Below are 144,179 nucleotides of genomic sequence, written 5' to 3'. Positions count from 1 at the left end.
AACCTGTGCCTAAAGAGCCCGCACAATGATATATTACAGAAAGAATCTCTTTTTCTATGATCTTCTAATCCTTTTCTGGGTCTCATCTGCAATACAAGGCCAAGCTGCCCCTGTGTAATTTGTGGGCAGCAGCAACGATATGTACATGAAAGCCTGATGGCCAGCTCGCTGGGGGTCTGTCCCAGCTAATAACCAGTTGCCCCACTGGAAAAACAGCACAGATACACTGTCTCTACCAGGATACAATTCTAGAAGACCTGGATCTACAAAGCACTAAATAAATAAGTCTCCCAGCGACACCATCAGAAGCAAAGATCACCACGTTTCATTTTGGTACCTAAATATCAGTCCTTGTATCTTTCAAAGTCAATAGACTGTGCATCACTCCTTTGGTCTCTTGAAAACACTTAGATAATAACACTCTGTAGCCATAGGAAGCAGATGAAGATCAAAATATTCCTTACTGATAAAAGCTAAGCTGGAGGATATGGCCTCAGTGTACATTTTCCTAATTCTTCACTCCATAATTATACCCAGCCATATGGTCACAGTGAGCTGGGCCACCATAAGACACCCCTGTATGAGCCTTCTGACCAAGAAGCTTAGCACTCAGAGGATAGAGACCAGAACATAGACTTTCCATAGGCAGGCAGTTTCAAAAAGAGAACCTGGAATTATTGCCTGTTCTTCTTCTAAGTTGCTGGTCAGAAAATCCTATGAGAAGGCATAAATCTGTGAGGGAGTGGGACAGACCACCTGCATGAGTCCACATGAGACGTTCCCTCATGGGGACATGAGGCCAGGCTAACACTTCAGATTTGGCTTTTAAATAATTGTCTTAATATTAAAAGACCAGGAGTCTGGCTGGATAGGGAATTGTTCACCAAATCCCAAAGACTTTTCCAATATTCTGCCCCAGTAATTAAATGTAAATTATGTAGTGAAGGGCAGGTTAACCATTTATTTTACACTGCAATGTTTCTAGGCTGGACAATAAATCACATTGACCATCTAGAGCTAACACTGATTATTTTTTTTCTTGCCCACCTGTAAGACTTACTTTATAAACTAGAGAGTTTTTAATTCAAGTTAGAAAACAGATTCATAGGACTTTTTCAAAATAGCTTTTCCAGAATATTTTAGTAAGGATTCAACTCATATGTTAACATATTTTAAATGTTTTTGAAAGTGCTTTGAAAACTGTAAGATATTGCATAAAATATGATGTTGTTTTCGGTAACTTTAGAGTTTTACATGGTGTCTTTTTTTCTAATAAACCATATTTATTTCTAAAGGTGGATGAATTTTTGTGTCTCATCTACTGAACTCTTCACTGTGCTGGTCAGAGATTGAACCTGATTAGGTTGATGGGATACACTCTCTAAAAATTCTTAGAACACAAATGGGAACCTCTGCTTTTTTGAAATAATTAAGAAACATCAATAATCCCAACTACCTAATGCAATTACTATTGTCATTTTTTGAACTTTCCCTTTAGACTCTCCCTCTATTATGTCATCTCTCAATAAAACAAATTAGTCTTAGGTACTTTTCATCTAAGAGTATTTATTTCTCAGCTGTAACCATTATAAAATCTGTGTTAGAGTTGTACACACATCGATACCAAAATATCTTCCACTTACACATGGCTGGTAGGATCACATACGACTGGTGTTTCTCTTTTTCTATGGAGAAAGTTCTCTTCGTTCAGGCTGTCATGTGAATTACTTGGGCTCCTTGGGGACTGTCAGATGCTGGTTGTGATTAATGGGAAGTTAAAGCCCGTCCCATGACACCTCTTTCATCTTCTTCATGGGAGAGTGTTTGAAAAGGTACATAAACATCCCTACCAAGTAGGAGTCACTCCCAACAATACCTTTATGTGACATTGAACCTTACAATTTATAAACTTAGGTCAAAACATTATGTGTAATTTCATTTGTGCCATAAAATTATTCTTGAATAAATAAAAATGACTTTAGCTTGAAGATTTCCTTTAAGTGAAATTTTGGGTAAATAGAATGCATCCAAATTCTCTTAATCATCTTTATGTGCCCAGACTAGATTACTTTTTCCTGGGGACTTCATTATAAGACAAGTCACAAACAAGGTGATCTTGTTAAAAGAGACTGGGGTCTGCTCACAGGCACACGTACGTTCAAAATAAAAATATCTAAAATAAATCTTCTGGGTTCCCTGCTGTTATCAGAGGAATCTCAGAGGTATCTGTAAGCCAAATAATAATGAGAGGGGGAGCAGTGAGAGTGAGAGAGGGAGAGAATAACAGAAACAGTTTTCTACTTTTACGAAGTTAGCAGGTGCTAATCACTCAAGTCCCCAGGAAGCCCTCTTTTCCCTCCACGAGAGAGTTTGCAAAATAGCTTTTGTGTACATTTTACCCCTTCTACTGTAGCCAGACCCTGCATCACTCTCACTTTTCCGTGAAGTGGTTGACTGATGCTGCCATGCTGGTCTACCTCACCCACTGTTGGAATCAGTGATCGTTCTGGTCCTATTGGCAGGCCCAGGACAGGACCATGCTATGACAGGTATAATATAGAAATAATGTAGACCCTGGTGTAAATAATTAAAGTTGTATTTTGAGCACAGTTTACCAGTGACATCATTTATCAATATCACTAGAATTCTTCAATGAAATTACAGCTTTATATGTAGAATTTAGATGTCTACCATTCATGGCAGTACATGAAGAGCGTTTCTATGAAACATAGGTACTAGATTCATTAACATCAAGGGGCAGGTCTTTTTTTGGGGGGGGTATAGTTGATTTACAATGTTGTGTTAATCTCTGCTGCACAGCAAAGTGAGTCAGTTAGATATACATATACATTCTTTTTTATATTCTTTTCCATTATGGTTTATCACAGGATATTAAATATAATTCCCTGTAAAATACAGTCAGATCTTGTTGTTTACCCATTCTCTATATAAAAGGTTGCATCTGCTAATCCCAAACTCCCAGTGCATCCCTCCCCCACTCCCCTTTCCCCTTGGCAACCACAAGTCTGTTCTATATGTCTGTGAGTCTGTTTCTGTTTCATAGATAAATTCATATGTGTCATATTTTAGATTCCACATGTAGGTGATATAATATGGTATTTGTCTTTCTCTTTCTGACTTAGTTTGATAATCTCTAATTCCATCCATGTTGCTGCAAATGGCATTATTTTGTTCTTTTTTATGGCTGAGTAGTATTCCATTGTATATATATACCACATCTTCTTTATCCATTCATCTGTAGATGAACATTTAGGTTGTTTTCATGTCTTGGCTATTGTGAATAGCTACTATGAACATAGGGATGCATGTATCTTTTTGAATTATAGTTTTGTCCAGATATATGCCCAGGAGTGGGATTGCTGGATCATATGGCAACTCTATTTTTAGTATTTTGAGGGACCTCCATACTGTTTTCCATAGTGGTTGCACCAACTTACATTCTCAAGGGGCAGGTCTTGATTCAAATAACTGAGCCTCCATTTTCTTCTCCTTCTGCAAAACTGTACCCATTCATGGATTCCTTTCTAGACTCAATGAATATAACCCTAGTTGTATTGTGCCTTTTGGAGAGCAGTTCAGAGAACAAAAATCAAGGTTAAAAAAGTGAAGAGGCCAACTGTTGGGCAAGTATAAATTAGTGAATAGAGAAATACAAACTGATGTCAGGTTCCATATATCAGGAGCTATGTCTTACTTGTATCAGTTTAAATAAACATGATGTGTTTTTAATTAAAAAAATGTAAATTTGGGGGAAAAATGTCAAAGGAAATCTTTGCTTTCTCTTAACTGATATTTTAATGTAAGTAAATTGTACGAATGTAATATAAATAATTCCAGAATATAGCTATTTCAAAATGGTCTTGATATCATGTCTTATAAGAAAAAAAAGAAAAAAATAAGAGGTTTGAAAACAACTCTTCCAAATAGCGTTGAAGGGTAGAGTATATGCTTGTCAGTTTTTAACCAAGGTTTATAAATCTGAGATGCCCATCCATAGATTACCTCAGTAGAAACTGATCTCAGAAAAATGCAAAAGTCATCCACACTCTTTTCATCTATATTCTTTTCTCTTCATTTATTCCTTTGTCTCTTGGTTTCCAATAAAAGAGTACCCTAGGCCTATCTCATGCAGGGAAAAACAACATATGTTTACAAAGAGTTAATAGAACAAATTAAATTGCTATAACATATACTACTGTCTCAAAGTTTCTGGAGGATTATTTAACATCAAAAGCTTTAAAAGTATGCCCTTACTTTACTTCTCAGAAATTCTACTTCTAGAGATCTATCTCAAAGTTGAGATGCATTAAATGTTGGTCACTGCAGTATTCTTTATAAAAAACAAAAATTGGGAACAATGTAAATGTCTGACAAATCAAACCCATCAATGTAAATTTGTTGTCCTGAATGATTGTTCCAAAAGGGTAGAAAAACATGTAATGACCTAAGAAAATCTTTGTAATATACTGTGATGAAAAGCAGATTAAAAACAGTTTGTACAGTATGATCTTATCTCAGTCTGTTTGGGCTGCTATAACAAAATACCATAGATTGGGTGACTAAAACAACAAACATTTATTTCTCACAGTTCTGGAGGCTGGGAAATTCAAGATCAAGGCACCCTCAGAGTCAGTGTCTGATGAGGAACTATTTACTTGTTCACAAACAAGCTGACTTTTCCCTGTGCCCTCGCATGTCAGAGGATGAGAGAGCTCTCTGGGGTCTTTTTTATAAGGGCACAAATTTCATTCATAACATCTCCACCCTCATGACTAATCACTTCCCAAAGGCCCATCTCCAAGTATTATCACACTGAGAATTAGATTTCAACATATGACTTTGGGGAGAAAATTCAATTTTGCAAAAGAAACTATATACTTAATATAAAATTTTATATTCATGGAAAGAACTTCAGAAAAATTGTCTTTAAGTTTAGAGATTATGAGTAATTATATAATAACAATAGTAATTTAGTGAACAATGTTCTCTGTACCAGGCACTCTCCTAAGTGCTTCACATGCACTGTTTAATTTAATTTAATTCTCACAACAACCAGAAAGATGGGCATTATTGTCCCACTTACAAGATGAAGAAACTGAAGCCCACAGAAATTAAGAGGTTTGATCAAACTAACAATGACAGACACAGGCTTGAGCCCTGGCAGTCTAAGCAGAGAACACATTTTAAATTACTACTCTATAACAACATCCTAATTTTTATTCATTTATGTTTTATATCTTTGTCCAAATTTTCTAGAGTAAACATGCATTATTTTATAACCAGGAAAAATATCTAATAAATCTTGTTTTAAAATCATGTTAGGCATTGTAAGGAAAAAGGAAAAACTCTTAAGTAGTGTAAAATAATATTTCTATTTCAAGAAATAGATCTTCTGAAACTAAATTGATGGATTAGAGTCTCCTTTAATTTTCTTCTGGGATGCAATAAAACCATGTAACTGATGAAATAACAAATGACAACATTTCTGCCTTACTAATCACTTTTTTTTTATATAGATGATCAACCTATCCAAGAAACATGATATTTCCATAATATGACTGTGTCTGTGCTTGCTTCCAATTTTCCCCCTTCATTTCTCCTTTCTAAAGAAGTGTAAACATCTCACGTAGACACGTGACAACTTGTTCTCCTTATAAGTAAGGAGAGAACAGAGCACAGAAAATGATACCATTGTGGAATTAAGCGTATCATCCTTCTTTCAAAAGGAATTGGTCACAATTTGCTTTGTTGGAACGATCTGTCCCTTGTTACCAATTTATATTGCTCTGTGGGACTGTGTTAGAAAAACATTATTATTATTAGCAGTAGTGATACTTGGCAGCCATTCAGCACATTTCATCAAAGACTCTAAGAGCTTAACCATCCATCAAACTTGCCTTGGTGTGCTCCTGGGAGGAGGTGGTATTATTTCTGTTTGGAACAGAGGTTAAGTGACTTGCCCAAGGCCTTGAAGCTAGTGAGATTCAGAGTTGGGAATTAAACCCTGGAGACTTGACACCCAGCATCCCACTCTCCTTCCTGGAACACATTCCCTCTGCCTGTCTGAAAGATGTAGGGATAAATAAAGCATCTAATAGAAAAATGGCCTGCTCCCCAGCATGTGTTCTTATGTTCAAGCTCTTCTGCCATTAAATTGAAAAAGCACAAGTAGTTTCATTCAGAACGTGAGCTGGTACCTTTCAGTTTTGGCACTTGTTTCATTCATTCCTTCACTGAATATTTATTTAGCACTACCACACGTTAGACAACAACTTAGTTGTTGTGAGCAACACAGTCATGACCTGCAGGGAGTTTTCAGTCTAGTAGGAAATAAAGATGAACAAACAGATCATTGTAATATTGAGTGATGTTGTTTAGCGTTTATTACTGTATCATAGTCCACACTTGAAATGTAGATCCTTCCTCTTTTGCTGTATATTATAGATTTTAATGAGGCAACATCTGTGTCACAGCAATTTAAAGCCATATGTAGTATATACACGTGTGTAAAGCATATTTGGTTCTTTGATTTTAAGTAAAGTATAAATAGATGATAATTACTCATTATCATTTTTTAGACGTTGGTAGCGAATAGCTACTAAGACATGTTAGAGTTAGAACATGACTCCTGAGGGGCAAAGTTCTTTTTTGGTATTTCCTTTCACTGTAATAAAAAACCATTACCAGATTTAAAAATCTGTTGTTGGATTTGAGCCCAATACTTCCTCTCAGAAGAAGCAGTTGCATGTAGTATTCCTGATGACTAATCCATACATTTTTATTGTAGCCTCCTAAGTGTCTGGCACTGAGCTATGTGCAGTGACATGTTCAAGAGGCTGAGAATCAGATCCTGACCTTCAGATGCTTATATTTATTAAGGGGTGAGTTTATAAATTAGGTAGAATTCTATGTTTCAAAATTTGTCAACTTTTAAATTCTCTTTAAAGAAATAAAATTCCACTAAATCCTAAGAATGAGGAGTTTCCATGTTCCTATCTGTAGCAACCATCTTGTTCCTACTACCTACAACCAACTGGAATGTTTGAATAGTAAGGAGTTGTACACAGAAGCAGAAACTCCCAAGTTAAAGTTTCAAATTTATGGTGGTGTTTCATTTACTCTCTCCAAGCCATTATTTCTGCCACAGTAAAATGAATATAGTAAAAATACCTGTTTAACATACCTCTGAGGTTTGAAGGATCAAATGAGATCTTACAGGTAAAAACTCGCCAGTAAACTGTGAATATTATAAAAAATAAGTAATTATAATCTCCTTTGGTGAGATAAAACTGTTGGAATACATATAGTCCCTTCGGGGAGGACATTTCTTGCTTGATATGTATAATAATAATAGTAATAATAACATAATTCTTATCATTTTACCCATGTCTAAACAGATGAGGGCAGCAACACCCTGTAAACTCAATGTTATTTCTTAAAAAATTTTGCCTTAAAAGTCAAACTATGAGTACCTTGTGTCTAAATGCAAAAGCTACACATATACTGATTTATTGAATGTGCAAATCTCAGTCACAGTAGAATATCTATTCATGATAAAGATTCTCAGCAAACTGGAAATAGAATATAACTTCCTTAATCTGAAAAAGACCTCTGCAAAAAATGTACAGCTAACATGCTTAATGTTTTCTCCCTAAAACTGGGAATGAGATAAGGATGTTCCTTCTCATCATTTAGATTAGACATTGTAGTAGAGTCCTGGCCAATGCAATAAAGTAAGAAAAAAATGTTTAAAAACTGAAAAGGATAAATGTAACTATCTATATTTGAAGATGGCATAATTTCCTATGTAGAATATCATAAGGAATCTATACACACACAGACACAGACACACGCAACTAATAGTATTAATCAGATACAAGGTCAACTTATAAAAATCATATTATCCCTATACATTAGCAACAATAAAGCAAAAATTAGAAAATTTTAAAACACTTACTACTTAGAATCTAAACCAATTAACATTTAGGAATAAATTTTAGATTTCTATACTAAAAGCTACAAAATATTGCAGAGAAAAATAAAAGGGTATCCAAATGAATAGAAAGATACATCATGTTCATAGCGTAGAAAACTCAATACCATTAAGATGTCCATTCTTCCCAAATAGATAAATAAATCCAAAACGATCTCTGTCAAAATTGCATCAGACTTTTTAGTAGGAATTAGGAAACTGTGTCTAAAGTTATGTGGAAATGCAAAAGACCTAGAATAGTCAAAACAATTTTGACAACAAAGTTGGATTACTCATATTTCTTGAATTCAAAGTTTACTTTAAAGCTACAATAATCAAGACAGTGTAATATTTGCATAAAGACAAAGACATTCATAAAACAATGAAAGAAAAAAATCTCGAGATAGTCAAGTCAGTTTATATAGTTGATAAACTATGACAAAGGTGTTCACTTCAAAGAGGAAAGCCCAGACTTAAAAAAATGGCATTGGAACAATTGATTATCCATATGGAAGAAAATGAACTTTGATCTTTGTCTTGTATCTTATGCCAAAATTAATTAGAAATGGATCATAGTTAAACATAAAAGCTAAAACTATACAACTTACAGAAAGGAACATGGGAGAAAATCTTTGCAACTTTGGGATTGGCAAAAGTTTCTTTGTACTAACCACAAAAGAAAAGGGAAAAACATGATAAATTGGACTTCATCAAAATAAAAACTTGTACTCTTCAAAAGAGTGTGTGTGTGAATATCTTTCGATTGGTTGGTGGTGAGGTAACAGGGCGGTGCTCCAAGAATCTTGTGCTCAGCCTGAAGTTACCATCCTCCACCTGGGTGGGGCTTTACTTCCTGTTGAAGAACTCAAAGATGTATTGTTATTATATATCCCTTGATGAGAAACTGGGACTCTGCTTTATCAGGGCACTATTGTTTCTTGACTGCTCCTCCTTTGTTTCTGCATTCCCTCACTTCCCAATCATTAACTGTTTGAACTGGCCCTTTGGAACTCAAGGAAGGTCTAGGAGGCTGAAGCCTTTTTCCTACAAACAGGAAACAGGGACATGGAAAGTCTTCTGCATCCAGGAGGACCCCACAGGTCCTGCTCGATTTCACAATGAAATGTCGTCATTTGTGCTGTCCTTAGCTGTTCTCGCTTTCACAGGTCACTGCTGAATTGCCTTTATTTCTGACTGTGAGACTTCCTCAGCTATTACTCCCAGCTGTAGCCCCTCACTCTTCCCCTGGCATAAAAAACTCAGCATGACAACCCGTAGGCTTTACCATCTTCAAGATATTCTTTGGCCACATTGGAATTATTCTACTGCTCTTCCATAATACTAAGGTCTGGTCAATTATGCCAGGCTATTTTGAGTTCATATGCATAGACCTGTAGTAGCTAGATGGGTCAATAGATAATCTACCTGACGTAGGTGTGTAATGGAGACTATCATGACCTACAGAACACCTTGCTTGTTGGAAGATGGTACCATTATTCCATTGCAGTGGATTGCTTCTGTGCTCAAAATGTGGACCAATGTTCACAGATCTTCTGGGTTTTCAAGAAAGTGGAAATAAGGTTTTATGTGAAATTTCCCAACAGTAGGCCATATGTAGCCTGTGAACAGCTATATTAGTTTTCTTTTGTGGTTTTAACAAATTATCACAAACTCAGTGGCTTAAAACAATACAAATTTATTATCTTACAGTTCAGTAGGTCAGAAGTCTGACATGGATCTTTCTGGACAAAAATCAATGTGCTGGCAGGCTGTGTTCCTTTCTTAAGACTCTTGGGAAAATGTTCTTTCCTTGCTTTTTTCAGCTTCTAGAAGTCACCCACATTCCTTGGCTAATGGGCCCCTTCCTCTATCTTCAAAGCCAGCAATGTCATGTTTCTCTGGCCCATTCTCTGTTGTCACAGGCCTCTCTGACCACAGCTGTGAAAGGTTAACCACTTTTAAGGACTTGTGTGATTAGAACGGACTCATGTGGATAATCCAGGATAATCTCCCCATTTCAAGCCCCTTAACTTTAATCACACCTGGAAATTCCCTTTTGCCGTGTAAGTTAACATATTTACAGATTCCAGGGATCAGGATTATGGATACCTTTAGGGAGTCTTTATTCTACCTATAAATGGGCCAGTTGTAACCTCTGGCCTAGATATTCTATGAAGTCATCTCTAGTCTAGGATTCTTTCTACTCTCTAGAAAAGGGCTATGGGCCTCTTTTGCTTTCTGTTTCCTGGATTTACCAAGATGCTGTCAAACCTGTCCAAGTGAAGGTTTATGGGATTCCCCCAGATCTTCTCAGAAACCTGCAGGTGCTCAGGGAAGGTCCTTGCTGCCTTGTTGACTTTCTTTTGTACCAGGACAGAATCCAGTCTCAGGGAGCAGGGGGAAAGTTTTACTCTGGCCTCATCTAAGTGCGGCAAATCCTTAGCAACCTCAGGGCTACGCTATTGAAAATTTGTTTCAAAACCAGTTTGTTTTTGCCTTGAGGCTCTGAGAGTTAAAGGGCAGCAGTGGTTTGGCTGTCCTAAAGAAAGGAAGATCATCAGGTTACAGGAAATACTGTGGAGAGGGACTAGTTAAAATTCTATTATTTTGTAAATTAATTTTATTTTGCCTCTATTTTCTTAAGTGAGAGATCTGTGTGTGCTCAAGCAGACCACACTTAACTATTGCCCATGAGATTAAAAAAAAGAACAATTAGCAAGTAGTGCTTTAAATTTCCATTATTTCCAAGCAACTTAATGCCCATTGACAGACGAATGGATAAAGAAGATGTGGTATATATATACAATGGAATATTACTCAGTCATAAAAAGGAACAAAATTGGGTCATTTGTAGAGTTGTGGATGGACCTAGAGACTGTCATACAGAGTGAAGTAAGTCAGAAAGAGAAAAACAAATATCGTAGATTAACGCATATATGTGGAATCTAGAAAAATGGTACAGATGAACCAGTTTGCAAGGCAGAAATAGAGAGACAGATGTAGAGAACAAACGTATGGACACCAAGGGGGAAAAGTGGAGGGTGGTGGTGGTGGTGGGATGAATTAAGAGATTGGGATTGACATGTATACACTAATATGTATAAAATAGATAACTAATAATGTACTGTATAAAAATAAACAAATAAAATAAAATAAAGTTCCATTATTTCAATTGCAAAAGTTGTAGTTGACATCCAGTTTTCTGTTCTGCCTTAAATAAAATGTTTAATGATATGAGCATTTCAATAATATGTGAAATTTATTTTCCCATAACTTATGTTATTATGTTAAGCTTACAGTCTTATATAGACTAATAACTTCATCACCTTCACTCCTTAAAATAAGATTTTAAATAAATTAATAATATAATTTCCATATTTCCCTTTAAAATTTGAAGATCTATTTGCTGGGCTTTCTAATTTCCAGTTTGCTGAAAGTCAATCTGACTACGACCACTACTTTTAGGATAGTTAGTGATTAGAAAAGAAGATTCATCATTTTATTTCAAATGCAGTTACCTATGAGTATATGAAAAAGAATTCAATGTCGTTAATAATTAAAAGATGCAAATTAGAACACAGGACATTTTTTCACTTGATAGAGAGTTTTCAAAAGATAATAAAATCTGTATTGTCAATTGTGTAAAACAAATTAGGAAATTATTTTGGATGTCATTATGACAATAAATATTATAAAATTTTAAAAAGTATGTATTGGGTAGAGTTTCAAGTAGCTCCCAAAACACATAATAGCTCCAACACAGTGGAGGTTTATTTCTTGTACATGGTGCAGTGTTGGAGCAGTAAACATGTGAGCAGAGACCCTCTCTACAGTCACTGGGACACTCAAGTTAACAGAAATTCCACCACATTTAATATGTGGCTTCCAAGTTTGTCCTGGGGATCGTTGTCATTCCAAACAACTGAAAAGGGAAGAGAGTATGGAGAAGTATGCATAAGCGGTTTATATGGGTCATTATTGAACTGACTATCATTGGTTGAACCTCAGACTCATGGTCACATTAAGAGCAGTGGAGGGAGGGAAAGGTAGTCTGGCTGCATCTAGGAGGAAGAGGAGACCATAGATTCTGGTGAATAAATCAAATTCTCTGCTACAATATGCATTATATTTGATCCAGCATTTCTACATTTGTCCTAAGAAAATGTAAGGCTTGTACCCAAAGATTGAGCTACAAAGATGTTTATTAAAGCAATGTTTATGATGGTGAACAATCGGATACTATTTGAATGTTCAGAAATAATTTGTGTACTGATTCAAAATACATGATGATGTGCGTATGTATATCCATATATATGAGAAAAAGAACTGACTATGGTACAAGAACAACTATAGTAACAAATGATGCTTTAGATAAATATTTATTCACCCGGAAAAATATGTATGGTATATCATTAATTTTAAAGTGCTGATTATGAATAGTATGTAGAGTTTGAACCATTTTCATCATAACAACATATACTGATGGGTGGAAAATATCCTGGAATGATATTGACCAAAGCTATCATAGTAGTTACATCTAGATTGTGGGGTCATAGGTGTTTTGATTTCCTTTCCTTTGTGTATTTGTTTCTTTTTTTCTAATTTCCCTAAAATTACCTTATATTTATTTTGTGGGGTTTTTTAAAATAAAAATTAGAGTCGACTGTATTGCACATCTTGCAGTACAAAAGTTATCTCTTTCTATGGGTTATTTAAATCATTACTTAGATTTCTTTTGCAGAGTTACATAGAACCTGAGAATTCTATTTGTAGTTGGATACCTGTTCCCAGTCACTCTGCATTTGAGCACTACCTTGAACTATGTAAATAACTCTTCCATGTGGCAGGGGCTACATCCTCAAGATTATCTTTTTGTACAGTGGATTAAAGTACTTAAAAGTTCTTTTCAGTTGGGCTAACTTGCTCATAGCATTCAAAACAGAGTGTGTCTGCTGTAAGTAGCTGAGATGATTAGAAATCTGTTAGATTATCACCCATCCTTTGTTTTTCAATGCAATATTGTACAACATAGTATGTCAAGAACCAAGGACACACTGGGAACGCTGTTCATGAAAGAATGAGATGCTTCACTGTGACTGCTTGCTCCTAGGTACTCACAAGCTTTCTTTAATCTGGAACATAGCTAATTTTATAGTAAATTCTCAGCTAAATGCTTGTTGGCTCATTATTGAAGTATCCCAGCATTTAATTTTGACTGTCTGTAAGCAAGGTGGCTTGTCAAGAAGTCTCATTTGGTAAATCAGAGCAGAGTCCTTACTTAATTTTTTCAATTGCTTCCTTAGATAAACTGCTCTACAGCACAAATATATATTTATAACTGAAAATATTAGGAATTTAAGAATCATAAGCCTAGGATAGCAACAGGCACAGCAGCTTAAATAGCCATTGAGGATCTATTAATATTAAATCAGTCTCCTACCTGAAAAGAACAGTTCTCTGCTGAGTTATAAAGATCAGTAAGATGGGGCTTTGAGGAGGTGGTGTTCTTGGTCAATCTATGGGGCTTCAGGTTGCCCTCTGCACAAGGGCTCATGGCTAAGGGGCCGAGGGGGGGCTGAGATCCAGACTTCATTGGCTTCTCCAAGCTATATGCATCCTTGTGTGAGGCTGTGTCTATCTCGGCACTTGAAGGAGATTAGCACAAAGGCTCTATTTGGTCTCTGCTGTCCCAGCCATTATTTAAGTCTGAAGCTGTAATACACCTTATTAAGCTTCTTTTACAGTTAGAATCAAAACTTTTTTTTATTACAGTTTTGAAGGTTAAGATTAACATGAACCACTTATTGACTTAACCAGGGTCTTCCTTCCTTCCTTCCTCCCTTCCTCCCTTCCTTCCTCCCTTCCCCATCATTTTATTATATGCCAGGCATTACACTAGACTTCAGAGATTAAAAAGTGAACATCAGGGACCCTGCCTTCAAGGAATTTACAATCTGGTGGTGGCATCATTTTAAAAAATGACGATTAGCAGATAATGGAAGTGTGGGCAAGGCACGCTCATGAAAAATTGCCATGGCCTCAGCTTGCTTCACAATGTCTAGGTGATCAGTAAAGTTCTCTGGGTCAAGCATAGGGCATAATCCTCACTGAGTTCTAAGGTTTTTGGAGCACAGTTGTTAGTAAGAAAACCCCCAGGTTTAAACATTCTCTAAATAATGTCCCTGGCTCCCTTCTCAGCCCTTTACCCCCAAGATCCTCACCTCTGTTTTATTTAGCTTGAAACTCAGCCAGTCAGCTTTCATATGAGTCCTTAGCTCAGCCAGGCACTGAGTAAGCTCTAAAGCTACACTGTCAGAATAGATGAAAAGAAGATGTAGTACAGAGTATCATCAGTGTACTGATGATATTCCAATATTTGCATTAAGAAACCATAAATATTTTTCATCAGATTTCAAAAATTCCCTGTGCCCAACCCAATTTTCTCAGGAATACCCAAAGAAATTTGGTAGAGGTATTTTATAGAGTCAGTGGGAGAAGATGGATTGATCTTGGCTGGAAAGAAGAGTTTAAATAAAAACTATGAGCTATCGTAGGTCATGTGTTTCTGGGGCATTTTTTTGTAGGTGTATATGATTCTATAAAACTGATTTGACTAAGTCTTTGTATAGTGACTTCTAAAAAATGATATTCTTTTTTTGTGCAAAATAGAAAGAATTGCCTTTTTTCTCCCTTAGACACGAGTATAACAAGTATAAGAGAATGTCAAAATATTCTAGTTAAAATGCACGATGTCAGAGATTCAGCTTCATTGCTATTATGTTCGCAGCAGCATGGTACCTAAGAACAATGGAACTGGAGTGAACTCTTCCAGGCCCAGTCTGCTTTATTTGAGCCCAGCACTTTTCTTTGCACTAATTTCCCTGATTGACAGTAATATTGGCAGTGGGAAGGAATTTATGGGTATCATTAATGACAAGCAGTGGAAGCTTTTAGGTATTTTTTTTTTAAGAAGGATTATGCCTTTCGAACTAATATGGTATGAGGACCTTTAATGAGATGGGGTTCATAGAACCTAAAATGAAAATCTAACATGTACTATTATATGTGTACGTAGAGGCAGTTTTATAACTTTCTGAAGTTGGAGGGTGGCATTTTATCAACTGGGAGCGTGGCAAAGATGAGAGGCCATCATGAGGATTTCTTGCTCACCCTTCATCTGTGATTGGTTACTCAGACAAAGCTCTCCTTGATGTCTGTGGTTCTGGGTCTGTGTTTAAAACCTGCACTCAATCCAATGCTTGGCAAATGAGATTGCTGTTAGAAACTAGACAGAAATGATGTGCTTAAATTCCAGGAGATTACATTAATGTTACCATAAATGGAAAATCAAATTGTCATCGTCTTAGAGGAGTAGAGAAAAAAAAAATCTATTTATACCAGACACATCATAAAATTAAGTTACGTCACATGAAGTATGAATTACTTGAGTCCCGAGAGAAAACCATAAAATATAGGCATATACAAAGACAGTTTTGACTATAAAAGAAATGAAATAAACTCAGGATCTGATTGGGCCATTACACTAAGGAAGAGTTGCTAAATAGACCTCCTGTAATGGGGGGGCTGCCCATTTCTGAGATACCAAGGACTTTTTAACTGCAGAAAATTTGGTGATAAAGGGAAAGAATAAGGGGATGGGAGAGCAGGTTCCAGGAACACCTTGCTAAGCACCATTTCCCATTGCCCAAGTTCAATTCTGATTACTTCTGCCATTTTAGAAGGCTCAAAGCCTGAAAATTTGACAAGGAAATAGACCAAAAAATTGAACCCACATGTAAACTATTCACAGTTTTGCTAGCCCAGAGAAATAGGATGGGAAACAAACAGCAGCAACAGCAGATTCGAAATTGGCTATAAATCTCAAATAAGAAGAGTTAAGACTCACATTGGGCATGATATACCAGAATAAGCTTGCTTTAGAATTTATATATATATATATATATATTTGAAAGAAGAACACCTTTCATTAGTTCTCTCAGCTTGTTGAAGAGAAATTGCAGCAGAGAATTGATACCCATGGAAAAGACTTATTACTGGGGAAAAGCATTATTTATATTTCCTGCTTTATTACCACAAGTGCTTAAACTTAGCAGCTCTGCTGAATTAAAAAGGGCTATGTTCCAAATGTACAAGTAGGGTCAGGCGTGTAGAACTCAAACACAGACTCTTTCTTTAGCCTCAGGCAGGTCCTTTAGTCTCTGTCGCTCAATTTCATCTTTCTACATAGCTCAGTGGAAACTACACAGCCTCCCTCAACAAAATTGTTAATAGCCTAGGGATGCTCATGCCATCTTCAGGGGTCATCTGATGCGGGGGGACAAAGCCAATGACTATACACTGCCCAAAGGGATCAGGCAGTGCTTTAGGTGCTAGTCTTAACCCTAGGGATATTGTCTTATTGGCCTTGGGCGTTTTGCACTCTATACTCTTGTGTGCTTGTGCAGGCAAGTTTTGACATGGTATAGCAGTTCCCCACTGAGTAACTATCAAATGTTTGAAGTTCTTTCTACATGTAAATATGCCCTGAAATTCAGCTGAGACCGTTACATTTTATTCATATTTTCACCCATTGAAATACATTTTGAGAATAAACACTGTGGTGGATAATGCACTTGATAATGGGATTAAAAAGGAAAATATATCGCCCAGTCTTCAAGGAGGTAAGGAGGAAACATGTAGAAATAAACACCACCATGTAACGTGATCAGAGCTAGCAGGGGTCATATGAAGAGGAATAACAGCAGGAGTAAAAGACTTGATCTCAGGACGTTGAAGGAAGCTGCACAGATATTTGAACTGGGTTTTGAAGAATGAGGTAGAATTCACTGTATGGGAGCTATATGATGGATGTTCTTATACAAGGTTAAAGGCAGAGCAAAGTCCCAGAGGAATGGAAAACATAGTGTGTTTAGAATAGTTTTTAATATGTGAAATGGGGAGTGATAAAAGATGAGATCAGAAAGGTAGGATGTGTCCTGAGCTTAAAGAGGCTTTGAATGCAATTCTAATGCAGGGTCTCAACCTATTAGTTCATCATGGAATCAGTTCAGTGGCTTCCCTTCCCAAGACTTCTCCCTTGCATTTATATCATTTCCTCTGAAACATAATTTTATACCTTTCTTCTGGATCATATCTCAACACATATACATGTACTAACATTTATTCTCTTCAAATAAAAATTCTTAATGCTAGGTTTTATCCTCCTCATCTCTCTGTGCTACTGTCTATATCTGACTATAGCTAAACTTACCTTCACAGATAGTTCTCAAAAGTATTATTTACTTCTTTAATAAATACTTCAGTCTTCACTAGCTATGATGGTTAATTTTGTGCCAATTTGACTAAGCCACAGGGTGTTCAGATATTTGGTCAAACATTATTCTGAGTGTGTGCAAGAGGGTTTCTGGATGAGATTAACATTTGAATGGACACACTGGGTGAAGCAGATTGCCCTCCCCTAAGGTGGGTGGGCCTCATCTAATCAGTTGAAAGACTGAATAGAACAAAAAGGCTGACCCTCCTGCTCATAAGAGATAATTCCTCCTGCCTGACTGCCTTTGAACTGAGACATCAGCTTTTTCCTGCCTTCAGATTTTAACTGAAACATCAGTCCTTCTTGGGTTTCAAGACAGCTGGCCTTGAGACACTAGAACTACACCATGGGCTCTCCTGGGTTCCAGCTTGCCAATTCACCCTGAAAACCTTGGGAATTGTCACCCTTTATGATCATGTGAACAAATTTCTTATAATAAATCTCTCTTATATTTATATATTATATAAATATTAATACATAACTTATTGGTTCTGTTTCTCTGTATGTGTCTAATACATCAGCTAACACTCACTGATTCTCAATTTCCTTATCTTTATAATAAAGATAATAATATTATCTACCATTGGGTCTATTATGAGGAAATGGTACTAATATCTGTGTGTGTAATATATGTGTGGAAATGTTTATTTAGTGGAAATAAATATTACATAATTGGAAGCTATTATTATTAAAAAACGTTTCTTCCTACACTACTGTTTGGACTTCTCTGTTCACACTCTATCATTACATCAGACATCTCTTGTGATGGGCTTCATATTTTTGGATCATCTTTCTTTCTCCAGTTATTTTTGAGCAAACAGTTTAGCACATGTGCGACTCAGCAGTACCACGTCTTACCTATGCCAATACTTCTCTCTTTTTATTAGCTTTATAGAGCTATAATTGACATACATAAACTGAACTTGGTTACAGTGCATGATTTGGTAAATTTTAACACATGAATACATCTGTAAAGCCACAACTACAATCAAAATAATGAACATATTCACCACCCCCAAAAGTTCCTCGCTGCCCTTCAATTCTCCCCTCTTGCATCTCCCTGCCACCCCTCTCCCAGGCTACGACTGACCTGCTTTTTGCCACTACTAATTAATTACCACTACAAATTAATTGGAATTTTCTAGAATTTTCTATAGGTGAAATCAAATTGTAGTATTTGTATCTTTCTTCTTTCTCTGAGCATACTGTTTTTGAGGTTCATCTGTGTTGTTGTAGGCATCACTAGAACATTCCTTTTTATTGCTGATTAGCATTTCACTGAATGGATATATGACAATTTGTTATATTATCTACTGATAAGCATTTGGATTTTTTTCCAATTTGAGGCTATTAAAGCTGCTATAAATATTCATGTTCAAGTCTTTTATGGAAATATGCTTTTATTTATCTTGGGGAAATACCTTGGAGTTAAATGGCTATATCATATGGTAGATATAGAATTAACTTTTTAAGACCCTGCCACACTGTTTTTGACCAGGAGTGAATGAGAGTTTCAGTTGATCCATATACCTGCCAACACTTGGTATGGTGAGTCGTTTTAATTTTAGGCATGTCAATAGCTGTGTGGTAGTAGTTTACTGAGATTTTAATTACACTTCTCTAATTACTAATGATGCTGAGCATTTTTTATGTGTTTATTTGCCATCCATATAATTTCTTTGGTGATGAGTATGCTCAAATCTTTTGCCCATTTTCTAATTGTGTCTTTTTATTTTCTTATTGAATTTTAACTTCTTTATATATTATAATACAAGTCCTTTATGAGATCAATGATATGCAAATATTCTCTCCCAGTCTATGGCTTATCTTATCATTCTCTTAACAATGTCTTTTTGAGGAGAAGATGATTTAATTTTGATGAAGTCAATTAATCAATTTTTACTTTTTGTAAATCATCTTCCTGGTGTGATAGCTAGGAAATTATTTCCTAACCCCAAATCACTTACAAATCATTTAGGTTATCTCCTCTATTTTCTTCTAGAATGTTTATAGATTTTGAATTTACAGTTGAGTATATGATCCATTTTGAGTTAATTTTTGTATATGGTATGAGGTATGAAATGAAGTTCTTTTTTCTTGTTTTCTTTTCCTCTTTTTAAATATGAGATATCCATTGTTCCAGCATACTATGAACTGAATATTTGTGTTTCCCCCACCCAAATTTACATATCGAAGCCTAATCTTCATTGTGATAGTATATGGGGGGCAGGGGCTTTGGGAGGTAATTAGGTTTGGATGAGGTCATGGACATGGAGCCCACATGATGGGATGGGATTGAAGCCCTTATAAGGAGATGAAGAGCACAACCTTTCTACCATGTGAGACTACAAAAAGAAGTCAGATGTCCACAACTCAGGGAAAGGCTCTCATCAGAACCCAACCAAGCTGGCACCATAATCTTAGACTTCCAGTCTCCAGAACTGTGAGAAATATGGACCTGGGAATCAAAGAGTGGAATTGCAGGATATACATTTTTCCCCCTGTAATCTTAGTTTCTGTAGGATTCAAAGTCCTGGATCTTGGGTAAGTGGAAAAGATGCTACCACAGAAAACACAGGAAGGAGTCTACTGAACTTGAAGAGACTACTACCAACTGGTCAGTTCAGCCTTGCTATGTGAATGAGTCAGCAGGCAAAGAAAGGAGTTACTACATTGGTGGGAATAACTGATTACCATTAGAACCTAGGATTGCTAACACGTAATGAGGACAGAAGAGAACATATGTAAAATCCAGGGAACTCACAGGAGTATTTCTTATTACTTCCATGATCAGTAATACCTCTAAATGGGCAAATCCAGCAACCATGGCCAAACAGATGCCAAGCAACTAAAGACTCAGACCCTTTAGGGATGAAGGTCTGAGTCACTACTAAAGCAAACAGCCTAGTCTTGATGAAGGGCTGACCAAAGGTAAGGGGAATATAGAATAGGTGGGAGAGAAATCTGTTGATAAATATAAATCGCAGCCTCAGTCCCGGGTGCAGCAGTGGGAACTATAGCTTGCTCAACTAACCCTTCAGCGTTGTCTTTTGTAGAAATTAAAGTCAACCATTATCTTGAAGGTCCTGAATGATGCAAGGAACAGATATTATCAGACTTTCTTATTCCCCATCTTACATCTTTTATGTTCACTTTTAATTCCAATTATTGCTGTTAGCAACCAGATTTTTGCAAGCATAATCTAGCAATACCTCTTCTCTGCTGTACTTTGTATCTCTATTTTTCTGTTCTGACATTTCTTTGATTATACTGAGTGCAGCATCTCTCAATAGTGGAGTTTGTAAACACCTGGGAGTATGAAGAATGGACATCCCATGAATGACCTTTGTCTCATGACTTTTGATCAAAGATCACAAAGAATGATCTTTGTGTCCCATAGGCAGTCAGTTCTAAGGCATGTTCTACAGCTTCTCAGATAATTCTAGGATGATTGAGTCTCCAGTGATGATGAGGTGAATGTATGCTTGTATTGACTTTCCTTCCTTCCCTGCTTCACTCTTCCCAGTCCTCCACTCCTAGTTCCTGGGATCATGTCCCAAAATAAACTACTTTCACTGTAGCCTTTGTTTCAGACTCTGCTTTCTGGTTGGTTATACAAGCTCAAACCGTTGTCATTGGCATCCATGTTCCAATGGTCATTTCTCTGTCCTTATTCTACCTGTCAGAAACATTAGACTAGAGCTGACCACTCACTCTCTCTTTTGTAACACAGTTTACTCTTTTCGTTTCTATGATGGACACTGACCTGGTTTTTCTCCTACCTCAGTGGCTTCATCTTTTTAGTCTACCTCATTGCTGTTAAATTTTATGTTGCACCTATAAACGTTGGAGTGTTTCAGAGTTTGATCCTTGGATCTTTTTCAGTCCACTATCTTTCCTTAAGACATCTTATCTAGTTCCCTGGCTGTCACTGAAATGTCGACGAATCCCAGTTTTTTATCTCTAATCATGATCTCTACACTGGCCTCTAGACTTTGATACATATGCAAATACATATTTGATTTCTTCCCTTGGATATCTAACAGGCTTCTCAAAATTATCTTGTACAAATCTGATCCTTAAAACTGTTTCTGATCCAGTCTTCTCAATCAGCCATCTATTGCTCAAGACTAGGAGTCATTCACCTCTTTTATTTATATTCCAAGTCCCGTCAATTCTACCTTCAATATATACCATTTATCCATCCACTTCTGTCCATGATCATTGTCTAATCCGTCATGATCATATTTCACCTGAACCACTGTAATAGCCTTTTTTCTACTTGGCTTTCCAACTCCTATTCTTGCTCCTTAGAATTCAATCTCTGCACAGTAGAGAGAATGATCCCTTAAATTCATTAGTTAGAACACGTTGTTCCCAGGCTGCAGGTTCTCTGCTGCACTTAGAATAAATCTAATTACGTATCATCACCTTCAAGATTCTTGAACTGGCTACTGTCTGACTTCATCTGTCTATCTGTCTACTTGAACTGGCTGCTGTCTGACTTCATCATCTACTGTGCTCCACCTCTCACTATGCTACAGTCACACTGGCCTTGTGTCTGATCTATGAATTTACCAAGTGTATTCTTGCCTTAGGACATCTTTACTCTCTGTTCCCTCTGCCTAGGACAAGCTGCTGCCATAATATCTTTGCAGAGTTTGCTCCTTCTTGTTATTTATCTCAAGTCAAATATCACCTCTTCAGAGAGGTCTTCAAGTCTAGCCAAATACCCCACTCTCATGCCCACTCACTCTATATCATGTTTCCCTATTTTTTTTAAAATATATGTGTCATTACCCCAAATGATCATGCTCATTTATTCATTTAATTGTCTATTATCTCTTACTCCCTTGGGAATAGAATCTCCCATGAGCACTTACACTCTCTAACACTCTTCCCGGTACCTATGTGGAGTTTAATAAACACGTATTGAATGAACAAAAAAAAAGATTTCACTTCAAAACAAGATTTCACTTTTTAAAAAGTCTTAAAACTCTGGATCTTACTCTGCCTTACTGCTAAATATTTACTCTTTGCAATTCTGTCAGTTTTACATAATCTCACCTGCAGTTTTTTATTTCGTAATTCCTCCGTAATTCTTAAATAATGGGAATTTGTTGCAGTGATTAAAAGGGGTATATGTACATAGCTATTCCTTATTTGCTGTCCTTATTCACAAATATGGTTCTTTTGGCCCATCATGTATAGAAGATAAACTGAAATAGTGTAATGTAGTCAGATAAATACAAATTGAAGTTAGAATGTCAACCTTTGGTATCAGTTCATTCACTTGTAATACATTATAAAATGGGACTTGTTCTGCCTCTCTATCAACTAAAGTCTCCAAAGGAATAAAGCAATAGAAGAAAATATCCTGACATTTCAAAAATGTCATTTGACCCCTCTATGCAAGATTTTCAAAGGTCCCCCCCAAACCCAGTTTTATGGTCTTCAGCCCACTCAAGGGAATAAAATGCCTGAGTTTAAAGATACAGGGAGAGCAAATGTCTTTGGAGAAAGCTGTTGCAAGTTTTGGCGCTTTCCTTGCCCTCCCTCTGGGAGAGGATTGGGTGTTGCTTTCCCTTCATTTAAGCCATGAGAGAGGTGTTTCAAGCAGACCATCTAGAGAACCTGCTCGAGAATCCTGGAACTTGGGTGACATGGTTGACCAGTATCTATAAGATGGTCTTGGTGTCGGAAAGAGTGATGACAACACTGTGAGCAAGGTGATGACAGGTCGGAGTTGTATGTGTTTCCCCTGGATTGAAGAAGGGCCCAATGGAAGAGAACAGGCCCAAAGCTTGTTTTAAATGAAGTCCTAGAGAGCTTGCTGAGAAATGTGAGACATCCCAGCAGCAAGAAGCCTGTGTATACCACAGAGTGCAGAAGCTGAGGAGTGTATTGTATGTATCAAGCTAGAGGAGAGGCACCACCCAATGTCAAATGAGCCACTGTGAGACATTCTCCATAGAAATTATTCCTGAAGAATCAATAAAAGGAAGATTCAGCCTGAAATAACTGTAGTTAAAAATTTACTTAATGTGAGAGACTGAATACTTTCACCTTAAGATTGAGAACAAGTCAAGGATGTGTGCTATCACCACATCTATTCAACTTTGTACTGGAAGTCCTAGACAGTGCAATGAGGCAAGAAAAATAAATAAAATATAACTTTAAAAGCATTGTACTAAATGAAAGGAGCCAGACACTAAAGGCTAGATGCTGTATAAAAAAGGTGAAACTAGAGGAACAGTTATCAGATCAGTTGCAGGGTATGTGAGTATGGGAGAGATTAGATTAGGAAGTGGCAAAAGGGAACTTTTTGGGGTGATGGGAAATTTCTATGTCCTGATGTTGTGGTAGTTACACGACTGTATGTTGTTGGGAACTTTTCTTAAGAAATTAAATAAATCTGACTTAAAAAGTTAGTTGTGCCAAGAGCTGTAATAGAGATATGGAAAATGGGTGGGGAAAACATAGACAAGGGAAATATAATCTGCAATAGGGTGGTGGAATGCTTTGAGATAAATACATGGTCTACATTTATCATCCCACATGACATTGAGCATCAAGTGGCCAAGTACTAAGAAATCTGAGCTTCTGAGGCTGAATGGAATATTGCATTGTGTTATACAAAAGCATCATTGCACCCGTGTTCCTGCCAGTTGAATATATGCTCCCTGAAAGCATAGATTTGGTCTCATTTATGATATTATCCCTTGTGCTTAGCACAATGTTCAGAAATTCACTGGCACCATAAATGCTTCTTGACTGATGGACTGAGCATCTTGTGGGAAATCACTTTTAAGTTCCCAGATACCAATCAGAAGATTACTCTTCTCAAAAGGTAGAAGAGTAGAATTTAAAACATTTTGCCTATTTCCAACACCAAAATGTTTACTGTTTTTCAATTATATTCATCCAGTCTCCCCCAAAGGCAGATCCACACATTTTCTCCTGGAGGCACGTTGGTCTCCCAAGCCTGGATAAGTACCCATCAGGTATGTTCTTCCTAATTTGGTGCTTATTACATTGTATGAACACATATTTATCTTCCCCTCTACCCGGATTATAGTCTATGTGACCAAGATCCAAGTCTGTATTATTCATCTTTGTATCGTAGAACTGAATACCAAGTCTCACTTGTACTGAATAATCTATAAACATGCATTGAAAAAAATGAATACTTATAAACTTTAATTTTCCTTACATCGACAATTAAGTGAAAGGGCTAAGAAAACAGAATCTTAGTAGAGCTAAAAACACGTATCCTGCTTAAGAATTTCCTTAATCAGCACCCACTAGGGTCTGAACTTACTTTTATTTTTGTACCAGTTAAGTACAAAGTTAAGTAAGGAATAAGGCCAGACGAAGAATACAATATATTCTTGTGGATTTGTTTTAACCTCCCACTAGGAAACTAATAAGCTGAAGCAGGGGCAGTGGTAGTCAGGAAAGAATAAAATATCTTCTGAACAATGACTCTACTTAAATATTTCCTTAATAAATGCCACAGCATTTGGGAATTCATTAAAGGGAAGAACACTCTTTTCTATATGTTACCTGCAGCTTCAGCAAGAGGAGAGATAATTAAGAGATTTTTGAACGGGGCCCAACTTTCTCAGCAGCAGACTAATAGCTATGATTTTCCTAAAAAGGACTTTCCTAATAACCTATAAGCTTTCCTAATCCCTGATTCAGGCCTGTTTTCTGTCTATGAATAAAAATAGAATAGTTCTGGAACCCAACCCGAAAGTGCTTAAAATTTAGAATCTCCTTTAAAAGAGAAGACAGATTGGCTCATAAGTATCTTCCCTTGCTGAATATTTTCCTTCTTGTCCCCTATTTCTCACCTTTGCAGGGTTCCAATTCAAGATTGCAATTTTTAGCAGTACGCATTCATAATATTTACCTTAAAATTGGGATGCATTCTAAAGAAGTTATTAATTTAGTTAAAAATTTTGATTGTGGTGGTGGTTGCATTATTCTGCTTATTTACCAAATGTCATCAAAATGATGACTGAAAGAGGTGAATTTTGTTTTACTTAGGTTATATTTTTGTTATATCTCAATCAATTGTGAAAGAATTGTTTGGGGATTTTGCTATAAATTGTGTAGAGTGCAGAATTGAAATCTAGGATTATATTACACAGATGTAGGTGTAGGTAGATGATAGATGATAGATATATAGCTAGAGATAGATAAAACTTTTATTGTTTTCTCCATAGAAATAAGTTTATTTCTGGATATCCTGTATTTTACTTATTCTTTTATATGGATTTTCTTTTCCATTTATTTATTAGGAGCTAAATCCCAGCAGTAAAGAAAGACTTTTTTTCTTTTTTTTCATCAAGTAACTTAGATTGTAGTTGTCATAGGTATATAAGAAAGCTATTGAGTTCATTGCACGACCAATTTAATGAAATCACTTACCAGTTCCAATGATTTTTCAGGTTGTTCTCTTGAGTTTTTTTCCATGTGGGTAAATCACATCATTTGAAGATTTAAAAAATTGTTTCTCTCTTTTCCAGTATTATAAGACCTCATTTCATTTTTGATTACATTACTTAGCATTTCCAGAAAGATGTCAAGTGCTAACAGTGAATTGAGTACCTTTGCCCCATTCTTAACTCTAAATGAAATTACTTCCTATTCCAACATTAAGCATGATGACAGTTAGTTAAGATACCATACATGTTCATATCAAGTTAAGAAATTATTCTCCTATTCCTTTTTTGCTAAGAGTTTTCTTAAAAGGAGTATTAAAATTTATCAATTGCCTTTAGATCATCTATCAAAATGATTTTTGATTTTGCTCCTTTGACCTAGTAGGAAAATTAATTGTATTGATTCTTAATAGTAAATTATACTTGGACTCGCTTTTGCACATACTGCTGGGTTTATTCTCTATTATTCCATTTAGGATGTGCATCTATCTTCAGAAGAGAAATGGTTCTTTTTTGTCACTATCTTTTGTTAGACTGTGTTAATAGGGTAATTTCACTGTTATGTTATAAATTGAGAATTTTCCACTTTCTCTCTTCTATGGAACAGATAAAAGGAATGAGGTTCACCATTTTCCTGGAAGTTTTGAATAATTTGTCTATAAAAGAGTGAATCATATACCTTTTGAAGAAAATTCTTTTACAGAATTTTACATTTCATGTTTATTGATTGAGTAGATTTTTTTCTCCTTAACTCAGTTTTGGAAATTTATCATCTCCATGAACATCATAAATTTCATCAAGATATTCAAAATTATATGATATTCCCATATATGTAAAAAATCTTACCTACAACTTTGGTTATATCATCTCTTTTTTCATAATGTTTTATCTGTTTCCTCTCAATCTTGTTCATTCTCTGTGTGTGTGTCTCTCTCATTGTCAAGCCTTGTCAGACGTTTTTCTCTTTGCCTTTGAAAAAAGGAAAAAAATAGACAAGCTCTTGGACTTATTAATTTTACTTTTTTGTTTTCTGTTTCATTTCTACTCATATTTGTAAAGTTATATTTCCCTCCAAATATGTTTCTATGTGGTCTAGGATTTGTAGCAAAGGCTATTAGTTGCCTACCCAATATTCAAGCTCATCTTTTTAGCTAAATAACAGAATCCTGATACTAATTCGGGTAGCAATACGTGTTGTCTGAAAACTACACTTTTCAGTCTCCTTTGAAGTTAGGTGTGACCATGTTCCTAAAACCTGGCCAATGAAATGTAAATGGAAGGTAGTGGGTGGTACTTTCAGACAGGCTTTTTAAGGGAGTTGACTTTGCTGTCACTAATTTCTCTTGCTGGAAGGTGGATGTTATGGTCAGAGATCCAGTAGCCACCTTGTCACTTTGAGAATGAAATCAGTGTTCAAAAGATTGTAAAGCAGAGGGATAGCAGAAGGAGCTTGCATCTTTAATATCATGTGAGACTCCCAAACCAGCCTTGGAATGCTTACCTCTGGAATTTTTTCAAATGAAGGAGAAATAAACTCACCATATCATCCTGTTCTCACCATAATCTAGTCTCAACATAAGAGCCATGCTTACTCCTTTAAAGGGAAAATCAGATTATGGTCCTCGTTTATCCTAGACATTATTATTTGTCTTGAATTCTATGTTGTTATTGATATTGGCTTTCTTGGTTTGTTTGATACCTTAGTTAGTAATATCTTTGGCTATGCCTTAATTGTTAGCCTTCTTCTGTCATTTAGTTTTAGGTACAACTTGTAAATTGTTTATTATAAAATTTAACTTTTTGTTTCAATTCACTGTTTAATAATAGTGACTTTAACTGAATACTTATTATGTGCATTGTGCCATGTGTTGTGGAAAGTACTGTTTTATTAATACTTATAATGATCTTATGTGATATTTTGTTCAATAATTTTCTTATCTTTTGCTTTGCTCAAGTTGTCCTTTTATCTTGGTAATGAGATTCATCTCCTGAGGGCCTGGACTAATAGAGATAGTCAGAGATTCTCTGGAATAGCAAGAGTAGTCCTTTTTAGACCAGAATAGCTTGAAACAATAACATTGTTGTCAAGACGTTTACTATTTCATGTAAGAAAAACCAATGAGCCATTCAAGTCTTGTAAAGTGAATATAAGCAAACTGTGAGTGGAAGCCTCAAATTATTGTCTAATATGTGAACCAGAGATGTAAAGTCAATATTCACTAACTATTAAAATCTGTCTTTTTTTCTGAAATAGATGTGCCACAGATAATGAAACTAGTGTAGCTTCTAGATTTTTCCCTTTTTTAAAACTTCTTGTAATTAAAGGCTATCAGTGAGTCCCTAGCCAAAATGTTAAAATGTCGGGCCATGAGTTCCCTGGCTCCACATTTAAGGACCTGAAAATATGAGGAAAAAAAGTACATAAAAGGCATAAAGAGCAGATAGAACAGATTCTTGGAGATTGAATTTTTTAAATCCTATTGTTTTTGCGAATAGGCACTTACTCACCAGCCATAGGTGATTATCAATTTCTGCCAGGGATGTGGTAATAAATGCCGACTTCATTTGTCACTGATCTGCTTTGGGGACAGAGAACTGTTAACATTGAAAGCGAATGCACACCATTTACATTCTTACATAAATCTAATTAAGAATTACCAAGGAGAAGAAAAGTTTCAGCCGAACTCAAAAAACATATATAATGTTACTCTCAATCTTTTTCATCAACAGAATATTTTGCAAAGTATTATGTCATTTTGCTTTAGAGATTTCAATTAGGTATCTTCTTTTGCATATAATCTTGCTATTGGAGGAAGGAGTCAGAAAAAAAATTATAAATAGAGGAGAAAACTTACATTAAGATCAGTGTTTAAAAATTGTGAAAGGAGATTAAGGTTACAAGAGAATATTTTAAGTAGACGTTATTAATTTCAAAGCGGTGTATTTTCTTAGATTTAGTTTGACATGTAGTTAATGACCCCACAGTTAGAAAATTCCTATTTATATGAAAAAATGACATCATGGAAAGTGTACAAACTAACCAATTTAACCTTAAAACTACTTTGTTATTGAAAATGTTAAAAACGATCACCTTTCAGACTTATTTTAGAATGGAATTGACCTAGAATGAAGTTTATGACTTTTGGAAAATTAATCTTGCTAGATTTTATTTATGTTTTTAGTTTATGATGGTTTCAAATTTTGGTGACAGTCACATTAAAAAAATCAGTACAGAAGACTGCTTTTTGCTTATAAACAAAACAAAGAGAAAGATATTACTATGACCTTATCTTCATTCTCTTATGAGTAGGATGAAACATATTATAACTTTTCTTTTGGAAATAATTATACTAAACCATAGCCCAAGAAGTTTTAAATTAAGTTTAAAAACATTAAATGGATACAAATTACTCCAGATTTAAAAGATAACGTTTTTCCACAAGAAGAAAATAATGGCTGTCAAAGAGTCACCAACATTCAATTCAAGCATCATCTCATAAATACAGTGTCCCAAGATGCTGGGGGACTATAAATATAAATAAGATATACTCTCTATCTTCAAGGAACTTTCAGTGGGGGTGACTTGCAGAGCCAAAACATGTATAAATCAAGGCAGAAAAAAAATTCCCAGACTCCTTTGCAGGGATATCCCCTTCCATGCCAGCTCCCTCCCCTGCACATACAAACTCACACCTTAAAGATTTTTCTCTGTTGATGTTCTTCAAGGATGGGTCCTTGGCTCTTATCCCCTCTAATGTTCTATATTTTCTAAGAAGTTTCTAGGCCAATGAGCCTCAAATATACATCAACACAGACTTCTTGGATCTTAAGTGAACCTTAAACACAAGTTTCACCAAAGTGAAAGTATCTTCTCCCCAAGAACTGATTTTCTTCCAGTGTTCCCTGTCTTGGTGAATGGCACCACCACTCATTATACCCAACCCTGAAACACTGCCATCCCCCTCTCTCTCACTCTCCATATCAAACCATCACTAAGTCTAGAAGATTTTATGATCTCAGTATTTCTCAAATCTGTACACTTCTCTTTACCACCACTGACATCCCCAACACCCAAGCCACCAGTTCATACCTGAACTACTGCAATAATCTTGTAACTGGTTACTCTGCATCCGCTTTTGTTATCCTCAGATAATTTCCCTGCTACAACCAGAGGGTTCTTTACAAAACCATGTCACCCACTTAAAACTCAGAGGTTTTCCATTTCTCTTAGAATAAAGACGAAATCTGGACACCTCCTATCACAACAGATACTCTCACCTCATTCAGCCCTTGCTTTATGTCTTCCAAGTATCTCTGACTTTCTTTCATTTTTTTGAATAAGCCAAAGTCACTCCCACCATGAAGCTTTAGCATTCTCAGCTCCCTCTACCTTTTCCCCTTTTCATCTAGTTGACTCCTATTAATCCTTGAAATCTCAGTTTGCCTGTCAATTCCTCAGAAAAGCTTATCCCAACTGCCCAGGAAAACCCTAGTAATACATTCTCAAAAAACACTTTGTTTTCTTGAAGAGCTCTTTTTCTAGTTCACGTCAGTTTATCCTTATTTCTTAGGGCCGTTATTTAATTAATAGCTGTCTTCCCCAGTAGTCTAAGCTTTGTGAGGGCAGAAACTCTTACAGGACAGAGCAGAGTGCCAAGTTCATGGTACGTTCTCAGTAAACATTGTTGAATGAATGGATGGATGGAGGAATGAAAGAAAAGACAGATAGATGAGCAGAGGAATTATCAAGGCAAATTAAAAGTAAAGGGAGAATTTATTTAATTCTCAAAGTAAGGTAGGATAGGTTTCCTGAGGTCATAGCTTTTGAGCTGAACCTAATAGACTAAGGAAAAGGGGAAAGTTCTTCTAGGTTAACGGGAGAAAAGTTTTTTAAAGTAAGAAAATATAGAAGTTTTTAGATATTGTTGGCATGGTAAGTTAGCAAATGTGGCCAGAGTAGGAATTTGTGAGGCATTAGATATACAAAGGGCATATAATGACGTACTAAGAATCTTATTTGGTAGACAGTGAGACACCAGTGAAGATTTGGAGGAAGAATTCATCATTATTTAACCTGTTGAAAGATAAGTTGAATTTAAAGGATGGACTAGAAAGTCAAGAGATTAGAAAGAGAAATACTAGTTGAGAGGCTACTCAGGAAAGAGAACGGAGGTCTCAGCTTGGACTGTGGAAGTAGTGTTGGAAAGGAGGAAAAGGCTAGATACATTTCAGAGAATGAACCAATTGTACTGGGTGACCATTCAAATGAGGGGAGGAAGAAGGTGATGAGATTCAAGATGCTTTGATTTCTCTGCCCATAGGCCCATGGGACGAGGACCAGAATTAGAAAGAATAACGTTGGTGAAATAAGTTCAGACTAGAAAAAATAAAAATTGGATAAACCAGTATAATATCATTATAAAGATTATTGTCTGATAATAATTGCAGTCCTGCCCTTAGACCCTGGAGAGGAGCCCTTGCCCAAGGACCCACAATTTAGAGGGCTCTACCCTGGTCCTGGTCTGGATATGTTTCCCCATGGGATGAGGAATCCACAGGTCTAAGAGGGATGTGCCCTGGAGTCCACTACTCATTGCTAAATCAGCTCTGGGTTCCTGAGACCCTAGAAACCATACCCAAATGGCCCTCAATCCACTTCTGGAATAGGTGCAGTCTTCCTCATTAGGTCCATCTTCCGATGTGCTCCCTTAGGCTCAAGAGATGCTCAAAGGATAGCTGTCTGTAAGTGTATGGATGCAGCCTGCACCTGAGGTATGGGGTTCTACACATGAGGTCCCACATGGTATTGGATAGAGCCAGGAGGTGGAGAAAAAGAGAGAGGGCAGGACTGGAATGGTTCTCACCTTTTGTTATGTTCTTGGGAGGAATTCCCAGAAATCTGAAAGAAGTTTAAATTTGAACCTGGCCTTTCAGGTTTTTATGGAGGCATATTTGCCAGAGTAGAAGAATCAACTATATTGAACTGTTAAAATATCAGGCATCTAAAATGTCTATACTGTTGGTGGGAATGTAAATTGGTACAGCCACTATTTTAAAAAACTAAAAATAGAGCTACCATATGATCCAGCAATCCCACTCCTGGGTATATATCCAGAGAAAAACATGGTTCAAAAGTGTACATGCACCCCAATGTTCATTGCAGCACTGTTTACAATAGCCAAGACATGGAAGCAACCTAAATGTCCATCAACAGATGAATGGATAAAGAAGATGTGGTACATATATACAATGGAATATTACTCAGCCATTACAAAGACTGAAATAATGCCATTTGCAGCCCTATGGATGGACATGGAGATTATCATACTAAGTGAGTTTAAGTCAGACAGAGAAAGACAAATATCGTATGATATTGCTTAGATGCAGAATCTTTAAAAAAAATGATACAAATGAACTTATTTACAAAACAGAAACAGACTTACAGACTTACAGAATGAACTTATGGTTACCAGGGGGAAAGGTCGGGGGGAAGGATAGATTGGGAGTTTGGGACTGACATGAACACACTGCTATATTTAAAATAGATAACCAACAAGGACCTACTGTAATAAATAAATAAATATCAGTCATCTGTTAAGATATCAGGCTTGGAGATATAGACTCAAGAGCCATTAGCATCATTGACACCATGATATGGAGGAAGCCTCCTCTGGACCAAGTGCAGGCTCAGAAGTCATTATGAAGGTTTGGATGTGGGATAGGCAGAAAGAATGGAGCCAGTGAATGAGACTTAGATGCAGCAGTCCTAAATGTAGAAGGCTGCTCAGATGAGCAGTCAGAAAGGTAGACATTCATGAAAGCCAAGGGGGAATTTCAAAAATAGCAAGATTATTAATAGTATCTCTTTCTAGATAGGTCAAGCTGGATGAGAACTGAAAAGTGACCAATAGATTCTAAATGACCTTTTAAATAATCGTTGCAATGATATTTTACGGGCAGTAATAAGATCTTAAGGGATTAAGAAGGAAATGAGTTGTGAGAAAAAAAGGGTCATAAGTAATGAATATTTTCTTGAAAAATTTAGTAGTGAAGGGAATAAAAGAGAAGAATGGGGAAGTTTTTATTAGGATAGGAGACAATCAGACTTGTAACCAATGGTGTAGAAGCCATGGAAGGTGCAAGGGAGGGTAGGTAACTGATGGAACAAGCATAGGGCACTTGGGAAGTAGCAGTGTTCATAAAGTGGGTTAAAGGGGGTATCAGAGTTAATCTAAAAATTAGTGGCTGCCATTATTAGTAAGTTTGGAAAGGAATAAGTGATAGCAACTGAGAGAGTTTGCATCTGGTGGTCTTCATTTATTCTGTGATGTATAGAACACGTTAGAGTGTTGTTATGTGGGTGGTTTAAAAAGAGCAGAAAACTTCTGAAGTAATCACTGTTGGAAAAAGAACAGTAAGTTAACTAATTCAATGAATTAGTGAGCAGCGTTGGGCTAGTAAAGGCTGCTCTATACACTTGTCACCAAATAAATCAGGTTTGGTCATGTCTCTCCTTGACAGCTTCATTTAGAAAGTCAGGAAATTCAAAAACAGAAAGTGGATTTTAGGTTTTCCATGTTTATTTATTCAGCTATCTAATATTTATGGTTTTGCCTAATTAGCTGATTTAGACAAGCACAGAACCTATATTTGGGGAACTAACTGCACAGTGGAATTAGAATAAGGTAAGTAGTCAATACAATTTGGAATACTGTGAGTGAATAGTTGAACCTTTTCTTGGGGATCTGACTGGGTAGGAAGGAAAGTGAAACCAGATTGTAAACTCTGAGATCAGGAACAACTAGAATGTTTTTCTGTAAAATCTGCATTGAATAGGTTTTAAATAAACCCTTGATCAAGAAATGAATGAATGAATTTGGTCTTACAAAAATTAATGAGTCGGGCATAAATGAATGGTTATAGAGTAGAGAGAAGTTAGGCCTGGAAGTCTGGATGAAATTAAAGAGTAGATTTAGTGGTAGTGCAAGATTGACAATGAGAAGCTCAAAATAAGGATCGGAGGAAAAATTTAGAGTTTGGCATTTAGGGACTAAAGAATTCCAAATAATGGAAGTGCTAGGGTGTGGCTCTGTTAAAACCAGATGAGGGCAAAATGTGTTGGATTTGGTCCAGGAACTGTGACATCTGAGTATTGGGTGGTTGTTCTACTGCAATGAGGTAAGGCAGGTCTAGAGGGAATCTGGTGCAGGTTTCAAGAACTCTGAACATGAAGGGGAGCTTCCTGAAGTTAAGAAAAATCCTGGTAAAAAAAATAGGAGTAGAGTCATAGAGGCAAAAAAGTGGGAAGGGAAATTAAACGAGGGTGGACACACACAGACGAAGACGTGGCAGTGAGAAAGGAAAGGAGGTGGATCTTGGTGGTATCTGCTGGTTCTGAAATATTATACATTTGGGACAATGATCCACTTTCATTTGAGAGAGTTACCGGGAAAGATAGTTCATCTGAAGGAATCCAGTTCTCCACTGCAGTGGAGGTGCCGTGAGAGACAAAATAATGGCCCTAGTATGTTCTCATTTTTATCCCCAAACCTGTGAATATACTACCCTACAAGGCAAAAGGATTTTACAGAAGTGATTGAGCGTAAGGATTTTAAGACAGAAAAATTATTCTAGGTTCTCTCTGTGCAGTCAATCTAATCACATGTGGCCTTGAAAGCTGAGAACCTCTTCTGGCTGTAGTGAGTGAGAGGTGGCAGTGTGAGAATGATTCTGACACTTTGCTGCTGGTTCAAGGAGGTAAGGGGCTATGGGCCAGCATGGGAGAGAGGTTTTCTCTAGGAGCTAAGGGGTCCCCCCTGCTGACAGCAAGGAAACAGATCTTGAAACTGAGCAGGACCCTCTGGAGCTCCTGGGCACAAAAGCCTGTCTGTGTCCCCCGTTTCTTTATTTCTTTTTTTTTTTTTTTTTTTTTGAGATTCCAGGTTTGTTGCTATGAACTTTTTTTTTTTTAACATCTTTATTGGAGTTAAGGATATAGGCTTCATTCAGCCTCCGTGACCCTCCCTGAGTTCCAAAGAGCAGGTTCAAACAGTTGCTAATCAGGGAAGGGAGGGGATGCAGAGACAGGGGAAGAGCAGTCAAGAAGCAATAGTGCAGCCTTGGGGCAGGGTCCTGGTTCCCCCTCAAGGGATACACATAACAGTATCTTTGAGCTGTTTTGCAGATACTGAAATCCCTACCAGGTGGAGAGGTGAACTGTATGCTGCCCACAAGCATGTAGACCCCAGACCGCTGGGAACCAGAAGGTTGATGATGCCGACTCCCACTTACCTCACCACCAAACGAATGTCCACGAGCTGATCACGGCCTTCTCTTTGAACCATGACTATAAAACTCCTCACTACCACCTCCAGGTGGGGACACAGTTTTGAGGGCATTACCTCTGTGGCCCCCTTTGCCTGACAAAGCAATAAAGCTATTCTTTTCTACTTCACCCAAAACTCTGTCTCTGAGATTCAATTCTGTACCGGTATTCTGAGGCCGAATTTTGGCATCAATATCAGTTCTACAACTGCGGAGTCATCCCTTGGTATCCCCAGGGGATGGGTTCCAGCACTTTGATTTTGCCCTGGTGAGACCTGTCCTGGACTTCTGATCTATAGAACTGTGAGATAATAGACTTATGTATGTTGTTTAGGCCACTAAGTTTGTGATCATTTGTTACAACGGCAATTAAATAAAAAAGAATTCAGGGGCCATTATCGAAATAGACATTTTATAGTAATTTTCTGACAAAAAATTGGGGATTTTAGAGAAAACATATAAAATATTTAGGAGGATATTGATAAAGACTTCTCAGGTTTCCAAAAATGCATGGATAATTTATTTTTCAAAGGTCACACTCTCACAAAATTACACAGAGGTGAAGGATCTCATATTACATGCTTTAAAATAGAAATTATGTAATAAAATGTGAAATGTCAGTTTGATAATTAGTCCTTAAAAAGTTTTTATAAGCTAAAATGAATAATATTTTATATCAAAACCCCACCACAAACCACTACTTTTTGTAATTAAAGAAAAACATTTTTTTTTAATGAAATGGGGTGAATATCCATTGCAAAATATACAGTTTGTTCCCTATAATCTTAGGTTCTGTAGGGTTGACAAAATTAAAATGATTGACCTCTTGATCAATTAAAATTTAAATCTAGACAATTTAAATCTAGAAAGGGTCTAGAAAAGACTTGGTCTTAGCCCTGGAGCTTAGTCCAGCTCATATGGTAGTCTTGAAAATTGCTCAAGAAAAAGAAAGAAAGAAAGAAAAAAAACTACCTCTTTGCACCTTTTATGATTTCATAGCAAAGATAATTTTCAATCCATCCTGTTTCCATTCTAGTCCTACATGCCCCACCGGTCTGGGAAAAGTTTTCCTGACAGAGGGGTGAAAACAAAAGGGAATTTGCCTGCATTTTGCTGATGTGCAGGCAAGATCTTTCCCAGAATTTCCTTTTGGCAAAAGCAGATCTTTCAATTTACATAAAAGTGACTGTGTTTTTCCTTTTACTTGTACCCTTTTGATTTACATTCTTCCTTATTGACTCACTTCTTCCTGGCGTGTTAAAAATCACTCCTCAAATTCTAGAATGACTAAGTGGACTTTCTGGCTCTTCTTCAGGCAATGCTTCTTCATGACCACACTCTCTTTCTAATTCCAGCCGTTTCACCCCCATGACTGGCCTGAAGAATGGGGCTCATTCTGGGGTGGTCCCTGTGAACCTCTTCTCTCTGCAAGTGGGGAAAGTAAAAACATATTTATGGCACAAGACCCTGTATGGTATTTTAGTGCCTAAAATATTTTAAAATAGTATTATTTTTATAAAAAAAGCAAATGTATTAAAGTTTTGGTATACAAGATAGTAAAATGTCAGTTTTTAAGAATAATGAATAAGGAAGGTTTGAGGAAGACTTAGAAACAAAATAAATTCAGTAAACTTTTTGTTTTTTAAACTGATAAAGGAAAGCAGAAAGTAATAATAAAAAGATCATAGGTTTGGGAACTAGATAGAGCTACCTTTGATGTGAACTCAAATTTTGTAACATATTAACTCTGTGACCTTGGACTTAATATTTAACCTTTCTGAGGTTCAGGTTTATGTCTTCTGTTGTTCCCATCTGTAAATGGGGATGGTGACGCCTACCCCATTCAAGGCAGTTGTTGTAAGGATTCAAACACAGTAATTCCTAACACATTGCCATCCTGTATGCTTGTTGAGGGTAGGAATGGTGTCTTCTCATTTTGTTTTTCCCATGCTAAAGACGGCAGCCATCTGGTAGACACACAAAAGATGTACATTGAATGGCTGAACAAGGGCAGCAATGTGAATAATCCAGAATAACAGATCATTGGAATGAATGTATTCCTCGTGGGGAAACTTACCTGTGGCTTTCCAAGGAATGAGATTTACATGATTCATGGATAGCCAATATTTGCAATTAGATTGCATTCCATGGGAACACATAGGTTGAGCAGAAAGCTACCCAAGACCTTGCTGAACAATTAAGGGACAACTGGCCTGGGACTAAAAACCCTTATAAAAATAAATAGAAGTCAATAACAATGCCAGTCCCTTTATATGCATTCTTTTCTTTTTTTAAGCACTAGGATCAATGGATCTAGGCTGTCATCCATTTACTATCATGCTGCATTGGGAGCTTATCTTAGACCATGGAACTCTTCTTTTGGAATATCCAAAGACAGGCAGTATATTTGGTAGGGCAGTTTGGTAATTTGGGGGTTTTGATTTTTTTCTCTATGAAATCCCTGATCCCAGAGTCTGGAGAAATCTAAAAGCTAGAATTGAGCAAAGATTAATTGGAATGCTGGCTTCAATTTATTCTGTCTCGTTCCCACTGTTCTTACAACAGGTTATTAACTTATTTGGAACTCTGTAGTGAGAACATCTTTGAGCTAAAACTTGAGATCTTTTTTTAAGAAATAAAGATGGTAACTAAGAGTAAGAAAAATAACATTACCAGTGATCAGGAAAAGACTTATCTTGAAAATAATATTATAGATTATTACTAGTATTATTTTTAATGTACTTTTTACAGCCAATATGTCTTGCATTCAACCAAAAATGACTCATAAATATTTTAAGGCCATATGGTTTGAGGAGAGTCAATCAAATTTAAACAAAGCACTTGTTTTAAAATGGCATATATAAATGTTCAGCTAAAAGAACGAGCTTCCTTTAGCCTTAGAATAGCATCATGCTTTCTTTAGTGAAGCCAGTTGCACCAGGGAGTGAATATGAATCACTCTTAATTTCATTAGTCTATTTATATTACTGCTCATTATCTGAATCATCAAAATATGATGATGATCAAGCTTTTAAGGAGCGTGATTTTTCTTCTTTGTTTTGCAATAGTTCAAGAAATTCATATCGTATCTTACTTGTGAGTGCCTACTATGAGTGGGAAAAGTAATTAAAGACTTGTGATGGCAAAACATTTCTGTACCTGATGGCATAAACCCCATGGATTTAAGCGATTTAAAGGACTTAGCTTGTTATTTTGTAACGATAAATATGATAAAGAAGAGAACTGGATTATAGTTTTTAACAGAAAACAAAATAAACTTGTTTATATCTAATTAAATTGATTCATTAGCTATGTTATAATGACTAACACACTAAGGAAAGCATTGTTAAATAATTAAATACAGAGGCAGTCAATATTACAATATTGCATTGTTTTAATCAAAGTGTCAGCTCCAATAATGTAGATGGTCCTGCGTTGTGGACCTAGGACAAATAAAGCTGAAAGGATTTAAGGAACAGAGATGGTGGAAAAGCAGAGAAGTAAATAATAAAGAGATGGTTCAGTGCTCAGGGCTGAGCTAGTGTTCTGGTACCAGGTCCAAAAATTTGGCAAGATAGGAGGAAAGGGAAGAGTGGAGGCTTATAACTTTTATTATTAAAAGAAAATGTTCCTTGGAGATCGACATCCATTGCTTGAAATCTTAGTTCCACTGATTGCTTACAGCCTGACCTCAGGGTCATATCAGAGCTAGTTTTCTCATTTGCAAAAGGAGATAACGCTTGCCTCTGATGGTGGTTTCATGTGTTCCCACCATTAGGGGTTATCTTTGGACTGATCTCTCTTCTCCAGGAACTTACATTTGAGTAGATGAGAGAATGTGTACTCTAGTAACCACAGTAGAGTGTGATGGATACAGTGTGTCTGCAAAGTCCTCAAATGACAGAAAGATTGCTTGGACAGGTGAGAGCAACCTACACAGAGAAGGAGACATTTAATGCTATATATCATTACTGATTACCCAAGGTAGGCACTTGTCTTAGTCTGCTTGGGCTGCCACAATAAAACACCATCATTGGGTGGCTTAAACAATAGAAATTTATTTTCCTACGGTTCTAGAGGCTAGAAGTTCGAGCTCAGGGTGCCAGCATGGTCAGGTTCTGGTGAAAGCTTCTCTTTCTGGCTGACAGACCCACTGCCTACTCCCTGCGTGTTCATGTGGTCTTGTTCGTGCTGAAAGAGAGAACTGTCCGCCATCTCTTCCTCTTCTTATAAGGTCACCAGTCCTATAGGATTGGGGCTCCACCCTTATGACCTCATTTAACCTTAATTTCTTCCTAAAATCTCTATCTCCAAATACGGTCACATTGGAGGTTAGGGCATCAGCATATGGATTGGGCTGGGGGTGGGTGCAGGAGAACACAATTCAGTCCACAGCAGTATTTAGTTAGAGGCAGGCGCCAAGGCTGTAAAGACTAAGGGATGATGGATACAGAATCCACACAGAGAGGCTGCGCAAAAGGAACTCGCAGGCAGGTAGTCTAGTCCACTAGCAATTCTTCACCAGAGTTGAAGTTCTTCACAATAGGGTAACAGTTTTTCTCAGATTAGGACGTTTTGCATATTTCCAACTTTTTAGGGCAAAAAGCAGTCTCTAATGTCAGGCTTCTGGTGTAGCTCAGTGGGAGCACATGACTTAAGAAATGATGCTGATATAGAAAGAGATGATGGAGAAAGGGGAAGAACCACTGTCCCCTCCATCTTTGATTCTTCCATGGGGCCGGATACACTAACAGATGTTCAATACATGTCAGTTTAATTAACTTGATAGGAAAATCCAAATACATAAAAACCAACTTGTGTTTTTGGCCCAGTGATAACAGAAAGTACCTTCTTTTCAGAAAAAGAAAAGAAAATTGCTGCCTAATATTCCAGGAAAGGTGAGGTATTTGTTAAAATATCTGAAGTACAATGCGTATTCTACAGAAGCTCATCCATGCTGAACTCAGTGAAGAGTGGGTGTAAATAGAGTGGGTGTAAATGTCCTTTCCGCTGTCTCTTCTGTGTGCACAGGAGGACTACGTTGTGCCCCGCTCCTTCAAGTTTGATTGGGATCACGTGACCCAGGGCTGGCCCATGGGATGTGGGCAGCTGTGATGCAAGCTGCTTCCAGGCCTGGAACTTAAATATTCCTTGTGTGGCCCTCAACCTCTCTCTTCAGGGTTGGTTACACCCTGACTTGGAGACCACATGTTGTACATTGTGAAGCTGTTAGATAGAGGAGACTCACCTAACCTGAACTGGCTTTATAACAGTGAGAAGGAAATGTTTTATTGTGTTAAAGCTACTTAGATATCAAATATAGGTTAGCTTATCCTGACTAATACATTACCCTTCCCATGTGTGAGGAAATGTGTTTTCTGTTCTGCTTAGTTCTATTTTATGTTAGTTTTCAAAAATGCTGGTCCCAACCAATTAAACTGACTTAGTGACCCCTACTGCGTCCTGATACGTAGTTTGAAAAACACCCTTCTAAAGACTACTAGCGTTCAGATAAGGCAATGCGATGCTCACCATTAAAACAAGTGGATTGAATCACATTCTTAAAGACTTTGGCTGGCTGGAATGGAGGAGACAGAACTTGGGTTGGCTCTTGTAAGAAGAATATTTTCTCAAATACAAAGATTTGGGGAAAAAATAGAAGAGCCCCCTCCTCGCTCCCACTTACCTTTTAATATTTACATAGCTGTATAATGTTTGCTACAGTTGACTATGATTTAACAGAGCAGCTTTGTCGTAAAAGTCCTACTTGGATTGATAGATTATTCTAGTAGAAGTTGATATGGATGAAATCTTGATTTGATTTTGGCCAGATTATGTGTCTGCATTCCCCAGATTTTCTAATGTAGGTAATTGGATAGCTAGTGTTTGTTGGTTTCTGTTTCTGCATTCAATTGCTTTGACTTGGTACACTTCACATCTAGGACATCCACTTTATTTCAAAAGGGGGGTCTTCAGTAAGACCCAGCTATAAATAAGTGTACAGGTATCAAGTATCTGTATTTAACTGAAGTAAGAAAGTAAGAATAATAAATATCAAAAACCTTGTTTTCATTGAATATTAAATTAATTGACCAACAAATTTAAGGAAAAGAAACTTATTTTCGAAAAAAATTGTAAGCTTATAAAAATCGAGTTTTTTTCAGACTTCAGCAGTGAAGAAAGTTGAAAGAAAATGGAGAAAGGAAAACAGCTCACTAAGAAGGAAGAAGAGGAACCTGAACCAGCAGGTTAGTTTCACAGTTCATGTTGCTTCTGTCTTTTCAAAGGATAAATAGAAGGTCAGGAAGATAAAAATCCAGTTTCCTGGTTCAGGGGGTTCCTGCATATCTCAGAACATAGTCTACCTTCCAATTCACAGCTCTCATTGGAGATTAGAAACAGGTTCTAACAGATCAGTGTACCTAAGAGTTAATAGTTTTAATAAAGTAGAACATTGGGTCTATGAATTATGTAAACCAATACCTATTTATAGTGACAGGAGTGTAATCAGAATTGTCAGAAATGGAGGAAAATAAACTTTTAAAAGATCAGAGGTACTCAGCGAAACAAATAACTTATCACTTAAAAAAATGGATTCTCATTTAATTTATGGGAAATCCATTCATCAAGATGAAAACAATAAGCAGCAGCAGCGACCACCACTCAGTGCCTTTAAAAAAAAAAAAATCAGTTGTTGTCAGCTTGATCTAACAAGCTAGCTAACTAAAATATTATTTCAATTTAAGTAGCTTTAGTAAGTGACCAGTAATGTGCATCTTTATGATAAACCAACTATTATTGGATTTAGCATACTATCATTGCAACTTAATTGAAAGTATTTTATGTCAAAGTGGAGAAGAAAAATTTAAATAATATTTACTCTATCTCATGTGGCAAACTTTCATAGTCTTTTGCCATTTGGCATGAGCATAGTCTAAAACCAGGTTCAGTATTGTAAGGTACTATTGTATCAGTTATCTATTGCTGCATAACAAATTACCATTTGAAGATGGGGACCTTGTTTGCTAGTTCGCATTGCTGCAAATGTTTGAGGTATCAAAATGGCGCTGACTCTTTAAGTACTCATTGCATCAGACCATTGCTATGTTCTCTGTAAAGACCAGAAGAAGGCCTCTCTCTCCACTCTGACCAGGTTTTGTCCTTCAGGCCCCAGAGCAACATTGTTTATGTCTGTGCCTGACAAGGATCTTCCAAAGGACATCTCCTTTATCTTCTGTTGGCAGCCCCTCCATCACAGGGTGTGTTGGTTAATTTTATGTGTCAACTTGGCTGGCACCATGGTGCCCAGATATTTGGTCAAACATTACCCTGGTGTTTCTATGAAGCTGTTTTGGATGAGATTAACATTTAAATGGGCAGACTCTGAGTAAAGCAGACTGCCCTTCCTAATGTGGGTGGGCCTCATCTGGTCTGTTGAAGGCCTGAATAGAACTAAAAGATCAGCCTACCCAGAGCAAGACAGAATTCTCCAGCCTGCTGGCCTTCAAATCAGCAGCATCGGCTATCCTGGGTCAATAGCATGCCTGTGTACTCTGCAGGTTTTGAATTTTCTAACCTCTATGACTGTGAAAGCCAATTCTTTATAATAAATCTCTTCATATATATAAAAATACATATTTATGTCTGTATCCATATTTATGTATACACATCCTATTTGTTCTGTTTCTCTGCATAACCTTGACTAATACACGGGTCATATTTATTTAATGTGGGTGGGCAGGACACTATGCCATTCTCTCCTTCCTGTCTTGGCACCAGAGTATTAAATCCTCTCCCTCCTCTTCTTGGTCTTAGTCAAAACTCCTCAAGTGACTTGATATGCACACCTCTAAAGTTTATTCCATTTTGGACTGCTTTCCTAGGATAGATTCTGAGAAGTGGAATTCTTTGGTCAAAAGCTATGAGTTATTTAAGGCTCTTCATTCATACTGGCAAATTGCTTTCCTCAAATATATCATTATTTGGGCCTTCATCAATAATGAATAGTCACATCTGTATAGCATATTGTTATTCTAATTAGCATTTCTTTGAATGCTGGCCAAGAGGAACATATTTTTATGTTTTTTAACCATTATTATTTCCTTTTATGAGAATTGTCTTTTCATGTCTTTTTATTCATTCTTTTAAGGATGAGGATCAAGGACATTAACCCTTTATTTCATATAATTTGAAAATATTTTTCTCATTTTGTTGCTTGCCTTTACATTTTTATGAATTTCTTTTCTTTTTGTAAAAGAAATATATATTTATTGTAGAAAATTTGGAAAATGCAGAAAATCACATAGAAGGAAGTAAAAATTACTCCAATTCCCCTGGAGATAGCTATTACCAATATTTTTCTACAAATTCTTCTAGTCTTTTGTTGTGAATATAGATAAATATATATATATACATAAGTATTTCATTTTTAGGAAAATATAATATTTCACATTTTGCATGTAAGATTTTCAGTTTTTACTCTAGAATATATAATGAACATCTTGCCATGTTATTAAATATTCTTTTATAGCATGATTTATTTGACCTATTTCCTGTTGGAAATTTTTGGTTGTCAGCAATTTTTACCATAGTAAATAGGAATGAACGTCCTGGTAAACAAATCTCTCCAACTATCAGTAGTATTAAATAATAGAATTATAATTTCTTGTGAAAAAGGAGACATATTTTAAAAGCTTATGATACATATAACCAATCTTTTCTCCGAAACAATTTATACTCCTACAGTAATATAAGAAAATGCTAATTTCTCTATACCCCTAACAATACTTGGTATGACTATTAAAAATAGCACCACTAGAAAATAACGTTGCCAATATGTACGGTAAAATGAGCATCTCTGATATTTCACCTTTCCCTTGACATCCATTCTTCTATTCACTCCACTAATAATTAGTGAGTCCCACCACAGACCAGGCACAATGCTGACTTCTAAGAAAACCGTAATACCCCCTCCTTTTCCTGAATCATTATCTTCATTTCCTGGGTCAGAAGAAATTCTTGGCATGGACTTTTCCTCTCAAGTATCTAAGTATCTCAAGGATACACTGTATCTCCCCTATTTCTCAATTATGGTACAGTTACTCAAATAGGACATTCTGACCAGCGTCTGCTCTATTTTGGCCAGTACTCTATAGGATAGTTCCCTCTGAGTAACTTTTTTTCTTTTTTCCTGATACATTTCTGATTTTTGTTGAGATCCATGTAACACAGGAGATATGGACAAGCCAGTTGAACAGTGAGCCTCTGGGAGAAATTGTGAAATAAAATTGAAAAGCCATTTCGTATTATAGAGAGAGGATAGATTTTGAGTAAGAAAGATCGTAGTTCTCACACCTGCACCGTAACTTTGGACAAATTACTTAGTTGCTGCTTTTGTGAAGTGTGGCTTGTATAATACTTTTCTCATTGAATAAAAAATTCTAGAAAAGTAGCCACAGAGCAGAGCTAAGAATTTTTGGTTTGTTTCGACCAAACTTTGTTACTTGGGCTGCCTCATTTCACTGATCTTATCTCTAGCTTTGCTGCCCGGTGTCTTCTGAGGAATCCTTAGCCTTCCCTGCTGGCACTGGAAGATGTGGATCTCCACTTGAGGTTATTAATGTGTGCTTTCTTCTCTAGACAATGCCTTACGTTATGAACCTATCTTCGCCCTGCTCATGCGCAAACCCCTGCTCCGACCGGACCCTGCTTTCCCCAGTGATAAATAGTTTTCAAGGAAACCTATGAGCTCCTTGTGGACAGAAATCATGTCCTGTGTTTTCTCTGTATTTGCATCCTCACTGCTTACCTTACACAATGTCTGGCACCCTGCAGGTGCTTGATGATTATCTATTCAATGACTATTCATCTGAACTTGGTTGCTAAAGGCTCATGTGTTAAATCCCAGGAGTAATTTTATTTTTCTCTTTCGAATGTCTTTCGTTTGTTTCACCTGAAGATCTCCTACATACTTGTCAAGACTGAACCCGAATGTCACCTTCCCTGGGAGGCCTTCCACAGGTCCCCGATGAAATAAATTACTCACTTCTCCATTCTCTGAAGCACTTTATCTATTTACTCTCTTCATCTTCTCATTTGGTAGACTCTGATCTCCTATTTATCTTTGGATTTCTAGTGCTCAGTAGACAGAAGAAAGTGTTCGATAATTGTTTGTCTGAGTTGGATGGAGAGGAAGCCTATGTTTAATTGTTCCTATGACTTCCAATTTCAGATTGTATAAAGGAGAAGCCGATTTAAAACATACTTGAAGGACAGTAAGTGAAAAGAGGCAATGTGCAATAATCGGGGAGCACAGGGGACGAGGAGATAAACCAGGTTTGATTGGTGGTTCTGTAGTTTATGGGTGTATGTATAGAGACCAACCTTCCCCTTTCTCTGGCTCCCTCTGGTCTCTGCCTGGTGCCAGCAGAAAAGCCACTAGAAGTGGCAGCACATTCCATATAATTTAGCAAATTAGAAATCATGCTCTAACTTTAGAGACATCCACTGATGCTAGAATTCCAGGCACCATGGCAGACTCATGGAAGATATTTATACTTTTCAAAACACACTTGGAAGCCCCTGCATGGAATTGTCCTGCTGAGACAAGTTCATGGGCCTTCCTTATGTAACTCATTAAAGGAAATATGTGGGTAACCAGAGCTGCAGTTGGAAGGCAGAGGGGTAAATAAGGACCAGCTTCAGAATCGAATTGGTTATCTTTTAAATCTGTCACTTCACCCTTGCAATACCTCATAACTTTGTGTTATTAGTAAATTTAATTATCATGCTTTTGATTCAACTTCTCAATCCAAAGACTGAGGTGTTTTTAAAAAGACTGGACTTTAATTTCCTAAGTTTTTTAGGAGATATTTAACCCTTTCCCTGTCAGCATTTCTGAGAAATTTTCATGTATCATATATGGCCTTAGACCATCACGGAATCTGCAGGCATTTTTTTCCCTCTTAACTCCTTATTTTATACCTGAATGCCCATTTTCCATTTATCAACTTTTTGAAACACCAGACAAAACTGAACTCAAGTATTGGTAGAGGTAGTTTTCCCAAGGATCACTGTCAGAAGTTCCACTTTTAATAGAAAGCCTCTTACACTCCTTCACTGTGGGGCTGAAAAGAGAAAGTAAACATTATTGAGGAAAAAGGATTTAGTCTTGGAAAAATTTTGTTTCAGTATTTCTAGTTTGACCTTGGGAAAAGGAATATATGTTATTGTTTGCAGACATCAAGTAATCTGTGGGTTTTGAATTTTCTACCAGTTATCTATCCATGTGTGGAAGCAACATACGTGGGAAAGGAAAGAAGACTGATTACTTAATTTTTTAAAAATAAAACTGATGAGACAGCAAATGATATTCAATCCTATTAAAGAGACTAAGCACAGACCTTAAAAAAAGAAAAAAATCCTTACATTCCTTGCATTGGGATTGTGTGATATGGTTCCACAATTCAGGGAGATTGGAAATTACAGAACATCTGCAATGAAATTGGTTTTCTGTGGGAAACTGATGAATCACTTACTGCCAATGACTAGAAGGAAAAGCACTTGTTTATGCCCTTATGTAATGAATTTTTATGAGGTGAAGTTTGCTGCTTATAAAAAATACACTTTAAGCTGCTGTAGATGTAAAATAATAGAATTCAGAATTCAGAGCAATGCATTACTGCAAAGACAGTCACTAGCAGAATATTATCTGCTTACAAAACACCAAAACAGGGCTATTACTTCTATAATGGAATTAAAAAAAATCTCATCTACCCAGTTGTATTCTAGAAGAAAAAGTATTTAAAGAGACATAGCTGAAATTGACAGCTCCAAAATTGCATGTATTTTCAAAGAAAAGTTATTAATTCTCTTATTGTGCTCCTGAATTCCAACTGTTTTCCCCTCAAAGCAAGAATACCACAGAACATTTTAAATTAAAAATGGCACACCTAAGATTCACCACAAAGACAAACTGGGGGTGCTGGCCTCTCTGTGGTGTTATAGAAATGCATGTAGAAATCTTCTCACAATAATACCATTAGTTGCTCTGCTCGATGTTTGTTAAGGGGTTCACGATCAAACCCCAAACTCTCCTGCCTTCTTCAAACACTTACTGAGCACTTGTATTGTGCCAGTCACTGTTTTCAGCTGTAGTGTCACAAAACAATGAGCAAGATACAGTCTCTGTCTTCACTGAGCTCACAGTCTATTTTGCCATTTAAGAAAGAGAGTCATCCAATTGAAACTGAGGAATATTCTGGTAGCTTTGAGAAGGGGCACTAAGAAATACTGCACACAATACTGGATGGGGGTCCTTACTCTCAAAGAATTTCTTTGCCCTTTGTACTTGGTCTGGAGCTAAGCATTTTTAAAGCAAATAACCATACTTTTCATGAGTGGAAAACAATCGTGGTGTTTTATAGTTTTTGCTGATTAAAAAGGCACTCTTACAAATTGTTGGAGATTTGAAAGCATAGAGGCTGTCAGGAGAGGATGGTATTTCCTGAGTGCTTAGGGAATATGTTTACCAGGGAACCATCCCTGACACCTCACAGGATGGTAAAGCCTCTGGCTCCACTAATTCAGAACTCCGACAAGATAAAGTCTCAGCTGAAGTTCAAGCTTGCATTATGTCTTATTGGCAACCAAACCATAAAAATACCTCAGAAATGTCAGCATTTCTGTGTCCACATCTGGAAAGAATACAAACTCTTGGTTCAGAACCTGTGTCTTGACTCTTAGTTGAGGACATATGGTCATCTTACAGGCTTAGGTGAATTGATAATATATTTATGTCAATTGTTTTGATCTGGTGTACTAGTTCTAGATATTTTAATGTAACTAAACTACATTCATTTACAAATACTGTACATGCATTTGTAAGTACCATACAAATACTTTTGGAAAAGGGAGTGGAGACTCTTTACCTTTTTGTTGCCTACATATTTCGAAGTGCTTGAAAAAAGTGTATATGCTATATGGAGTTAGAGATTTAATATGTAATTTATAAATGCATTAAATAATTCAGACTCTTTTAAGAGTTGTGGGTGGTTGTCCATAAAAAGGGCAGACTATTTATTGTAATGCAAAAATAGCTACTCTAAGGTTTTTAGGATCTTGTATCTCCTAAATTCACATAGTTAAAGGACTTGTTTACTAGCTGTGCAGATGTTTACCTTTGAACTGAAACAAAATTGGCCAGGAGATTTTAAAGATATAAGTAACTCGTTTTGGTGTAATTAAGAAGTATTGCATGCTCATTGTAGAAAATTGGGGAATACAGAAAAAGTATAAAGAAAAAATCAAAATTGAATTATTTATTGTAAGTTTATGTGCCTGTTTATCTCATAGTTGAGATCATATTGTACTTAATTTAATAACCTACTTCTTTCTTCATTTTAATATTATATTGTAAGCATGTTCTCATGTAATTAAAATTATTTATGTATATTATTGCATAAAATTTTTTTCTATGGTATTTATAACATTGCGTTAATTAAATAGCTCTACCATTTTATTTATTTCCCTTTTGTTGAACATTTGTGTTGTTTCACATCTTTATTATGAATAGTGCTATACTGAACATCATTTCAGTAAATCTGTATCTAAAATCTTATCATTTCCTTGAAATAGATTCTTAAGGTCAATGGATATAAACATGTCCACATCCATCTGATTTTAAAATCAGCTTTACTTCCATAGATTTTTTTATTGGTTCTGGGATTTCAGCAAAGGCATGAACCAAACTTGTTAATGAGAAGAAGTTATTTTACTGCTAATGAGAAGGAAAGAGAACTACCTATTTAATACTGTACTCCCTGGCCTCAGAAGTGACTTGGTTTAACCTCATTTGACTTGTTTTAATTGCCAGAACAACAACTCAAGGCAGGATTCCATGAAGGCCCTTGTATAAAATGGTGCTTACTTTTTTTTTTTTTTTTAATGACATTTTAAAAACCATACACTTTTTCTTGAAAATATCGAGAGAAAGTAAGACCTGGAAAATATCGAGAGAAAATTACGACCTGGAAACATAAAGGCCTATTCTGTCTTGTTACATAATGTACATACTCTTTGAAGGAAAAAAAAAAAAACATACATGTGAAATACTTGCCAAATTACTTGTGGTAATGAGTACAAATGTACACTACACACTAATTTTGGCTGCAGAGAACCCTGGAACATCAGTCCTATAGACAATATGGCCTTTTGGTTTGGCTAAAAAGTCTGTTTGGAATTGTTCTGTTGCTGAAAACATCTTTTCTTAATAGAGTAACACTTCACTTACTGAGCGCTGTTAGGAAAAACAGCTTCCAAAGGAATCAAGTTTTTGCCTTTGAGTGCCAACACATTTTGAAGGCTTCCTCAAACACAGCAATGTTAATGTCACTGCCTCCTTAACCAAATGATACAGATTGTAAAGTACTTTTATTGATGATCCGAGGTCATTTTTTTAAGCCACAATTACTATTCAGTTATTCTCCAGAGTCTGTGTGTCCCTACTGTAAATGTTACCAGATTAGAGTTTTTAAATTCTTTTTTTCCATTGATACCAGGTTTTCTATTATTCCTTGTTACTATAAACATGATTGCTTTTTACCAGTGTTCTCCATCTCTCGTCTGTTATTTTTCATCTGTTGGTGAAAGTTCATTAGAAATCTATTCAAAATAAAGCAGCCCCTAAATGGGAACTCAAAGAACTACGCCATGGGTAGAGCTTTGGTGCATGAAATCTATGAAAACCTGTTTGAACTTCTCAAGGCTTTGCTGGCTGTGGCCATTTCAGATAGTGATGCCGTTAACGTACCACAAACCTAATAGAATTCATAAGAATCGTGGCTTGTATCGACTGATTATTTGCTGTAGCCTTTGAACTGGTTTTCTTGCTTTTACTCATAACTCTTCACACATTAGTCATTGTGATCCTTTAAAAGAATGTAAGTTTGATGTCATTTCTCTGTTTAAAACCTTCTGGTGGTTTCCTCATCCTTAGAATAAATTCGGGTATCTTTTCACCCTGGCCTGCAAGGGCCAGCCCCGGATCCCCTTATCTCACTGCCTCATTTCCCACCTCTCTTGCTCGCTCTGATTTCTTGCTGTTCTTTGAACAGGCGATGGACGCTCACCTGAGACCTTGGGCACTTGCCATTTTCTTATCCTGGCACCCCTTCTCTGCTTGGCTCTCTCCCTCTTTTCATTCAGATCTCTTCAAATTTCAGCTCCTCAGAGAGGACTTCCAGGAGCATGTAATTCAATACAGCATCTCTTGTCACTCTCCATTCCCTTAGCCTGTTTTATTTTCTTCAGAGAACTTCTAACATCTGAAATGATCTTACAACATGTGTTTATTGTCTATCACCCCTCCAAGAATGTAAACTCCATGAAAGCCAGGGGTTTTGTTTTATTCATGAACACATCTCTGAGTACAGAAGAATGCCTGTAGGGGCTCAAGAGATAATTTTTGAAAGAATGATATGTTATTTAATTCCCAATACAGTCCTAAGAGGTTGACATTACTGAATGCCCATTTCATAGACTGAGCAAACTGAAACTCAGAGAAGTTAAATAAACCTGTCCACACCCCATAGCCGCTAAGTACTGAAGGCGGGGGAGCTGGGAACAAGGGAGCGGGTCATGCCTTGTGTTCGCTTGGAGGGATGTATTTTAGATACGATCACTGAAGCCACTTGGATACACTAAATACACAAGTAGCAAACCTGACTTGAGAACAAGTTGCACGGGAGAGAAAAGAAAAATATTCGTGTGGAAGTTCTTATTTTCTCAAAGGGGGACACTCAGGGCTGAACGTTAGGTTCTGGATGCTGAAGTGGAAACACAGGATGTGGCTAAATACGACCCAGTTGTCGTGAACTTTGGGCCCTGAGGCCGCTGGGGAGTGGGAACGCAAGCGCCAGGGTTCAAGCAAGTCTCCTGGCAGCCACAGGGCAGCAGGGACTGACGGAGTCCGAGGCTGTCACAGCAGCCTGGCCAGCAGGCCTGCGTCTCTGGGGGGAGGTGAAGCTCCCTGAGGCAGCACTAAGGGTACACGTCACCCACTGATGAGAAGGTGAATGCCAGCTGCCCTTAGTGTGCTCTGTGCCAAATATCCTTAAAAGCAGGGAAAACAAAAGAAGGGAAACTATAAAGAAAAAAGACAGAGAGACGGGAGCGGTTGTGACACCCACCGGGGTAGCCACCCAGCTCCTCCTTTGAGGATGGCCCTGTGGCCTCACTGTGGTGGGTCAGGTCCGCAGGCTGCCTCAGCCCTCGGTTCCTTCAGGGTCCGCCCTGGGTGCAGCGCTGCCAGGCCTGAGGCTGTGCCCTCCCCGGAGCGGCCACATCCAGTGTCTGAGAGGTGGAGGTCAAAGGCCTGACTACTCTGGCCCCGCCTAGGACATCCTGAAAGACAAAACGCTCCAGAGATCTCCTCAGGGTTGGCCGAGGCTGGCAGGCGTGGCTTACAGTTCTGTTTCCTCTGCTATTCCTGCTTCTTCACCATTTCCTTTCACAGGCGTGGATCCCTAATGAATATCTTGTATTGATACTTCTAACCCTTTTCGACATCTGCTTCTGCAGAACCCGACCTGTGATGTTAGGTTTCATCACTGGCTAAGGAGATGTCTCTTGGTACACTGGAACCAAGAGGCAGCCTCTGGCTATCCAACGATGAGCAGAACAGCCACAGTCTGTGACCTCATGGGGGGTTATCACTTAGTGGGGGTGGCAGATGTGAAATGAAAAAAGAAAAAAAAAATTGTACTAAGTGCCATTAGGGTCTGTAGAGAAGAAGAAAACCCCATAATATTGACAACTGTTAGTTAGCATAGGTGTATTGTGTTTTCACGTTAAAATTATGACAACGTGGGCACCTACTCAGAATCCGCTATCAAAATAACGCCATAACAAAATTATTGGTAGAACAAAATCTTGTTAACTTTATTTCATCCTTTCAAATCTGCAATCTAAGACGACCATTTACTTATAATGTCCTTATCAAAGTAGATCACCGGTAAAATAAAGACTCCGGGGTATAGAAGGCAAAGGGAGATTCTAGTTGGGACCTACTGCTTCCCCCTTTCTGGTGGCCACCATTCTCCTAAGAAAACCGGTGGTGAACTGCTTCCTGTCCTGCTTTAGGTGCATGGGGTGTTCATGAGGGTATGTCACCCACATCTGAACGATCGGGAGCAGTATTTCTCCATCCTGGTTTAGGAATGTGCACATAATCTCAGGCTGACCATTAACGGTGAGCTCCTGGACTTTGCCAGAACTATTAGGCAAGAAGCTCTCAGGCCAGTGGGATCAGAAAGCTGGTAAAATGGAAGTCCTGAGCTTCTGGTGGCCGTCGTTTGGCCTGAGAATGAAGCTGACTGAATCCTCTAAAAGCTGGCTTCAGAGAAAAGCTTAAAATTACAACTGAGACATCAGATCTGAAAGTTTAAAACAACAGGTCTTACTATTGTCATTTTATGATGTTATGGTGTCATTTCTGAAAATAAATGCCCACTCATCTCAGAGTCACCACAATCTTTTATTTTTAGAGTCTAACCTATTTCCAGGAAGTAGTAGAATGAAGGAGCATTCTTAGTGGTCATTTGATAAAAACTATCCATTATTCTTGACATTAAAAATTAAATGCAATGATTAAAAAAATAATAATACGTTACCATTTGTATCATATATTTAGAATCATGTGGTTTCCAGTGTGAGTAGAATTTAGTCGTGCCTGGAAAGGAACAGAGGGCAGCGGCTGAGAAGCACATGCCCTCATAAGACATACCTAAATAGAATGCTTAGGATGACTCATGCTAAGGATTTAGACAAAATACTGTTCTCCTCAGAGGAAACAATTTTAGCTTCTAAAGGGCATTCACTTCTGTCATCTCGATTCCTGATTTCAGTTGTTGCAGGCTGTGGACCTCTGTGCCGCACTTAGGACAAGCAAAGGACACATCAAATAAGAAGCTACTCTTCACACAGTAGTAACAGAAAACATGCTCGCAGCCTATGGTGTGAGGCATGGTGGGCCACTCCCCACACAGAGAACACTGTCTGCCGCTGGTGGCCAGCGTGCTGTCACGGCTTGGAGCTCCGGTCAGAGGGATACACCACGAAGAGAGCTTGCCTTTCAACTTCTGGATATTGACAAGCGGTAAGAGGAAAATCAGAAACTCGGCAAAGCCGTGCCAGAGGAGTTCTCTATTCATATACTCAAAGCCTACTTCTCGGACATTTTGGGGCCTGCAAAATACAGAACGGACGCCCAGCAGACGCTCGGTCAAAGTTGCGAACTTGCCCCTTTGAAGGAAGATCAAGAAATTAATCAACCTGCCCAGCTTCAAAAGTCCAACCACGAGATTCACGCACTGCTTGGCTTTCCTGAAGGATGCTATGTGACGGTTTCGAAACAAATCGTAGCATCGTTCTTCTAACCACTTCCCACCGATTGTACAGACGGCATACCAGAGCTTTTGATTTTTGCTCGGTGGCTGGTATCTCAGGTTTGGGGAAAAATCGTTCTTGTACTGAATATTCAAAACTGACTGTCCCACGGTGGCATTTTTAGAGTAGATGGTGAATCTCCACAAGAAAAGCCACAAGAATGCTTTCACCTCTGGTTCAAAGCGGGCTAACAGCCCTGGCTTAAATCCATGAAAGCACTGAGTAAACTGGGACCAAACGAGCTGCTCCAGCGCCTTGTTTAGTTCAAGTGCATCCAACTGGCTTATTCTTAGCACTCTGTTTGTCCGCTTCATATTCTCATCTCTGGAAGCCATGCCTTCTCTGAAGGTCTCTAGGAAAAAGTATAATTAGAAACCATCAACAAACAGTTGCAATCTTGTACTATCTTCTCGACTTACACTTGGAAAACTGTGACACACAAATGACACAGGACACAGAGGAGATGGGCTTTCAGTAGCATCAAAGCAGCACAGTAATCACTTCTTACTTGGAACTTCTTCCTCTTTCTTCTCTCTCTCTCCTCCCTCTCTCCTTTCCTTTCTTTTCCTATCTTTTCTTTCCATTCTTTTTTTTGGCCCTCCTAATCAAAGGAATAACAGGTTTTAGCAAGTTGCATCCTTTTTCCACAAACTTTCCCCTAGGTAGTCCTCCTGGGTCAGATATTTTAAAGGGAGATGATAAAATCCTGAGGCTAACAGCGATATGAGGCTGGATAATAACATGACCTATTAAATACATGAACTTAATAAATACAATGAACTATGTGGAACGTTGCAATGGATGGTAAGTCAAGACCTCAGTTTAATTTCCAGCACTTCTACTGACTCCGAAGGAATATTTTCAACAAGTCATTTAATGTGTCTCAAGAACATTTTACATTTGTAAAGGAAGTTAGGAGAAAACAAAATTAACCAGTAAGTATTATTCTAGCACACAATCATAGAAAATAAATAGTAGCACAAAGCAACATGAATGCAGGAATGTCATTATTAAGGTGCACATACAGTTTTCTAAGAAAAGGAAACTATGATGTAAAAATAGACACTGAGATCATTTCATAAAAACACTAAGGAAACAAATAGGTGCTATAGGGATAAAAATCTTTTAAAATGAAATAGAAAAAAGCTGATTAATGGTTAGCTGGGTATGACTGACTCATTCAAAACACATTTATTAAATGCCTATTTTGTGCAAATCAATGAGATTAAACCACCCAGCAGCTACTGTTGTTAAGGAGTTTAGAGATTCTACATTTTACTTTAGGTATTTTACATTTTATTAATGAACTGGCAAATCCAAACTATGACAAGAAATCCCTTTAAATTTAGTTTCTAAAACAGGCCCTCAACACACAGAGCTGGATCATGATCTCTGGGCCGTCAAAAGGCCTTTGCAAGGCCCGAGGCACTAAGGGAACACTGAGCTACAGATGGAGGCAGGGATCCTGGTGAAGTTCACTGCCGCCAACTGTGCAGTCATTGTGACCTTGGTCAAGTCATTTTACCATGTCTCTGCTTTGGTTTCTTCACTTACAAAACTAAGGACCGGAGACAAAATGACCTCTAAAGTTCTTTCAAATCTATTACAATTTTTTTACAAAACTATACAAAAATAAGAAACAGAAATGACTACTAAATAATAGGTGGTTTAGTGCTGTTTTCTTCTCAAACCAGATCCATGACAGGAATGCTTCTGACTGATAAATGGGGTGGGTGACCTCAACTTTTTCCCCCTTCCTGCAGCTCCCTCAAGACTTGACTTGGCAGCCTATAAGCTACAACAGTGGGGATTTTGGCTGCAAGTTCTGTGAAATCCTTGCCTCGCACTAGCCAGGAGCTACAGGAAAGAAACAAGGGGATTAGGACAGAGTGCCCTTTCTTCTCTGTTTTTCTAATCCATTCACGACTCTATTCCCTCCCAGCCTTTTCCTCATTCTGGCTGCTCTCAGCTCCCCGCTGGATGACATCTAATTGGTCTATCTTACCTTTTGCGTCCTTCAGTGCATTTCCCACACGGCAATCCTTCTACAACACAAGCCTCCCCAAATCTACCCCCAGGTTGCTTTCCTTCCTAATGCTTCAACCTCTAGTCACAAAGCGGCCCCCTCTCTTGTTCGCTAGTGGACATCTGCTGTCTGTTCCCGTCACCTGGAACAGTCTGTTCCCATTCTTTAACTGAAAAACTCACATGATACTAAGTTTTTAAGTACTAGCTTAGGGACCACTTCCTTCTGACCCTCCAAATATGAGTTAGGTGCCTCTCTAGCTGTTCCTTTAGCACCCTGGCCTTCCTCTTTCTTGGCCTTTATGTATTTACTGTTCGTAAACTACTTTTTAATTGTCTACTTCCTCCGCTAGAGGATAAGCCCTGTTGTGAAGATTCAGTCCTGTCACAGCTGAATCTTAGCAACTAGCGCAGTGCCTGGTACACAGACCGCCTCCTGCAAATACTAGATGAGTGGAGTAGCGAACACGAAAGTCTAGGGTGGGTGAAGGGTAGAAAATACAAATTCCCATCCCCAAACCTTTAAAACTATTTCAAGTTACCATATCCAGACTGTTGACTACTATTTCTTTCAACATGTTTCTTGTGCCTCTGCTGTTTCCCAATGAATGTGTCAGAGCCAGTGATAAAATGGGAGAGCGGACACAGTCTCAGCCCTTGCGGAGATGATAATCTAGTGAGTGGGAGGAGGGGGAAAGGAAGAGTGTGCTGCAGAAAATAACACACAGGCGATTACGATAAAGTGTGATAGGTGACGCGCACGGGGAACTTCAGAACATTTTGCTCGCAACTAGACCTCAGAAGGTCCAAGAAGGCTTCGGGTGGGGGAGGCAAGATCTCTGCAGCCACCTGAAGGATGAGCAGTGTCCGGCAGGTAAAAGAAGGTAAGAAAACCACTCCAACAGGGGGAACGCTAGGCGCCAAGGACAGGAGGGGTCAGGGCAAAAGATCAGGCTGGAAAGGAAAGCAAAAGACGGAAGCGAAAGGCTCTGAACGCCGGGCTGAGAAGGCTGCGTTTTATCAAGAAGGTAATGGGGGAGCCACTGAATGGCTGTAAGCAAAGAACTAATCATTGCATTTTAGACAGCTTGTTCTGGCCACATGGAGAATGGATCAGAGGCTGAAAGACTGGAGGCAGAGAGACCAATTAAGATGACTGTTAACATGATTTAGTGAGAAACTAATGATGGTCTAAATTAGAAAGGTATCAATGGGGATGGAGAAAAGCAGGTACCTTTGAAAGCTTCGAGGTGGAAGAATGGACACGACTTAGTGAGAAGTAAGCCAAGAATAACTGACTTGAGTAATGGAGTGGATGGTAGTCCAATTCTCTGAAATAGGAAACACATGCAGAGATATAGATTTGAAGGGAAAGATAATAAATCTGTGTAGTTTTAGAGATCTGAGGCTCCTGTGAGACAGTTCAGTGGAAAAGCTCAGTAGGCGGTTATGGGGATATGACAGAGAGAATCTGGGTGGAGATTTTGAGTGTGAGCCCCCTCTCATGGGACCCATCTATTTTAAATCTACTTGATCTATTTAAATGCTACGATCGGGAAGGCAGTGGTCTAAAGTTAGGCAGATCTTGTCCATTTACAGCACATTCAACCTTCTTTGTATCAACATCACCTTATTCTCACGGTTTCCTACTCCAGCTACTGTGGCATTTCATGGGTTACGTTCACTGCTAACACAAACCTTTGGTCTTTCAATCTTTCTCTGCTGGGGTCTTCGCATCACATTCCTGTAGTCTCTCTGCGCTTCTAGTCTAGCGCTCTTCAAACCTGGGCACTCATCACGTGGAGGACTTGTTAGATTGCGTCCCTCAGTTCCAGATTTTCTGATTCAGTAGGCCCGGAGTGGGAGCCAAGAATTTGCATTTCTAGCAAGTTCCCAGGTGATGTCGCAAATTACTGGGCTAGTCCATTTCAAAGCTGAATTCATAATTTTGTGGTCATATCTATCACCCATACAGCTCAATGCTGCATGCTGGTCTTCCCACTCATTTCTGCTTGGTTTTCATTCCTAGATCTACAGAGGTTCTTACAAATCTTCACTGATTCAGGCTTTCTCTTTCTGCTATTAAGTAGTCCTTGTGAGATTGAGACCATTCACAGATTCCACAAATTCTATGAGCATCAGTACATCCTAGCCCTGCCAGGTGCCTGGGATGCAAAGATAAAGTCTTATCCTGGCTCTCACTTTAAAGACTCCCACCAAGGTCTGCACAAGGGAAGCAGGCAAGGTGATGGACAAGTCGGGCATTAGCGAAGGGAGACGGCATTGCAAGATTCTCAAAGACGCTACATAAATTTTCAAACTATCTCAATAGAAAAAAAATCCCAAAATTTATGTAAAAAATCATCAGTGATTATTTTGCTCACTTTTTCCTGCAGTTTACAAATCTTCTCTAATTAACATAACATGTATGTAATTAAGAAAAGAAAAAGCGAAAACATTATTTGAAAAACCTCATAAGCAAACCAAACTCTATAAAGTTATTTGTTCTTATTTACCAAATCATGTCTTTTTTACCTCATTATCGCCCCTGGGATAAAGTACAAACTTCTTAGACCTAACCTAGCTCAATTCTGTCTCCATCTCTGTAACCATATAACCCATTATTCACCAAAGAACCTTTAATTGCAGACTATCCTTCGGTCCTGCGTTTGTACCTTTTCTCATGTACCTAAAACACTTACCTTCCCCAGCAACTCCTCCTACCGCCCTCGACCATCTGCCCTTCACATTCCAACCCAGTTACAACATTTTCCACGAAACCTTCACAATTATCTCCAACTCCCATTGTCAGCATTTTTAACTCTGACAGCAATTGTCCGTGTCACATGCTTGAGCCCTCAACTCTTTGTACTGTGATTTCAGTTGTGTGAATACATCTTCTCTCCCTAACTTGACCATAAACTAGTTAAGGGAAAGTGCCTCATACTTGCTTCTCAAAGTGCTTGCCACCCACAAAGTGACTTTGATACCTAACTCAGTTTTCCTCACGCAAAATTCTATAATCGTTCAGGATAGGTGGGAATATGGTATATGCAACTCTTCTACTGTGACAGTGTCAACAACTCGGTGTCTTCCCCAGGTTTTGTATTCTGTGGTCAGCAAGATAAGGGAAACTCCCTTATTTGTAAAAAAGTACTCCTGAAAAAGCTCGGATCATACTGGACATCAATATCAAGTCCAACACTACCAGTTCCCTCCCCTCACCCCTTCCCTGCCCCCAGCATTGAACTGGATGGATTGTTATTCTTTTCAGTTGAGGGTCAGGTGAGAAATATGGCTTGTGTTAGAGCACCAGTTGTGCCAATTTATGTATCTTCAGATATTAGAGTCACAGTCAGTTCTTAGTAATCTTATAAAATTTACCACAAAGATAGGCACATAGTAGTTGCTTAGTAAAGATTGGTTGATCCCATATGCAGTGGAATGAGTAGTTTGGTAGTGAATCTGTACTGACTGAACCTTGCTGAGAGCATCTAGAGGAACTGGAGGCTGTGGGGCGCGATCTCTTCTCAGGTTCCTTACTTACATGTAGGGAGAAACTGCTCGGAGAGAGTGGCTTCTCAGAGGAATCATCTATTTCAAGTCCCTCATTTCTGGAGGACCCATACTGACGGACATTTAGTAAAGACAGGAATTTTTAATGGCTGCCAGAAAAGAAGACTTAACACACTCTCTAACCAATCCAATATTTAACAATCCTTATTATCAAAAAATTCTTTCTTATCCCTTCTGTTACAGTTTAACATTTTTTTTTTTTTTCTTTCCTTTTCTTCGCCCCAGGCCTGGCCTCGGTGTAGATTAAGAACAGCTGGGCTCGATCGCCTCCCTACAGAAGACTTTTTACTAGAGCAGAAGACTATTATTAACTACTCTTTGGCCTTTGCTCTTCCAGATGAATAATTTGTTTCTCTGTTTTTTTTGTTTTAGGTTTTAGTTTCTAACATTTTAGTCATTTCTGTGACTTCTTTTAGTTGTAAACATAGAACAGACACTGTCCATTAGGCACCATAGTTTGTTAAAGTACAATAGCCTTCCTATTGCTCTATATTCTTGTCTGGCAACTGTGACAGAGTAGAAAGACCAGGTTTAAAATCAGATGGACTTGGGCTCAAATTCCAGCTTGGTCATTTAGTTGCTATGTAATCTTAAAAAAGTCATTAGCATCAGATTCTTCTAGAAGTTGGAAATGAACCACTACCTGACAATGTTGGTAAGATTAAAGCGGATAATGTTATGAAAGTGGTTTGGAAATGGGAAAGCAGTATTATTATTGTATTATTGCTACTTTGGTTAGGGATGAGCATCAGAAGAAAAAGACTCGGTGGATTTTACCAAATCTCATTTCAAAAGACTGAAATCTTCATTGTTACTCATCTAATGCCTCAATCGACCTGTGGTAAAATAATTTTTTTTCCGCAGGAAATACTGACTACACCATTAAAACATAACTGGGGCAGTTACACAGTGAACATGATGTCACCTTGATGTGGGCACGTGTGGGGGTCGGACGGGAAGGCGCGAGACATGGTCCAGTGGAACTCATCACACCCTTCACTTGCATCTTATCTGAGAGGAGATGTTGGGGTGGGAATCCCGAGAGAACGGGGGTGGATGCCAGCATGACCTGCTCTCTGGGCTGTTTCACCTGCATCCACGTGGCTGTGCCTGTTGATCCGGAAGCAAAGAAACCTCCAGAATGCACACCGATAGCACCTGACTCTATGGCGCTTCGCTGAACAGGGCCTGATACAGGCAGTCCAAGACGAGCATCCAACCTTGCTTCCTCACCGACACACTCCATTCAGTTCCTCCTCCCCACCCCTCCTACTTTCTGGCAGGTCAGTTATTCTAGAATACTGGCTTTAGAGAAGGGCAGTGCTCAAGAGTAGAAGAAACTGATGAAATCGAAATAACTAGAAGTTCAATTCATCTGATTACAGAACTTCTTCCTTCCACTGTCATACAATACTATTTCCCCATAATGGGTGTAGAATACAGAAAAATGCCATAAGTGCCTTAAAATCACATAAAGTTATTCTCAGTCTAATGTAAGAAGTTGGTGTTTCAGTGAATTCTAATTCTCTGACAAATGGCTACTCAATTTAACCAATATTTATTGAGTGCCGACAAAATGCCGGGAATTCTCCTAGGTACCAGGGATTCGGTCCAAATAGTTAAGTCTCAGTTAACTTCTTTTTAGTCAAGCATTTCTAAAGAAATAGGATGCTATGGTAATCAAGACTAGCCATTGATCTCTGAAGCAAAGAATGGATCTCAAAATCGGAAAACACTATAAAGGGTCACAAAACTCCCCGGGGCAGAAAAGAGAAAAATTGCATTTAATGTTGTGCAAACTCCAGAAATATGCAAACACTGACACTGGCTATGGTCTATCTGGGAAACACAGGGATGGGTTCCAACAGGAGCTGCGTCCTTCGTTATTTAATCCCCATCAACGTCTTTGCACTTGTTAGGAAGTAAAGAAACAAGTCGTCTGCTGTGACCAGAGCTTAATGGCTTGGCAGGAGAGACTGGCTGAAGAGTCAACACCCTGCAAAAAGACCCTGTTTTAAGGAAATTGCACTGATTTTGTAGCCATGAGTAACCACTGAAGAGAAGAGACATAACAGGATATAAATTTTAAAAGATTAATCTGATGGTAGAGTTCAAGAAGTTGAAGAAAAGGAAAACTGCAATTCTGGAAGACCAGTTACAGGACTTCTGCAACCTTTCAAGGGCCTTAACTAAGGTGCTTATTAATAACTTTCTGAACAACTCATAGTAATTTAACTTGCTTCACTGACAACTATGAAAATAGAAAAGATTACAGTGTCCTCACATTTTCGAATCAAAAATCCCCAACTCTTCTGGTAAACCAATGCTTTCCTGACTCTGTTACATTGATTGCTATCCACACGCAATTATTGGTCAGTCTACTTCTACTTTCAAGAGTTTAAGTACTAAAAATCCCGTATTATTGGTCCTTGTAGGTTAGTATCTAATTTCACAAAAGTAGGCTCAAACTTGAATAGTTAAAAAAAATACAAGCTAATCTTTTTTCAGAAAAGTTGGGATTGTTCTGAATTGAAACAAACACCATCAGATTTAATTCAAATTGATTTTTCCAGAAGGCCAAAACCACGTGATGCTTTTTCCTACTCTGCCATGAAATCTCATTCTTTTAATACACAATCCTATCAACCTCTTCCTCCCCACTCCCCATTTCCCAAACTATACTAAGTTAAGATTCTAAAAAGCTAACCCAGGGGGAAACATTTACAGCCATGCAAAGAGACTTATACAATAATTAATTAAAAGTATAATTGTCACTAAATAAATTAGTGTTTAGTGAAGGATACTGCTATGTTAAGGATACGTGAAAAAGATGCTTAAGGCAAAAATCAAGACCAGATAAAAAGTATAGCACCTACGAGGGTTAGTGTCATTAACTTGTCACATAAATATGTTTAAGACAAAATGATCTAGCACTAAAAACTATTAAAAAGGTCTCCTGCTGATATTTTATCACTAGACAGGTCACACTGCTTTTCTTTCACCGAGAAAAAAACAACTGAAAATTCGTTTACTAAGAGCAGCGATATATAACCTTATCCCTTAAATAACTCATGCTTTCTTTTTAAGCTTTTCATTCCCCAAATAAAACTTTGTCATCTATATTGCATTCCAAAACCAAAACAAATGATTGTATCTCACTAAAGAGGGAAGAATTTTTCAGGATGCATTCCAGAGCTTTTATTGAGTATAGTACAAATTATGAATGAATATATTTTATTTAAAAACATGTTATTGACAGAAATCTATCAATAATAATGTGGGTATTGTCAAGGGCCTGTCAATATTAATGTAATTATGATTAAGGGGATAACATGGATTTTTAGCTATAATACCAAGTAACATCTCCTACATTACTGCTGTCAATATACACATTATTATTGACCTGTTCCGAGATGCTCAGTACTAGATGTATTACCATTAGGCATGTTTGTCAATGCATGCTGCCGACGAAAATTCTACACTGAAATTTACAGTCCTGTAAACTTTGTCAGCAGAAACATGTGATTCCCAAGTAATCCCTAAGGTTTCAAACCCATCCATGCACCCGCTCCCTGCCAGACTATCCTTTTCTAGATCCACAATAATCAACTAATTTTTAGTATAACAATGTTGCTGTCACACTATCCTAAAGGTTCTAGTAATCAAAATGGATGAGACCATTTTTGCCTTTTAGGTTTTAAAAAAAAAAAAATTAATCAGCATTTCATATTAGGAGGTTATATGAAAAAAGTTCTATAACCCGAGATCTTAAGCTTTGAACCTATACCCTACTATTTTATTTCCTTTGTGTAGTCAGATAGATTTACTGTCCATTGTATTGAAATCAATACTAATAAATGGGACATGCATCAAAGAGAGATTTAACAGGACACTGATTCCCAGAACACATTTCAAACATGAGCAAAAGAGAAAAAGCTATGGCTGGGACCCATTAGAACACAGTGACCTCTGGCACTGTGAACAGGCCTAGAAATCAACAACTGTAAGTTCAAATCCCACTTCTGCCACAGGCTTGCTAAGTGACTTGTCACTGCTCTTTTGTTCCTCTCTTTCATCAAATATGAACTAACTCTCAATAGTTTACAGATATCTGATGATACAAATCCCAACTGTTCTCATTTGGATACAGACAAGACATGCAGAATTTGAAAATTCCCTTATGGACACTAGATCTCTGAATTACTCTTAACTTAAATGCAATCCTCATCAATTTCCAAATAGAATTTTTCTTTTTGGGGGTGCTAGTGGGTATGCAACAAAGTGTCTTTAAAATATATCTGAAGGATAAAGTTCAAAATAGTATACATTTCTCAAAAAGAAGAACAATGATAAGTAACTTGCCCTAGCAGAGGGGAAATACTCTTTTTATTTGGAGAGAGTTGGGAATTCAACTCAAAGACTACAATCTTCAAGACTATAATTAGTCTTACACAATTGAGCACCTTACCTATTTCACTTACGGTTATTTACTCAAGTATCTACAAGTAACACAAAATACTTTTTTTTAAACCTGAGAGCAGAACTGCCCATTACTTCGGCCTCACTTCACAAATACATTTGTAAGAAGACAGCATGGCACTCATAATCTTTTCTTTCAGAAAGTTGATACTTCTGAGTCTTTGAGAAAGAAAGCACATTGTGGAAATAAAGAGCAGATGTCTGAGTGAACATGGGGGAGGGGAGTTAAACTGCTTCTGATTAGTTCTGTATTCTAGCCCAGGTTTACCAACAGGCTGTGTGACTCTGGACAAGTCATTTTACCACGCTATACTCTTCAGCAGTTAAAAAAAAAAAAAAAAAGCACTGTAAAAAGTCCACCTCTCTAGAATCCTTTAGGAAACCTTGGAAGAGGAAGAGAAAAAAATAAAAGAACAGTCATTTCCAACTGCAGAAATGGTTCACATTGAACATGAGTTTGGAAAAGACTAGAGAAAGCAGAGAAATCAGAATGGTGGTACCCATGAGACAGACTCAGTCCTCACGGAAAAAAGTAGCGAAGTCTGATGGAAGAGAAACCCAACCAATCTGTGAGTTTACAACCGCAGTAAACCTGTACCACTTACTTTCTGGTTATGAAGTGCTAATAAGCAACGACAACAGCTAAGTGTCCTTTGCAAAATTAAGTATTAAATCATTTAATCCTTACAATATTATGAAAGAGGTTCTCTCAGTATTTTTGTTTTAAATCAAGGAAACTGAGGCACAGAGAGATGAGCTGACTTGTATGAAATCACACAAGCAGAAGTGGTGGGGCCATGCTCTGTACCAGCATCCTCTATGGACAAGGCGATGACGGACCTAAAAGATGAACATAAACACTTCAGTGTGGCACTGCAGGACATGCAGATGGGGCTGTTTGAAGTGGCTAAGTACTACGAGATGAAGATAACAGGCATGCACTACAGCAAAAATTGCAATCCAAGGATGAACAAAGAGCAACCCGATAAAACTTACAGAGCAAATAGATCTTTAAGTGCTCTATAAATCTGGAAAAAAACCCTGAGGATATAATTGCCTAAGAAGAGAATTCTAAATGACTTTAAGATTACTGGAACACAGGTTTATTTGCACATTTTATGGCACTTGAGAGAATGTGAGAAGAGCCACGAAGGAACAGAGGTATTAGCAATGGAAAAGGAGAAGTACCATGGGATACATACTATGTATGAGGCACTAGACGTTTTCTTTACAGTTCTTTACCTCATTTAATCCTCATAACACAGTAAATATTATGCCCATTTTAAGAAGTAAAAAATTAAGAGAAGACCGACAACCTGTTTAAGGTCAAGCTGGCGCTTAGGAAATTTCTGGTAAACACTAGAGAAATGGTGGAACACACAAAAGGAAGTTAGTAGTATGGGTATTTGGTAAGCTTGGATCAAATTCAATCCCACAGAGCTCGAAGCAGAATTTTTCCCTCATGATCTTTCCAAACACCAGACTGCCAGTCAAGCTCTCAGGACTGTAGACAGGGAAGAAATTCAAGGAATCTGGTAAAGTTGCCCGACTTGCCTGGGATGCACCTCATCTACTTTCCCTGTCTTTCCGTGTGGTCAGAGAACCATTCAAAGAGACTCAATATCAAATCTGAACCAAAGGAATATGGGGGTGCAAAAAGGAGGTGCAAACATTCATTTAACTATTATGAACATATACCATACACAAGGCAGAGGCAATGCCAACTCACCTACCTGACACTGGAAAGGAGTGGGTATACATAATCAAAACAGAATTACCCCAGAGCTCTTGGTCTTCATGTTTTTATAGTAAGAAGAAAGAAAAGAAAACTGGGATGAAATTTTATCTCACCTTATTGACAGGCAGGTAAGAAGGAAGAGCTCTGGAAAATAAAATGAAGCAAGATAAAAAGCAATCTAGAAAAGGGCATTTTGATTCCAAGGTGGGAAAAGGTTGGGAAGTTAACAGCCCACGATGGGAAGTACAGAGGGTGCTAGACATACTCTTCCCTGCTTCCATGTCCACATCCAGAAATCACAGCGATGGCACTTGCAGTGACAGGATTACAGATGTGGGGCAAGTGCGGGCAGTTTGGGGCTTTTCTGCTGAGGTTTCTTCCACCTTCCAAAGGAACTGAGGAGGAACATGGAATGTTTAGAAACTGCTGTCATTTCACAGTGAAGAGAAAAAAGGGAACGTCCAATTTGCTTCTAGGTTGTCCAACCCAGATAATCAAGGGAGGAAAAAAAAAGAGCCAGTGATTCAGAGCAGAACTTTCGTCCAGAAATAAAGATTGTACATATTGCATACCTTTTCCTGTGCTAGAGGAACCGGACTATGGTGGAGTGCAAGAGGCAAAGACACTTAAAATATACTTGATGTTGTGAGGAAAACATGGGGCTAGGACTTGGAAATTTACTAGTAACGTGACGTTAGGTAAGACTGCTAACATCTTTATGGTTCAGCTACCAAAAATGGAAAATGGAAAATGGAAAACATCTGCCTTCCCTATTGCAAAGACTATTACGAGCTTCAAATGTAAGCAAAAGTTTTATGGCTAAAATTGTAAAAAGTAGGGGGAAAAGAGAAAAGGAATTATGACTCTGATCAAAAAGAAAGAAACTTAAAATTTGTATCTATTAAATAAGGTTGAATATAGACAGGTTTGTGGCTTTTGGTAATGAATTAACTGTGAACATATACACTTTATTATTTTTAAAAAAACTGTAATAATCAAAGGAATGCACCTTGAATACAAATGAAAAATTAACCAAAGAAACAAAATTTTAATGCTAGAAGGAAACAGATCATCTAGTCTAAAATATGAATTTAATCTTCCTAACGGGATCCCTGTTTTTCAAGCAGAACAGAAAAAAATAGCTGTTCTTGTAAAATACTGCTGAGGGTCTGCTTGTTTCATCTCTCCTCTGCATGGCTCCAGTAAATTTCTACAGAAGTCCTCCTATGGAACAGTTTTAAAACCACAGATTGAGGTGCTGCTCCTAATTTCTAAAAATGAGGAGAATAAGGCTAAGAGGTAGACCTGGTCAGGAGTAGAACTCAATTCTCTTGACTTAGTCTGACATGTTCTCTACTATGTCCTGTTACTTCTATTTTCTTTCCTTTTTTTTTTTTTTTTTTTTCTTTTTTAAGGAAAAAAAATAAGGGGTTCTCCTTTTAACTTGTAAATAATTCCTAATTCCCCTCTCTCTTTCCTTCCAAATCTCTTTATGGCCCAAAACCATTCAACGCTAATCTTTCTGGATACAAGTAATGGATAATATGGGCAAGATCAGGGAGAAGATAAAGTGAAAAAGAAAAAGAAAGAGTCAGCCATCCCAAGATTATTCTGTTCAGGCTTAACTAAAGGTAACTCATTATGGGAAGGTATTTAGAAGACAAACTGTGGTGTGGATGGAACCTCAGCCTCCCTGTAATTGCTTGAAACTGTTCAGGTATAAAGTGTTCCAGGGACATCATAGAATACAGACGTGTTGTGAACGGTCAACAACTTGGTCTGATTCTGTGAACAGCCCTTTCACTAAGTGTAGTATTTTTGGAAAATGGGACCTAAAGAAATAAGTAAACAAACAATGAGTTTCAATTTAAGGCCTCAGAAGAACAATGATTTTTACATTCTATCTCTTACCAGAAATCAATGTTAAACATAACACGCTCATGGCAAGCAATTTTCTAAGAAAATTCTCAGTAACTTTTTCTCCCCAAGAAAATTAAAACTGCTTTTGAGTTCATCGTCTTTCAAAAATGTTGGAAACTTAAGCATACTCAACTTTTTTGGTACCAAACATTACATTTTACATGAACCATCAGATATTAAAGTTTTGACCCTGAATAATTCTTAAGCCGTTCGTAACAGTTAAATCTCACCACCGCCAAGTGCGGGGAAAAGATTTCCAAGTGTGTGTCTAGAAAGTCACTTCGCAGAATGCAAAGGAGCTCAAGTCTAGCTGTGTTTCTTTTTCTTTTTTTCTTTTTAATGGTGCGATCCTAAGACTATTTTTAGGAGTTTACGTTTGTCCCACTGCCTTTCCCAAAATCAGATTGTGATTGCCTCTTCCAGGAAGACGGGAAGACAATACAACAGGGAAACAAGTAAAAGGCGACAATTACAAGGTCGTGAAACTCCACGCCCTCCCAGCTGTACGCAGGACCTCAGGTCCGCACTCCGGCTCTCTCGGGCGACACTGACCTTACGAGTCTGCGAAACGCCCCGCTCCAAGTAACTGTTCCTGAAACATTCTCTGGGAAGCTTGGCTTTTCCTAGCAGAACCTGGGCTCTCCAAGCTTCCGGAACTCGCGCGTTTACGTAGTGACGCAGCACCCGGAAGTGCCTGAAAAAAAGGGGAAACTAAACCAACGAGAACCAAGCTTTAGCGCGCCGCAGAACAGCGAATGTCCATGTGCCGAAGGCCGAAGGGCCGAAGAGCCGAAGAGCCGAAGGGCCGAAGGGCCGAAGGACCGAAGAGGACACCCGCGCGCGATGATTGGTCGGCTGGCAGTGGAGGAAATCCGTATCTGATTGGCAGGAGAGTGGCGAACCCGGGGGGGCCGCGCGTGGAGGAGCCTCGGTGTCAGGGGTCGCCCTGGGCGACCTGGGGCTCTCGAAGGCAAGGCTTTCCCTGCCCTCGGGCGCCGGCAGCTGGCCTCCGGACAAGCGCCGCCGAGTGGCGGCGGGGCGCCTCCGCGTCTCGGGGGCTCTTCGCTCGCCCAGGGTGGAGGTCCCACCGCGGGATAGCCCCATTGGGAAGGGAGCCTCCGGATAGCGCGGCAGCGTCCGGGCTGGGGCAGTTTTGCGGCGCGGCGCTGCCGTAGGGGAGGGGGTGGGGGGGCGGGGCTTGTTGGCCTCTGCAGGCTCAGGGAGGCAGGTGGCCCCGTCTAGTCGGCCGTCCACCCTGCAAAATCGCGGCTCGGGAGGCCCTACCGGGCGAACTGGACGCGCTCGCAGCATTGGGGGCCGTGAGCTCCCGGCCGCAGGGTCGGTGTGAATCACCCCAGAGCTCTTAGAAACACTGACAGCCAGGTCGCCCAGTTCTGGGGAAGTGAGGGGGGATTTCTAGGACTGGGACCCGACGGAAGGTGTTTTTTGAGCGTTCACCAGGCGATTATTTGTAGCCGGCGTTGAGAATCGCCACCGCCTACTCATGGATGGCACTGTAGGGCTGGTTTGCTCTAAGGTTTGAATGAAGTCAGGTGCGTAAAATTTCCTGCACACAGTAGGTCTTAAAAACGTTTGAGCTCCTGTCTCCCCTGCCCCGCCTTCTCACCAGGAGCAGTCAGTCCTACAATACCTGTATTGATAGACATTGGAGAGCTCATCCTGTAGAAGCAGTGATGCAAGAAAGCTTTGGGTTTTTTTGTTTTTTTTAATTATCCCGTGGAACACTTGTTATTCAGAATTTAAAACATTATAGACAAGATAAAAGAACATTTCTCAGTGAAGTCTAATAACTGTTCAAATTCATTTTTACCTGAAAGATACACAGTTAACACCACAGGTACCTGGAATTCTCTTGTCTTCCATACATTAAGGAGTTCTCAGTTCAGGCCTAGGAGAATGATGGTGATGGTTTCTCCAATTAATGAAATTCCCGCTATAGGAACCAAGAGTACAAGTGATATAGAGTAGGAGCTCCAAGCTGAAAGGGTGTGTAGTTCCCTTAGGTACAGAAGGGGAGGTTTCTGCAGAGCTCAAGTTGGCCAACGAGCCATCTGAAGTGTGGGTAGGCCAGATTGAGATCTGCTCTAAGTGTAAAATGCACACTGGATTTCTAAGATAAGGTATGAAAAGCAAAGAATGGAAACTATTCATTTGTTATATTGGTTACATGTCAACATGAGAATGTTTTGGAAATTTTAAAATTACATATGTGGCTCCCGTTACATTTATGGTGGATAGGGCTGTTCTAGCTCTTTGAAGAAGACCAAGTCTTTCATGTAGCAATTGTGAAGGAAGGCAACCGTGTACTTCTCAGGTGGACCTACATCTGTACTGTGCTTCACTTAATTTTTATGAAAGGGAGAAAAAGGGAAAGACTAACATAGGGGACATTTTCAGAAAGCAGTTTCTAATTCATGGAGCCTTATATATGTTACATGAACGTCACGATATCCGTTGATAAAAGATACCAAGCTATTGAGAAACTTGAATTATGTTTAAGGAATCTGATTAAGAGGGCAAAACGTGTAGAACATTTAAAATTTCTATTGAAAATGTTTCACATAGGTTCTGGGTTTTACCGTTTAATCTCTAGATATGGTGAACTTTTTTAGTTTTCCAGTGAACTAGTAAGCTGAGGTTTCAGGGAAACTTTGTTTCCAGTTTTTTATATTTGCTTTAAAAATATATTTATTTTTCATTCATTTATTTAATAAAAGCTTGCCGGGGGCCAGGGGTATTGCTAAGCAGTGTTGATGTAAAGGTTAACACTCAGACACGGCCCTTACTCTCTTGGAGCTAATGGTTATCAATTCAGAGACAGTGAAAAAGTACGTAATAACCAAGGCATAGTGTATTTTGCCATTGAGTAAGTGCTCTACCTCTGTAAATTCAACACATTGTTTTAAACCCAGAATTTATATATTCCTGCTGACATTTTAATGAAGAGTCTTATTAGGACTTGACTATGGGCTTAAAATATATTAGTAAAAAATCAAAGTATACTTAATTCATCTGTTAATTACGAGAACTCAAGAAAAAAAATTAAATTTGACTATTCACCTTTAAAAAGAAAGAAAAGATGAAAAAATTACAATAGCATCTTATTTATGATACCTTCTTTTAGCCTTTCAGCAACTTTTAGGTTCTAAGGAATTTAATAACAGAAATGGAAAGGCGACATTGATTTATGCCCCAACATAGTTTAAAATTGCTGACTTTAAAAACTTAAATTTATTTTAGCATATTACAGAGTTCTTAAATCAATATATTTGAGTCTTTTAGGAAAAAGGTAAACATAAATCTTATGTTAGTTTACTACTGCTGCTGTAACAAATTACCACAAAGTTAGTGGCTCAAAACAACACCAGTACATTAGCTTACATTTCTGTAGTCGGAAGTCCAGCTCGGGTCTCCCTGGGCTAAAATCAAGGTGTCCACGGGTCTGTGTTCCTTTCTAGAGGGTCTAGGGAAGAATCAGGGTTTTTGTTTATTCAGATTGTTGACCAGATTCAGTTCCTTGCTATGGTAGTATTGAAGTCCCTGGTTCCTTGCCAGCTGTCGGCTGAGAGATGTTTCCAGCTTCTAGAAGCCACTTACATTCCTTAGGTTGTGGCCCTCTTGCTCCATCTTCAAAGCCAACAATGGTAGGTTGAGATCCTCTCATCCTTCTGATTTCTCTTACCTTTTCATCTGTTGTTTCATCTCTCTAATTTCAGTTTTTTAAGACTCTGATTAAGTTGAGCCTACCTAGATAATCCAGGATAATCTCTCCACGTCAAGGTCCGTAAACTTAATCACATCCTTCAAGTCCCTTTTGCCATAGTGAAGTAACATATTCATGGGTTCCAGGGATTAGGGCATGGACATTTTTAGGGGAGGTTATTCTACCTACCACAGATCATACTTGGGTCCATGCAGTATATCCATCATTTCTTATCAGTACTCTCACAGTACTTTAGGATAGAATAATAATGTTTATAATAACAGGTAAATTTTATCATATGTATAATATGTTCCAGGCACTATTCCAAACCCTTTTTCTGCATTTACTCTTAGTCCTCAGAAATGCCCTAGGAGACGAGTACTGTTTTTATCCCCACTTACAGATAGGGAAACAGGTACAGAGTGGGGAAGTAACTTCTCACAGCTATTAAGTGGTAGAATTAGGATTTGAATCTACATGGTCTGATTCCAGGACCTCTGCACGCTCTGAACCACGACACTGTAGAAATAATTTGTGAACCTCTGGATTTACTAAACATGCTTTAGTGATATAGTGACTATGAGTTCAGGCTCTGGCATCACAATGTGTGGATTTATATTCTACCTTTTACCAGTTACTGGATGATCTGGACAAGTTACCTAACCTCCCTGGTTAGGTAACTGAATTCATAATAACACTTGAGGATTCAATGAGGCACTATACGTGAAGTACTAGAAAAGGGCCTCCACGTGAGCTGTTGCTAGCTATAATTATTGGTGACAATTCAACTTTTAAAAACAGTAGTTTATTGTAAAAAAGGAATGTTTCCTTTACGTAAATTCAGTCTCTTTATGAAATAAAAACGGAAAGTTAAATTTTTCCTTTTTATAAAATTTTATTTATTTATTTATTTTATTTTTGGCTGTGTTGGGTCTTCGTTGCTGCACGTGAGCTTCTCTCTAGTTGCAGCGAGCGGGGGCTACACTCTGTTGCGGTGCGCGGGCTTCTCATTGCGGTGGCTTCTGTTGTTGTGGAGCACGGGTTCTAGGTGCACGGGCTTCAGTAGTTGTGGCACGTGGGCTCAGTAGTTGTGGCTCGTGGGCTCTAGAGCGCAGGCTCAGTAGTTGTGGCTTAGTTGCTCTGTGGCATGTGGGATCTTCCTGGACAAAGGCTCGAACCCATGTCCCCTGCATTGGCAGGCAGATTCTTAACCACTGTGCCACCAGGGAAGCCCTAAATTTTTCCTTTTAAAGCACCACAATGCTGTCTCCTTTCCCAGCCTCTAATTTCCCTCCACTGCAGCCTCGCCTCCGTCTTTCTGGTGGTGTTACTTTCTAGTGCTACCTGATCGTACACTTTAAACACTTTGTCCAGACTCTAGTTGCCCCAGGTTAACATCCAAATTCCATAGAAAGGCACCAGGACACAAGTTCCAAATACCCCCTGCTGCCATTCCTCTGCCTAGTATTTACACATCCACCATTTCTAACTTGTCACTGTTCTCTTTTGCTATTATTATTCCTGGAGGGAGACATGGCAGATGCTGGGTCTCTGGCCATAATGCCTTCTAATACTACTCCAAACCTTACCCTCTTCTAATAATCTTTGCTGCCATTGCCTTAATTCAAACCCTCATGTTCTCTGCATTTTATCTCCTAACAAACTTGTGGCCTCCTTATCACCCTTCAAGCTTACTCTCCTCCCTGTTCACCAGAATAATCTTTCTAAAGTACAAAACTCCATACATAGTTACTCTTCTTCAAACCCTTCATTGTCTACCCCTGACGCCAGTTCCTGCAAATATTATTCCTTTTCTTATGTCTCTTAACACCAGTTAGGTGCTTCCACTGTTGCATTCAAGGTATGCTTATTTAAGCACTCGTCTTTCCTTCTAAATGATGAACTCATTGATAGGGAATAAGAGATGCTTTCGCTTGCATGAATTTATTATACTATTTCATCATTGCCTATTTACATGTCTGTCTCTTGTCACTGAACTGTGGACGCTTTAAGGGGAAGCTTGTTGTTTTATTTCTCTTTTCTTCTGTGCCCAAGAAATAGGAGGTGCTTAGTAATTGTTGAATGAATGAATAGGGAAAAATAACCCCAAATAAATACAGTTAAAAAAACGCTGCTTAAATCCCCAAATGTATCCAAAGCAATTTACTGGGAATATATAAGGTTCTGATTTTAGAAGAAGCATAACTGGTAGTTAAGAGCATGGACTCTGGAGACAGAGTGTTTGGCTTGGAATTTTGGCTCTGCCACTTACTGCCTGTGCACTCTGAACCTTGAGTCTGTTCTTTGTCTGTGAAACAGGGATGATAATAGTAACTATCTCTTAGGGTTAAAAGAGCCAACTGAGTTTGTGTTTATGAAGTGTCTATAGTAGTGTCTACCACATAGCAAATATTCTATAAGTGTTGGTTAATTTAAAACACAATAGTTTATGTTCTCATTACTTTTGATAATAGCTAATGTCCTTATAATACAGTGATAAAAACAATAGCCCAGTGTTTTGTAATTGTGATACCTAACTAGCGATTTTTTAGCTTTCAATGATGTTTAATATCTTATGTTATAGAATGATATATTCATTAAACATTTAGAGAGTACTTGTGTATGATCCCTCTCCTGAGTAACTGACATATTTTCTCTATGTATTATTTTTCTGTTACCTGCTAAATGTAACATATTACTACAAACATATGGCTTGAAACAACATGAATGTATTATCTCATGGTTCTATTGGTCAGTAGTCCATCATTGATCTGACCAAGGTAAGATCAAGTTGTCAGCAGAGCTGCCTTCCTTTCAGGAGACACTAGGGCAGAATCCATTTTCTTGTCTTTTCCAGATTCTAAGAGGTGTCCACACTCTCTGGCTCATGGGCGCCTTTCTCCATCTTCAAAGCCAGCAATGTTGTAGCTCTCTAACTAATCTGCAGTGATGTCTCTTTCTCTGACTACAGATAGGGAAGATTCTCTGCTTTTAAGTATTCTTGTGATAAAATTAGATCCACCTCCATAATCTAGGACAATCTCCCATCTCAAGATCCTTAATTACATCTTCGAAGTCCCTTTTGCCATGTAACTTATTCACAGGTTCTGGGGGTTCGGTAAGAGCATCTTTGTGGGACTGTTATTCTGCCTACCACACTCTTGTACTGTAAATGAATCCCTGGGAGTAGCCCCCGCTCACCGCAACTAGAGAAAAACAGCATACAGCAAGAAGACCCAATGCAGCCAAAAAAAAAAAAAAAAAAATCCCTGATGAAAGGTACATGGGCTGTACTTTCTGTACTTTCTCCATTTCTGAAAATAGAGACAATATTAACTAAATTGTGAACAGTTTTGTCAGTATCACTTATCATCTGTTCTTCCAGTGATTGGTAAGAGCCATGTCTTCTTCGCAGAGTGCTAAGGTACTGCAGGGCTCACTGAGCAATGTCCTTGTTTTCAAGAACTTTTATTCTAGTGAGGAAGGGAGAATCAGGTTGAATAGCTGCTATGGGCTAAGCACTCTACAATGAATTTCAGATACATTAGTCCCATTTAATTCCCACAATAACTTTATAAGGAGTGGTAGGCAGCCTAGAGAGGCCCTCAGTGACCCCCACCACGTAGTATTCATGCCCTTGTATAATCTTGTCCCTTTGAGTGTGGGCTGGATCTGGTGACACTCCCAAGGAATGCAGTAGGACACTGGTGATAGGATATCATCTCAGGATTAGGTTATAGAAGACCTGTGACTTCCCTCTTGCTCACGCTATCTCTGTTTCACTTTTTCTAGCTTGTTTTGATGAATAAAATTGTGATATGTTATATTGCCCTATACAGAGGCAAAGGAACTGAGGGCAGCTTCTGGCCAACAGCCAGAAAGGAACCAAGACCCTCAGTCCAGTAGCTTGTTAGAAACTGAGTCCTACCAAGGACCAGAACATGAACTTAGAAGTGGACCCTTCTCTAGTTGAACCTTGAGATGCCTGCAGCCCCAGTGAACTCCTTGACTGCAGCCTTCTGGGAGATCCTGAGCCAGAGGGCACTGTTAAACCTCACCCAGATTCCTGATCCATAGAATTATAATGTGATAAATATTTTTTAAAGCCATTAAGTTTGGGGGTAATTTATTATGCAGCAATAGATAGCTAATACTGTTTCAGTACAGATGACGAACAAAAAAACCACTTGGAATATTAAGGCAAATTTGTAGGTCTCCCACTTATTAGTGAAAGCTCTTTCCACTGCAAACAATGATGATAATAATAATAAGAATACTGGTAGTAGCTTACATTTACTGAGCACTTACTAGGCTATGAGGCACCTTTCAAATTATTTTATATATATATTATCTTAGATTATTATAACAACTCTATAAGATAGGTATTATAATTATCTCCATTTTATAAGTAATAGAATTGGAGCTAAGAGAGGTTAAATAAAGGACACGCCCAAGATCTCCAGTTGACTAACAACATACTGGCAAGATTTGAACCCAGTGTGTGTGACTCTAGAGTTTTTCCTCTTAACAACTATAATAAATTGTTCCCAAAGGATCCATGTTATAAGGCAAAGGTGATGGGCGCAGCCGGAAGAAAGGGCAGGGCTCCAAGAGTTCACAACTAGATGAGATTAATCCTGATAAGGGGTACTAGGAAATGCCAGGGTGCCAGGAAGGCATCTGATCTGACTCTCGGAGGCTGGGTAAGATTTAGGTGCGTGGCTCTTAGAGGAAGGAAGCTGAGCAAAAGAGGTGGAAAAGCATGAGACACAGATGAGAAAACACCACGTCACACCGTCTAGAGCTGGGCAGGATGAGGAATGGTGGGAGATAAAATTAGAAAGGTAGTTTGGAGCCTGGTTATAGTTATGTAAAAAGATTATGAATATTTTTAAGAAAAAAATCGATTCTTGAGTTTTTTGATAGTAGTTTCAATCACCTACCTCTTAGTTTAAACTATAGAACAGAACTATTAGAGAGGTAATATTCTGGTGAATCTGAAACAGAGAATCTGATTGTATGGATTGTGTGGGAATATGAAATTTAGTTCCAGTGAAGTGCAAAAGAAAAATAGAAATACGCGGAGAACATTTCATGTTGTTAAATTTCTTAACACATTCAAAGATGTGTTCAGTTTATATTTAGGTTCAGTAAAACTGCAAGAGTATCAAAATTTGCAGGCCTTTTTATTTCCTTGTAAAAACAATACTATTAGTGGTTATACTCAAAGCACATTAAGTATTTCACTAAAAATAGAGCCTATAGAAATAAAGAACAAAAAAGCATTATGATTGTGTTTTCACTTACCTGGGAGTGGACCTTAAAAACAGTACTATGGAAGGGAGTCATATGAAGCAGGGCTTAAAATATTATCCTCTATTTTTCTCAAAACATCATTCAAGTGCACTAGATGGAAATTTAATTTTGTAAGATGTCTGTACTGTTCAAATTTGTTTATGGCGTGAGCTTTCAATTTAGACAATTTATCATTACTTGGAGAGGAACTTTTTCTCTTAAGCCAGACTGAGTTTCCTTTCCAGGGAATAGATGAATCCAGGAAAAATGTTTCCACAGCTCATACCTAGCCAAAAACAATGGCCATGGAGGAATGGAGAGCTCATTGAATAATGACAAAAGGAAAATATGTAATCCCCTTTCCTGTGGCCTCTCGTGTCCTTGACATGTCTCAAAACTCTCCAATGCATAGACTGAAGCAGTGTACATTTTGATTCTCAAATTTAGGGGTTGAACTTCTGTTTCACAACAGTATTAAGCAAGCAATTACAAATATGAAATACCTACAGAGGCCTGACTCTGGTTTGTCTGACAGTTGTGTGACCTTTGGAAGGTCTCTTAACTGTCATGAGCCTCGGTTTCTTATTCTCTCATCTGTTTGACATGTCCTCAAAGATTCCTTGATTCCTTTTGGTTTTAATGGATTAGGATTCTGAAGTCCAAGTTTGCATGACTGCAGTTTCAGCTCAATGCTATACTTAAACACTTGGGTCTCCATATATATTTTTCAAGCCATCTTTTCTATATCTGCAGGTTTTCTGCAGTAACATAATTACATCCATAAGAGGCTAAATATGGCTCCTCTTCTGGTTAATTCTGGTCTCATAATTTAGGAGCTGATACTCCCTCCACCTCTAGGGCAGATAAATTCTATACCAGTGCTAGAGGAATAAGCTTGAAGTCATTTCCTTGTAAAATCTCTCTCCTTTCTGCATGTATTTAAGTATTTGTACTGTATATCTTACTGCCATAACAGAGGTAGTCAGTGAGGAAAAGAGAAAAAATATATGGCAATAATTTACCCTGACACCTTTAACCTTGTCAACCTCAGCATCCATCCTGAGCCCACAACTCTCAACCTGAGAGCACTGCAGTCAGTCTTAGAGGCAGGGAATTTCTTCAAAAAGAAGCCTCTGAAACCATGATAAGCTGTTCCAAACAAGAGCTATTTACTCATTACATCAGAAGTGCGGGACTGGTCTGCAGCCAGTATTCTTGTATCCCTCAGAAGTGTAGGGAGTAGAGTAAAGGTTTATATAGGTGCACTGGAATTTCACATAATTTCTCAACAGCCTGGAAAGCATCCAGAAGTCCCCATCCTTCCTGAGTTTCTTGATTAGCGTGTTGCTCCTCCTGCGACTCATTTTAAAGGATCTAATAAGAAACATTGCTTCTGATTATCTCTGGGTCATAGAGGTTCCCTGAAAGTTGGATAAAGGTGATGCTGTAAAATTACAAGACCTGAGCTTAGCATTAAGGAGATTTGATCACTTATGTCCACCATATATATTGAGTTGAGTGCTCTTAGACAAATGGCAGAATTCTTGAGGGCCTCAGCAGGTCATGTGACTTTGAAGAGTATGGCTTAGATAAATTTTGAGAACTCTTTTAGTTCTAAATTTCTACAATTCTATGAGTAAATTGCCACATGCCTGTTGATACTTTGGATTAGACCCAAACACCAAGGCAAATGAATATCAAAGGTTAATGCTGCTTAGCTGGGCTTCAACATTATCCAGAATTGTAGAAGCTTAGGTTTACCCAGTTTGATTCCAAGAACTTCTGAAAAGAAAAGTAGCCCAGAATGAATGTAAGGCTTGCTCTTGCTATACCATCTCTAAGTGCTTTGTTTTATAATAGTCAACTTAGATTTAATAATTTCAAGGTGTTCTTTTCTGCCATCATTACAGAAAGACAACATAAAATCTATGATTTCTATATTTACTCCTTTCAAATTCCATCATTTTAAAATTATTCTTACCGTTAGTAAAATCCTACTAAGTTTCACTAATCTAATGACAATGACACGAGATTTTTTACTGCATATGTGATGGTATATTACATATATGACACTTCGGAAGGATACAAACACTTATGAGAAAGCACTTGCCCTTAGGTAGCTTGAGTACTAGGAGAGGAGAAAAACCACAAAGAAGCAAAAATATGAACAGGAGTGAAAGAGTCAAAAATCCCAGGAAATTTTGCAGGAGAATAGAATTAACTAAAAAGGAAAAATGTATGCTTTGGTTTTCTAATAAAATAATTTTGTGAATACTTTGTTAAAGATGATTATACTTAGAAGCAGGTTGAAATCTTTGTTTTCCCAGTGTGCAAAGCTTTCTTTAAAGATAAACGTTGCAGTGGTATTTTTAATTATTGAAGTTGGGTACTTATTTCCGTCTTACAGTCATGTGCTTCCAAAGGGATTTGGAACACGGAAGCATTTCATAGCTGTTTAGAGAAATGAGCACTTAGGTCTTTATAATTACAAACATTACTTCCCAGTTCTATCTAAGTTCAGACTCTATCCTCTGTAGTATTGAAACTTCCAAGTTGTGTTACACCAGTATAATGTATGATCTGTGTCCCTGGATCTTCCAAACATTGCTGAGTCTCTAGGATACATTAAGGCAAATTTGTTTCAGCTAACTTTGTCCTGAGTAATTTTTTTCCATGTGGCTTGTGAATTACCAAATAAACATATAATTTAGGAAATACAGTTTTATAACATCCTCCTCATTCCCAAGTAATTGTAGCTCAAACACAATATAGCAATAATGTACCTATTATTGCTATCTGGCTATCAATCAGCTGATTACCTGAAGCAGCGTCTGAGCATGTTAATCATAAGCTTAAGATGACCAGAAAATGCTCATTTGGTGGGTAATCATGATGGATCCTTGCTCACCTATCAAAATCTTATACTATATCCAAGTATGTTTAAGTAGTGTTTGGTGAAGGCAAATATTTCTGTGTTGTCATACAGAAGTTTTTAAAATAATGCTAATCTTAAATAAAGTGTAGGTGGCTTTTATTTCAGATTAAGGTTAGACTATTTCCTTCTATTTGATGAAATAATATTAATGGCTAATATTTATGTAGTACCAACTATTTGCCAGACACTATTCTAAGTGTTTTACAGGTATTAGTTCACTTCATGTCCACAACAACACCATGTAGTAGGCATTATGATGATCACAATCCCATTTTACAGATGAAGAAGGTGAGGCATAGAGTGATTAAGTAAATAGTTCCAGATCATAAAGGTGACAGTTCAGAATTTGCACTTAGGCACCCTGACTACTGACTCTGGCTTCGGTGCTCTTAATTACTGTGATATGCTTTCTCTCCACAAATCAGCCTGCACCTCAGCTCCCCTGAATTTTGAGGCCTGGAGCCACAGTCTGGGACTTGAGCAACTGTAGCCAAATTCTGCTTTTCACTTAATCACTCAACAGTAAATGAGTGAGATGGGAAGAACTAGCTTGTGGCCAGCGCTGGCTACATAATTTGCAGAACTCAGTCCAAAATGAAAACGTGGGGCCTTTTGTTCAAAAAGTAGGATTAACAATAGTAAAGTATAAAGCCTTTTCCCTTCCTTTATGGACACCCTCTTGTCACGAAATTTTTCATTAGCCATTGAATGTCGTTCTAAGTAAAGAAAAATTAAAAATTGAAATTATTAGCATGAATTTTGCCACTCATCTTTGTATTGTGCAATGTCTATTTTCAGTGCAAATAGAAGAGCTTTTAACTTTTATGTGGAATCACCAAAATTGCACGATGCTTTTTTTGTAACTTGTACTTGAATATCTTTTTTTTTTTTTTTTTTTTCTTACCAGAACAGTGGAAACTCTGCATAAAACTAACTCAATTGTTTTTATTTTACTTCTTGACACGCACTTTTTACCAACACTTTCTCCTTCTGGCTTACTGATGAGTAAGCAAGGACTGAAAAAAGAAGGGAATGTGAGTTGTCCTGTTTTTTTCCATTCTTTCTGTCTCATAATTTTCAATGTAAAGTAGTTCATTAATAACCAGAACTAGTGTTAAGAAAGGATATGATAAAGTTCCTTTGTTGTTCATGTTTCTTATAACACCATTGTTTTTCTTTCTTTTTGAAGCAATTCTGGTTCAAACAGGAAGCATAGCCTCGTGGGGTTCAGTTGTAGAAGCAACACACTTACTGTGTACTTGATTTGCATCGCTCTCAACTTTCACTTATTCTGGGTCTCCTGGAATCCAGTGCACATGGACACACAAAACAGTACATGTGAATTGGGAGGTAAGGAACAGTGCAGGCTGACATGCATTTGCTTATATCTCCTCTGCTCATGTATGTGTTCCGTTGTCCCATTGAACTTCACTTAAAAAAAAAACAAAACACAAGTTCAAATCTGAGATTATGGAGAATTTCATGATGGCAATAGCAGAGTCCTTTTGAAGGCAGGGCCCTGCACAGGTCACATGGCTGTGAAGTAAGCCAGCTTTGGGCCATTAGATGAGATGGAAGCTGGATTGGACTGAAACCACTTTTCCAAGTCAACCCCAAACATCCCAAATATCATATTAAAGATGTACGGGGTTTGGCCTGGGAGAGTTAGGTGTGGTCACAGGTGATCAGAACAGGCCACCATGCCTACACATAGGGGATAAGAGCCTTCGGAGCGTCTTTTGTTCTGATATTTGGTCTTTGACCTCAGTTCCTGACACAGGGCTCCTGAAACTCTTGGAATTCCCTGGATGGTAGCAGTATCTTTTGTTCTAATGAGCCTCCTGGATGGGGGCTGGTCACCAGAGAAGCCAAGCCATGATTAAATTTGGAATTTTCAGCCCCACTCCCGTTCTCTAGAGAGGAGAGAGGGGCTGGAAATGGAGTTAATAATTGTTCATGCCTGTGTGAGGAAACCACCATAAAACCCCAATAGCATGGGGTTTAGGGAGCTTCCAGGTGGGTCAACACATCTACATACTGGGAGAGTGAGGCATGCCAACTCCATGGAGACAGAAGCTCCTGTGCTCAGGACCCTCCCAGACCTCGCTCTGTCTATCTTTTCATCTGGTTGTTCATCTGTATCCTTCATCATATCCTTTAATACACTGGTAAACATAAGTAAGTGTTTCTGAGTTCAGTGAGCTGTTCAAGGAAAAAAAAACCAAAAAACCAAAAACAGGCTACCGTGCCTACAAAGACAGTGGAGTTGGCTGGCTACTGCTATTGGGTTGGCCAAAAAGTTCGTTTGGGTTTTTCTATAACATCTTATGGAAAAACCCAAACGAACTTTTTGGCCAACCCAATGTATTGAAGTGAGGCCCTGCTGAAGAATGATGAAAGATGGCCTGCCATTTACAAATGGATAACTGCTGAGTGTGAAAACTAGAGAGCCTGGGTGGTTTTAGCATATTTAAAGGGCAGGTATAGTCAAATGGCGGAGAGAAGAATTAATTGGGAGAGTTGCTGAGATGCTTGAACCCTCAGCCAAGGCAGATCTGTGATGTGAAGGTCAGAGTCCTAGTAGGAAAAGCTAGGAGTTCTGAGAAGTGAGAGAGGGCTCTCTGGGTGTTGCTGAGGGTATTGACTCTGCAACCCTTCTGAACCCTTTAGATGTGCAGAGGTGGCCTCCCTTCCCTTCTGTAGAAAGAGCTGGCACTTCAGCTGTGCTGGAAGATGCTGCAGAAGCCTCTCCCCACAGGACAGTTTGTGCCTTGGTCAGATTCAGCCCTCACTGCCTCTCCTGGCTGCCAGGCCAATAACTACAGATTGTATTTTTAAGAGTGCTTGGTCAATGGACCAGAATGTAAACCTGAATAAGCAAGAATTTATTGACTTGGGGGCACTTTCTTGGGAAATAAGGATTAACACCCTAGTGAAGACTCTAGACATGGGGCATGTGTGCTACTGTGGTGACTTTTAGAGACCTAGAAAAACAATGGGCAACTCTCAGTAAGTTAGAAATGCCTGAGTTGGCCTGGAAGATGGTGGATGAAGGGAAAAAATATGCTTGAGAGAAGTGGGCACATTGGAGTGGATATATTACGAAAAACCACAAAACCCACCATGAGATTATGTCCCATGAGAGAGCCAAAAGAAGACATGAAAGCCACCAGTAATGTGCTGGAGAGTGATGTAGACTGGCAATGATGACCATTATCAGCCTCCATTTCAAGGTAGTAGGAGAATGAATATGGTTGGTTGGACACCTGGGTTCTAGCCCTCATTCTAAAATAATTGGGTGATTCCAGAAATATATGAAATATATGAAAGAATATCTAGGCAAATCACTTCAAAAATGTCATCTCTGAGAAGATAAGTCTTCATGGCTTCCTCAGTCCGTAAAAGTCTATGCCTACTGCCCTCAGCTCTTCACGCATTTTTTTTCAAATTGACTTATTTTCCCCAAATGTCTGAAGAGGTAGATAATATTATTCACATTTTAGAGATTAGGAGACAGAAGCTAAGAGAATCTAGATGACTTACAATGTTTTAAAGTTGACAAGAGAGAGAATAACTTAGTATTGCAAACTATGAAGGCAAGTGGCCTATGTTTGAATCATGACTCTATAATTTACTAACTCTATGACCTTGGGCAGTGACCTGAGTCTTGAGACTCAGTTACTTTAACTGCAAAATGTGGTCAAGGCTAACATTTGAATTATGGATTATTTGGAACCTTACCTGTGATAATCCAGGTAAAATGCATTACTATTCCTCAGCATGTAGCATGTATTTAATAAGTATGAACTCATAATAAAATACATTTCCTTTGCTGTTAGTGTTGGACTTGTCACTTGAATCTCAAACATATATCATTTGCCTGTCTGGTCTTTCAAACCTCGTTTTTGTTTTGGAATTCTAGTTCACTGGAAGATATGACAAACTATAACTGTTTGTTTTTATTTTTAAGGAACAAATTAGTATACAAGTATGAGGAATTTTTATCACTTTCTATCAATTTTCAATATCAAAATTGACAAATCGATGCAGCCCAAATTTGAAAATGTGCAGAAAGGAAGATTACCACTAAATCACTTCATTTATTTTCTCTTTCAAAAATATAGTTTTTAAAACAGCAGGATAAAAAAGGAAAATCATGTTCGAGAAAGGGCTGTTACCCTACTACATTTACTCAGTGATTGATTGCATTTTCTCCCAGGACTTGAAGAATAGAAGAGAACATGAGGGTTGATTGCATCAAAAGTGTGACACGAGTAAAGGAATCAAGAAATCACATATATGTCTGCACAGAAGTCAACTAATAAATCAAAAGCATGTTCTTAGCTAAGTCAGATGTTTCTTTGAAACAGCATATGGTGCAATTCTAACATACTCTGTATTCAGCTACCTAATAGGCTGTTGCTTTCAACTAGTGAAAAATCTAGCAGCACAAATGTTTATAAGGCTGGTAAAACATTTTAACTTTACTTTATGCCCTGATTAGCTTTTTTTTTTATTTTTGAATTTTATTTTATTTATTTTTTTATACAGCAGGTTCTTATCTGATTAGCTATTACTGGCCTGATGATTATGTTACAAAACCTAAAATCATAAATGGAGAAAATAACCTGTTGGCAAGAGTGAACCCTAATTGTTACAACATCCTATATTATGTGTTCATAGTTTCTTTTTAGCAGTTACTTTGATACAAAATTTAACAAGTTTTCTTTCATCCCATATTCAGTCTGTATTTTTTTAAAAAATGTGGATTTAAATTTCTGCATCAGTTTTAGAGTTGAGAGTCATAAAATTAACATATGTCATAATCATTTTAACCAAATCAAATCCTCATGAGAGTATCATGTCCTAATCAGGAAAGAATAAAGATTATAACCTTTAAAAATGTTAATATGACTGTATCTTACTACAAAAAAGTAAGTCAATCCCATTATAATTGAAGAAAACTAGTTCACATGGATTTTTAAACTTTCAATACTAAAAAGTCCCTGACTGTGTGAAGGTTGCTGTGGGTGTATATAACTTTGTAGCAAAGGAGAAACTTGTTAGACTATAATTAATTGACAAGTGTAGGAGGAATTTGTCTCAGTCGATCATTATTCTATTTTTCACAATTATATTTAATTGCCATTGTATTGTAATGTCAATGTTAGTCAGTGTCAAATCTGAAAACTATATTCTATCCCCATCCATCCCTTGACCAAAAAATGCAGCCACGCATGTTTGTTGGTTACCAATACCAAGGAAGGACAGTCTTCCAGAGGAAATTATCGAGCACTGTATTTTATCAGATTTAAAAGGAAAGGAGGGCCAGAGGATATTAGTGAAAACTTGGGGAATAGAAAACTGAAAAAGAAGTCACTGGTTTCATTTTCTAACCAGTAATCAGCAAGTTATTCTGAATGAAAACCAAAGTCTCTCATTTCCAGGGACCACACTCAGCAGCATCCAAGGAGTTCATGAGAAGGAATAGTGGACTCCTTCATACATGTGGAGATACTTAAGTGCTCTGAGAGGGCCCTGGAGCTACTTTGCCAGGATTCTGAGATCCAGGTTCTCTTGCTTATTTCTTCCTTTCATTAAGTCTCATTATTTTCCAAGGCCACTAATTCTGTATGTAGTGTCTGTTCACAGCACTTAATATTTCATAAGAGCCTGGTGCTATCAGTAACAGCCAGACAAATAATGGAAAAGCTATGCTACAAAGCCAAGTGGTCAAATGTGAGGGAAATAGCTATATGGTGCAGAAGTACAATGGCTGTTTCAGTTGTGTGATTTTTTCCCCCATCTGGCTCCCAAGTAAAATAATTGAAGAAAATAAAAAAGGAAATGGCACTAGTGAAATGTTCCCTCCCTGATAGACACTTGGCACACACTGTCTTCATCATTTTTCCACTGGTCCAGTCCCAAGACCAATTCTGTTCGTAGCTGAGAAATATTAACGAGCCTTGAGACAGTAACTTGCTGACTCAGTGTCAAGCCATCCCATATGGAAGACCTTGCCGCTTGCTTGTGCCCCAGTTGCAGTAAGGGGTGTTGTCAAGCCTTTGAACAAAAAATGTGACCTTTCCCTGTCTCCTCCTTGCTTAATTTCTCTATGACTTGTTCTTCTCCCTGAATCTTGCCCAATTCTACCTAATACCAGACTTCTGGATGCCTTTGCATCCTTTCCCATTTGCTTACTTATTCAGACTTCTTATTGCCTGCATGTGCTTCCCACTAATAATTATGTCCCACCTTTAGCTGCTGGGATCTTCCTGCCTTGAACTGCCTGATTGCTTAGATTTCTCTATTTGCCATAATTCCCTAACATGCCAAGTGTGGAATCAGAATTATTCCCTTTTCATACTTTGGGATCTGTCTTTAGTTGCCTCCTCTTTTCATTCAGGATTTTTCAGCCTGGTTTTACTGTCTGATCTTCCCTGTGTGCTATGGTTCTTTGATTATAGGAAAGAGGAAGGAAAATGTGGGCAGAGGGCCTGGAAACATGGCAGCAGTGAGAAATCTGAACTTCAGAGTTGTCTCTGCTTTGGAGCTGTCCTGGATAGATTCTTCCATCCTTTGTTGCTTTCTAACTGTAAGGAGAAGGGATTTGTGAAGTCTTGATTAATTTGAAGCTAGTGTGTGTGACAGCTCACAGATAGTGATTTCGACAGCTATTTTGAGTCTATCCACATGTCAGTAGCTGTAATTGCAAGCTTCTTTTCTTGTTAATTCCTGGAGTTGCCTCTCTTCTTCCCCTGCTGTGAAATTTTGTCCCTCTCCAAAACAGAACACATTTTTTTTTCCTGATGCACAGAGCACACTCATTAATTTCTCACTTAGTGATGATTCATTAATCATGGAAGGGCATGTGAGCTGCAGTTAAAACAACTCCTTTAATTTAATTTAACAAACATTTATTGAGTGTTTAATGTGCAGAGCAAAGCGCTAAGCACAAGACCCAAAGAGACCCAGTTTGGATGATATGTAAATTATTTTTTCATCAGGATAAGTGTTTAATAAACTTTTCTGAATCAAATCTAATTGGTATAGACTTTATTGTGGTTTTATGTTTAGATAAAAGTTTTAACATAAACTTTAGTTATAAACATAAAGAAATGTACTTGGATTGTTTCTGTAGAGAATCAATAAGTTTTATTTAGATAACTTACCTACAGTTCATATTTTCATGAAAACAGTGCCAAGTCAAAAATTAAACCCTGCAAAATACCACAGCTTAACACTTTCCTTTAGTACACCCTTTCTTCTCTGTTGATACCATGATGTAGGAATAATACAGAGATAGAATAGGGAAATGGTTAGAAAAGGAGTGATCTTTGAGCAAAATTAGGATATAGTGGGAAATAGTCATTTCAGCTTAATTATATCTTATATAATTTAATTATATTGTAGAATCAGGAATGATAGACAGATAAGACCTAAGGATCAAGTTCATTTCAATCATTTTACAGGTAAGGAGTCTCAGACCAAGGGAGAAGACATGATTTGCCCAAGATTGCCTAACTAGTTGGAATTAGAAACCAGCTCTTTTGATCCAAGTCTGAAGTATTAGTGATGACTCTCTGAATGGTGAGAACCAAAAAACAATTCAAACTAACTTGGAAAGTTGTTGGTCATGCCTTTGAGAAGTGAGTGGATTGCAGTTATGGCTTGATCTAAGGGTACCAACTGTTTTAGTTTCATTCAATTCTCTTTCCACTTTCTCCATCTCCAGAATCAGCTTCCATCTTTGGTGGCCTCAGTTCCTCCTAGTGGTGACAGGCTTTATCCATGCTGCTGGTAAAGATGTTCTTAAGTAGCCACAGAATCATGTGTTCCTCGCTTACTGACTTAATGGAAAACATGAAATGAAACTCATTCCTATCATTTGAACATCAGTCAGGTTGCTGATTGCCTCTACTTGGATCACATGGGCACCACCATGAAAGTCACCAATGCCCAAAACATGAGGGATCATGATTGGCCAGACATGGCTCATATGTCGACTCTCTTTGGCCAGAGAAACCCATCTGCTACTAAGGGCAGTGTTGGGAGAATGTACTGGACAGACAAAAACGATGGCTTCATAGCTCACTACATTAGAAAAAAATCTTAGAAGATTTAAAATGACTCAAGTAAATAAAAGAAAACAGATATTGTTGAAACCTAATTTTGTACTTTTGGAATATTGAAAAAAAGTTGGAGATATTGATTAAGCTATTGTTTGCTCTATTAGGTCTTATTGTAAATAATGAATAATTGTTATCAGCATAGTTCACTCTCCTTTTTCCATAAGCCTCCCTCATGCCCCCCATGATCCAAACCTATCCACTAATAATTAGTAAACCTCACCTTTACATTCTCTCTTTATCCCTCTTATTTTCAACTGTAAAACTCCAGGTAAGCATCAGAGACAATTCTTATTAAAAAAACATTTAGGGGTTCTTATTGTTCATATTCTTTCAATTCTTTGATATTGCTTATGCTTATTACATTATATTAATGAGTTAATGAAGAATGAGTAATTTGCTTACACCATTGCTACACACAGAGAAAGTGCTATAAGATTTTTTTTTTTTAGACAAATTAAAGCTTTTTGAAAGTTTATCCTTCTGAATATAATTATTTCTGTGCCTGTGCATTATCAAATTCAGTCCTTGTATTTCAGTGTGTTCAGACTCATACAATGCACATATTCATTGAACACTTAGGAAGTTCTTTCTAGAACGAGTTAGCCAATAAATGAGTATATATAAACATAAACCCATACACACATTCATAAACAAATACCTGACTTTGGGGCAAAGGGAGTTAACAACACTCAATCGCTTCTAGACTTTACTGTTAATCTGTAATTCTGTCTCTGTGAGGTAGATGTTATTCCTATCTAAATGATTAAGTAATTAGCCCACTATAATATTAAGAGTAGCAGATTTGTCAGATCGAATGGGTTTTAGTTCCAGCTCTTCTTCTTCCTAGTTTACTTACCTTTGCTAAGTCTTAGTTTCCTCATCAGAAAAATGATGATAATAATAGGATCTAAACGTGCTTGGCAAAAACAAACAATTGGGTTTGTCTGATTCAAGTTTTTCTGAGGAAAAGTTAAAGAATTTAACTAGTAAATAATTTCTGTGTTAAAAATCAAAAGAAACATAGATAAACTATGGCTTCCCAGTTCCCTTTTACCTCGGTTCCTCCCATTAAATTGGGTGTTCTAAACTAGATCTTAGACTTTCATTCAATTCCTTGAGCTCCTTATTTCCAGTTACTTTCACTCCTGCCTCATCGTGGTCATCCCACGCCTCAGAAATTCTCTGAGCCTGGAAGAATTTTGAATTCCTCTACCTCTGAAAGACTACCTAATAATATCTCATTCTCACCACCGTCTCTCAGTTTACTAACTCACTCATTGAGAACTCCGGGTCTAGAAATCTCTTCACTCTCCCTATTAGCTTCCTTCTCTACCGCCTACGCTTTAGGCTTATTTTCTCTGAGAGTAGACACCGTCAATATCCCTAATTCTCTTCTCCTATTATCTGTTACTCTCTGTGCGCTGTGACCTTCAATCTCTCTCCATCTCCCCAAACTCTATACTCCAGCAGAACTAAAAGTACTGGAAGTTCCTTGAATGTGCCCTGCTGTTATGGGTTTTTGTTCCTTTGCTTGTGCCACTCTCTACTTGAAATACCTGTCATACAAAGATACATTTAATTTTAAAGTCTTTCTGGGAAAAATCTCTATGAAGACTTTCATGACCACCCGTCTAGGTTAAATCTATTACTCACCCATTTGGTGCCCCACAGTGTTCTGTATCCATTACAGCAAGGCACATGTTCTATTCATTTCCACTTATTTGACTTTTATATCCACCTTCCATGGCTGCTTAATTTCTATATGCTCAGCATCATTGTAGTGCCTCACATGTAGTAGGCTATTAATAAGTATTTATTGGATTAATTTATTAAATGACTTAAGCAAGGGGAAATACTGTCTCCCTGGAAAAATTAAAGTTTTTATTTTTCTAATACTAAGGCACATACAACTCTACCCACCTTTCTCTGCAGCTACGTGGAAGTACAGGGTCAAGCTTTGTTAACCCTCATTTTTGGAGTATTTGAATTCTTTCTTTTACTTTATGTATTCAAAACTTTAGATTATGTGATCTAAAAAAGTAAGGTGTGTGTATATGTGTGTGTGTGTGTGTGTGTGTGTGTGTGTGTAGAAAGATGAGTAAGTATTGATAATTTCAGCAAGTAGTATTTCAGAAAATAACAATATCTTCCTTGACACGTTTTGATACTTATAGGTGCACCAAATTATCAAAGTTTTTCAACATGTAAAATAAATAAGTTGAACATTTCACACGAAGAAAATTTTCACATGAAAAAAATAGTATTCCAGCACTGAGAGTAAATCTCTCCCTTTTTGAAATTTATAATTATATTCAGTGCATAGAAAGATGAATATCTTGAATAAATCTAACATTTAAATCTGTAAATTTTAAATAATTTTCTTGACACAAACATTATCTATGGCTCCTGAAAATACCTAGTCAAACATTTAGATCAAATACATAAATGGTATTGTGCTAAACAGTGAAGTCTAAGGTCTGTGGTCTAGATTTTTGAGAAATTTAGGGAAAAACATTGAGATATACAAATTCATTATCATATAGAAGAAGAATAACTAGAAAAATACAAGCCAAACCACTTACATAAGTCCTCAAGTTTGGTAAATTGATTTTCACACCAAAGACTTAGCTAATTATGTCAAATATTGGAATGTGTTTCAAAGTTGTATAAACAATAATGCAACAGATAAATGGTGTAATCTATTGTAATTAAGATATGTGTCATTGTGGTAGAATTTGCAATCAGTATCTTTAATAACATATGTGCACATGTAACTTGGGGGAACTCTTGGAATGAGTGGATTCATGGTTTATTATACAGTTGATTTATCAAACAGAACATAATTCATACTTGTTGATATTGTTATGTTTTGTATAATTATCAGAGATATGCTGGTATATGTTTAATAACTATTCTCTGGGGGAAAAAAAGTCCTGATTTGCAATGTTTGCCTATTGCCATGGTGTAAATTCTCCTACCACAGCCAATTTAAAGCTACCACTGTGAGGTTACCTAACACAGTTAGGAAGAAAAGCACATGTTTGGCTCTTGTGAACTCTACAAGCCAGCTCTAGCACACCACTGCCAAACTCTTATGCTTCTGTAGATTTTCAGTAGAAGCCCACTGTTTTGATGCAGCTACATCTGTAATTAAATGATAAAAGAAGCCATACATGTGAGGCAGATTACTTCGAAGAGCTGTACTCAAGGATTCCTTTATTTCTCTGAATTCCCTCAAACAATTAAAGGCAACGGAATTCAAGTTGTGCTTTTGTTTATTTCTAATTAAGCCTGGGATGATAATTTTCTAAGAATTGTATTGAAATTTTCAAATCCAGGAAAGCTTTACCCATCCATTCTGTTATATGGGCTGCTTGAACATTGCTCTTAAATTGGGGCCCATAGGTCTCAGAAAATGAGAAAATATCAGCTTCCCAGCAGGTTCTGTTTGAATGTACATCTATAATTGATGAGATGTATTCACATATTAGCGTTTGCTTTTTTTTCTTCAGCTTTTGAAACTTTTCCAGATGCCATTATGAGTTAGTTCCTAAAGATTAGGTCTCTGAAGAGATGCACAAAGGCTTTGCTTAGAAAGGATATGACATTTCTTCATCTGTAAGTTGGAGACAGCATTATATTATGGAGGAAAACAACTTAGATTTTTATGGTCACTGTCTATTGTATAGAATAGAAAAGAAAAACCCTGCTTAAATAAGCAATATTTTAGGTAATATAAGTAAAACTTGTGCAAGATTACTAGTTACTGAAACTAAAGCTTGTTTGAATGTTTGTTTTTAATATTCAGATGGTTGCAGCTTTATCTTTTACATATATTTAGTGTCTTTGGGATTTTTCAGAGTGATGTACAAGCAAAGGTATGAGCGTGAAAAATGTTTGAATCAAATAAAACCAAATGTCTTTCTGAGCATTGAAGTTTATACATTTTTATTGTATTTTTATGAGTTTTCTAGAGGGGATTATCTTCCAGAACACCCTAGTTTCATCAATCCTGAAAATATTTCTGCAATAATAACCTTACTCTTCAGGTTTCTTTAGACCTGTTTCCCAAATTGTGTACCAGAGCACACAAGTACCCTGATGGTCCTTGCAAGAAAAGGGGAGATTATACAGTCAAGTATGAAAATGGTTATATACACTGGCCCCTATTAAAGAGTTAAGATGCACATAAGAATATTAAAGACTCTGAGAAGTCCTGCAGAAAAAGAAATTGTTAATATTTGCTTTAAAGCATCTCCCAGTAATATTGACCCTGGACTCTCTTTTTATGTTATCCTATTAACATCCATGAAGCATACTTTTGGGAATATCTTCTTTACAAAATCTTTTAGAAAAAATATTGAATTTATACTTTTCTTGTCACTATTATACAACACACAGCTAACTTAAAATTCAGAAACAAGTTTCTACGTTTTCTAAAAATTGAAAATAACAAAAATTGACTCAAGAGATATAGATATACTAAACAAAACAATGATCATGGAAGGAACTCATTACATTGTTAAATTAGGGTCTTGGCTGTAAAAATACCAAAGAATTTCATGGATGAATATTTTCAAACCTTCAAAGAACAGGTAATTCCTACGCAATTTAAATTGTTTCAGGCATAGAAAATAAAGGATTCCAATTCGTAAAAAAAACCCAAACTACTATGACACTGACTCCAAAATCTGACAAAGACACCACAGAAAAGAAAATGATAAATCATCTCACTTATGAATATTAATGAAAGACAGTAAATAAAATCCAGAGAATAAAATGCAGCGCTACATTAAAAGAATAATATGTCATGACCAAGTGGGGTTTATTTCAGGAATGCAAGACTGTTCAGCAATATGAAATCTCCTAGTACAACTGACTACAGGTCAAAGAAGAAAAACCCTTCATAAAATAGGAAGAGAAGAATACTTGTTTAAATAAAATGATATGCATATCTCAAACCAGTTTCTAGCATTGTTCTTGGTGATGAAACACTTTCAAGCACAGCCCCTGAAGTCAGAAATAAGTCAGGTGTGTGTTGCTTTCCCATTATTATTTACTATTTTTCTGAAAATGTTATAGACAGTGAAATTAGACAAAAGGATGAAATAATGATGATAAACATTGGAAAAGAAGGGGCAAGATTATCACTATTTACAGATAACATGATTATATATTTGAAAAACTCAAGAGAATCAATAAGAAAAAGTACTATTAGAAAGACTAGAGGAATCCAATAATGTGGTCACAAAATATATACAATGGCTTTGGTGAAACAATAAACGAGAAAATGATATAGGGAAAATATTCCAATTATAATTGCAAACAATAAAAAAAGTAGTAACAAGCCAAATACCTCAGAATAAGTGTAACAAGAAATATATAGTTGCTAAATGAAGAATGAGATTTGAATAAATGGATACATACACCTTTTTTTTCTGGATAACAATATGCAATATTAAAACTATGAAAAAATTCTAATTCACATATATAGCCATTGTAATTCTAATTAAAATCCCAGCAGAGTAACTCTGAAATTCACCTAGAATAATAAATATGTAAGACTAGGCAATATATTTCAGTATTTTTCAAGTTTCTGCCATGAATAATATGATGTAAAATAACATTAGCCAAGTAACAGAATATTCCTAAGATTTCACTGGCTTAATATAATAGAAATGTATATGTCGTTTAAGTCACAGTCCGTGAGGGTTTGCCTTGCTAGATGTGCCTCTTTATGATTGTTCAAGGATCCAGGCTTTTGTTATCTTGTGGCTCCACCTTTGTTTAAGTCCTCCGAGTTCTACCCGTTAGAGTTGCTTCTTAATGTCTTTGCCCATAAACACATATCACTCCCAGGCCAGATCTTAGACACACAGTCTTAACCTTTTGTGGAGCTAGGAAATGAGATCTAGCTGTGTACACTGGAAGATAATAAAACGTATTTTGACAAAACAGAGCAATCTGGCAATACTTTTATAATCAGAAACCAAAAAGCAGATTCTAAAATACATAATATGCATCAACTGTATCTGTCTTAAATATCGACAATCCAATTAACTAAGGGTATCAGTCCTTTTTAAAATACAGACTTCCCCTCTTAGGTTGAATAATACTATCTTGCAAAAAGAAACTAATTGTTTTTAGCCTTATGGTGTGTAGAAACATGCCTTAGCATTTGTGCACAGCTGCGCTAGTTGGAGGCGCTAAGTGGGTAGATTTTCTAGTAGTTCTCAGTGCTTTCAAACTTCGCTGAAATTTGTGTGGCCTTGCTGCTTTCTCCTACATCTGGAACATAGAATGAACAAAGCACATGGAACTCAATCTGGCAAATGTGTGGTACTGATGACATCTTGAGAACATGGGTGTCTTTCAACAATTATTACAGTCTGTGAACACTGATTTTATGTTGTATGAGCTATGAGCTTGGGAAATTATATGAGGATGTTTCCTAAACATATATTCCAAGTGTAGCCACTTCATAGTATTTTTGTGAGAATCAATTGCAATCATGTGTGCAAAATTACTGTTTTGCATAAGAAATGTACAATTTGGTAGATCTTTTAGATCTTTATTCTTTCCTCAAGTATAAATTGAGCACTTACAGCACCCAGACACTGTTCAAGGCACTGGGCATGGTGCCGTTCATGAAAAGGGACACACTTCCTGCTTTCAAAGAGCTTCCGGTTGGGGGTGGATGGCATACAGGGGACATAAATGAATATATAAACAAGTAGAAAAGATAATTTCAAATAGTGATAAGTATTATGAGTAACATTAGACAGCCTACTACTCTAGAGACTGGAGGGGAGCAGGGGCTGACTATAGAGCTAGGTAGGCGTGGTATGTTCCAGAAGGCAGAGCTTGCGATGATACCTGTATCATGAGAGGGGCAAGTTTAACAAAAAACTCTCAATAAATATTTGCTGAATGAATGTGTTTACTTATTTATTTTTGATTCATCTTTAAATTCATTTTACATCATGAGGTAAAAGGTAAAATCTTTTCAACAGCTGAAGTAACTCTAAATAAGCATACAAATGATTTTCCTGATCTAAATGAAATTATATGTTTGGACATCAGGCAGAATGACAGCTCAATCTGTCAGCTTTTTAAACGAACTAGAACTTTTAAAAAGAAATAGAATTTTGTAATGAATGCAGCACTTAAAATTAGCCACAAATGTAAATGTTATGGCTTCTACTTCTGGCTACTCTCCCCGGGTCTCTGCTTTCGCGCTCACCCTGCTCTCTTCCTTTACAATACGGTTAGTGTCATCATTCTTGGTGGCTTTATCCATGTAGCTCCTCCATCCTAGCAATTAAACAACTATACTTGTTTTCTCATCTATAAATTTGGACTCATAATTCCTTCCTAGTCACTCAGAGGACTGATGTAAGAATCAATTGTCATGATTTATGTGAAAATACTATGTTATAAAGCATTATTTTATATTTTTCTAGGCTTGTAGACCATTCTAATGCACCAGTGCTGTAATTTATTAAATGAGTCTGTTGCTGACTTTCTCCACTGTTTCCTTCATAGGAAAAGAAAAACGTACTTCTGGTTAATTAAATGCATATCTAAACTTTAAATAAAAACCATTTCCTAGGCTGGGCTTCAAGATGGTGGAGGAGTAAGACGTGGAGATCACCTTCCTCCCCACAAATACGTCAGAAATACATGTACATGTGGAACAACTCCTACAGAACACCTACTGAATGCTGGCAGAAGACCTCAGACTTCCCAAAAAATATGTATGTTTTTTCCTTTTTCTCTTTTTGTGAGTGATTATGTGTATGCTTCTTTGTGTGATTTTGTCTATATAACTTTGCTTTTACCGTTTGTCCTAGGGTTCTGTCTATCCGTTTTTTTTTGTTTGTTTGTTTGTTTTTTTAGTATAGTTTTTAATGCTTGTTATCATTGGTGAATTCCTTTTTTGGTTGGTTGCTCTCTTCTTTCCTTTTTTTTTTTTCCTTTTTTATTACTTATAATTTTTTTTACTTTTTAATAATTATTTTTTATTTTAATAACTATTTTATATTCTTTTTCTCTTTCTTTCTTTCTCTCTTTCTTTCTCTCTCTCTTTCTTTCTCTCTCTCTCTTTCTTTCCTTCTTTCTTTCATTCTTTCTTTCTTTCTTTCTTTCTTTCTTTCTTTCTTTCTTTCTTCTTTTCTTTCTTTCTTTCTCCCTTTTCTTCTGAGCCGTGTGGCTGACAGGGTCTTGGTGCTCTGGCCAGGTGTCAGACCAGTGCCTCGGAGGTGGGAGAGCCGAGTTCAGGACATTGGTCCACCAGAGACCTCCCAGCTCCACATAATATCAAACGGTGAAAGCTCTCCCAGAGATCTCCATCTCAACGCTAAGACGCAGCTCCACTCAATGACCACCAAGCTACAGTGCAGGAAACCCTATGCCAAACAAATAGCAAGAAAGGAACACAAACCCACCCATTAGCAGAGAGGCTGCTTAAAATCACAATAAGGTCACAGACACCACAAAACACACCGCCAGACGCAGTCCTGTCCACCAGAAAAACAAGTTCGAGCTTCATCCACCAGAACACAGGCACTAGTCCCCTCCACCAGGAAGCCTACACAACCTGCTGAACCAACCTGAGCCACTGGGGGCAGACACCAAAAACAATGGGAGCTATGAACCTGCAGCCTGCGAAAAGGAGACCCCAAACAGAGTAAGTGAAGCAAAATCAGAAGACAGAGAAACACACAGCACATGAAGGAGCAAGGTAAAAACACACCAGACCAAACAAATGAAGAGGAAATAGGCAGTCTACCTAAAAAAGAATTCAGAATAATGATAGTAAAGATGATCCAAAATCTTGGAAATAGAATGGAGAAAATAAAAGAAATGTTTAACAAGGACCTAGAAGAACTAAAGAGCAAACAAACAATGATGAACAACACAATAAATGAAATTAAAAATTCTCCAGAAGGAATCAGTAGCAGAATAACTGAGGCAGAAGAACGTATAAGTGACCTGGAAGATAAAATAGTGGAAATAACTACTGCAGAGCAGAATAAAGAAAAAAGAATGAAAAGAATTGAGGGCAGTCTTACAGACTTCTGAGACAACGTTAAATGCACTAACATTCAAATTATAGGGGTCCCAGAAGAAGAAGAGAAAAAGAAAGGGACTGAGAAAATATTTGACGAGATTATAGTTGAAAACTTCCCTAATATGGGAAAGGAAATAGTCAGTCAAGTCCAGGCAACACAGAGAGTCCCATAAAGGATAAATCCAAGGAGAAATATGCCAAAACACATATTAATCAAACTATCAAAAATTAAATACAAAGAAAAAATATTAAAAGCAGCGAGGGAAAAACAACAAATAACATACAAGGGAATCCCCATAAGGTTAACAGCTGATCTTTCAGCAGAAACTCTGTAAGCCAGAAGGGAGTGGCAGGACATATTTAAAGTGATGAAAGGGAAAAACCTACAACCAAGATTACCCTACCCGGAAAGGATCTCATTCAGATTTGACAGAGAAATTAAAACCTTTACAGACAAGCAAAAGCTAGGAGAATTCAGCACCACCAAACCAGCTTTACAACAAATGCTAAAGGAACTTCTCTAGGCAGGAAACAAAAGAGAAGGAAAAGACTTACAATAACAAATCCAAAACAATTAAGAAAATGGTAATAGGAACTTACATATCGATAATTACCTTAAATGTAAATGGATTAAATGCCCCAACCAAAAGACATAGACTGGCTGAATGGATACAAAAACAAGACCCATATATATGCTGTCTACAAGAGACCCACTTCAGACCTAGGGACACATACAGACTGAAAGTGAGGGGATGGAAAAAGATATTGCACGCAAATGGAAATGAAAAGAAAGCTGGCTTAGCAATTCTTATATCAGACAAAATAGACTTTAAAATAAAGACTATTACAAGAGACAAAGAAAGACCCTACATAATGATCAAGGGATCCATCCAAGAAAAAGATATAACAATAGTAAATATTTAGGCACCCAACATAGGAGCACCTCAATACATAAGGCAAATGCTAACAGCCATAAAAGGGGAAATCGAGAGTAACACAATCATAGTAGTGGACTTTAACACCCCACTTTCACCAATGGACAGATCATCCAAAATGAAAATAAATAAAGCAGCACAAGCTTTAAATGACACATTAAACAAGATGTACTGAATTGATATTTATAGGACATTCCATCCAAAAACAACAGAATATACTTTCCTCTCAAGTGCTCATGGAACTTTCTCTAGGAAAGATCATATCTTGGGTCACAAATCAAGCCTTGGTAAATTTAAGAAATTTGAAATTGTATCAAGTATCTTTTCCGACCACAATGCTATGAGACTAGACTAATTAATTACAGGAAAAATTCTGTAAAAAATACAAACACATGGAGGCTAAACAATACACTAATTAATAACCAAGAGATCACTGAAGAAATCAAAGAGGAAATCAAAAAATACCTAGAAACAAATGACAATGAAAACACGACAACCCAAAACCTCTGGGATACAAGAAAAGCAGTTCTAAGAGAGAAGTTTATAGCAATACAATCCTACCTCAAGAAACAAGAAACATCTCAAATAAACAACCTACCCTTACACCTAAAGCAATTAGAGAAAGAAGAACAAAAACACACCAAAGTTAGCAGAAGGAAAGAAATCATAAAGATCAGACCAGAAATAAATGAAAAAGAAATGAAGGAAACAATAGCAAAATCAATAAAACTAAATGCTGGTTCTTTGAGAAGGTAAACAAAATTGATAAACCATTAGCCACACTCATCAAGAAAAAAAGGGAGTAGACTCAATCAATAGAATTGAAATGATAAAGAAGAAGTAACAACTGACACTGCAGAAATACAAGGATCATGAGAGATTACTACAAGCAACTATATGCCAATAAAATGGACATCCTGGAAGAAATGGACAAATTCCTTGAAAAGCACAACCTTCCGAGACTGAACCAGGAAGAAATAGAAAATATAAACAGACCAATCATAAACACTGAAATTGAAACTGTGATTAAACATTTTCCAACAAACGAAAGCCCAGGCCCATTTGGCTTCATGGGCGAATTCTATCAAACATTTAGAGAAGAGCTAACACCTATCCTCAAGCTCTTCCAAAATTTAGCAGAGGGAGGAACACTCCCAAATTCATTCTACGAGACCACCATCGCCCTGATACCACAACCAGACAAAGATGACACAAAGAAAGAAAACTACAGGCCAACATCACTGATGAACATAGATGCAAAAATCCTCAACAAAATACTAGTAAACAGAATAAAACAGCACATTAAAAGGATCATACATCATGATCAATTGCAGTTTATCCAAGGAATGCAAGGAGTCTTCAATATATGCAAATCAACCAATGTGATACACCATATTAACAAATTGAAGGAGAAAAACCATATGATCATCTCAATAGATGCAGAAAAAACCTTTGACAAAATAAACACACATTTATGATAAAAACACTCCAGAAAGTAGGCATAGAGAGAACTTACCTCAACTTAATAAAGGCCATATATGATAAACCGACAGGCAACATCTTTCTCAATGGTGAAAAACTGAAACCATTTCCACTAAGATCAGGAACAAGACAAGGTTGTCCACTCTTACCACTATTATTCAACATAGTTTTGGAAGTCCTAGCCACAGCAATTAGAGAAGAAAAAGAAATAAAAGGAATCCAAATCGGAAAAGAAGAAGTAAAGCCGTCACTGTTTGCAGATGACATGATACTATACGTAGAGAATCCTAAAGATGCTACCAGAAAAGTACTAGAGCTAATCAACGAATTTGGTAAAGTAGCAGGATACAAAATAAATGCACAGAAATCTCTTGCATTCCTATACACTAATGATGAAAAATCTGAAAGAGAAATTAAGGAAACACTCCCATTTACCATTGCAACTAAAAGAATAAAATACCTAGGAATAAACCTACCTAAAGAGACAAGAGACCTGTATGCAGAAAACTATAAGACACTGATAAAAGAAATTAAGGATGATGCAAACAGATGGGCAGATATACCATGTTCTTGGATTGGAAGAATCAGCATTGTGAAAATGACTATACTACTCAAAACAGTCTACAGATTCAGTGCAATCCCTATCAAACTACCACTGGCATTTTTCACAGAACTAGAAAAAAAATTTCACAATTTGTATGGAAACACAAAAGACCCCAAATAGCCAAATCAATCTTGAGAAAGAAAAACCGAGCTGGAGGAATCAGGCTCCCTGACTTCAGGCTATACTACAAAGCTACAGTAATCAAGACAGCATGATACTGGCACAAAAACTGAAGTAGAGATCAACGGAATAGGATGGAAAACCCAGAGATAAACCCACGCACATATGGTCACCTTATATTTGATAAAGGAGGCAAGAATATACAATGGAGAAAAGACAGCCCCTTCAATAAGTGGTGCTGGGAAAACTGGGCAGCTACATGTAAAAAACCAAAATTAGAACACTCCCTAACACCCTACACAAAACTAAACTCAAAATGGATAAAAGACCTAAATGTAAGGCCAGACACTATTAAACTCTTAGAGGAAACCATAGGCAGAACACTCTATGACATAAATCGCAGCAAGATCATTTTTGACCCACCTCCTAGAGAAATGGAAATAAAAACAAAATAAACAAATGGGACCTAATGAAAGTTAAAAAAGTTTTGCACAGCAAAGGAAACCATAAACTGACAAAAAGACAACCCTCAGAATAGGAGAAAATATTTGCAAATGAAGCAACTGACAAAGGATTAACCTCCAAAATGTACAAGCAGCTCATGCAACTCAATATCAAAAAACAAACAACCATATCCAAAAATGGGCAGAAGACCTAAATAGACATTTTTCTCAAGAAGATATACAGATTGCCAACAAACACATGAAAGTATGCTCAACATCACTAATCATTAGAGAAATGCAAATCAAAACTACAGTGAGGTATCACCTCATACCAGTCAGAATGGCCATCATCAAAAAATCTACAAACAATAAATGCTGGAGAGAGTGTGGAGTAAAGGGAACCCTCTTGCACTGTTGGTGGGAATGTAAATTGATACAGCCACTATGGAGAACAGTATGGAGGTTCCTTAAATAACTAAAAATAGAACAGCCATACGACCCTGCAATCCCACTACTGGGCATATACCCTGAGAAAACCATAATTGAAAAAGAGTCATGTACCACGGTGTTCATTGCAGCTCTATTTACAATAACCAGGACATGGAAGCAATGTAAGTGTCCATCGACAGATGAATGGATAAAGAAGATGTGGCACATATATACAATGGAATATTACTCAGCCATAAAAAAGAAAGGAAATTGAGTTATTTGTAATGAGGTGGATGGACCTACAGTCTGTGATACAGAATGAAGTAAGTCAGAAAGAGAAAAACAATTACCATATGCTAACACATATATATGGAATCAAAAAAAAATGGCTATGAAGAACTTAGGGGCAGGACGGGAATAAAGACGCAGACGTAGAGAATATACTTGAAGACATGGGGAGGGGGAAGGGTAAGCTGGGATGAAGTGGGAGAGTGGCATGGACTTATATATACTACCAAATGTAAAATCGATAGCTAGTGGGAAGCAGCCGTATTGCACGGGGAGATCAGCTTGGGGCTTTGTGACCACCTAGAGGTGTGAGATAGGGAGGGTGGGAGGGAGACACAAGAGGGAGGATATATGGGTATATATGTATATGCAAAGCTGATTCACTTTGTCATAAAGCAGAAACTAACACACCATTTTAAAGCAATTATACTCCAATAAAGATGTTAAAAAAATATTTCTTAGCACTGCTTTAAAACGTAGTGTGTAAGTGAATACGAATGATAATTCTTGGATTTTTGTCTCCTCAGCTGATTGTCATCTCTGTGTTTTCATGGAAGTGTTTTTGGAAATTTTGTTGATTATCATCCACTTCATGAATATGAATTCTTGGGGTTGAAAAGATCACAAAGTAGATAAAAACAAATAGAAAAATAACAGAGCCTATCTTTTTGTTAAGAATTCTCCGATAGGAGGGGATAAGCTGATCAAAGAGCGCCCTGAAATATTGTTCCATAAATAGCTTACATAACTTGATTTTAGAGATAGAGCATTCTAGAAGCTGAGTGACAAGGATCTTGGCTATCTTCAATATGCCTTTTAAATGTTATAGGTTTAGAGTTTAATATACTGTACAGGGCAATTTAGTCAGGTAACATGAAGTTACTTTTGGTAAAGTGTTTTTGGCAGAGTTAATGGCAACTTTGTTAGGAAAAATTAGGTAATTTCTCAATTCCACTCTCAATTATACCAGAAATAGCTGTGATTTTTCCACCAAAAGCTTTTTAAAGAACAATTGGTGAAAGATTCTAGCACGGATGGAGAACTCGTACCCAAAATTAAGCCCTATATCATACATTAATATGGATTTTTTTTAACCAAGACTCCTTATTTCCTGGGAAATGGGGCTGTGCTCATTTCCATTCTTTCCAAGTGGGTGTCAATTTTGGACCTGTAAGCATAAATTGAGGCCAATTCCTGTATGTGCTGTTGGTAAAGTACCTATGTGTCAACAACCCTCTGGAATAGTGTGGTTCAATTTCCCCCAGAAGAAGCATTCTTTTTAGGGAGAAAATTTATGTTGATTATTTTCAAATTATTGGAACTCCTCAGGCAATTTTCCAGCTGGCCAACCCCTATATACTGACTTGAGAAGAAGTGCCAATTTTGGATTTTTGGCAGTCTCTAGCATGACCTGGTCAACTTCAAGAGGCAGCTCAGGGAGAGATTTCTGCATCACATTTTAACACAATTACTAGTTTGCTTCTGGATGGAATCCAGCACTTTATTTTTTAATATATGAAGCTCAATATCTCTTTAAAATCACTTTCTCTTTATGTTCTATTTGTGAGAAACTGAAGAGGCTCTAAGTTAGGAAAAATCTAAAACAAAATATTCTTTCATTTATGGATTTTAAAACTAATTTCTCTGATATTTCCATTCATTATGTGATCATTTTGTATTTTTAGTGGAATTAATTTATTTATAGACACAGAGTAATAATAATGATTATCTTTAAACTCTTGAGCAGTCTATAAATACTATTACAAAGGAATGAGACTGTGTGCTTCTCAAAGAGAACTGTGTTTCCTCTACATTATAGCCCTACAGGGCACCACAGTGCCTAGCTTTGAAACACACACACACACACACACACACACACACACACACACACAGGACCAAATTTTCACAATGCATATCCAACCTCTGGGAGCAGCAAACATTTATTACTAACAGTGATAGAATGTAGGTGGGATTGAAAAATTCTAAATTGCTGGGGAATAGCTTATTGATGCCAACGAAAAGAGAGACATAAATAACTTTTGAAAGCGTGACCATGAATAGATTCCCTAAGTTAACCAAGACTTAGTTTTTACACCTGCAAGATGAAGATAATAATACTCAACTTATATGATAATTATGAATATTAATCAAGCACCATGCCTAGTGCCTAGTAAATATTTAACAAATGATAATACTTCTGAGAATCAGTATGGGCTTTGAAGTCAAATTGTCCTGGGTTTGAATTTTGGCTCAATCGTTTACTAGCTGTATTATGATTGGGCAAATTAATGAACTGGGCCTCATTTTCCATCTAGTGTTAGATGAATGAAAAGTATATAAAGTAAAGTATATAAAGTGTGCAGCCCAGATGTCAATAAATGTTGTTTTTATAATTAATAAAACATGATCAGTTTGAAGATGCCCCAGTGGTAAAATTGGGTGGCACCAGCTGGCTCAGTGCTTTTCAATTTGCCTCCCATGGTGCTTGATTATGGGATAGACATTCTCTCTACGATGTTTATGTAAAGTGTAAAATATATTGTTTTTCCACATGAATTTTCATTTGAAGAAAGAGTTGTCTCGCTAAGAGAAGCTTAAAAAACATCCATTTAGTCCAAAGTCATTAATTAACAGATGCGGTGGTTGAAACTCAGGAAAGTTAATAATGAAGCAGTCAGGATTGGAATTCAGGTCAGCAGAATTCTGACTCGAAGTTATATGATATTTCCACTATTTCATTCTCAGTGGTAGTTTAGTTTTCACTTTAATTATATGGCTTCAGGAATCGAGACAATGTCTGCAATTTTTTCTTGAACTATGTGCTAATTAAAAGAACCATGTGCTAATTAAAAACAAATGTTTCTAAAATTTGTTTTAAAGAATTACTAAAAACGAAATGAGGGGAAAATACTATTATTAGGTGTATTGGTCTAGATTTTCCAGAGAAACAGAACCAATAGGAGATATACAGTTCTATCTATCTATCATCTATCTATCAATCTATCTATCTTCTATCTATCTATCTATCCATCATCTATCTATCTATCTGGAGAGATCTATTATAAGGAATTGGTTTATATGCTTATAGAGACAAAGAAGTCTTAAGACCTACAGTCAGCAAGCTGGAATCCCAGGGGAGCCAATGGTATAGTCTGAGTCTGAGTCTGGGGGCCTGAGAACCAAGAGAGCCTATGGTGTTAACTTTAAGTCCAAGCTTGAGTCCAAAGGCAAGAGAAGACCCAGGTCCCAGCTCGAAGACTATCAGGCAGAGAGAGCAATTCTCTCTTGCTTTGCATTTTGCTCTATTCAGGCCTTCAGTGGATTGGACAAGGACCACCCATATTGAGGATGGCAATCTGCTTTATACAGTCTACCAATTCAAAAGTGAATCTCATCTGGAAATGCGTTCACAGACACACCCAGAATAACCTTTAACTTAACATCTGAACACCCCATGGCTCAGTTAAGGTGACACATAAAATTAACCATTACACTAGGTAAAATACATTTTTATCACTGATTTCCAAGTACCAGCATGCCTAGTTTTACTTCATTTCACTTTATCGTGCTTTGCAGATGTTTCATTTTTTACAGATTGAAGGTTGTGGCAACCCTCCATGGAGTCAGTCTACCAGCATCATTTTTCCAACAACATTTGCTCATTTCATGTCTCTGTGTCACATTTTGGTAACTCTCAAAATATTTCAAACCCTCCACCGGCAAAATGATGATGACTTGTTTACGGCTCAGATGATGGTTAGCATTTTTTAGCAATAAAGTATTTTTTGAATTAGGTATGTACCTTAATGTTTTTTAGACATAATGCTATTGCACACATAATAGATTATATTATAGTGTAAACGTAGTTTTTATATGCACTGGGAAACCAAAAAATTCATGTGACTCACTTTACTGTGTTATTTGCTTCATTACAGTGGTCTGGAACTGACCCCACAATATCTCCAAGGTATACTTGTATAGATTTTTAAGATGTACATATATTCTCCAATATCAATATTCACTCATTCTCAATACATGAAAGTTTAGTTTTTCATATAGCTAAAATAAATTTTCTACATATTCTAATGTGTTCATTCCCCAGTATATTACTTATTTAACATTGTCTGAGTCTTTTTGTTTTATGATAATTTATTGCTTAAGTAACTTGTCTATCAATTTGGTCAATATTATTTTATTATGTTTAGAATTCTTGTTATTCTGATATTAGTTCAGGGTATTTGATAATAGTTCCCTTAAGTCTTGAGTTTCCCTTAAGTTTTCTTGGTATACACAAATATTCTGAAGTAAGGAGATCAAATAACCCAAATGGGTTTATTTTGAATCCAGAAGATAAATAATGTCATGACATTTATAAGAAATAAAATAATGGCAAGGATTTTCTGTGGTCATTCATACATAGCAAAACAGAAAAGTGTGAATTAATCAGATCATCTGTTCATACTAACCTACTCCTTAAGATTATTTTACTGTCCCTTGGCAGAGAGAGGGGGAAAAACAATACTTTCTTTCCTCTCTTCTTCAATATTTGACACTTTATGGAATTATAAAAACAATTAGGAAAGATTTCATTCAATTTTTACCTTGATGGTATTAGATAGCATATTTCATCCCGTAGTTGATATATTCTGACACCTATTTATTAAGATGTATATAAAATTTTCCAAAAAATTGAAAGGTAGCATGTTAATAGATGCATTTCTACCTTTAAAATACCAGTTTTAGTAACTGTCTAAATATTGAAAGTGTTACTCAATTAAAACTCCTCTGAAGTTATGCTATATTTCTATTTGAGCAAATTATTATTAATTTCTACTTCACCCAATTCAGCATTTTTGAGCATTTGACCAGGACTTGGATGAGGTTCACAAAAGTTTTGTGAATAGCAAAAATTGCATCATGATAGAAATTTAATAGGACAAACTTGGACTAGTTTGGAAGCACTTTTCTATATACAATACTTTTGCTTAGAAAGGTGATCATTAGGCTATCTTCCTTCATTTCCTTAGGTCGTTAACGCTGTTAAACACCCTCTCTTTCTTTTCTTTTCTTTTTTTTTAACATCTTTATTGGAGTATAATTGCTTTACAATGGTGTGTTAGTTTCTGCTTTATAAAAAAGTGAGTCAGCTATACATATACATATATCCCCACATCCCCTCCCTCTTGTGTCTCCCTCCCACCCTCCCTATCCCACCCCTCTAGGTGGTCACAAAGCACAGAGCTGATCTCCCTCTCTTGCTTAAACATTCAACTCTTCTGGATTCTATGGCACCACATTGCTATCTGGGAACATCAAAAAGCCACTCTTGCCTCTCAGTGGGAATGCACACAACCAAGCCTCAAGACCATCTTATGGCAACTCGCCTCCACTGGTTTACATTCTTGATTATGACTTTTGCAATTTGATCACGTAGTAATTGACTTCTACATTGCTCTCAGAAGCTTTGTTATGAGCTGCCCCAGGTGCCTGCTATTTAGCAGGACAGGCCCTTCTCCCCTCATGCCCTAGATCCAGAGGGTCCAAGATAATACATTTCCTCTGGTTTTATTCCTGCTTTGGTGTTCTGCTGTCTCCATTGGCTTTACTTCTTGTTTCATAAGCTTGCCTAATGCACTTATTTATTTTTCTCCTTTATCACACCACCATGGCTCACAGCCTCTGGTGCCCCCTTTCACCTGAATCCATATCAGCTTCGGTCTCTCTCTTGGGCTTCCACCCACATTTTTTTTTATAACTATATATTTGATTGATTGATTGATTGATTGATTGATTGGCTGCGTTGGGTCTTGTTTGCTGCGTGCAGACTTTCTCTAGTTGCGGCGAGCAGGGGCTACTCTTCGTTGTGGTGCTCGGGTTTCTCATTGTGGTGGCTTCTCTTGTTGCGGAACATGGGCTCTAGGCGCGCGGGCTTCAGTAGTTGTGGCTCACGGGCTCTAGAGCGCAGGCTCAGTAATTGTGGCGCACGGGCTTAGTTGCTCCGTGGCATGTGGGATCTTCCCAGACTAGGGCTCGAACCCGTGTGCCCTGCATTAGCAGGTGGATTCTCAACCACTGCACCACGAGGGAAACCCTTCACCCGCATTTAAAACCACTTACCAGACATTTTTGGAGTGTTTTGCTCTCACCTCAAATTAACAGGTTTCCCCTACCTTCCATTCTTCTATATCACTGCCCATGACAACAATACTATCTTTGTAATCTCTCTAAGATGTTCTCTTTCTTGTTCTACATTTAAGGCTGTTACTAGATTGTTCCTTTTATTACTTCTCTTAGATATGATGTTCCTTAACAGTTCTTGCTTATTTAACCTAATCTATTGACTGTTAATCCTAATTCATCAACAAATTTGCCAAATGAAGTCTCTCATCTTATCTCTTCCAGGTACTTCAGCTAGATTACTCCTCCTAAAACATCGCTCTATGCATATCACTGCCTAGATCAAAACCATCAGTGACTATCTCTGCGCAGTTAATTGGAGTCCACACTCCTTATGCATTATTGAAAATCTCAACTATTCTGGCCCCATCCCACCTTTTCCACATATCACACATGACTCCCTCTTTCCAAACACAATTTATTTGTAATGCCCCAATACGCCTCACATATTATTCTCTTCACCTTTGCACACAGGATTTGCTTCACCTAGCATGGTTACCCTCATCATAATTGCTCTGAATTTTGATCATTCTTGAGTCATTCTTTAGTCCAACTAAAGTTCTACCTCTTTCATAAAATTTCTGACAGGTAATTTTTTTTTTGGAACTTCTAAAGAACTCCTTTCACTCATTTGGCAAAATTGTCAACACAATATTAATACACACTATCTTAGAGGCATATATTTTCTCTTCTCAAAAATAATGTTAAGTTCCTTAAGGGAAGTGTCTTAGGAGTTTCGTATTCCCATTGTCTATATTAATTTGCATATAATTTGTTTTGATATAATAGATAAATCTGCTCTTGTATTTTAGTCTCTTATCAGCTTCATATCCTATTTAAGATCTAGATTTTATCCTAAAAAACATTATTTTTCAATAATTTGATTTCTCTTTTCTGAAGTACTGCACAGTGGTTCAGGATTGGGTGCTTGAGTGTCCAGGTAGGGGAAGGTCAACTGGTGAAACATCTGCCCTTCCCCTATTTCTTATTTTAAAAATCTATATTGGGAGGTTTTAGTCTATGGTTTTACCAGCACAAAACTCTATATTGGAAAGGTGAAACTCAAAGTCACATGGACATTTAGTATTGTTTATTTTAACATTATCTTTATTAAATAGGATTAGTATTTTGGAAATATTTTACCTAATAAGCAAAACTTTACAAAATAAATTGAGTGGGTTTTGTTAACTAAAAGCTCAAAAGGTTAACTGTGTGATGTATCTAACAAAAAGTGAAAGCATGATTTTTATTGCATTTTAAGAAATTTAGAACAATTCTGTCAGGTTAAACACTTTTCCAGTATGAGACACATCACTTGTAGGAACATTGACAGAACCTGATAGATTTAGAGGTTAGTACACGGTATGTTGAGGGAAGTCAAAAACCATAACTTTGAGAAATGACAAAGTATTGAGGATAGTATTTAGCTCAAAAAGAGAAATACTCATAGAAATATGGTACATATTTTGAAGGGCTATCTTATGGTTGAAATGTCAACTTGTTTTGTGTGATTTCCAAAGGCAGAACCAGAAACAATGAGAGTTATAGAGGCATATTTTAGCCCAATATCAAAAATCATATTCTATTGGAGGGTCTGAAACATGAGATGGACTGCTACATGATGTATAGATACTTCCATGTTGTTGAAAATATTTAAAAAGAAATGTTTATTTCCTTATCTTTATTAATGTTTCCTGTGCACTTAAATTGTACTTTTATGACACTTACTACTTTCTACCTTGCTTAATAGTGTAGTAAAATATTAAGAGTAACACACGCATAGGTGTGTGTGTGTGTGTGTATCTTGAAGCTCTTTTTTTAACATTAGCTGGGGCTTCAGAGGTTAAAAACATATAATCTTTGCCAAGTCACCTCACCTCCATAGAAGTTCCGGATGAGTTAAGAATTCGGGAAAGCAGTTCTGTTAATGTTAGTAATCAGCCACTTTAATTTACTGTATGGGGTTAAAGGATTGACAGAGGACACCTTTAGAGAAAATTATTCTTTAGTAAGAAAGGGGAGTAAGATACTTTACTCTTACCTGAAGCCAGTGAGTAGAACTTTAAAATTTATTTATATCCCTGAAGTTTAGGGAACTGGTGTCTGGCTCTTGACAAGAGAATTCTAAAGGCAAAAAGAACGTAGGCAAAGCACCTGTTTGGCAGCAAAGACAAAGGGAAAGAAGACTGCCTTGCAAGCCAACTGCACCTTCATATTTGCAGGAAGTTTGTGTAAACTTTTCCTTAAGCCAAGTAGACCCATGGGAGAGAGACATTGAGGGGAATACTTTTTCATCCACAAAGATCACTGGGAAGATTCAAAGTTTCAGCTGCTGGAAGGAAAAGAGTCGTCTGCATCATGGAAATTGCAATTGGAGATATCTAATGGGGTAAACTCTGAGAAACCCAGTGAAGAGTCCAGAAGAAAGAGTCAACCCTGAGTATATGAAACCTAAAGTACATGGATGATTTTCGATGACAGTACCAACCGCCCACACAAGCCTGGGGGGAGAGGGTCATTTCCCCTTGTCCCTCTCTCCCTGAGCCCCAGGAGGGACTGGATACTGTGACTTGAGAGTGAATCTCAGTAAATCCACTAGCTAAGGGAAGACCTCCTCCTCTGCTAACTTTCCAAATTGTGGTAGCACTAAGCTAGATGAGGGAAGACCTCAACTGTTGACAGTTCAGAATTTTGATTACTACACTGGACTGGACATTTTAATTACCAAACTGAGACTGTTAATATGAATACAATGAGGAGAGGACTATTAATTATTCAAGACCAAAAGTGATAAAACTTGCTTCAGGTGTCATCAGGGGCAAGAAAAGAATTAGCCCACAGAGTTGTTTATTTATAATAAATAAACCTGGAATCTATGAATTTGTGAGACATGTCTCCATGAAGAATGTCATATAAGCTATACAACCCTCTGGGGTAGGAAATGACAATATTTCATGATTTAAATGCTCCCAGCTGTATATTTGAGACCTCTTCGATTATTCTAGGCCAGAGGTGTATTTTTGATATAGGAGAGGACATGGAGAGGCACCCTCAATCTGCAGAGTTCTCTCTGCTTTATGTCTTGTGGTTGTTTATCTCCTTGAAATTACTAGTAAAGCTTGAGATGAGGTAAGATCTCTGATTAACATGCACCTAATTTCACAATCAGCCTTTATGGGTTACTTAAAAACTTATTTAATAATTAGACTAAACTGATTTTTATTTACCTGGACATAAATGAATCAAATGTGAAACTGCCCCAAATTTCATCCAGTTGTTAGCAAAACAGGTCAGGAAAGCTGGTGTGAACACACAGGTGGGGAAGAATAAAGTTATTTTCTACTTGTGCCTTTCAAAGTCCAGAATGTTTGATAAATCATGCACAATATTTATTTGTGTACATGCCTTTTATTCTCTTTTAGACTGTAAGCTCCTTAATCACAGCAGAAAAATCTTCATTTTTTTGTCTATTTTTAAAAATTTACTTTTTTAACATCTTTATTGGAGTATAATTGCTTTACAATGGTGTGTTAGTTTCTGCTGTATACAAAGTGAATCAACTATATGCATATATATATCCCCATATCCCCACCCTTTTGAGTCACCATCCCACCCTCCCTATCTCACCCCTCTAGGAGGTCACAAAGCACCGAGCTGATCTCCCTGTGCTATGCAGCTGCTTCCCACTAGCTAGCTATTTTACATTTGGTAGGGAATATATGTCAATGGTACTCTCTCACTTCGTCCCAGCTTACCCTTCCCCCTCCCCATGTCCTCAAGTTCATTCTCTACATCTGCATCTTTATTCCTGTCCTGCCCCTAGGTTCATCAGAACGTTTTTTGTTTTTTTTTTTAGATCCCATATATATGTGTTACTATACCGTATTTGTTTTTCTCTTTCTGACTTACTTCACTCTGTATCACAGACTCTAGGTCCATCCACCTCACTACAAATAACTCAATTTCATTTCTTTTTCAATTGTATATGTGTGCCACATCTTCTTTATCCATTCATCTGTCGATGGACACTTAGGTTGCTTCCATGTCCTGGCTATTGTAAAAAGAGCTGCAATGAACATTGTGGTACATGACTCTTTTTCAATTATGGTTTTCTCAGGGTATATGCCCAGTAGTGGGATTGCTGGGTCATATGGTAGTTTGATTTTTAGTTTTTTAAGGAATCTCCAAACTATTCTCCATAGTGACTGTATCGATTTACATTCCCACAAACAGTGCAAGAGGGTTCCCTTTTCTCTACACCCTCTCCAGCATTGATTGCTTTTAGATTTTTTGATGATGGCCATTCTGACTGGTGTGAGGTGATATCTCATTGTGGTTTTGGTTTGCATTTCTCTAATGATTAGTGATGTTGAGCATCCTTTCCTGTGTTTGTTGGAAATATGTATATCTTCTTTGGAGAAATGTCTATGCAGGTCTTCTGCCCATTTTTGGATTGGGTTGTCTGGGGTTTTTTTTGATATTGAGCTGCCTGAGCTGCTTGTATATTTTGGAGATTAATCCTTTGTCAGTTGCTTCGTTTGCCAATACATTTTTTCCATTCTGAGGGTTGTCTTTTCACCTTATTTAAAGTTTCCTTTGCTGTGCAAAAACATTTAAGTTTCATTAGGTCCCATTTGTTTATTTTTGTTTTTGTTTCCATTTCTCTAGGAGGTGGGTCAAAAAGGATCTTGTTGTGATTTATGTCATACAGTGTTCTGCCTATGTTTTCCTCTCAGAGTTTTATAGTGTCTGGCCTTACATTTAGGTCTTTAATCCATTTTGAGTTTATTTTTGTGTAGGGTGTTAGGGAGTGTTCTAATTTCATTCTCTTACATGTAGCTGTCCAGTTTTCCCAGCACCACTTATTGAAGGGGCTGTCTTTTCTCCATTGTATATTCTTGCCTCCTTTATCAAAGATAAGGTGACCACATGTGCGTGGGTCTATCTCTGGGCTTTCTATCCTGTTCCATTGATCTACATTTCCGTTTTTGTGCCAGTACCATACTGTCTTGATGACTGTAGCTTTGTAGTATTGTCTGAAGTCAGGGAGCCTGATTCCTCCAGCTCGGTTTTTCTTTCTCAAGATTGTTTTGGCTATTCAGGGGCTTTTGTGTTTCAATACAAATTGTGAAATTTTTTGTTCTAGTTCTATGAAAAATGCCATTGGTAGTTTGATAGGGATTGCACTGAATCTGTAGATAGCTTTGGGTAGTATAGTCATTTTCACAATGCTGATTCTTCCAATCCAAGAACAGGGAATATCTATCCATCTGTTTGTATCATCTTTAATTTCTTTCATCAGTGTCTTATAGTGTTCTGCATATAGGTCTTTTGTCTCTTTAGGTAGGTTTATTCCTAGGTATTTTATTCTTTTAGTTGCAATGGTAAATGGGAGTGTTTCCTTAATTTCTCTTTCAGATTTTTCATCATTAGTGTATAGGAATGCAAGAGATTTCTGTGCATTTATTTTGTATCCTGCTACTTTACCAAATTCGTTGATTAGCTCTAGTACTTTTCTGGTAGCATCTTTAGGATTCTCTACGTATAGTACCATGTCATCTGCAAACAGTGACGGCTTTACTTCTTCTTTTCCGATTTGGATTCCTTTTTTTTCTTTTTCTTCTCTAATTGCTGTGGCTAAAACTTCCAAAACTATGTTGAATAATGGTGACAGTGGACAACCTTGTCTTGTTCCTGATCTTAGTGAAAATGGTTTCGGTTTTTCACCATTGAGAAAGATGTTGCCTGTCGGTTTATCATATATGGCCTTTATTAAGTTGAGGTAAGTTCTCTCTATGCCTACTTTCTGGAGCGTTTTTATCATAAATGTGTGTTTATTTTGTCAAAGGTTTTTTCTGCATCTATTGAGATGATCATATGGTTTTTCTCCTTCAATTTGTTAATATGGTGTATCACATTGGTTGATTTGCATATATTGAAGACTCCTTGCATTCCTTGGATAAACTGCAATTGATCATGATGTATGATCCTTTTAATGTGCTGTTTTATTCTGTTTACTAGTATTTTGTTGAGGATTTTTGCATCTATGTTCATCAGTAATGTTGGCCTGTAGTTTTCTTTCTTTGTGTCATCTTTGTCTGGTTGTGGTATCAGGGTGATGGTGGTCTCGTAGAATGAATTTGGGAGTGTTCCTCCCTCTGCTAAATTTTGGAAGAGCTTGAGGATAGGTGTTAGCTCTTCTTTAAATGTTTGATAGAATTCGCCCATGAAGCCAAATGGGTCTGGGCTTTCATTTGTTGGAAAATGTTTAATCACAGTTTCAATTTCAGTGTTTATGATTGGTCTGTTTATATTTTCTATTTCTTCCTGTTTCAGTTTCAGAAGGTTTTGCTTTTCAAGGAATTTGTCCATTTCTTCCAGGTTGTCCATTTTTTTGGAATATAGTTGCTTGTAATAATCTCTCATGATCCTTTGTATTTCTGCAGTGTCAGTTGTTACTTCTCCTTTTTCATTTCTAATTCTATTGATTTGAGTCTTCTCCCTTTTTTTCTTGATGAGTCTGGCTAACGGTTTATCAATTTTGTTTATCTTCTCAAGGAACCAGCTTTTAGTTTTATTGATCTTTGCTATTGTTTCCTTCATTTCTTTTCCCTTTATTTCTGGTCTGATCCTTATTATTTCCTTCCTTTTGCTAACTTTGGGTTTTTTTGTTGTTGTTGTTCTTTCTCTAATTGCTTTAGGTGTAAGGCTAGGTTGTTTATTTGAGATATTTCTTGTTTCTTGAAGTAGGATTGTATTGTTATAAACTTCCCTGTTAGAACTGCTTTTGCTGCATACCATAGGTTTTGCTTGGTCGTGTTTTCATTGTCATTTGTTTCTAGGTATTTTTTGATTTCCTCTTTGTGTTTTTCAGTGATCTCTTGGTTATTTGGTAGCATATTGTTTAGCCTGCATGTGTGCGTATTTATTACAGTTTTCTTTTTCCTGTAATTGATATCTAGTCTCTAGAGTTGTGGTCAGATAAGATATTTGATACAATTTCAATTTTCTTAAATTTATAAGGATTGATTTGTGACCCAAGATATGATCTATCATGGAGAATGTTCCATGAGCACTTGAGAAGAAAGTGTATTCTGTTGTTTTGGATAGAATGTCCTATAAATATCAATTCAGTCCATCTTGTTTAATGTGTCATTTAAAACGTGTGTTTCCTTATTTATTTTCATTTTGGATGATCTGTCCATTGGTGAAAGTGGAGTGTTAAAGTCCCCTACTATGATTGTGTTATTCTTGATTTCCCCTTTTATGGCTGTTAGCATTTGCCTTATGTATTGAGGTGCTCTTATGTTGGGTGCCTAAATATTTACTATTGTTATATCTTTTTCTTGGATGGATCCCTTGATCATTATGTAGGGTCTTTCTTTGTCTCTTGTAATAGTCCTTATTTTAAAGTCTATTGTGTCTGATATAAGAATTGTAAGCCAGCTTTCTTTTGATTTCCATTTGCATGGAATATCTTTTTCCATCCCCTCACTTTCAGTCTGTATGTGTCCCTAGGTCTGAAGTGGGTCTCTTGTAGACAGCATATATATGGGTCTTATTTTTATATCCATTCAGCCAGTCTATGTCTTTTGGTTGGGGCATTTAATCCATTTACCTTTAAGGTAATTAGTGATATCTATCTTCGTATTACCATTTTCTCAATTGTTTTGAATTTGTTATTGTAGATCTTTTCCTTCTCTTGTGTTTCCTGCCTAGAGAAGTTCCTTCAGCGTTTGTTGTAAAGCTGGTTTGGTGATGTTGAATTCTGTTAGCTTTTGCTTGTCTGTAAAGGTTTTAATTTCTCTGTCGAATCTGAATGAGATCCTTGCTGGGTAGAGTAATCTTGGTTGTAGGTTTTTCCCTTTCATCACTTTAAATGTGTCCTGCCACTCCCTTCTGGCTTACAGAGTTTCTGCTGAAAGATCAGCTGTTAACCTTATGGGGATTCCCTTGTATGTTGTTTATTGCTTTTCCTTTGCTGCTTTTAATACGTTTTCTTTGTATGTAATTTTTGATAGTTTGATTAATATGTGTCTTGGCGTGTTTGTCCTTGGATTTATCCTGTATGGGACTCTATATTCTTACTGGACTTGATTGACTATATCCTTTCCCATGTTAGGGACGTTTTCAACTATAATCTCATCAAATATTTTCTCAGTCCCTTTCTTTTTCTCTTCTTCTTCTGGGACCCCTATAATTCGAATGTTGGTGCATTTAATGTTGTCCCAGAAGTCTCTAAGACTGCCTTCAATTCTTTTCATTCTTTTTTCTTTATTCTGCTCTGTGGTAGTTATTTCTACTATTTTATCTTTCAGGTCACTTATCCATTCTTCTGCCTCAGTTATTCCGCTATTGATTCCTTCTAGAGAATTTTTTATTTCATTTACTGTGTTGTTCATCATTGTTTGTTTCTTCTTTAGTTCTTCTAGGTCCTTGTGAAAAGTTTCTTGTATTTTCTCCATTCCATTTCTGAGATTTTGGAACATCTTTACTATCATTACTCTGAATTTTTTTCAGGTAGACTGCCTATTTCCTCTTCATTTGTTTGGTCAGGTGGGTTTTTACTTTGCTCCTTCATCTGCTCCATATTTCTCTGTCTTCTCATTTTGTTTAACTTACTATGTTTTGGGTCTCCTTTTCACAGGCTGCAGGTTCATAGTTCCCATTGTTTTGGTGTCTCTTCTCAGTGGGTGAGGTTGATTCAATGGCTTTTGTAGGCTTCCTGGTGGAGGGGTCTCGTGCCTTGTTCTGGTGGGTGGGGCTGGATCTTATCTTTCTGGTGGGCAGGGCCACATCTGGTGGTCTGTTTTGGGGTGTCTGTGAACTTAGTATGATTTTAGGCAGCGTCTCTGCTAATGGGTGGGGTTGTGTTCCTTTCTTCCTAGTTGTTTGGCATGGGTCATCCAGCACTGGAGTTTCCTGGTCATTGAGTGGAGCTGGGTCTTAGTGTTGAGACGGAGCTCTCCGGGAGCACTCTCACCAATTGATATTATGTTGGGCCAGGAGGTCTCTGTTGGTTCCAATGTCCTGATCTCGACTCTTCCACCTCAGAGGCTCAGGCCAGAAACCGGGCTGGAGCACCAAGACCCTATCAGCCATACTGCTCAGAAAAAAAAGGAGAAAAAACAGAAAGAAAAAAAAATACAAAAAATTGAAAAAGAATAAAATTATTAAAATAAAAAGATCAAAAAATAAGAATAATAAAAAAAGGAAGAGAGAAACCAAACCAATAAACAAATCCACCAGTGATAACAAACGCTAAACACTAAATTAAGCTAAACATAAAAGTCAGAAACAAATCAGTCGCAGACAGCAAACCCCAAGTCTACGTTGCTCCCAAAATCCACTGCCAGAATTTTGGGACGATTCATTGTCTATTCAGAGGCAGGGTACATCAAGTTGATTGTGGGTATTTAATCTGCTGCTCCTGAAGCTGCACAGAGAAATTTCCCATTCTATTCTTTGTTTACACAGCTCCTGGGGTTCACCTTTGGTTTTGGACCCACCTCTGTATGTAGGTCACCCTCAGGCATCTCTTCCCCACCCAGACAAGTGGGGGTTAAAGCGTGACTAATTAGGGGGCTCTTGCTCATTCAGTCCAGGGGGAGGGGAGGGAATGGTAGTTATAATTGGAATGAAGGGTAAGCCTGCAGTGGCAGAGGCTGGCATGACGTTGCAACAGCCTGGGGCATGCTGTGTGTTCTCCCGGCGAAGTTGTCCCTGGATCACGGGACCCTGGCAGTGGCGGGCTATACAGGATCCTGGGGGCGGTGTGGCATGTGGATAGTGACCTGTGCTTGCACACAGGATTCTTGGTGGCTGCAGCAGCAGCATTAGTATTTCATACCCATCTCTGGGGTCCAAGCTGATAGCCACGGCTCATGCTCATCTCTGAAGCTCGTTTAGGTGGTGCTCTGAATCCCCTCTCCTCACACATCCTGAAACAATGGTCTCTTGCCTCTTAGGTAGGTCCAGACTTTTTCCCCGACTCCCTCCTGGCTCGATGTGGTGCACTAGCCCCCTTCAGGCTGTGTTCACGTAGCCAGCCCCAGTCGTCTCCCTGAGATTTGACCTCTGAAGCCCAAGCCTCAGCTTCCAGTTCCTACCCACCACGGCAGGTGAGCAGACAAGCCTCTCAGGCTGGTGAGTGCTGGTCAGCACTGATCCTCTGTGCGGGAATCTCTCCGCTGTGCCCTCTGCACCCCTGTTGCTGTGCTCTCCTCTGTGTCTCTGAAGCTTCCTCCCACTGCCCAGCCCCCTTCTCTGCCACTGAAGGGGCTTCCTAGTGTGTGGAAACTTTTCCTCCTTCACAGCTCCCTCCCAGAGGTGCAGGTTCCATCTCTATTTTTTTTGTCTCTGTTTTTTCTTTTTTCTTTTGCCCTCCCCAGGTATGTGGGTATTTTCTTGCCTTTTGGGAAGTCTGAGGTCTTCTGCCAGCATTCAGTAGGTGTTCAGTAGGAGTTGTTCCACATGTAGATGTATTTTTGATGTATGTGTGGGGAGGAAGGTGATCTCCACGTCTTATTCCTCCGCCATCTTGAAGGTCCCTCCTATGGTCTAACGTCTTCATTTTTATGTTCTCACTTTCTATTATGTTAAGTTAAACATGAAAACTTTCAAGTGTTGTCTGGGGATGAGTATAAGTTTATTTTAACCTTTATAATGCACAATTCTATTAACTATTTAAAATATTCAATGTTTAACTATTCACAGTGTGGGCCTATCATTAAAAATTACAATTTGTCAAACACCATTCTCTTAAATGTGCTTTTTATAATGAAAGATTTCAAAGGCCCAGAACTGACTTATTCAAACAATATTCTTTTTAAACACAATATCAGAGTAAGTATTTTGGTAACTCCATGAAATTAATTACTTATAACTGGATTTGAATTGTGTAGATAATTATATAGAAACATCACTGTATTGGGAATTGCTTGAATTCTGGTAGAAATAGAACTTATTAGCCTTGTGACCTTTGAAAAGTGTTCACTTTGACTAATTTTGTGGCTCCCTAAATCACTATGTCTTCATCTCAGTCTATAAAATTTGAGATATAGTGGTTGCTTTGCTTAAACTCCAGATAGTTATGCAATAAATGCATTTAATACATATTTATCAAGTGTCTAATATGCAGCAGAATGGTAACTCTTTGTCATGTCTGAAGATTTATTCCTAGTCCTTTCTTATTCACTTTTCTTTGCTAACTTTTAAAATTGACTTTAAGTCTTATTTTACATACTAAAAATGTGCTCAATTTAAGTGTACAGTTTGATCTGTTTTTAACAAATGTATACCTAGCATATATACACCAGTGACACAAACATCATGATCAAGTTACTAACATTTCTATCTCCCCCAAACGTTCCCTACAACACTTTGTAGCTAATCCCCATCCTCTGCCTCCACCTCATGCAACCATTGATTTCTGTCACTAGAGATGAGTTTTTCCTGCCCTAGAACTTCATATAAATGGGTTCATGTAGTGTGTACTCCTTTATATCCAACTTTTTTGCTCAGCATAGTATTTTGGAGATTCACTCATGTTGTTGATTGTATCAGTAGTCCTTTAATAACTGAGGAGCATTCCCTTGTATGAATACACCACAATTTGTTTATTCATTCACCTGTTTATGGACATATGGGTTATATTAGTTTTTGACTATTATGGATAAGAGTACCAACAACAGTTATGTACAAATATTTTGTGGACATTTATGTTCAGTTATTTATTTTTTTGTAATACCTAGAAGTGGAATTTCTGGGTCATTAGGGAAACATATTCTCAACCTTATATAAGAAACTATCAAACAGTTCTCCAAATGGTTGTACCATTTGTTATGCCCCAAAATGGTACAAAATTGTTGTACCATTTGTTATTCCCAGCATGTGAGCATTCATGTTGCTTCACATTCTTACCAATACTTTGTACTGTCAGTATTTTAAGTTTTTACCATTTTAGTGGGTATGTATTGACACCTCATTTTGGTCTAAAGGCACTTTCTTCATAATTAAAATATTTAGCATCTTTTCATGTGCTTACTGGCATTTCATATATCATCTTTGATGAAGTATCTGTTAAAATAATTTGGCCAATTTTTTCTTTTCACCTGGGTTGTCCTCTTAGTTCTGACTTGTAGAAATTACATATATTTAGGGTATCAGTCTTTTGTCAGATATATGTATTTTGAGTATTTTCTCCCAGTCTATATCATGCTTTTTAACTATCATTTTTGAAGAGCAAACGTTTTTAATTTAAAAAATCCAAAATATTTTTTCTTTTATGGTTAGTGCTTTGAGTGCCCTTGCCTACTCCATGGTTGCAAATAATTTTCCTTACATTTTCTTTCAGAAATTTTATAGATTGAACCTTTACCTTCAGATATGTGATACATTTTTTATGTGAATTTTTAGATATGGATGAGATACCTAGTCCAGTATCAATTATTTCATCATAGCTGGAAGCAGATGCTCTTTAGGCCCCCTCTTTGCTGTATTATGAATGATCAGTAGAGTTCAGCATCACCATGAATTTTCCCAATTTTCTGGGAACATCTTGGTAGGTGAATACAGCTGTGTGTTTGTGTTTGCCTGTAAAAAGACACTGGTGAAAGGAACAGTTTGTTCTATTTCTCTGATGTGTTATGTAACTGACTCATACAGGATCTTACAAACTGGAAGAAATGTCCCATGGTCAGACTTGAATTGCTGTACTATATATGCATACTATTCAAATAAGCTATGTATATTGTTATATATGCATATACATGTAGTTATATATACAGTTTTATATATATATATATATATATATATATATATAGTTTTTTTTTTTTCAAAGAGCATTCATTTGTATAAAGTATATCAGTTTGTCTTCACAATCTGTTCAGAGAGATAGGTTAGTCCAGGTGGGGACCATATTGTATTGATGAGGAAATCAATACACATTGAAGATTTATCCCTTGTTCATAGGTTCCTAGAGGCGGACAAAGTTAAAATTTAAGTCTTTACCCCAGTCCCAGTGTTTTTTCTACTTTAAAAGGCTAATGCCCATTGATGAAGAGAGAAATAATTTTTGGTTTAAAACTTAATGTAGGAGAGAATGTACAGAAGTAGAGATCAGGAAGTGGAGTAATACAGTGGGAGATTGGTAATATAGTAATAAGTTGATAAGTAGAAGCTTAGAGGGACCAACTTCTATTAACACCAAAATATAGAGGATACATAGACAGTGGCAACATATAACTTCTTGGACTAGTCACATCTGTTCTTTGGTTAAAAAAAAAAAAAAACGATAGATCACTAGGCTATTTTGTGTCCTCTGTGTTAACCACTTCTTTTACTCTTATGTAGATACCAGATGAAATGGGTGGTGGGGAGAAGTCTGCTTCTTGGTTTGTTTTTTAAATAGTTGTTAACGGTAATGTCAGTTAATTTTTATGTACTACCTACACAAAACACTTTCAATTTTTTTCATATTTTAAAGAAATCTTGTAAGAATAATTGTTGGAATAACTCCAGGGTGCATATATTTTAAAGATAGTTTCTAGAACACAAAAAAATCACTGTGTAGTAATTGGGAATAATTCCAAAAGCAATATGAAAACACATTACTTTCCCCTATATTTACAAGCACTAATATAGGAAAATATATTAAACCAAATCTTTGGGGACTTAAGTAATATTATGTGTCGTATACTTGATGTTGGAATAAGTGTTTACAGATTTCTCTGTATTGGACTTTGATTTTTTCTTGCACATTTTGAAGCTTGCTTGATTGTGAATGTGTATGTTAAGTTGGGAATTTGATTCATGCTTATCAGGGAGGTTTTATTTTTGATGGCCTTCCTTTTACCTTTTAGTGCACTAAATAATCCTCTGCTTCTAGTCTACGTCACTTTACAAAGCCTGCTAACCTCAGGGTTGACAAGGGTTTTTATTTCTTCTGTACCAACCACATATACCTTACATATTGGCATTTTAATGAGGTAACATACTGTTATATTTTCAAGTGAAGGAAGGCAATTTCCTTTTTGGTGGGCGGTTTTCTTTTAAAGATCTGATTTAGCTTTTTAACTTGATTCAGTTTTGAAAAAAAATATGACTCAACCCTTCTCATTTTATACATGAAGTATGATTCCTGGGAAATTCAGTAGCAAATGCAGTAATTTCTAGCTTTAAACAAGGAAGATCTTTACTTCTTAGACTATTTTATTTGAATACTACTTGTAGTTCAGGGTTTTTTAAAAAAATTCTTTCTTTAAATTAAGATGATACATCATTCCCTTTAATATCAATTCTACTCCAAAATTTGAACTATTGAAGAATCATTCGATTTAAGTAGAGATGTATGCTCAGTTTTCTATTGTTTAAAATGTTAGTCCACTCTCAAAGACTGTGAGTAGGAGTGTTATTGTTACATGTTTTCACAGGGCAGTTAGCCATATTGATGACAATTTTATTTATCTATTTCTGATTTATATTATAAAATTATATATATATATAATATATATAATATATATATTATATATAAATATATCTTTAATATATATATAAAATTATATATATTTTATTTATATTATAAAAAATGTGGACTTTTTTTGATGTGGATTTTTTTTGATGTCTTTTTTTTTAAAAGACATTTTTAAAGTCTTTATTGAATTTGTTACAATATTGCTTCTGTTTTATGTTTTTTGGTTTTTTTGTGAATAATGAGGCATGTTGGATCCTAGCTCCCAGACCAGGGGTCAAACTCACACCCCCCTGCATTGGAAGGCGAAGTCTTAACCACTGGACCACCAGGGAAGTTCCTTGATGACAATTTTAAAACTTGCATGCTCTATAATATAGCGATTCTAGAAAACCATCTAACAGAACATTTGTTTAGGCATACAAAATTACTTATAAATGAAATGCATTGCAACATTATCTGAAATATTTAAAAAATGTAAACCACCTGCATAGAAGCTCCGTGAGGGCAGGGACTTTATCTGTTTGATCTGCCTTGTGTATCAGGGCCTAGGATACAGTAGGAACTCACTAAATATTTATTTAATTTGTTAAATATATTCCCGAGGATTTTATTCTTTGTGATGTTATTATGATTGGAATTTTCCTCTCAATTTCATTTTCAGGTTAAACCTTGCTCATATATAACAATACAATTGATCTTTGTATATTAATCTTGAATGCTGATTTTCACTATATCAGTAAATGCTATTTTCTGTATTCTTTTTTTTCTAGATCCTCTTCCCATAAGATAAACTGTCATGAAATTTTTAAACAATTCATAAAAATAATTCAATAATTATTTATTGCAAAAAATACATGTCCTTTTAACAGAGTTACCAATACAGAAAAGTGTAGGGAAAAACATAAAAATCAGCACCCATATTTAACCATGAGTCTAAACGTGTGTCTGTGGGTGTTATGTGTATTGATGTGTGTTTGATCACAGAGAGATTTGTTTTACATAGATGGACATTCTCATCCTTTTGTGTAAATAAAATAGTTTTACATCATTAATTTTAATGACTGCCTGATATTCTACATACTATAATTTATTTAATGTAGTATAATTTATTTAATTATCAGTTAACGTTAGGTTAAAACTTACAGCCATTGTAAATAAGACTAACATGAACATTCTCCAATGCATAACATTGAGATAAGTTTGTGTGATATCTCTTTAGGAGAGAATTCCTGGGAATGCTCTTGTTGTGCCCAGAAATGATTACATACAACCCTAGGATCCAGTAGAACCTTGATAATAATTTACTTTCCCATCAACATTACATGAAAATCTCAATTCCCCACATGCTGGCTAATGCTGTTTTTTTTTCCTTAAATTTTTAAACCATTCCAAATGTATTTTAATCATTTACAATGTATTCCTAGTTATCAAGGATACCCCTTTACTCAATTTTTCTTAATTCCAAAAAGGAAAGAAAAAGAAAGAAAAGAAAGAAAGAAAAAAAAGAAAAAGAAAAAACAGGTAACAATTTTCCTACAGGTGTTATCTTTAAACCACGGGATTCAGAATTTTAAGGGACATTAGTGGTTCTTTTTCGACCTCAACTGTTAATAAGAAACTATTTTCTATAGCAATCCTGACAGACAGCTGTCATGTTTTTAATGACTACCTCAGTTGAAAGAGAACATTACTAAACTCAGTCAAATAAATAGACATTTTTTATTATTAAAACTTTCTTTTCTTGTCGTGGGTGAAAATCTACCCTTTTGAAATTCTACCAGATGGATCAGACTTGTTTCTGAGGCAATACAGCTTTTTTTCCACTGCTTCTTTCACATTAGAGGTTTTTATATATGAGAAGACATTAGTTGTGTCTTAGTTCCTTGTTTCTAGAAATTTCCTAGCATAATTAAAAAATTACAAGATTCAGTTTTTGTAGACTGCAGTTTGGTAAATCACCTCAAACTCTGTTTAACAAGCTATTTTATTCCTTCACTCTGCATTGCTGATAGGTTTTAGAAGTTTGATAGTTTTTATATGTAATCTGGATACACTTAAATAAAAGTAGGATTTTGAAGAAACAAAACATTAAAAAATTAACAATTAAAACTTTTGGGGATAATCTGACTTTCTGCAGTTTAGTACAGAAAGTGGTTTTCCCCATTTGGTTAAGCTGTGAGTAGCAAAAACATAAGTGAAGGTGGTTTCTGTCTAGTAGAAGAACCTCACACTTGTATCCTGCCCTGCAAATTATATGTTAAAATCTTAAATTTGTCGTCTGTTTATATCTTAACATGGATTTGCAGAAAATCAGATAAAACAGTAATACACCAATGTTCTATTTTTTTCTTGAAAACATTTCCTATAACCTTAGGGATATGGATGAGCTCATTTGAAGTATTCACTGGTTTTTCTAATACAGATTTTATTGATTTTGGTATATAGTTTGTTAATAATTAATAACATTAAGTTTATATTCCATTGTGACAAGATGGATAAAGAGTATATATCTCTCTCCATTTCTGTGAAGGTGTTTTGAAGACTTTTATTTTTTGGTCTTAGAAAAAAAGAAGAAAAATGTCTAAACTGTCAATACAAAATGCATAAATATTTATAAATACTTAGATTCTTCTTTTTAGTTGTAATACTAGATTTAACCAGGATTGGATGAATAGTAATTTGAACTAGACTAGCCTGTGGCTTTTTGACCTATGCTGTATTGTAATTACTGCTTTTTGGCCAAGACTACTCTACACCTCATTGCCTCATTGCAACCGTTTTCTGAATCTTATTAAAGTTAAAAAAGTAAGCAATAAATGTAGCACAAGGTTAATGTAAACGTTGTCAACCAAATTGGAGGTCCCACCACCCTTTTACTCATTCTTAATTTACCTTTAAGTGTCCACAATGGGCAGGTGATACTCTTTCCTTTTCATATGTGAATGATGAATATATTTCATGCTATTTCACATTTTGACACTGATTCTCATTACAATTTTTCTTTTCGTAATATGCAGCTGATGGGAAGTCAGTTTTTCTGTATATGATAAACTCCATCATTTGCACTGTAGTGTATCTCTTGGCAGTGAATATATTACAATAACACATCCCAGTGGTTTGAACAGAAAGAACTCGAGTTCTAATCTAGACCCAGACCCTATGTTTATCTGTTTGTCAAATGGACACCCTACTCAGAAAAATAAATATTCCTAAAGAGCTCTTACTTCATTTGTCCCCTACCTCAAACCCCAACAAAACTGGAAAAAAAATTCTTTCTTATAAATGTTTAAATGTGTATTATTTATGAGAAAATTTGCATTTAATAACAGCCATATAATATTAATACTTCATCATTCAGTAATCCTACCAGACCTTGGTTTGGATGGCAAACACCTGAATACTTTTTAAATATTATGAAGTATTTCAGCCCAATTCCTTATTATTGGCCCTTTTATTTCATGAAAAAGGCAAAGAAGTGATAGATTTATCATGTAAGTGAAGAAGACGAGAATGAGAATTTGAGAATGTGGAGCTTATATTTTGTTATTAAAGTAGATTGTACTAAATATAATCAATTGTTCAGATAGTCTCAACATGGATGAATCAGGTGAGACACGCTGTTTCAGAATCACACAAATGTCTCAAACATTCCATATGGCGCTTAGTGACATCTTAAGGTGTTTTAGTCTACTTTTGTTAATCAAATTCTCATTAAGTCTAACATAGACTAAGGGTTTTTCCTGTTTTTTTAAATTTTCGGCTGCGTTGGTTCTTCGATGCTGCGCGCAGGCTTTCTCTAGTTGTGTGGAGTGGGGGCTACTCTTCGTTGCGGTGTGCGGGCTTCTCATTGCGGTGGCTTCTCTTGTTGTGGAGAACAGGCTCTAGGCACGCGGGCTTCAGTAGTTGTGGCATGCGAGCTCAGTAGTTGTGGCGCACGGACTTAGTTGCTCCGCGGCATGCGGTATCTTCTCGGACCAGGGCTCGGACCTGTGTCTCCTGCATTGGCAGGCAGATTCTTAACCACTGTGCCACCAGGGAAGCCCTAGACTAAGGTTCCTTTAACTGTTAAAAATTTTTATGTCAATCTACTGAAAACAAATTAATCAGCTATTATTTGAGCATTTTATACCTGTTATTTTAAGATATAAATATTTTAGTTTTTCTCATTAAAAACTTTGTTGATTTTAAATTATCTTCTTAGATAAACATAATTATTTTTCGCTTCCTTTCTTCCATTCTTTTCTCTTCCCCCCATCCATCCATGGATGGGACTTCTCTTAAAAGAATTTTTTCCAATTCCCATTCATGAAAGATACCAAAGCAACAAAAGAAATGATACATAGATTAAAAAAAAAAAAAAAAGACAGAAGCAGTTTTGTCTTCAATGGCACTAGAAACAGTGTCACATGTGATTCTGCTCAAAACTCTTCTTTGAGATGACGTGGTAACCTTCCCCCCAGGTTTCAGTCACTTCTGCTTTTCCACCCAATTTCCCCCATTGGTAAGAAATATTTCCCCAAGAGTACCTTCCACCCCACCTGTTTTATCTACTTTCTTTATCTTTGGGCAGATGAAATTGTTAGCAAGGTAAGTAAGGTTTTAAATTGCTTCACTGATAACCAATAGAAATTCCAGCTGATAACTAAGAAATTGAAATCTTCCATATCCCTATACTTTGGCTGTATTTTGCCATCTTGCCTCTGTACGTTTTGTAAAGTCGTCAGAGATGTACCATTTCATTGCATCTATTTGGCTACAGAAAATGATGATACACTCTCACAGTCATATTTTTCTTTTTATTCTCTCTTCTTATAATCTCTCCAAATCTGCTTCTACTACAAAGATTTTTAATACAAACTCAAAATACCATCCTCAAAATATTATGTTACTTTTCTTCCCCATTTCAAATGCTCATCTAGAGTTATATTTTTATTTTGCTTAGTTTTATTTTCTCAGGGTGTATTTTTCCATTAGTAACTTTCAATTTTAAAACTTACATCTATACATATTAGGGATATCTGTGAGAAATATCTGTTACCTTTTCTTCAATAAAACAATATAATGCCAGATAATTTAAACTCTCAGCATATTTAGTTGTCATCAGAGATTGTATTACTTTTGAATCCCTTATCTTTTTGTTTTGTATGAATCACTGAATACTTTCTAACACTGTCATTTCTTTTCCACTTTTATTAGTCTTCCACCATAGCCTCTCTCTCTCCATAATTATTTGGGAGCTATTTTCATCATATCAGCTAACTTCTGAAGAAATTAGCTTTTGATATGACTCCAGCCTTTATAAGAACACATCGCTTTCGTGTCATTGTTCTTATACATACTTGGCAATTATATTTTTATGATTCCAGAATCTTGACAAAACCATTTGACTTTTTCATTCCATTTCATGTAGATTTTGAAGCTGCTGATTACCTTCCTGTTCAACTCCACAGTATCACTATTTACAGTCATGAAACAGATTTCTTTCAGTTTGCCACAACTTTTCTTTGAATTCTTCTCCCCAAACCTAGTATAACCTGAAAGTGTCTTATGTTACTTAAAAGCATTCTTCATTTATTCTACAATTCTAATGAAATATGGTCTAATAGCCTCAAGTAAGTAATTTATATCACTGTGCCTTGAGGATTTGAAAACAAATGGTCCCTACCACTAAAAGTACTTACTTTTAGATAAAATACAAAGGGGCCTTATGCTAGATTTATTATGATTTATACACAACTCCATAATATTTACCAATTGTTTTTTAAATAACAGCTTTACTGACATATGTTTCATATAAAATTCACTCTTTAAAAATATACACTTCAGCCATTTTTAGTATATTTTCGAAGTTGATCTATCTTCATCACAAATTTTAGAATATTTCATCATCCCGAAAAGAGACTTTATTCCCATTAGCAGTTTTTCTCCATTCTCTCCTCCACTCAGCTTCTGGCAACCACTATTATATTTTCTGTTTCAATTGATTTACTTATTCTGGACATTTCACAAAAATGAAAACTGGAACATGTGGTCTTTTGTTAACTAACTGTCTTCTTTCATTTAACATATGCTTTCAAAATTCACCCATGTTTTAGCATATGTCTGTACTTCATTTATTTTAATGTACTTCATTTTATTTTAATATTATTTAACTTGAATAATATTCCACTGAATGAATATTTGTTTATCCATTCATCAGTAATTAGACATTTAGGTTGTTTCCACTGTTTTGGTTACTATGACTAATGTTGCTCTGAACATTTGTGTAGACATATATTTTAATTTTTCTTGGTTACATAGCTAGGAATAGAACTGCTGGGTCATATGATAACTCTATGTTTAACATTTTTAGAAACTGTCAAATGTTTTTTGAAGTGGCTGCAACATTTTATAATTCAACCAACAATGAATGAGGATCCCAATTTCTCCTCATACTCACCACCATTTGTTATTATCTGCCTTTTTTATTTTAATCATCCTAGAAGTGATATCTCAGTGTGGCTTTGATGCATATTTCCCTAATGATTATTGATGTTGAAGATTTTTCATATACTTATTGGACATTTGTATAGCTTCTTTGGAGAAATATCTACTCAAATCTTGTGCCCAGTTTTTAAATTAAGTTGTCTTTTTATTGTCAAGTTATGAGTTCCTTATATATTCTAGATACAAATTGCTTGTCAGATATATAGTTGTATATATTTTGTCCCATTCTGTGAGTTGTCATTTCATTTTCTTATGGTGTCCTTTAAAGCAAAAACTTTTCTAAATTTGATGCATTCCAGGTTATCTATCTATATGTTTTTTTTTCAAGCAAGATAGAAGTTTATTCACTTTTGTAAAAAGAGAGCTGAAGGAAACCAGTTCAGGGCTGCTGTGAGAGCTCCATGATACTCGAGGACCAGCTGTCCTGCGTGCCCAGGTTATCTGTGTTTTCTTTTGTCCATTGTGCTTTTGGTATTATTTCTAGGAATGCATTACCTAATCTGTTTACAAATATTTACATCTATGATTTTTTCCAAGAGTTTTATAAGTTTAGTTCTTACATTAAATCTATGATCCATTCTAAGTTATTCTAGTGTCCCAGAGCCATTTGTTGAAAAAATTCTTCTGTCTCCATTGAATCGTCTTGACACCCTTGTTTGAAATCAATTGACCATAGACGTAAGGATTCAGTTCTGGACTCTTAATCTTATTTGATTGATCTGTGTTTCTGTCCTATGCTAGTACACTGTCGATTGCTGTAGCTTTGTAATAACTTCTGAAATGATGTGCAAATCTTCTAACTTTGTTTTTCTTTATCAAGATTGCTTTGCTTTGGATATTCCAGGTTCCATAATTATTTTCAAATGTGGTAAATATGCTTAAAAACCGTTAGGTCTTAAGTAGCATTTAGTTACTATCATTGTAAACTGTAGCTTATTTTTTTTTAATTTGCATTTTCTGCAGTTTTTACCACCTTATTTCCAGGAGTGCTAGAAACTCATACCCTTTCCACGTACATGGGTAGAATAATTGTTAACTTGGCATCTCATGAAACACAATACTGGCTTTATTTGTTGAAAAGCTCATGTACATGCTTGATTTGAGTGTTAAGATTTGCCTGGGAGAACAACCAAGTGCATATTGCTATTTTAGAAGATCTACAGTTATAACATAGGCTTTCCCATGTTGTAGAAATAAAGGGTAAGAAGTAAAACCAGCTGATTGGACTCTACTTAGTGATGGTCTTAGTAACGATCTAGCCTCAGACTAGCCTTCTTGGTAAACACTGTAAAAAATATCTCTCTCCTCTCTCATGGAAAATTAATTATTATTATGAATTTTAATCATTGTTTAATTTTTGCTTTTAATGATGAATTATTTAAAAAACTTAACCTAAAGTTGATATTATTATTTGCACTAGACACACTGCATTAACTAGATAATCTGTCTGTAGTTGCCCGAAGTTGAGAAACACTATCCTGGAGATTAAAAAGAACATTTAATAAATATTAAAAATTTTACAAACTTTCCAAGGAGTAACCCTGTGCCTCAGAAACCGAGTAATATTTTACAATTATTTGAAGACTATTTTCTTCAATTCATGGAGATAAAATGTCAAGGCAATGATAAAAATCCCAGAATAGCTCATATGTAGTTTTATTTTGCCTTTGTATCTGGTGTTGTGATTGCTGTTGGAGGGCTTTTGCTCTCTTTAACAACACAGTTTTGATTTTCTAAATGAAATGCATCACAGAAAAAGTATCTAGTGAATAATTTTAATAACAATTTATGGAGCTATCATGGGACAAGCAGTCCTCTAACACTTATTTGCCCTTGAGATTTAGAAGAAATCATATCTCTAGTGCTCATAATAAGAAGCTAATTTAACTGAGTTCAAGTTAGCTGTGAACAAATGGATTAACAAGCACCTTATTAAAATTTTAATTTACATTTCATTTATCACATTTAATAGAATCAACTTTGTTGTTTCAGGGCGGGGAAGAGCATTAATTTCCAAGCATAACTTTAGGTACCATTAATTTCAAATGTTTTTATTGTTGGTTTTCATAGCTACCATAATTATGTACCCTACATAGCAAGGAAATAAAAGATGCATAACATAACATTTTGTTGTTAAAGACCATTTAATTATTCAACAAATTAAAAACATTTACATTTGTATAGCTTTTGAATTTTCTTGCCACTGTAGAATGTTTAATTAAGGTAATTTAAGATCTTTGGTCCTTTCAGATTGTAATGTAGGTAGTTACATATTTCTGTGTCTGGAGGAATAATCTGGATTTTCATTGATAATGTTTTGACTTAAGGCTTTATTTCTCATGCTACTTATTTTTCCCTTTGTCTCTGAAGTATTTCTGTTATCTGCATATGACAGTATTTTGATCACATTTATTAACAAAAATTCATGCATTTATTGGCAATATAAGAATATTGCTATGTCATCAGGAGAAAATGACTCTATATATGATAGTATTTACTATAATACCAACAAACAAGGGACTAATGAAAAAATGTTGGAGTATACAAGTGTTAACTTTAACAGGGAAAAAGAAGTACTTGAAATCATTGTGCATATTAAAAGCTTTTACTCAGTCTTGCCCCTAATGCAAATCAGTTGATTACTTGACCAGGATTGAAAGGCTATTCTTACCTTTTACTTTTGATCTGTCTCTAAAATTGATTTATAATTATTATCCTTGAACTCTGGTGGTTCTTATGAAATAATTGATGGCTTTGATCCATTTTTACAATGCCAATCATAAGGCCTTGATATACTTGAAGGTACAACTTTAATCACCTTATAGATTTCTGAGTAAGGAAAAAATAAGTATGTATTGAAGGGCCTTTATTCTGTTTTCAGAATTAGTATCCTGTCAAGATATTTTTCAGATTATATCATCAACATAGTAAGAAGTAACATTTCCTTAAAGTGAGACAAGTGATCTAATTTTAATGACAGCTCCTGTGAATGTCAGGCACCCAGATATAGTTTATAATGTTTAGTAATTACAGCAATCTTTCTCCTCTTTTACTAATTATTTCAAGAAAAAGAAGTAAAAGCTTTAAGAATGGGCACAAAAGGCAGCTATATTGGATCTTTTTTGTAAAGCAAATAGCTTTCAAATCATTCCATTAGCTGTCATCACAGTACAAAAAGAATTAATCAAAAGTGACACCAATTTCAAGGGCCTGACAAAATCTCATGAGAAAAACAATCCCATCATAAAAAGAGAGACATTAACAGTACTGTCCTTGATTCCATAAAGAGATTTCACTTTTTTCCCCCTGTGCATCCACATTTGTATTATAGAAGATTATATAGAAAATGTATGTTTTGATTTCTTCTAGTGCATTTAATGCAAGGAACTAAAGTACTAGTTAAAGTGAATCAATACATTATTCAATATCTTGTTTTTTCCTGAGTTATTCTTTTTTTCAGACAATTAGTATCTTGTTACCTTGGTATCTTTGTTAGCTTATTTTCTTGATTTTGACTATTTTTTTAGCATAATATCTGAAATTGTTAGAATCTTGTGCAGAATGGTGGAGAATCACAACAGACAACTAAAGTATGCATCGCTTAAAAACTAAAAGTAAGATAAAAGTAGGGAAGGACATATGAGAAAAAGGTACCTTTGCTGAGCTTAAAATGGAAATATCCAAGAATTTCTAATTTGATATCATTTATTGTATAGTTGTTTTTGAGTACCTACTAAAATAAAAAGACTTTATGTTTACTTGGAGTGTTCCAAGACTGTATGCTCTTATTTGTTAATACTTGATAATTGGTAACTCCTTGATATGCACAGGGGTAATTATTACTTCTATTTTTTAGTAGAGTTAAGCAAGGCTCAGAGTGATGAGATTACCAAGATAAGAATTTATTAAAGTGGGGCTGTCAGACCTGGGTCTCTAATTACTTCTTCAATACTTTCTCCCTACTTTACAGCTCCTATCTTACTATGTTCTGCACAAAGCACCATAAACCTCAAACTTTAGTAAGAGGTGAGTAGGAGAAATACATTAAAGCTAATTCCTTCTTTCTAATTGTTCCATTGGGATCTATCAGTGAACAAAACAAAGGTCCCTGTCTTTGTGACATAGAAGAGGAAGACAGAAAATGAGTAATAAACACAATAAATAAATGAATAAATGGATGAATGAGTTAATAAATAGACAAATAAATGGAAGATACTAAGTTCTATAGAAACAAAGAAAATCAGGGCTTGGAGCATTGGGAGTGCTGGGGTGGAGGTGTGGGAGAGATTGCCCTTACTGAAGTTTCTTTCTTCTTTTGTTTAGGAAAGTGTGTAACAATTTCTACATGCCTCATTATAATATAGATAAAAATATAAAGTATAATAATTTAAAGATAAATTATATAAATGTAAATTATATATGTGTGTGTATATACACACACACGTTTGATCATTATTCACAAATCCTGTATTTGTGAATTCACCTACTTGCTAAAATTTGCTTGTAACCCAAATCAATCCTCATGGCACTTTGTTGATCATTCACAGACATGCACATATACAGAGTAGCAAAAAATTTGAGTCACCGATGTACATATTCCCAGTTGAACAAGGCAGAACTTCCTTCTTATTTCAGATCTCAGTCTGTAAACAAGTATCCTCTTCACTGTATATTTAGTGCCACATTCTCTACAACGTTGTCCTTTTCGTTGGTGATTTTGCTATTTAAAATCGGCCCCAAGCATAGTGATGAAGTTTTGTGTAGTATTCCTAAATGCAAGGGATTATATTGTGCCTTATGGAGAAAATAGGTGTGTTAGATTAGCTTCATTTGGGCATGAGTTATAGTGCTGTTGGCTGTGAGCTTAACGTTAATGAATCAATGATATATATTAAATAAGATCTCTTTAAAGATAAACACACATAAAACAAAATTATGTACAGTATTGATAGGTTGATTAAAATGTTGTGACTAGAGGCTCTCAGGAACCTAATCCTGTGTTTCCCCTAGGGGAAATGATCAGTATTTGCTAATTCAGACTTTGTAATGACTTTATAGAACATAACTCCTGTGAATAACAAGTAGTAACCACATAAGGTTATAAGGCATTTAATATATATTAAAATTAAAATTTTAATTGCAAATGATTCTAATTTCCACCAATAAGCCTGATTATTTCCTTGCTAGCTACATACTTTATGTTTAGTATTATTCTATATGATGTAAGAGCTTAAAAAGCATTTTTCTTGAGGAATTACTAAGTGATTCTGGTTGAGATTTCTCAATCTGATGCTGTTTCAGGAGAAGGTATTTTGGAGCTCCTTGAAAATGTTCTATTAGCTAGGATCTTACCACTTGATACGTGGCTCATTTCAATACCTACTCTATAACACTATGCTCATTTCTGTATTTTTCTCCCTGATTTTCTCTTCATGCTTCAGTCTGGATATTTTCTATTGATCTATCTTTGAGTTTACGAATCTCCTCTTATGCTGCATCTAACCTACTGTTAAACTTATTGAGTACATAATTTCAGTTTTTATATTTTCTTTTGTAGAATTTCCATTAGACTCTTTTCTATAGTTTCCAGTTCTGTTTTAATGGATGTTGTAATGAGTCTTTGAATATGCAAAATTAAACTCAGAACTGACTATAGGGTAGAAAGTTAAATTGGTTTGCCTAATACTAATACGGTGAGATGGCTTGGAAACAGAGAAGTAAAAAGACAAGGAGAGAATATTGAGGGTAAGTGTATGTTCTGAGGAATATGGTGAAGGATTGGACAGACCAGTGAGAAATGCTGTAATATAATCGTACCACCTCTCCCCTCATTGCCGCACACGCATACATACCACACACACACACACACACGCACACACACACATGCATTATTTACCTTATACCTTCTGCTAAGACTGTTGCTCATGCATGCTCTTGTGAATTACTTTGGGGGAAATCAAGGAAAAAAACAGCCAAATTTCACATTTAAAGCAGTGAGATTAAAACAACTGAAGAATATAAAATACAGGTGAGATTAAGTTCTAGAAATTTGGAGCCAAGTGTTCCCATGAAAACCTAATTCCCTAAGAATTCACAGAAATCCTATGTAAGGTATTGGACTTCCTTCGTAATATGGGATAAGGCTCACTAAGCTGTTATCAGAAATATAACTAATTGAAGTAAAGTGCAAGCTTGCAGAAGTTTTTCCAGGAAGAATTGTTGAATGGAGCCAAGGATGGGCCTATCTGTAACAAAAATATCTTGAAGAAAGGCACTCGCAAAGGTAGGAGGGTAACAGGATTGATGGCGTCTGAAAGTCAAAGCAGCAGAGTGTCTTAAGGAGAAGGGAGTAATAAACAGCATCACATATAGTTATTAAGTAAGACAAGACTGCATAAATATATATATTTTTTGATCACTTAAATCACATGAAGCTTTAGCAAGAGCAATTTGAGCCAGTAGCTATAGTACTAGAAGCCAGAAAGTAGTGGGCTGAAGCATAAACTGCAAATGATAAATAAATGCAGTAAGCACTTAGTACTTTTCCAAGAAGCTTTGCAGTAAGGTAAGGAGGAAAAAAGGAATGATAGATAGAGAAGGGTTGTGAAGTTCTCTTGTAACATGTGCTGATAAGAAAGGGCCAGAAGAGAGAAAGGTATTAAGCATACACCAGAGCCCTCCTTTTTAACTTTTTTTCTGGTGTGTGTGACACAGACTATGTTTACTACAGTTTGCATGCCTTTTGAGGGAATTACTGGTGTCCTGAAAAGCTAATTGTTTCTAGGATAAGAGCCTTTGCACCAAAGAGAGAGAAAATGAATGATGGACCAAGGTTCTTGAGACAGAAGGAATGAATGAGATCAAGAACAAGGGTGAGGCATGTCTTGAAATTGAAGGAGTTACCATAATTATTTCTCTTATAACATTAAGTGCTTTTGGAGACAATAAAGAGATGGCATACATTACATACATTGACTTACTGAGTAGTTCAACAAGATTCTAAGTCTACTCTATAGGTGGAGAGATGAGAGGCTGACCAGAAATTTCTTCCAATCAAAAGAACATAAAGTTTGGAATTCCCCAAACCTGTCATCTCTCAGGTCACTACTCCAGTCAGAGACAGCCCTTTCTCTATGCTTCAAGGGCAGTGTGTACCTGCCTCTTATATATCAATTAACCACCATGTTTGATCTTTGCAAATTATTTATTTATTTATATCCCTGCCTTATGCTAATAAAAAGGCAGATGGATTAAACTTGCCACGTTATACTGTAATTGTTTGCTTCTGTCTGACAAATAGTTGACAGCAGCATATTTTTTTCCTCCATTGCTAAATATGTACTGAATAAATGAGTTAAATTATTTTTCAAGTTGCAATGTATTGAGAGCAATGAGAAATCTGATACATACATAAGTGATTCCTAGGAAACACAGACTCTGAGTAACCATCATGAGTTGAAAGTTAATGTTTGCTCTTGAGTATTACCCATATGAAAATGTAAGCAAGATTATAGACTGATTAACACCCTGATACTGAATTCAAACTCTTGTAGTTTGTATTAATAAAATGATAATAACTACTGTCTTAAGTGGCACCCTTGTATATGGGACACTTATGTATGTATTTCTACATATGCACACACACACACACACACAGAAAAAACTGAAGTTGCAAGAGAATATGTAGCTTGTTTAAAGCCATAGAACTTGAAAGTGGAGGAGCAGTAATGAACCAAAACTCCCCATCTTCCTTGCAGATTCTATCAATATTCCCATAACTCTCATGAAACATGCTAAAGGAGCAGGTGTATTTTCTGATTGGTGCCTGAATCAGGAAAAAATATTGTCTTTCTGGAGAAATATTTTTCATGTCAGTTTTCTAGTACATTCTCATAGAATTAGGAGAGGCTGAGTCAGAGCACCATTCTCCTTGAATACTACAGACCCACTTTCCTTAGGACATATGACATATGATACATTTTGATGTGATTATTGGTAAGTTGCCATGTTAAGAGACCCACCCCAATTAAAATGTCATCCAAAACAGTTTGTTTCTCTTGACCATTCGACTCTGCTGAAAGTGTGAAGGGTCTGAGATTTTATTCTACTTTGAAGCTGAGAATGTAACCTGTGACAGTGTCGTATAGGGTAGCAGAAGATAGGAACTCTGAGGTCAGAGACGAAGACGTATCTCACTCCTGGCACATCAGCAACCAGTATGAACCCTGACATATTTGCACCAGTTTTCCTTGGCTCCTAGTTCCACAGTGCAATGTGAATGGGCCCGGATGGATGCCTGTGTGTACAGAGTGTGTTACTGGACTCAGAGAGGATCCCTGAGTTTAGGGAACCTGAGTGTTTATAATGGGCAGTGTAATGGTCCTTCGCTCTGCAGGGAGACACGTCTCTACCTCTCAAGGCTCTAAGCAAAACTGTCTTTTGCTCTGAAGGGAGACAATCTATTTTCCAAGGGTGTTTGTTATACAAACATCCTTGAAAAAAATAGTCTGGAACAAAGGATAGTTAGTGACTTGAAACAAAAGGGCAGTCAATGCCTCACTTCACAAAATGTGTAGAAATGTGAGAAACTCATGGAAGATTGTTTCCCAACAGGCTTTAAAAATCCATCTCTCTTTGCAAACTTGAATATGTTGCTGGGAGCTGTTTCCATTTTAATTGCTCAGTATACTATGCCAGTTACTCAGCGTCCTCGCTTAGAAACACGCATTTTGATCTCATTAGGCTGTGGGTATGATTATCATATGAATCATAAATGGTGGTATGATATACTCACCAACTTAAAGTAGGAGCAGCTCCTATTTCTCTTCAATTACATATAATTACCCTTGGAAAATTGTATGAAAAGACTCATTTTACACTGGTGTGTCACTTAATTACATATCAGGAGTGACATGAAAAATTCAAAATATTCTATAAGGTTTTTAAAAAAAAAAAATAAACCAAGACATTTCTCACTCCAATATTAACCAAAATCAAGAGTTTGTGGATCACCAAGGTTCTTGCATATAAACTCAGGTTTCTGTTACTCAAACTGAGTAACCAAACCTTACTAGAGCTTCCAATTTCCTACCTGGGAAGGTTATGGAAGCCCCAAGGGTGTGTTGCCCACTCTGCTCCAGGCTGTCTGCATGCTTTCTTCCTTTTTCGATTCCTGTGTGCTCGTTCAGTCCATTCCATCCCTTGTTTTGTTTTCTTTTTCAAATCTAAGCCAAGTTGCAGTATATAAAGCCATCTCCCTCACTCTTCTCTTCTTAGCTGCTTTGGGAAACACACACAGAGATGCTTTTCTATTGGAGGATTTTAATGATAATCACTGTGGAGAAAGCAAGTGAGATGAACTGCATTCAAATAGGAAATGGCAAAATTGCAGATATCAGACAAAAAAAAAAGTTCTTAGAGTGTAAGAATCCTTCAAAGGCTCCCCATTTCTTACCAGATAAAGTCCAAACACCCTAGCTAAAAAAGCTGGCCCATCGTCTTATCTCTACTTCTCTTTCTATCCTCGTGTCACTCATCACTTGCGGTGCTCCTGCATTCACCACACTGTTTCTGGCCAAGGTCTCCCCTGTATTCATGCTTCACCATGCTTAAGAGATGCTTTTTCCTCTCATGTTTGCCTTATTTATTCTTTCCCTTCTTTGAAGCTCTACATTCAGAAGTTTTGTTAATTAATCGTCTGGAAATTTTCCCTGACTATAAGAGGTATGCCCATAATGTACCATGTATATTTTTATAATGTTCTTAACCCAATTAAAATATTATAATATATAATTATAAAATTATATATCTATATCTTTATATCTATATCTGTATCTATATCTATATCTGTATCTATATCTATATCTATATCTGTATCTGTATCTGTATCTGTATCTGTATCTATCTATCCTACTCCTAAACTACAAGTCAGTGAAGACAAGCATTTCCCCAGGACATGTGGTAGGTATTCAATGTTTGTTGAATGAATGAGTAAATTTCTCTTTCCAGAATCACCCCTGCTGGTGCTAGTCTCACACCGTATATTCTTCCAACCCTAGCACTTCCTTTGGCATCGTTGCACTCTTTACTGCGTTTTCACCCGTGCTCTTTCCTTGTCAGAACAGCAATCTCTGAGTCAAGCGCAACTCCTTCTGTTAAGCCTCCACTGATAAACTGCCGCCTCCACCTCTGACAGACTGAAAGGATGCCCCCAATGAATCCTGTATTGATACTTGCATTGTCACACGTAAAATATTTTTAACACATTATTTTTTTTTCATGTCTTTCTTTAACTACTAAGTTGAAAGCCCTTGAGAATGACACAGTCTGGTAATTATTTTTGCCAGCCCAGAACCTAGCAAAATGCTTGCTTCTTGATAGTTTGTTAAATGAATAAATTGATTATTCAATAAATGATGACTCTTTACCTGCGACAACTGACTTCCATGCTGATTCAGTAATGGAAGCTCAGGGCTTCTGCTGCCCGCGTTTGTAATATTGAGGGTGGCATTCATCAAAGTCAATTTTTATCTCTGGCTTTTTTTCCTGGTTTGAAGAGGTAATAAAAGCAGGTTAGACATCTCTTTTATCTCAAATAAGGCATTTGCATTTCTGAAGACCTCTTGATTAGTTAACTCCTAATTATCCTGCTTTTATCCAGCCAACTCATTATAATCTCTAGCTAGACATTTTTTTAACAAAAACATGTTTTCATCTAAAGGGTCTTGGATAAAAAAAATATTTGCTTGAGAAGAGCGTTTGAAGAAACTTTCCTAGGCATTTTGCAAGAACAATTCATTCAGGAATAACGGCACAAACACTTTTTGAACAACCACTCTTTGCCTGGCAAATCCCCCTAAATAGAAATCAAACGAAGAGATAAGATTAGACTGGATAAAAGCAGAGAAGCGATTGTGTTAGAGCCATTTCTCATAATATGCGGGGTTTTCTGACTACTTAGGAATGTAAGAGAGGGATGTGTGGTAGTATATATCTATTTAAAATGCAAAGACAATAGGTATATTCTGGCTATGCTTTAGGAAACGCAAAGAAAACAATGTCAAGTTAATAGCCACCTTGACAAAATATTTAGAAAACCAGAGGTTGGAGGAGATACAAATGCAGCATTCATAAGTTAGACTGGTAGATCTGGTGGCTAGCTGCAAAAAAAAAGGTATATATATAAAATATATATGTATATATTTAATAATTATTCAATGAAACCTCATTTTTTTAAAAATTAATTTTGTAAGTGAAATAGGGAGCATTTTCTTTTTTTTTTTTTTAATTTTATTTATTTATTTTATTTATGGCTGTGTTGGGTCTTCGTTTCTGTGCGAGGGCTTTCTCTAGTTGTGGCAAGCGGGGGCTACTCTTCATCGCGGTGCGCGGGCCTCTCACTATCGCGGCCTCTCTTGTTGCGGAGCACAGGCTCCCGACGCGCAGGCTCAGTAGTTGTGGCTCACGGGCCTAGTTGCTCCGCGGCATGTGGGATCTTCCCAGGCCAGGGCTCGAACCCGTGTCCCCTGCATTGGCAGGCAGATTCTCAACCACTGCGCCACCAGGGAAGCCCTGCAACCTCATTTTTGTAAAACACAATTCTAGATACCATAATGTGTAGAAAATTAAAGAAAATATGCTCCCTGCACTCAGAAACTCTTATTTTGCAGGGGAGGGTGAGAAGAACTTTGTTCTCAGTTTTAGAGGGACTAATTTAGAACTGAGACCAAGGCCTGTTTTGCAGTCTGACAGATGCCACACATGGGTTAAGAAGATCCAAACATAATTAAATGCAACAAGTTATTAGTTGCTCTATAGTTAGTTTTGAAACCGAGTTCCCCTAAAACCAAGTTTCCTTCCTGAGTTTATGATTAACTTCTCTCTCCAAAACTTTATTCCCTTTCTTGTTCTCTCTGACCTTAATCCTGTACTAACTGAACTCTCACCAACCAGAGTCAGATGACTAAATTGCTGTTGTTAACATCGTTAATGTACTAAAATTTCTATGATACATATAGAATGTACACAATAGTGTACATGTATACATATACACTATATATACATATTAGTGTACAAACTCAGGTTATTTCTCCAGGGCAAGATGAACTAAAAGACCCCCAAGCTATGGACCACCTGGTTGAGAATTGTAAACCAGAGACATCCTGACACCTGAAGCTATGAGTAAGAAATGTCACAGACGTGTCATAAGTTGATGACTAATCACAGCCTCTTTGTTCTTCCCTGTTAAAAAGCCCCCTGAACTCAAAGACCAAGTGGGAGTGGACCTGAGGCTTGTCTCCCACTCCCTTGCTTGGTGCCCTGCAAGAAACCCTTACTTTGCTACAAACCTGTTGTCAGTGTTTGCTTTTTGCTCTTCCAGCACACAAACCCTTGTTCGGTTACAGTTTCTGCTACCTGTAGGTTCGCCTGGACTGGGTGGGTCACCAGATAATGGTGGGGAAGGCTGGACTGAGACAAATGGGCACACAGAGGACTCAAGCAAACCAATCTTATTTAAATGATTGTTCAGCACTCATTCATAAGAAATCCTGAAGAAGATGCTGAAGAAATGCATCCTGTAGGGAGAAATCTAGAGAGAAGGTCGTCTGTAGCAGTATTCAGCACTTCTTCTTTTATTTCCCCTTTTTATTTTCAGGTCTGGCCGAATTGTGTTTCCCCACTCAAACGACAAGTCAGATCTGTAAGGAGATTCGTGGCTACCATTTGTTACTTGCGTGTGCACCTTATTGGGTAAGAGTTGTTGCACACCAGAAAAAACTAACTTGAAAAGACACACACACCCTGATGTTCATAGCAGCACTATCTACAATAGCCAAGACATGGAAGCAATGTAAATGTCCATTGATAGTTGGATAGATAAAGTAATATGTATATATTACTTTATATATATATATATTACTCAGCCATAAAAAAGAATGAAATAATGCCATTTGCAGCAACATAGAAGGACCTAGAGATTATCATACTGAGTGAAGTAAGTCAGGCAGAGAAAGACAAATATCATATGATATCACTTATATGTGGAATCTAAAATAGACGCAGATGAATTTATTTACAAAACGGAAACAGGCTCATAGACATAAAAAAACAAACTTACAGTTTCCAAAGGGGAAAGGGGGTGGGGGAGAGATAAATTAGGAGTTTGGGATTAGTAGATACAAACTACTATGTATAAAATAGATAAACAGGGGCTTCCCTGGTGGTGCATTGGTTGGGAATCTGCCTGCCAATGCAGGGGACACGGGTTCGAGCCCGGGTCTGGGAAGATCCCACATGCCACGGAGCAGCTGGGCCCATGAGCCACAGTTACTGAGCCTGCGCGTCTGGAGCCTGTGCTCCGCAACAAGAGAGGCCGCGATAGTGAGAGGCCCGCGCACCGCGATGAAGAGTGGCCCCCACTTGCCGCAACTAGAGAAAGCCCTCGCACAGAAACGAAGACCCAACACAGCCATAAATAAATAAATAAATAAACCCAAAGTTAAAAAAAAAAAATAATAGGTAAACAGCAAAGTTCTAATGTATAGCACAGGGAACTATATTCAGTATCCTGTAATAAACCATAATGGAAAATAATATGAAAAAAAAATATGTATAACTGAATAACCTTGCTGTACACCAGAAACTAACACATTGTAAACCAACTGTACTTTAAAAAAAAAAAAAAATTGTCGCACACCATTTTCACACACAGGAACTTAGCAAAGTCTATTACCTTGCAACCATAAATTGTACTTTTGCTGAAATTCTTATTAAATCCCTTTCATCCTTAATTACGGATTTCCAAAAAAGTGTTTCATCTTCCTTTAAAAACCTTGACCAGGAAAACTATCTTACTGGAGTTGACTCTACTTAATGGTAGATGAATATGGTATATGAAAATTCACAGAGAGCAGTGCCACTCAATTTTGCCAAACTTCTCGCTGTTACAAGTCTTGTTTAGTTATGTTTCTGCTGTTACACACCTGTGTTAGAGGACTTCATTATCCAGAGAAGTATGTTTTAGTGCAGAGTTTTATTTTGAAGGTAAAAAGTGGCTGAAATTTTAATCTACTGTGCAAGTGCACGGGTGAGTGGAACAAACATTGTTCAGTTACTCAGAGGAAGCTCTTCAATTTTTATCTGAAGCCAAGATTTCAGGACTAATAGAACTCTTCATCAAGCTTCACATATTTTAATTCAGTAGAGGTAGGTTTTGGATAAATCCCTATCATTATAGCTATAGCCACGTTCATAAGTACATTGAGTTAGTTTAGGAACATGGCCTGGGCTAAATGTTTATAGGTCATACCAATATCTATCTATCAATCTTTCTATCTATCATCTATCTATCTAACTATTTATTGTCTAGTTAGTAGCTAGCTGGCTAGCTGGCTATATATCTACAAATCATCTGTAATATCTCCATTTTATAGTTAAGAAGTTGAATATCAGAAATAATAGGTAACATTTAGTGAGTAGAATGTCAGAATTAAAGATTCTCTTTCAATTCAAAACCCTGTGGACACCCCTGCCCCGTCCATGAAGGCATATACTACAAAAATCTAACAGGTAAAATACTATCAATTTTGAAATAAACGTTTTTGAGGACATGTCTCAATGATCTATTACAAAATCTGAGGGGGTATGGAGCTCTCTTTTAAGACAGTCTTGATGCCACCCTCTCCTCTTCCCATACTTGATTCCATCATTTGAGGTACTAAGTGGCACCTTATAGTGGAGAGGGGAGGAAGGAGGTCTACTGTCTCCAAAAGGCATGTATATTAAAGTAGAAGTGAGCAGCGAGGCATTGGGAAGAAGCTTTCCTTTACTTATAAAGTGAGCGTGGTTGGTTACATAAATTTTATCAGTCAGATAACGTGTCATTTCAAAAGTTTCTGAGAGCCTAGCCCAGATAAGAGGCAAAAGAAAAAGAAAGAATTGCTGGGTATGTTCGCAAGAATGATGACGAGGGAATCTGATCTGAGAGGTAAGTTTCTGAGTTTGGAGAATCTGGAGTGGGTCTTGAAAGGGGAAAACACTGGAAGACATGAAGCCAAGGAATAATGCCTTGTATTTTACAGCTGTACCTAAGACTAACTTTCTTGTTAATTAAGGAATATAAAACACTTAGAAACTAGGTTAGAGTTTTCAAAATTAAAGATAAATTATCTAGAGCAAGTTATTTAATGTTGGATTACAATATTCACTGCTGATGAAGAAGTAATATTCTCTGTACTTCCTTGGAGAGTAGGCTCAGTAGTCAAGTGTATAGATGCCGCCATCATTTCATCACTCATTAATTCTACAAATATTTGATGGGTTCCTATTTGATGCCAGGCACTGTAGTAGCCCTAGGAGAGTCAACAGTAATAAGACATCCACGACCACTGCTCTCATGGAGCTCTGCCCTTTGAGGCTAGGGTTGATTTCTTATGTTCTTTACTCTGTTTGAAACTCCCATCCACCAGCACTCTTTTTGGTGTGTCGCTCTCCAGTCTCTGCCATTATTCCTATGCATCTACTTCAGTTCGAAATTGCAGGAATCTCAGTACTTTTTTCTAAGTCTGGATGATTCTAGGTGTGAGGAATACCATGACAACTACTGGTCTAGGTGGCAAAGGGCCACAATTTCCTCCTGAAAGAGATTTTTAAAATCCCATACTTTGACATTCATATGAGCAGGAAGGCAGAATCCAGTTTTGTAGATGAGAAAATGTAGGTGAGAAAAATCAAAACAGGAAGCCAAGGGTTCTCGGCATGCCTACAGGTGTTGAGGACTAATCTTTAAAAGCAAAAATAGTATTAAGCCCTAAAAACTAGAGTGTGAGCCTTTGGATAGTTTTTAAAGTAAGTTGAGGGTGGAAACAGAAATCTGAGCTTGGCTTACATCACTTTTGAATACTGAGCTGGCAACAAACCAATAGACAGCCATTCAAGCAAAAGTGAGGGGCTAACTTGAAATAACAAGTCAATGGGATGTGGAGAAACTAAAGAAGGTAAAAAAGATGGCAAAATGTTAGGCTGAGGTCAGTAGCAACACTGGAATTTCTCTCTGAAAGGCAAGTGGCAAAATTAGGCTAGCTATGGAGTGAGTTTTTAAAGTGTTATTTGACTTAAAATTGTGACCCAGGTGTCAGCTTCAGTTATACTTTAGCTTCTTAATACCAGTGTATTAGTCAGCTTGGGCTGCCATAACAAAATACCATAGTCTGCATGTTTAAAAAACATAAATTTATTTTCTCATAGTTCTGGAGACTGGGAAATCCAAGATCAAAGTGTTGGCCAGTTCAGTTCAGTTTGT

General features: G+C 37.0%; 1 protein-coding gene and 1 long non-coding RNA gene across 8 annotated transcripts; one reads left to right on the top strand and one right to left on the bottom strand.

Annotated features, from left to right (window-relative positions):
- Positions 1–52,011: 52,011 nt before the first annotated feature.
- On the bottom strand, positions 52,012–68,411 carry PEX2 (peroxisomal biogenesis factor 2). 5 transcript variants are annotated; one of them, XM_082363595.1, is made up of 3 exons: positions 67,836–68,411; positions 65,477–65,507; positions 52,012–53,897 (listed from the first exon to the last, which is right to left on the bottom strand). In XM_082363595.1, the coding sequence occupies exon 3, from the start codon at positions 53,878–53,880 to the stop codon at positions 52,963–52,965; it is 918 nt and encodes a 305-aa protein (XP_082219721.1). In that variant the 5' UTR covers positions 53,881–53,897; positions 65,477–65,507; positions 67,836–68,411; the 3' UTR covers positions 52,012–52,962. The 5 variants fall into 5 exon arrangements, with proteins under 5 accessions (XP_082219721.1, XP_082219717.1, XP_082219718.1 ...); XM_082363591.1 differs by lacking the exon at positions 65,477–65,507 and adding an exon at positions 54,054–54,143 and having other exon boundaries at positions 67,832–68,410; XM_082363592.1 differs by lacking the exon at positions 65,477–65,507 and adding an exon at positions 54,054–54,146 and having other exon boundaries at positions 67,836–68,410.
- A 109-nt stretch (positions 68,412–68,520) lies between these two features.
- LOC309614830 lies at positions 68,521–127,509 on the top strand. 3 transcript variants are annotated; one of them, XR_014236403.1, is made up of 3 exons: positions 68,521–75,093; positions 80,145–95,126; positions 116,889–127,509. It is a non-coding gene; the product is annotated as an uncharacterized lncRNA (long non-coding RNA). The 3 variants fall into 3 exon arrangements; XR_014236404.1 differs by lacking the exon at positions 116,889–127,509 and having other exon boundaries at positions 68,521–70,948; positions 74,847–75,093; positions 80,145–101,091; XR_014236405.1 differs by lacking the exon at positions 116,889–127,509 and having other exon boundaries at positions 80,145–86,827; positions 86,973–101,091.
- The last annotated feature ends 16,670 nt before the right edge of the window (positions 127,510–144,179 follow it).

The sequence above is a fragment of the Balaenoptera borealis genome (assembly GCF_965194805.1).
Source record: "Balaenoptera borealis genome assembly, chromosome: 17".
Lineage (NCBI taxonomy): Eukaryota > Metazoa > Chordata > Mammalia > Artiodactyla > Balaenopteridae > Balaenoptera > Balaenoptera borealis.
The sequence above is the reverse complement of the archived record's forward strand: the minus strand, read 5'-3'. Positions and strand labels throughout refer to the sequence as shown.

Excerpts from the sequence above, each read along its gene's own strand:
- PEX2 (XM_082363591.1), bottom strand. The coding sequence starts at position 54,129 with ATGGAAAGAAAAGATAGGAAAAGAAAGGAAAGGAGAGAGGGAGGAGAG. Across the intron at positions 53,898-54,053 it reads GAAAGAGGAAGAAGTTCCAA|AGACCTTCAGAGAAGGCATG; the intron begins GTAAGAAGTGAT and ends ACTTTTTCCTAG.